The 144179-nt window shown below is 35.3% G+C and overlaps 2 protein-coding genes across 4 annotated transcripts; both read left to right on the top strand.

Annotated features, from left to right (window-relative positions):
* Positions 1-26843: 26843 nt before the first annotated feature.
* Positions 26844-32364, top strand: LOC135611774 (protein trichome birefringence-like 10). Its single transcript, XM_065107406.1, has 4 exons — positions 26844-27408; positions 28673-29062; positions 29944-30102; positions 31672-32364. The coding sequence occupies exons 1-4, from the start codon at positions 27071-27073 to the stop codon at positions 32048-32050; spliced, it is 1266 nt and encodes a 421-aa protein (XP_064963478.1). The 5' UTR covers positions 26844-27070; the 3' UTR covers positions 32051-32364.
* A 25196-nt stretch (positions 32365-57560) lies between these two features.
* Positions 57561-118133, top strand: LOC135584149 (uncharacterized). 3 transcript variants are annotated; one of them, XM_009419778.3, is made up of 7 exons: positions 57758-57925; positions 60947-61061; positions 88165-88234; positions 88908-89167; positions 104595-104711; positions 116642-116693; positions 117447-118133. In XM_009419778.3, exons 2-7 carry the CDS (start codon positions 60960-60962, stop codon positions 117902-117904), a joined length of 1059 nt encoding a protein of 352 aa, XP_009418053.2. In that variant the 5' UTR covers positions 57758-57925; positions 60947-60959; the 3' UTR covers positions 117905-118133. The 3 variants fall into 3 exon arrangements, with proteins under 3 accessions (XP_064965268.1, XP_064965267.1, XP_009418053.2); XM_065109195.1 differs by lacking the exon at positions 60947-61061 and having other exon boundaries at positions 57564-57925; XM_065109196.1 differs by lacking the exons at positions 60947-61061; positions 104595-104711 and having other exon boundaries at positions 57561-57925.
* Positions 118134-144179: the final 26046 nt, after the last annotated feature.

Raw genomic sequence — 144179 nt, 5'->3', positions numbered from 1 at the left:
TTTAACGAACCGCACAACCTATCTCTTACCCGTCGGCATGATCATTATATAACGATTCTTTCAGGCAAACCTCCAGCAAATACTTGACCATATCAATATCTACATCTCCAGAAGGATGAAATAGAAAGGATTGTAAAAGAGATGCTCGAAACAGGAGTTATTCGGCCAAGTTGCAACATCTACTCTTCACCGGTGCTACTTGTACGCAAGAAGGACGGAACATGGCGAATATACGTTAATTATCGAGCTCTCAATGGCATAACCATCAAGGACAAATACCTTATTCCAATAGCAGATGAATTGCTAGATGAAAGGGAGCACAAATATTCACAAAGCTGAACCTTTGATCCGAGTATCATAAAAAATGAGTGTGCGAAGAAGACATACTGAAAACCACCTTTTGAACACACAACAACCACTACGAATTTTTGCTTTCTTCAACATAAGGTGAAACATCTTGGGCATATCATATCAGAGGAAGGTGTGGCAGTGGACCCCTTCAAAATTGGAGCAATGCAAAACTAGCCGACCCCGAGAAACATAAAATTGCTACATGGCTTTCTGGGTTTAACAGGCTACTACCGCAAGTTCGTGAAAAACTTTGGAAAGATCAGTGCACCACTTACTTCCTTACTGGAAAAAGATGTCTTCCAATAGTTGGATAGAGCCTCCGCTGCCTTCGACAAACTTAAGGCAGCCATGATGACAACGCCGGTGCTAACACTACCAGATTTCAACCGACCCTTCATTATTGAGGCTGACGCATCTAGAGTCGGAATTGGAGTCATTCTCATGCAAGATGGTCGACCACTCGCATACACTAGCAAGGCATTATCTCCCTTCCATCAAAATAAGTCAACATATGATAAGGAGATGCTCGCCATTGTGCGCGCAGCAACGAGGTGGAGACCCTACTTGATTTGTCGACGATTTCAAATTAAAACCGACCATAAAAGCCTCAAGTACTTTTTGGAGCGAAAGATATCATCCCCTGAGCAGCAAAAATGGGTAACAAAACTTCTTGGATATGATTATGAAATAACTTACAAAAAGGGGAAAGATAATGTTGTTGCAGATGCACTTTTACAGCTACCTAAGCAAGCTGAATTTTTGGTCATTTCACTTTTGACTAGTGACTTCCTTGAGGATATTAAGATGGAATAGCAAGAAGATTCGAAGACCAGTAAGATCATAAAAAAATTGGAGGAAGCACCAAGCTCTATGGCTCATTACAATTAGGACTCAAAAGAATTACACTATAAGGGATGCATTATGCTTGTGACAAATTCTACTTGCATCTTCATAAGCAGATTTTGGATAAAGTTATTCCATATGCAGGGTATTAAATTGAAAAGGAGTACGACATATCACCCACAAACCATCGGCCAGACGAAAGTTGTAAATGGGTGCTTGGAGACATATCACCCACTTAGGAGAACTATGACGACTTGAAGATCAAATTCCCAGAATTCATGAATCATCAGTCTCGAGGACAATGCTGATTTGAAGAGGGCGTTAGGACTCTAGCTTGGAGAATCCTAATTGAGAGGGACATTCATGTAAAACCTACCTAAGCCGACCCCTATTAAAGAGGTGAAGAGATCGGCTAGGGTTAGGAGGTTGTTTCTTAGAGAAGAATAAGGAGTTGTAAAGGAATAGGAGTCTTGAGTAGGAGTCCTATTAGGAGTTGGTTAGAAGTAGGAGTCTTGAGTAGGAGTCCTATTAGGAGTTAGGGTTTAGAAGCCCTATAAATAGTCATGTATTCCTCCTCTTTTCATAAGCAATAGATGAATCTTTTCTGCAGCCTTTGAGCAGCAACTTGGAGGGAGGAACCCCTATAGAGTTCTAAGGAGGCCGATCCCCTAAAGAGATCAACCCCAAGTTTAGAATCTGCAAGGGTTCTAACAGTTTTCTGATAGCACTAATTCACCCTCCCTCTTAGTGTCAATTTCGGTCCTAATAGCCTTTGCCCTTCTTAAAAGACTTTTCTGCCTTCATTTTATTTCTGATCTCACCAGTATAGAGAATTGACTTCTCTTTCTTGATAGTGCTCTTTACCTTCTTCAACATATTGAGGAGCTTAGGGAGAGACACTTTAAACTTATTCATATTAAAATTTATTATGAATTGAGAAAAAGAATCTGGTAGGGACTGAAGCACAAGATCCATACACAGGTTATCCTCTATAACCATTCCTAGACCTATGAGTTTCTCTATCAACTCAATCATTTTTAGGACATGGTTCTAAACCGGTGTCCCCTAAGTCATCCTAACGTAGAAGAGACTCTTGGATATCTCATATCGCTAAGTCATTTCTTATTCCTTAAATAGTTTGCGGACATGCAAGAGAATGGATCTGACATCTATCTTTTCATGCTATCTCTATAACTCAAAAGCTATGGAGCCCAACATGTAACACTGAGCAAGAGTGGAGTTATCAATGTACTTCACGTAGCGAGCAATCTCATCCTCTCTTGCCCCTTCCTTGGGCGTAGATATCACTATATCAAAGACGTACATAATTTTCTCTGTCATGAGGATGATTATCAAGTTGTGAAGCCAATCTGTGTAATTTAGACTAGTGAAGTGGTTGACATCAAGTATGTCACGTAAGGGATTTGATAGCGACATTTTTTAAAAATAAACATGTAGCAGAAATAAATAACATACAGACTTTACAAAAAATAAACAACTAAGATATGATCTTCCATCTTAATCTACTCCTACTATTTTCTCATGAAACATATAACTCCCTCTGGTATGTGAATCTGAGACTCCCGACGAATCTCTAATAGGGATCGGGATCCAATCGGCATCTCAACGTGACCTCGAGGGACTCGACCAATCATGCTAAGCTCAAAAGGTAGGCAATCTTGCCAATCATAACTCCTTATGATTCTCATCCTATTCGACCTCCGAACCATCATGATCTTGAGAGACTCGACCTACTATGATATTCAGTTAAGTTATCACCATCGTTACAAAATGAGTCTGATTCGATGATATGCCCTCAAGAGACTCGACCAAGTATACCACGCTCTCAGGTCACCGGTGACATCTCTATGTCGTAGGCAAGATCTCGAATCGCAATATAGGTGAGTCTCAAGGGACTTGACCAACTCAACCTATGTCGGGAACCGATTTCTTCTAATAATGATGGAAGGCCACATGGGTCAATCTAATTGCCCCACGATTTCTTCCTATAACAATAAGAGAGAATATTTTAATTCGATCTCCTAATATGATATATCACACACATAATATATTTAATATATATCTATATCGCATGCAAATATATGCATATATATCTAGTAGGTGTATCGGCAATCACACATCACATGAGCAATCATATCATATGATCATGGACCATAACCTAATGTGATCAGACTCGAGCTAATGGGTCTAATAACTCACATCAAGATCTATGTGTGCAGTGGTGTATCTCCATGCCCTGTGATCGTCCATCTAATCCTCGTCGATTCCGTCAGCTTCTCGTCGCATCTCTATGATTAGGCCTCTATTTATAAAGGAGAAATTATATCGATTCATTTTTTAATGAATCAAACAGTAAAATTAAATAATAAAAATATATTTACATAAGAGAAAAAAATTATATTTAAATCTATTTGGGGCCTATAATTACCCCCACTCATCCCTGCTTGATTAATATATGAATTGAGAACAAAAATTGGGAAAAATGCTATTGTAATCTTGTGAGAATTCCCCTCCTCTAGCTCTAAGTATTGATTTTAGTTTAAGAGAGGGGTGAGTGACTTGTAAAGGTTATCTTCTAAACCTGCAAAAAGGATAAACAGGTTGTAAGAGGGTAGTTGATCTTCAACCATTGAAAGAAGATCGATAGTAGGAGTCGATGGCCTCAATGAAGAAGGAATCGATAGTGGACATAGGTCATAACGATCGAACCAGTATAAATTTGGTGTGCACTCTCTTTCTACTCTTCATTACTATTGTTTTCTATTTTACTTGCTTATTACACTTACTTCAAGTGAAGCACACTTTCGATATTATTTCCGATATGAGCTTTATGGAAATGATTTTTCTAAATCATCAAAGTTTTCCGATAGCACTAATTCACCCTCCCTCTTAGTGTAAATTTCGGTCCTAATAGCCCTTGCCCTTCTTAAAAGACTTTTTTGCTTTTATTTTATTTCTGATCTTACCAGTATAAAGAATTGACATCTCTTTCTTGATAGTGTTCTCTGCCTTCTTTAACATATTGAGGAGCTTAGGGAGAGTCACTTTAAGCTTATTCATATTAAAATTTATTATGAATTGAGAAAAGGAATCTGGTAGGGACTGAAGCACAAGATCCATACACAGGTTATCCTCTATAACCATTCCTAGACCTATGAGTTTCTCTATCAACTCAATCATCTTTAGGACATGGTTCTGAACCGGTGTCCCTTAAGTCATCCTGGTGCAAAAGAGACTCTTGGATATCTCATATCGCTAAGTCATTTCCTATTCCTCAAATAGTTTGCGGACATGCAAGAGAATGGATCTCGCATCTATCTTTTCATGCTGCCTCTATAACTCAAAAGCCATGGAGCCCAACATGTAACACTGAGCAAGAGTGGAGTTATCAATGTACTTCACGTAGCGAGCAATCTCATCCTCTCTTGCCCCTTCCTTGGGCGTAGATATCACTATATCAAAGACGTATATAATTTTCTCTGTCATGAGGATGATTCTCAAGTTGCGAAGCCAATCTGTGTAATTTAGACCAGTGAAGCGGTTGACATCAAGTATGCCACGTAAGGGATTTGATAGCGACATTTTTTAAAAATAAACATATAGCAAAAATAAATAACATACAGACTTTGTAAAAAGTAAACAATTAAGATATGATCTTCATCTTAATCTACTCCTACTATTTTCTCGTGAAACATACAACTCCCTCTGGTATATGAATCGGAGACTCCCGGTGGATCTCTAATGGGGATCGGGATCCAATTAGCATCTCAACGTGACCTCGAGGGACTCGATCAATCACGCTAAGCTCAAAAGGTAGGCAACCGTACCAATCACAACTCCTTATAATTCTTATCCTGTTCAACCTCCGAACCATCATGGTCTCGAGGACTTGACCAACCGTGATATTCAGTTAAGTTATCACCATCGTTACAAGATAAGTCTGATTCGATGATATGCCCTCAAGAGACTCGACCAAGCATACCACGTTCTCAAGTCACCAGTGACATCTTTATCACACACACACACTCGAATCGTGATATAGGTGAGTCTCAAGGGACTCAGCCAACTCAACCTATATGATATCACACACACACACACATACACACACATATATCTACATCACATGCAAATATATGCATATATATTTAGTAGGTGTATCGGCAATCACATATCACATGAGCAATCATACCAGATAATCATGGCCCATAACTTAATGTGATCAGGCCCGAGCTAATGGGTCTAATAACTCACATCAAGATCTATGTATATAGTGGTGTATCTCTATGCCCTATGATCGTCCATCTCATCCTCGTCGGTTCTATCGGCTTCTCGTTGTTGAATCTCGTATTTTGATGATGAAACTACTTGATATATGTTTATGATTTAATCTGTGTTTTGAGTGACGCAGGATGCTTTGATCAGGATGAGACAATTAAAGCAGGAAAATCATGTTGTGCCGGAGGAACATGTCAGTGTTAGGATCGAGAGCACTAAGAGGGGGGGGTGAATTAGTGCAGCGGAAATCTTACAGCGATTAAAAACCAAAAGCTGCGTTCGTTCAAAAACTGTTATGATGCAAAAGCAAATTCTCAGTTTGTATCTAAGTGCAGTTTGCGTCTAAGCGCAGATTGCGTCTAAGCGCAGTTTTGCGTCTAAGCGCAGTTTACGTCTAAACTCAGATTTACGTCTAAACGCTGTTTTACGTCTAAACGCAGATTTACGTCTAAACGCAGATTTACGTCTAAACTCAGATTTACGTCTTAAACTCAGATTTACGTCTAAACGCAGATTTACGTCTAAACGCAGTTTTACGTCTAGACGCAGATTTACGTCTAAACTTTGAAACTTGTTTGTATACTCGCAGAAGGCAGTATGCAGTTGGAATCAAGACGTAAACGTGAACTGAGATCTGATGATTGAGCGAGGAAAGCCGATTTACGTCTGAATGCAGTTTTTACGTCTAAATGCTGAAACTCGTTCGTAAAATCGTAAAGGACAGTTTGCAGTTATCAATAGGATCAAAATGTAAGTGTAAACTGCAAAGAAACTCGTTCGTAAAAACACGGAAGACAGTTCTACAGAATCAAACGTAAACGTAAACTGTAATGTACGAAAATACGAATTTACGTCTGAATGCAGATCCGAAAGAACAGCACTTAGAACTTGTTCGTGAAAGCGCAGAGAGCAGTAGTAATGAAGGAGGTTTGCAGTAATGATATAGTGCTCAAAAATAAACGCAAACCAGAGATTTAGAGTGGTTCGGTCAGCCTTGACCTACTCCACTTTTGGCTTCCTCCACCGACGAGGTTGCCGACGTCAACTAGTGGCCTTCCTTCAATGGGCGAAGGCCAAACTGCCCTTTTACAGTTTCTCTCCTTTTGACAGGCTCAGGAGACAACCTTTACAGACCTTTCTCTCCTCACTTTACAACTGAAAACTTGAAGAACAGAAGGAGGAGACTTAAAGGCTTTACAACACTTTTGAGCTCTTAGAATCACAGAAAAGATCAAGATTTCGGTGTAGGTCTATATCTGTTCAGTGCTGAATGGGTGGGGTATTTATAGGCCCCAACCCAATTCAAACTTCGAGCTCAAAACGATCAAATCGATCAAATCCCAGAATTCTGGGATCAGGCGGTTGCACCTCTTGACTGGAGAGGTGGCACGGCCTGGCAGAGCTCGAAGACTGAGCTCAGGCGATTGCCTTTCTCTGCCAGAGCTCGAAGACTGAGCTCGATGGTCGCATCACCTGGCAGAGCTCGAAGACTGAGCTTGGTGGTTGCATCACCTGGCAGAGCTCGAAACTGAGCTTGGTGGTTGCATCACCTGGCAGAGCTCCAAACTGAGCTCAGGCTGATGCACCTCTCTGCCAGAGCTCGAAGACTGAGCTTGGTGATTGCATCACCTGGCAGTGCTCGAGACTGAGCTCAGGCTGATGCACCTCTCTGCCAGAGCTCGAAGACTGAGCTCGGTGGTTGCATCGCCTGGCAGAGCTCGAAACTTGAGCTCTGGCGGTGCTACCTCTTGGCAGAGGAGGTTGCACCGCCCAGTCTAGCTCGAAGACTGAGCTCTGGGCGGTTGCACCTCTCGGCTGGAGCGGTTGCACCTCCCAGCCTCACAGCCCAGGCGGTTGCACCTCCTGGCTGGGGCGGTTGCACCTCCCAACCTCACAGCCCTGGGCGGTGCTACCTCCAACCCTGGCGGTGGCACCTCTTCACTATTCCAGCTCACTTGGTTTGGCTCCAAACTTGGTCCAAACCAGTCCGAACTTGGGCCTAATTGGCCCCTACTTGGGTTATAGGATTAACACCTAATCCTAACCCTAATTAATGTGCTAACTATGAATTTAAAGACATTTTCTAAGCTATTACAAAGTCCGCAAGTCAAGACTTCTTCTAGCGAGCTTCCGGCAAACTTCCGGCGGTCTTCCGATGAACTCTCGGAAACCATTCTGCGGACTCCCGGCAAGCTCCTAGACTTCACGATTTGTTCTTAGCGAGTTCCAACGAGCTTCTTCGGCAAGCTCCGATCTTTCTCGGCGAGCTCCGCGAACTCCCAACGAATCTTCGGACTTCCGTCGAACTCTCGAACTCGCAACAAATCCTTCGCGCTTGACTCCGACACTTTGTTTCGCTTTATGTCTTCATCGTTATCATAGTTAATCCTGCACAATTAAAACAAAACTTCGATCGAGACAATTAATCCTAAGCAATTTACCCAAGTTATCCGGCATGTCATTGGTCTCTCGACGCTTCGTCCGATTCTTCGGCGCATCGTCCTCTCCTGCAGCCTATTGCCCAATCGGCCAGTTGACTCCGCAACTCCGATATCCTTGGCACAATACCCGCTCTTCTTGGCCCGATGCCCGAGTCCACGGCCCGAAGCCTTCTGTCGATACGTCGACCGATCCACCGGCCCGACGTCCAATCTTCTGACATGTTCCTCCGGCACAACATGATGTTCTTGCTTTAATTGTCTCATCCTGATCAAAGCATCCTGCGTCACTCAAAACGCAGATTAAATCATAAACATATATCAAGTAGTTTCATCATCAAAATACGAGATTCAACAATCTCCCCCTTTTTGATGATGACAACCACTTGATGACGGAGTTAAACTTAACTCCCGGAGTTTAAACAAACTCCCCCTATCAATATGCCATATTGATAGAACCTTGAATTCAAACTGAATTCAAGTCATTGCAATATTCATCATGGATACTTGCAATACGTCAACATGAACATATGCATAAACTTATGCATCACATGTCATGTCATCAACATACTTTCATCAACATACTTCTCCCCCTTTGTCATCAACAAAAAGGAGAAGTACTACAATCAAGTGTGTGTGATATTGGTTCAACTCATTGCATGAAAAACATAGTATCAAGTTTTATCATCATGCAATCTTGGAGCTAGAAGATTTAGCAAGTGTTACATCATGCTTAGAACATTCATGCTATCAAGTTTTAGATATGCAAGTTTTATAGCATATAAGATAGCACTTTTGGTAATGTTCAAGATAGCAAGTTCTACATCATGCAAGCTAGCAAATTAGAGATGTTCAAGAAGGCAACTCTTGCTTCTTGAAAATTTTGCTCACTTTGCTAGATACGCAAGTTAGCATTTTTGCCTCTTGAGATAGGCAAGATAGCACATTTGCTTCTTTTGAGATAGCAACTTTTTGCTTCTCTTTAGACCAACAAGCTAGCAATTTTTACGATATACAAGTTTCACAATATATAAGCTAGCAAAAATTTCGAAAGCAAATGCAAGATAAATTTCTTGTGTAAGCTCATGATTCTTGCTTCCTATTGCAATGTGCAAATTGCAAGTTTTGCTTCTTGAGATATTCAAGATAGTGATGTTCAAGAAGACAATTTTTCTTCTTGAAATAAGCAAGTTAGCAATCTTTGCTTCTTAAAATAGGTAAGCTAGCAAATCAAGTTTTTGCATCTTCTTGACTTGTACAAGCTACCTATCTCCCCCTTTGTCATTGTAAAAAAGAAGGAGAGAATACAGTTTTGTAGTTCTTTTTCCTTTTACAACGATTTCAAAATCATGACAAAGGATGAATAATCAAGTTATGAATGTTAAGACAATTTTTCATCATGAATATTTTATCATTGCATGCATCGTTATCATAGGTTGAAGTATTACATGCATAATTTCATATCACCATTCATAATTATATTAATGTTTCAATATAGCAATTTCTTCTCAAAGTGTGTAACTTAGCACTCATAGCATTTTAAATCATGATTTACATCATATGCGACACATCACATCATAATTAGAAAGCACAAGTATTGCATGCATAATTGCACATCATAAATGTTTCATATCATGATGGCATCAATTTTGTCAAATTATATCCTACCATGCATGATCAAAACTTCTCCCCATTTTATCATTGAAAACAAGAAGAAAGTAGGGGGAAGAGCATAAAAGTGTTAAATATTTCAATCATTTCAAGGCATTTATATCATAGATCAAGTCATGATTCGTAATTCATCATAAAGCAGATTAGTTTTCAATCATCACATAAGGCATTTAAGGAATTTTTGAAACATAGGAGAATGATTAAATTAAGCATACAATGTTTCAATCCATTTTAAGTCATGAATATCAATGTTTTCATATTGTGAGTATCAATTCATGACTACCACAAGATATTATTTGTGACTTCAATTTTGCAAGATCAAGATTATGATTTAGATAAAACTTATTCAAATTAAATCATTAACTTGAAGTTCATAATCAAGTCATTAAAATTAATTTCGAGATTCATAAAATATCATGAAATCATTAATCTCGATCAAATGGGAAAAGCATTTTTTAAGAGATTCTTTTTCATCTAAGCATGCCTTAGTCTTTATATGCCAAATTAAGATAAGCATTAAAGTTCAAGACATAAGGCAAGGAAATCTTGTATTATGAAATATATGATATCAAGGCTCATGATTCATTCGAAAAGATATAGTACAAGGAGCAACTTGAAACATTCTTATCAAAGATCACATTTTAAAATATTCCAAGTTTCAAGATATCAATATGACACTTCATTGAATTGCATTTCATTTGAAGAACTCCTTTTTGATAAATGTAGGGAGCATAATGAACGATCTTGATTTATAAAGAGCTTCATGTTATCAAGATCATGATTTTAATAATTATTCTCTTTAGCAAAGAATCACAAAAGCACTTTATTTTTGCATAAGAAATCACATTGTGTTATGATTTAAAAATTTTTTTTTTGCACACGAATCATAGGAGATATGAATGTGAAACAAATCTTTGCAAGCAAAAACACTATCATTCATATTTCAAGATGGAGTTTATAAGCATGAATCATTTCATCAAATCCATTTTAGAAAAATATTTTTCATAAGTGTATGAGAAAATCCGATTGTTAGGATACCAATTGTTAACTGAATCCGAAAATGAAATTAACACTTTCATATATTCAGACATGATTTTTGCTATAGATTTTGAATTTAAATCATGAAGATCAAACAAGCTCATGATCATGAATAACTTAAAATCTCATGCATAAAATTGTTAATCATTGTATCATAACCATTTAATATTATTATGCATTACTTTAAAACAAACGTGATTTCATTCAACAATGTTAATCAAACATGATACACATTATTACTTCTTAACCATGATTTCATATTTTCAATCAAAATAATTTTGTTTGTTTATCATAAAATATGCAATATTATCATTTTCGAAATTACTAGCATGATCATAATTTTGTAATTTTTTTTTTTAACATGTAATTTTCAAGAAAATTAATTCTAAACTAAAAAAGAAAACTACATTATGAAAGCATCAAGTAATTTCAAAATAAACCAAAGGCATTACCTCAACGTTGTAGGCTGTTAAGGCGTAGTTTGCCGCCTCGCTTTTGTTGATTTTTTTTTCGTCTTCGGAGGAGCTCGATTCATCCCAATTTTTGTTCTTCTTCTTGTGTTTAAAGCAAGTAGTTTCATTCTTTTTGCTTTTTAATTTTCGTTTCATTTGTAGTTTAAGTTCACCATCACTTGAGCTTATGCTCGAGTGGTCTTCAAATGTTCTATGTCCCAAATCCTTCCTGTTCTTTGGAAGGTTGTTTTGTTCATCATTGTCCTCATCACTTGAGTCATCGCTCAAGTGGTATTCATTTGTCCAGAGTTCCAAATCCTTCCTGTTCTTTGGAAGGTGATTGTGTTCAACATGTTCATCATGTGCATTGTGCACCATTTCATATGTCATCAATGAACCAATTAGTTCTTCAAGTGGTAAGTTGTTTAGGTTTTTAGCTTCTTGAATAGCAGTTACTTTTGAATCCCAAGTTTTAGAAAGTGAGCGCAAAACTTTGTTAACGAGTTCAAAATCCGAAAAGCTTTTACCAAGTGATTTTAAACCATTGACGACATCCGTAAAACGGGTGTACATGTCAACAATGGTTTCGCTTGGTTTCATATGAAAAAGCTCGAAATCATGTAGTAAAATATTAACTTTCGAGTCTTTGACTCTACTAGTTCCTTCATGCGTGATTTCAAGAGTGCGCCAAATATCGAAAGCCGTTTCGCACAAAGAAACCCGATTGAACTCATTTTTGTCCAAAGCGCAAAATAAGGCATTCATAGCCTTTGCGTTTAAAGAAAAATACTTCTTCTCCAAATCCGACCATTCGTTCGTCGGTTTGGAGGGAAGTTGAAAACCGTTTTCAATGATATTCCATAAATCCAGATTTAGAGAAATTAAGAAAACTCTCATTCGAGTTTTCCAATAAGTGTAGTCCAATCCATTAAAGAACGGTGGACGAAAGACCGAACAGCCCTCTTGAAAAGTCATTTCTCTCGGGTGTAAATCCGAAATGAGAAAAACCCCGCTCTGATACCAATTGTTAGGATCGAGAGCACTAAGAGGGGGGGGTGAATTAGTGCAGCGGAAATCTTACAGCGATTAAAAACCGAAAGCTGCGTTCGTTCAAAAACTGTTATGATGCAAAAGCAAATTCTCAGTTTGTATCTAAGTGCAGTTTGCGTCTAAGCGCAGATTGCGTCTAAGCGCAGTTTTGCGTCTAAGCGCAGTTTACGTCTAAACTCAGATTTACGTCTAAACGCTGTTTTACGTCTAAACGCAGATTTACGTCTAAACGCAGATTTACGTCTAAACTCAGATTTACGTCTTAAACTCAGATTTACGTCTAAACGCAGATTTACGTCTAAACGCAGTTTTACGTCTAGACGCAGATTTACGTCTAAACTTTGAAACTTGTTTGTATACTCGCAGAAGGCAGTATGCAGTTGGAATCAAGACGTAAACGTGAACTGAGATCTGATGATTGAGCGAGGAAAGCCGATTTACGTCTGAATGCAGTTTTTACGTCTAAATGCTGAAACTCGTTCGTAAAATCGTAAAGGACAGTTTGCAGTTATCAATAGGATCAAAATGTAAGTGTAAACTGCAAAGAAACTCGTTCGTAAAAACACGGAAGACAGTTCTACAGAATCAAACGTAAACGTAAACTGTAATGTACGAAAATACGAATTTACGTCTGAATGCAGATCCGAAAGAACAGCACTTAGAACTTGTTCGTGAAAGCGCAGAGAGCAGTAGTAATGAAGGAGGTTTGCAGTAATGATATAGTGCTCAAAAATAAACGCAAACCAGAGATTTAGAGTGGTTCGGTCAGCCTTGACCTACTCCACTTTTGGCTTCCTCCACCGACGAGGTTGCCGACGTCAACTAGTGGCCTTCCTTCAATGGGCGAAGGCCAAACTGCCCTTTTACAGTTTCTCTCCTTTTGACAGGCTCAGGAGACAACCTTTACAGACCTTTCTCTCCTCACTTTACAACTGAAAACTTGAAGAACAGAAGGAGGAGACTTAAAGGCTTTACAACACTTTTGAGCTCTTAGAATCACAGAAAAGATCAAGATTTCGGTGTAGGTCTATATCTGTTCAGTGCTGAATGGGTGGGGTATTTATAGGCCCCAACCCAATTCAAACTTCGAGCTCAAAACGATCAAATCGATCAAATCCCAGAATTCTGGGATCAGGCGGTTGCACCTCTTGACTGGAGAGGTGGCACCGCCTGGCAGAGCTCGAAGACTGAGCTCAGGCGATTGCCTTTCTCTGCCAGAGCTCGAAGACTGAGCTCGATGGTCGCATCACCTGGCAGAGCTCGAAGACTGAGCTTGGTGGTTGCATCACCTGGCAGAGCTCGAAACTGAGCTTGGTGGTTGCATCACCTGGCAGAGCTCTAAACTGAGCTCAGGCTGATGCACCTCTCTGCCAGAGCTCGAAGACTGAGCTTGGTGATTGCATCACCTGGCAGTGCTCGAGACTGAGCTCAGGCTGATGCACCTCTCTGCCAGAGCTCGAAGACTGAGCTCGGTGGTTGCATCGCCTGGCAGAGCTCGAAACTTGAGCTCTGGCGGTGCTACCTCTTGGCAGAGGAGGTTGCACCGCCCAGTCTAGCTCGAAGACTGAGCTCTGGGCGGTTGCACCTCTCGGCTGGAGCGGTTGCACCTCCCAGCCTCACAGCCCAGGCGGTTGCACCTCCTGGCTGGGGCGGTTGCACCTCCCAACCTCACAGCCCTGGGCGGTGCTACCTCCAACCCTGGCGGTGGCACCTCTTCACTATTCCAGCTCACTTGGTTTGGCTCCAAACTTGGTCCAAACCAGTCCGAACTTGGGCCTAATTGGCCCCTACTTGGGTTATAGGATTAACACCTAATCTTAACCCTAATTAATGTGCTAACTATGAATTTAAAGACATTTTCTAAGCTATTACAAAGTCCGCAAGTCAAGACTTCTTCTAGCGAGCTTCCGGCAAACTTCCGGCGGTCTTCCGATGAACTCTCGGAAACCATTCTGCGGACTCCCGGCAAGCTCCTAGACTTCACGATTTGTTCTTAGCGAGTTCCAACGAGCTTCTTCGGCAAGCTCCGATCTTTCTCGGCGAGCTCCGCGAACTCCCAACGAATCTTCGGACTTCCGTCGAACTCTCGAACTCGCAACAAATCCTTCGCGCTTGACTCCGACACTTTGTTTCGCTTTATGTCTTCATCGTTATCATAGTTAATCCTGCACAATTAAAACAAAACTTCGATCGAGACAATTAATCCTAAGCAATTTACCCAAGTTATCCGGCATGTCATTGGTCTCTCGACGCTTCGTCCGATTCTTCGGCGCATCGTCCTCTCCTGCAGCCTATTGCCCAATCGGCCAGTTGACTCCGCAACTCCGATATCCTTGGCACAATACCCGCTCTTCTTGGCCCGATGCCCGAGTCCACGGCCCGAAGCCTTCTGTCGATACGTCGACCGATCCACCGGCCCGACGTCCAATCTTCTGACATGTTCCTCCGGCACAACATGATGTTCTTGCTTTAATTGTCTCATCCTGATCAAAGCATCCTGCGTCACTCAAAACGCAGATTAAATCATAAACATATATCAAGTAGTTTCATCATCAAAATACGAGATTCAACAGTCAGAAGATTGGACGTCGGGCCGGTAGATCGGTCGACGTATCGACGTATCGACAGAAGGCTTCGGGCAGTGGACTCGGGCATCGGGCCAAGAAGAGCGGTTATTGTGCCAAGGATATCGGAGTTGTGGAGTCAACTGGCCGATTGGGCAATAGGCCGCAGGAGAGGACGATGCGCCGAAAAATCAGACGAAGCGTCGAGGGACCAATGACATGCCGGACAACTTGGTTAATTGCTTAGGATTAATTGTCTCGATCGAAGTTTTGTTTTAAGTGTGCAGGATTATCTACGATGAAAGTTAAGACAAGCAGCAGGAGTTGCGCCGGAGTCAAGTTCATGATCACATTGGAAGTTCGAGAGTTCGACGGAAGTTCGGACGGTCGTCGAAGGTTCTGCGAGAACAGATCCGAGAAGTCCAGAAGCTTGCCAAGCGAAGCTCATCGGAACTTGCCAAGTGGATCGTCGCAAAGTCCAGGAGTTTGCCGGAAGTCCGCAGGAGCATCACCGAGGGTTCATCGGATGATCGACGGAAGTTCGCCGGAAACTCGCCGGAAGAAGCGATTGACGCACAGAAGCAAAGCTGCAGAAATTGTCTTAGATTTAATCGTAGTTAGCATGTTGATTAAGTTGGAGAATGGGAGGTGATCCCATTGGCTTAATCTTGGGGCAATTGGGCCCCTGAAAGACTGAAATTGGGCCGAATGGAACTAACCATTCGGACCCTGATTGCACCAGGAGGTGCAACCGCCTAGGCCAGGAGGTGGCACCGCCTGGGCTAAGCCTCCCAGCGAGACTGGGCGGTGCAACCTCCCCAGCCAGGAGGTGGCACCGCCTGAGCTCAGTCTTCGAGCAAGACTGGGCGGTGCAACCTCCCTGACAGAGAGGTGGCACCGCCTGAGCTCGGTCTTCGAGCTCTGGCAAAGAGGTGCAACCGCCTCAGTCAAGAGGTGGCACCGCCTGGGCTCAGTCTTCGAGCTCTGCCAGGCGGTGCAACCTCTCCGGTCAGGAGGTGCAACCGCCTGATCTCGGAATTCCGGGATTTGATCGTTTTGAGCTCCAAATTTGAATTGGGTTGGGGCTTATAAATACCCCACCCATTCAGCACTGAGAAAGCAAGAACTTACCCGAAATCTTGATCTTTTTAGTGGTTCTTAGAGCTCAAAACTGCTAGTTTTCCTCCTCCTTCTGTTCTTCAAGTTTGAGTTGTAAAGAGAGGAGAGAAAACATCTGTAAGGGTTGTCTCCTAAGCCCGTCAAAAGGAGTGAATCTGTAAGAGGGTAGTTGGCCTTCGCCTATTGAAGGAAGGCCTCTAGTTGACGTCGGGAACCTCATCGGTGGAGGAAGCCAAAAGTGGAGTAGGTCAAGACTGACCAAACCACTCTAAATCTCTGGTTTGCGTTTATTTTGAGCACTTTATCATTACTGCAAACCTCCTACATAGCTACTGCTCTCTGTGCTTTTATGAACGAGTTCTGTGCAGTTTACGTTCACGTCTTAATTCCATTTACAAACTGCAAACTGCTCTCTGCGCTTTTACGAACGAATTCTGTGCAGTTTCCGTTTACGTCTTGATTCCATCTACAAACTGCAAACTGTCTCTCTGCGCTTTTACGAATGAGTTCTGTGCAGTTTACGTTTACGTCTTGATTTCACTTACAACTGCAAACTGTCTTCTGCGCTTTTTTACGAACAAGGTTCTGTGCAGTTTACGTTTACGTCTTGATTTTATTTACAACTGCAAACTGTCTTCTACGCTTTTACAAACAAGGTTCTGTGCAGTTTACGTTTACGTCTTGATTTCATTTAGAACTGCAAACTGTCATCTGCGTTTCGACGCAAACTGCGTTTAGACGCAAACTGCGTTTAGACGTAAACTGCGCTTAGACGCAAACTGCGTTTAGACGCAAACTGCGTTTAGACGTAAACTGCGTTTAGACGCAAACTGCGTTTAGACGTAAACTGCGTTTAGACGTAAACTGCGCTTAGACGCAAACTGTGTTTAGACGCAAACTGTGTTTAGACGCAAACTGCGCTTAGACGCAATCTGCGCTTAGACGCAAACTGCACTTAGATACAAACTGTGAATCAGCTTTTGCATCATAATAGTTTCTATCGAACGAACGCAGCTTTCGGTTTTAATCGCTGTAAAATTTCCGCTGCACTAATTCACCCCCCCCTCTTAGTGCTCTTGATCCTAACAATTGGTATCAAAGCGGGGTATTTCTCATTTCGGATTTACACCCGAGAGAAATGGCTCTTCAAGAGGGCTTTTCGGTCTTTCGTCCACCGTTCTTTAACGGATTGGACTACACTTATTGGAAAACTCGAATGAGAGTTTTCTTGATTTCTCTAAATCTGGATTTATGGAATATCGTTGAAAATAGTTTTCAACTTCCCTCTAAACCGACGAACGAATGGTCGGATTTAGAGAAGAAGTATTTTTCTTTAAACGCAAAGGCTATGAATGCCTTATTTTGCGCTTTGAACAAAAATGAGTTCAATCGGGTTTCTTTGTGCGAAACGGCTTTCGATATTTGGCGCACTCTTGAAATCACGCACGAGGGAACTAGTAGAGTCAAAGACTCGAAAGTTAATATTTTACTGCATGATTTCGAGCTTTTTCATATGAAACCAAGCGAAACCGTTGTTGACATGTACACCCGTTTTACGGATGTCGTCAATGGTTTAAAATCACTTGGTAAAAGCTTTTCGGATTTTGAACTCGTTAACAAAGTTTTGCGCTCACTTTCTAAAACTTGGGATTCAAAAGTAACTGCAATACAAAAAGCTAAAAACCTAAACAACTTACCACTTGAAGAACTAATTGGTTCATTGATGACTTATGAAATGGTGCACAATGCACATGATGAACATGTTGAACACAATCACCTTCCAAAGAACAGGAAGGATTTGGAACTCTGGACAAATGAATGCCACTTGAGCGATGACTTAAGTGATGAGGACAATGATGAACAAAACAACCTTCCAAAGAACAGGAAGGATTTGGGACATAGAACATTTGAAGACCACTCGAGCATAAGCTCAAGTGATGGTGAACTTAAACTACAAATGAAACGAAAATTAAAAAGCAAAAAGAATCGAACTACTTGCTTTAAACGCAAGAAGAAGAACAAAAATTGGGATGAATCGAGCTCCTCCGAAGAAGAGAAAGTCAACAAAAGCAAGGCAGCAAACTACGCCTTAACAGCCTACAATGATGAGGTAATCGAAATCCCCCTAATTTATTTTGAAATTACTTGATGCTTTCATGATGTATTTTTCTATTTTAGTTTAGAATTAATTTTCTTAAAAATTACATGTTAAAAAAAAATTATTATGATCATACTAAGTAATTTCGAAAATGATAATATTGCATATTTTATGATAAACAAATAAAATGATCTTGATTGAAAATATGAAATCATGGTTAAGAAGTAATAATGTGTATTACGTTGATTTCCATTGTTATTTCTCGATTTTGATTAAAGATCATGTTTGATTTGAAGAAATGCATAATGATGAAATTAAATATTTTGATTAACAATTTTATGCATGAGATTTTAAGCCGATGATAAGCATGTGTTATTCTCATGAGTATATTTGAAAAACTATGGCAAAAATGTGCTCGAATGCATGAACGTGTTAAAATTATTTTTCAGACATTCTTGATTCAATGTTCAAAACACTTAATTGCCATGATAATTTTACACTATAACATGTTGGAAATTATATGTTTTGGATACATAAATTTTTATGATCATTAGCATGTTTTATCTTCATAATTGAACTTGAAAATCTATAGCAAAATCTTATCCGAATGCATGAAAGTACTAATTTCATTTTCGGATTCACTTAACAATTGGTATCCTAACAATCGGATTTTCTCATACACTTTTGAAAAATATTTTTCTAAAATGGATTTGATGAAATGATTCCTGCTTATAAATTCCATCTTGAAATATGAATGATAGTGTCTTTGCTTGCAAAGATTTGTTTCACATACATATCTCCTATGATTCATGTGCAGAAAAAGAATTTATAAATCATAATACAATGAGATTTCTTATGCAAAAATAAAGTGCTTTTGTGATTTTTTTGCTAAAGAAAATAATTATTAAAATCATGATCTTGATAATTATAACATGAAGCTCTTTATAAATCAAGATCGTTCATTATGCTCCCTACATTTATCAAAAAGGAGTTCTTCAAATGAAATGCAACTTGTCTTTTGATTTCATGATATTTTGTGAATCTCGAAATTAATGACTTGATTATGGGTTTCAAGTTAACGATTTGATTTGAATAAGTTATGTCTAAATCATAATCATGATCTTGCAAAATTGAAATCACAAATAATATATTTTGGTATTCATGAATTGATACTCACAATATGAAAGTATTGGTATTCCTGACTTGATTTTGATTGAAACATTATATGCTTAAATTAATCATTCTTCTATGTTTCAAAAATTCTTTAAATGCCTTATGTGATGACTGAAAATTAATTTGCTTTATGATGAATCACGAATCATGACTTGATCTATGATATTGAAATATTTTAACCATGATTCTCGGTTATATAATTCCTTTGACCTATTAAAAGGATTTGTTGAATGGATCATGTCCTTCTTGAACTTTCTTGATATCATGACAAGATTTTGTAATATGGCCTGTATAATAATTAAAAAAAATTTTGGCCATTGATTTCTCCCTTCTTTTCGACAAAAACAAAGGGGAGAAAGCTTTTGCTAGTTAGAACATGCAAACAAAAGCAAGTGCAATCTTGCACATGAAGCAAGTGTTGAATTGCCATGATTGAACCTAAGAATCTTGCTATGCTTTTGTGCTTATATGTTGTGATGAAAATATAGCTTCATGTTATAAAAACTTGCATATATTTTAAAATAGCTAAAGCTACTTCTCCTTTTGTTGATGATAAAGGGGGAGAAATATATGAATTGATACTATAAGTGCCATATTTGAATTTTCATCATGTTAAGATATCAAGAACTTGCATCGTAATTCTACTTGATGATATCTTGTCATGTGATGAAATGCTACGATTTGTTGCTAAAATGATGCATGCAATACTTATGCTTTCTACGTAATGTATTGTATATGATATGAACCTTGATTAAAATTGCCTTGATTTGAATTCAAGGTTTATCTCAATTATGGAATTCTGAAATAAGAATGATTACTCACCTTTGTCATGATTTAGAAATTGACAGAAAGGGTTTTTCCCTTCTTTTTGACAATGACAAAGGGGGAGATAGATTGCTAGCACAATTCAAAAAAAAAAAGGCAAAAATGACACTTCTCAAAAGAGAAGAAAGAGCTTGTTATCTTGAACATCACAAGCTTGCCAAACAAAAATTGCAAAAGTGCTATCTTGCCTATCTCAAGAAGCAAAACGTGCATATCATAAAAATTTGCTAGCTTGCAACTTGCATATTTCAAGAAGCAAGAGTTGCCTTCTTGAACATCTCTAAATTGCTAGCTTGCAAGTTCTAAAATGTTGCAACATTGCTAGCTTGCATGTTATAAAAGTGCTATCTTGTATGCTGTAAAACTTGCATATCTAAAACTTGATAGTTTGAATGTTCTAAGCATGATGTAATATTTGCTAAATTTTCTGGCTTCAAAACTGCATGATGATAAAACTTGATATTATGTTTTTCATGCAATAAGTTGAACCAATATCACAAACACTTGATTGTGGTACTTCTCCTTTTTGTTGATGACAAAGGGGGAGAAGTATTTGATGACATGACATGCATAAGTTTATGCATAAGATCATGATAACGTGTTGCAAGTATTCATGATGAATATTGCAATGACTTGAATTCAGTTTGAATTCAAGGTTCTATCAATATGGCATATTGATAGGGGGAGTTTGTTTAAACTCTGGGAGTTAATGTTAACTCCGTTTATGATGACATGTTGCTTAGATTTTTGAATCTAAGAGTTTCTATCAATATGGCATATTGATAGGGGGAGTTTGTTTAAACTCCGGGAGTTAGGTTTAACTCCGTCATCAAGTGGTTGTCATCATCAAAAAGGGGGAGATTGTTGAATCTCGTATTTTGATGATGAAACTACTTGATATATGTTTATGATTTAATCTGCGTTTTGAGTGACGCAGGATGCTTTGATCAGGATGAGACAATTAAAGCAGGAAAATCATGTTGTGCCAGAGGAACATGTCAGAAGATTGGACGTCGGGCCGGTAGATCGGTCGACGTATCGACAGAAGGCTTCGGGCAGTGGACTCGGGCATCGGGCCAAGAAGAGCGGTTATTGTGCCAAGGATATCGGAGTTGTGGAGTCAACTGGCCGATTGGGCAATAGGCCGCAGGAGAGGACGATGCGCCGAAAAATCAAACGAAGCGTCGATGGACCAATGACATGCCGGACAACTTGGTTAATTGCTTAGGATTAATTGTCTCGATCGAAGTTTTGTTTTAAGTGTGCAGGATTATCTACGATGAAAGTTAAGACAAGCAGCAGGAGTTGCGCCGGAGTCAAGTTCATGATCACATTGGAAGTTCGAGAGTTCGACGGAAGTTCGGACGGTCGTCGGAGGTTCTGCGAGAACAGATCCGAGAAGTCCAGAAGCTTGCCAAGCGAAGCTCGTCGGAACTTGCCAAGTGGATCGTCGCAAAGTCCAGGAGTTTGCCGGAAGTCCGCAGGAGCATCACCGAGGGTTCATCGGATGATCGACGGAAGTTCGCCGGAAACTCGCCGGAAGAAGCGATTGACGCACCGAAGCAAAGCTGCAGAAATTGTCTTAGATTTAATCGTAGTTAGCACGTTGATTAAGTTGGAGAATGGGAGGTGATCCCATTGGCTTAATCTTGGGGCAATTGGGCCCCTGAAAGACTGAAATTGGGCCGAATGGAACTAACCATTCGGACCCTGATTGCACCAGGAGGTGCAACCGCCTAGGCCAGGAGGTGGCACCGCCTGGGCTAAGCCTCCCAGCGAGACTGGGCGGTGCAACCTCCCCAGCCAGGAGGTGGCACCGCCTGAGCTCAGTCTTCGAGCAAGACTGGGCGGTGCAACCTCCCTGACAGAGAGGTGGCACCGCTTGAGCTCGGTCTTCGAGCTCTGGCAAAGAGGTGCAACCGCCTCAGTCAAGAGGTGGCACCGCCTGGGCTCAGTCTTCGAGCTCTGCCAGGCGGTGCAACCTCTCCAGTCAGGAGGTGCAACCGCCTGATCCCGGAATTCCGGGATTTGATCGTTTTGAGCTCCAAATTTGAATTGGGTTGGGGCCTATAAATACCCCACCCATTCAGCACTGAGAAAGCAAGAACTTACCCAAAATCTTGATCTTTTCAGTGGTTCTTAGAGCTCAAAACTGCTAGTTTTCCTCCTCCTTCTGTTCTTCAAGTTTGAGTTGTAAAGAGAGGAGAGAAAACATCTGTAAGGGTTGTCTCCTAAGCCCGTCAAAAGGAGTGAATCTGTAAGAGGGTAGTTGGCCTTCGCCTATTGAAGGAAGGCCTCTAGTTGACGTCGGTAACCTCATCGGTGGAGGAAGCCAAAAGTGGAGTAGGTCAAGACTGACCGAACCACTCTAAATCTCTGGTTTGCGTTTATTTTGAGCACTTTATCATTACTGCAAACCTCCTACATAGCTACTGCAATCTGTGCTTTTACGAACGAGTTCTGTGCAGTTTACGTTCACGTCTTAATTCCATTTACAAACTGCAAACTGCTCTCTGCGCTTTTACGAACGAATTCTGTGCAGTTTACGTTTACGTCTTGATTCCATCTACAAACTGCAAACTGTCTCTCTGCGCTTTTACGAATGAGTTCTGTGCAGTTTACGTTTACGTCTTGATTTCACTTACAACTGCAAACTGTCTTCTGCGCTTTTTTACGAACAAGGTTCTGTGCAGTTTACGTTTACGTCTTGATTTCATTTACAACTGCAAACTGTCTTCTGCGCTTTTACAAACAAGGTTCTGTGCAGTTTACGTTTACGTCTTGATTTCATTTAGAACTGCAAACTGTCATCTGCGTTTAGACGCAAACTGCGTTTAGACGCAAACTGCGTTTAGACGCAAACTGCGTTTAGACGCAAACTGCGCTTAGACGTAAACTGCGCTTAGACGTAAACTGCGCTTAGACGCAAACTGCGTTTAGACGCAAACTGCGTTTAGACGTAAACTGCGTTTAGACGCAAACTGCGTTTAGACGCAAACTGTGTTTAGACGCAAACTGTGTTTAGACGCAAACTGCGCTTAGACGCAATCTGCGCTTAGACGCAAACTGCACTTAGATACAAACTGTGAATCAGCTTTTGCATCATAATAGTTTCTATCGAACGAACGCAGCTTTCGGTTTTAATCGCTGTAAAATTTCCGCTGCACTAATTCACCCCCCCTCTTAGTGCTCTCGATCCTAACACTCGTCACATCGATATGATTAGGCCTCTATTTATAAAGGAGAAATTATATCGATTCATTTTTTAATGAATCAAACAGTAAAATTAAATAATAAAAATATATTTAAATAAGAGAAAATTTTATATTGATCTCTAATTTTAATTTATTAGAGATTTAAATTTCTATTTATAGAGCTTAGAAATACCCCAAATGTCATCATAAAAGGTATTTAACCAAAAGGATATGTCCTTTCATATATATAATCATAATATTTTAAAAAATAATTAAATCCTGAAAATTAAATCTAACAATCCCCATAAGCTTAAAATTTTAAAAAATTAATATTAAAATAATTAATAAAAATTAAAATAATAAATTAATTGTTTGATGCTTATACTATTTTATGGTTTTGAGAAATAAATTAATGAGTGAGTTCTTTTTCCATGTTAGTATGAGTGGTGCACAGCGATATTTATTTTTCGATGGCTTAATTTGATCATCTAAGTGCGAGACGTGTGGAGGCACACAACCTTCGTTCTGGGAGCTTGAGCTAGTGCAAAGTTATCTATTTGTTTTCCATTTTCTTTCAATTACTATCATCTATTCCTCTCTTTTATATTCCTCTATTATAAAATATATATATTTTTTGCCGCTTATCCTACATCTAATTTGTTATTAGAGTTCCAATGTAATGTAATGTAATTTAGTTTATATGGTACTTGAATAAATTCTATTAGTTTTAAGACATTTTGTATTTGTCATAATATGCCATGTGGAACTTATAACAAATACAAAAAGAAAAAGAAAATACATAAAGAGAGCGGAAGAAATCAAATTCCTAAATATTCACTATTTTATCAACCAATAATATCATAAAAAAAGAAATATTATTCCTCAAATTAAGTAAGAATATTATCTTCTTCAATAATTTTTTTATTTTTTGTACTGAGCTTATAAAAAAGGTTAGAATATTATAATACATCAATTAGAAATAGATTAATGAAATGAGTTTTTGTTCCACCTAGTGATGTGATGCCATATTTGTTTTCCAATAGCATGATTCTATCATCCACATGCTCAACCTTCATTCGACGAGTGTTCTCTTTGGGCTCACTCAGTTTGGTTGTTATCTATTTATTTTTTTATTATCTTATTTTATTTTTATTTTTATGTTTCTCTATTATTAGAAAAATTATTTTATCACTTTTGTTCTATATCGTGTCTTTGTTATAGAAGTGATATTATGTTCCTCTATTATCAAAAAAGTATTTTATTACTCTCGTCTTATTTCAACAAGTCTTTGTTATGGAAGTGATCATCAGATAACACGGATGCTACATATTGTTCAACATTTTATATTATAAATAACTTCAATGACCGAATGAAAGATAACATCGATCGCTATTGGCAATCAAAATAGAATTAACACTTATATATATATATATATATATATATATATATATATATATATATATATATATATATATATATATATATATATGAGTTGAGACACGGTGTTACTGCTGCTTTGTGGTTGGAGGAAGCAAAAAAATTCTTCTTTTTTATATTTTTTCAATTTTAAAAAATTTGAAATAACATAATATTTTCTACATAATACCTCGAATATTATTTTTCATCCCTTTTCATATGGACCAGTCCACAGGATGAACTGATCTAATTATAATTATAATCTTTTTACACTGCGTTAGTTTTCATTAGTACCACATGAACACTAAAACATAATATATTTTTATAAATTTTATAAAAAAATAATATTTATAGTATATTTTACTATGTTGTGGTATTTTTCAACAAAATTAGGATAACATTGTAGCATATTAAACAGTATTGTAACATAATATTTATTTATTTTTCGTAATAATAGAAAAATAATATAATGCAATATAAAAACATTGCAACACAATGTCTTTACTGTATTATAATATTTTTAGCCCCTTGAACTAGTCCATAGAAAAAAAAAGATATTGAACAGTGGTTCTCAGGTTGGTTGGTTCATAAAAACAAAATATTTTACAAATCTTATATTAATCAAAATCATTATAAAATAGATATTGTTCTTATAAGTCAGTCATTTTTAATCGGTTATTATAGTAATTAACCCGTTTTTGAGCTGCTATTTTATTTTTGATGATGGTGTGATGTTTGTATAAAATACCGTCATTAATCTGTCTCTTTTGACATGTATTCAGCATTATACGTACCAAAATGGATCGAAACTCTTCCAAATTTCTGTCTAATTACGATACAGTCTAATTGTGATTCGTTTATAAGTCATTTATGTGATCCATATTAGGATCTTTTGAGATGTGTACTTTCGGGATTTGTCTAAGAGTTTCGTTCCACAATAAAGATTTAATGCTTATTTAAGCAACATATGCCCAGCGATTTCCATTGTTTTTAATCTTTTTGTATATATTTTTTAATAATATTATACCAATTGAGAGTTACTGTATCACATGTTTGTTTGCTTTGTGGAAAGAAACTTCATATTGTTTTTAACTATTTTTTATTGCTTTATTTTTTGAAATAAAATTTTGGTCTATTTTTGGATTAAAAAATATTTTATGATAAAAAAGTTAAATTAATTTGGAAAAAGTTAAATTAATGAATAGAAAAAATTATAAAAAAATCTCAAGTTTTTTATTTTTTAAGCAAAGCTTCGCCCTTACCCTCGCCCTCTCGTGTAGTAGAGCATGTCAACCATCCATGGCCTCCACTATTAGGGTCTTGGTGTTTAACACTCTACCTCTCTTGATCCGACATACTAACAATCTTTTTTTCCATCTTTTTTTTTATCGATTCTCTCATTATCCTCGTGCAATAGTGGCATGAGAAAGTCTACTCCTCTATCTCACATTTACCTTCTCGATCTCTCATATTTTCCCTATCTTCAACCTCATCGCCTTGTCTCCTTTTATGATGAAGAGGATAACTTCTTTCCCCTCTTGCACGTTGCCTCAATCTTTCACTATTCACATTCCCTTAACACTCAGCATCATTATTTAGCACTTCCATCACATCGATATTATTTGTACTTATCCTCTCAAAGAATTTGAATGTCATCATTGATGACAATAATATCATCTTCTTCGTCGCTATAAAGAGACTTGATCATATGCTCTAAAATATAAGCTTGGAAATTACAAGAGGTGGTGGGATAATGGGACGATAGGATGGGCGATCAAAGATACTCTATCATCTAGAAAATAAGGTGATAGATAAAAGTGATGATCAAAAGGATAAAAATCAAAGATAATATATTTTTTTTTTTAAATAAGGGGTACTATGTCAGAATAAAAAAAATGTTACGAAATAAAAGAGAGTAAAAACTATGTATTTTTCTAGGAAGTTTATCAAATGAATAAACATTAAAAATTCTAAGTCCAACTGTGCGTGAAAGATAGATTATTGACGGTTGGCAACAACCGTAAGGAGGCCGTTCTGTTGGTGGGGCCCGTTATCGTGACCGAAGCGAGATGTTATTTTGATATGATTAAAATCGGCCACGTCATGTTGTTTTTTAAATGAAGCAGAAGCAAAAAAGGACAATCAATAGTTTAATGGACTGAAAGAAGAAGTGAAGTCGCTGCTACGGGACTGTGTCGAAGAACTACAATCTTTTTGTTTTTTCTTCTTCTGGTCCCATTCAGAGTATCCCCCCACGTTCCCATAATAGAAATCACGACTATGGTTAATTATATTCCTTCCTCTTCCATCGCGTCTCTTCCGCTCGTTCTTCCTCCCCTGTTCCTTCCTTTTTCTTCTCATTCCCCCACCCATGCCTTCTTCCCGCCGGAAAATACCTTCCCTGCTTCCGAAGCCGACGATCCCTCTTTGGTGAACCAACGAGTCATGGTGGTCGCCAGCTCGGGCGCGTCGTCCCACTTCTCTTCGCTTTCTCCGCATCCCTCGCAAAGAGAAGCATAGGCTGCGGCGGTTGCAGAGGCGGATGAAGCCCTTCGATCACGCCGGCGCCCTGGGCCTGCTCATCCTCACCGTCGCCCTCCTCTTCCTCGTGCACTACGACTACCAAGGCCTCGTCCGCGTGGCGTGGCAGAGCCTGCCGGCTGGCGGCGGACGGGGGAGTTGGGTTCCGGGAGCGGCGGAGACGGATGGCGTGGTTTGCGATTGGTTCGATGGCCAGTGGGTATGGGACGAACGGTATCCGTTGTACGAGTCGGACGGTTGTCCCTTCTTGGACGACGGTTTCCGCTGCTCCGAGAACGGGAGGCCTGACCGGATGTACACTAAGTGGCGGTGGCAGCCCGCCGGCTGTGATCTCCCCAGGTCTCACTCGCGCTTTTCTTTTACTACTTTTTGCTGCTCTAAAACATATGATCGTTTGTTTGTTTGTTTTTCTTTTGGTTTAGACAAAAATAATAAAAAAATCTTTTGGAATCGATCCTTGCTTCTATAGTCTAAAAGTTTCAGCTTCTCTTCTCTGTGTGTTCTGAAAGCAAGTATAGGATGGATTCTTTTCGTCTTACCTGTGCATCGTTGCTTTAGTTAAAAGATCTCTCTAGTCTTCTTCCTATACATATATCTATATAATATGATTTGCCTTCTTTCTTCTATTTATAGGCATCTTCTAATTTACCGCCACCTGAATAATTTTCAGGAAGCTTAATATTGGAATCCAGTAATCCGTAAAATTTCAAAACTGCTTTTGGTGTTAGGAAACCTAATCTCGTCATATTCATTCGGTTTGTTTTTCTGATGTTGCATTTTTCTGTCGGAATATTGAGTCAAGTGCATAGATCAGTGTGATTTTTGATATTTTGTCGTTTTTCTTCCCCTGTCGGAAGAAAATATGGTTATCTATCGTAATCCCGAGGAAAGGGGATGCTTCTTTCCATTCTATCAGCGGGTTTCATTTATTATTTTTTTTTTAGGACATTGTTGTTCAGAAAATATTGACCAACGGTTTGCAGTTAACAGGAACACTTAATAATCAACAGCTGCGTGATCCTTCCCTACATCCGGTTTAAAATATTATAATCTCTTTTAGTTTCCTTTTTTTTTTTCTGGTTATGCAGGTTTTGCAATTTTAACATTTTATAATCCCTAAGCTTTTTCTTATTATTTTCCATTTTCTCTAATTTTATCTTTGTAATATCTTTTGCTCACTTTTAATTGTGAAATTTGTTATTTAGATTTTGCCATTTTTTACCAAAAAATAAAATACAGCAAAAAGGAAAGGAAAAGGGATAAACAAAGGTTTCCTTTTCTACATATTTTAAGCAGGAATTTATGGAAATGTTTTAACAGTTGGAAAATAAGTATTGTTCCTGGATTTCTAAAACACGTCCAGGAAGAGTAGCATCATGGTCAAATGTTCAATTTCATTTAGTTCTGAAACTGAACTATTTTAATATGATTCTTGGATTTTTGTGAACTATATAGGGAGTTTCTATACGTCTTATAATTATTTTAACTAGAATTTTTTTTTTATACAAAAAAAAAGCTACAGGGAATTAATATTGGAACCGTAATGAATTAATTAATTGTTCCTATAAATCCTTTTTTTCTTTTTTTTCTATCGTTGGATCAGATTTGATGCCAAAAAGATGCTGGAGAAGTTGAGGAACAGAAGGCTGGTTTTTGTAGGTGATTCAATTGGAAGAAATCAGTGGGAGTCTCTCCTCTGCATGCTTTCTGCTGCTGTTTCAAACAAGAGCTCAATCTATGAAGTAAATGGCAACCCGATCACAAAACATATGGGGTTCCTGGTGTTTAAGTTCTGGGACTACAATTGTACTGTGGAGTATTACAGATCACCATTTCTGGTGCCCCAGGGTCACGCCCCTGCAGGTGCACCCAAAAAAGTGAAGACTACTCTTAAACTGGACTGCATGGATTGGACATCGTGTAGATGGAAGGATGCTGATATCCTTGTCTTCAACACTGGGCATTGGTGGAACCATGAGAAGACCACTAGAGGGTAAATTACATAGTCAAACTATATTCCCCCCTACGTTGAGCAATAATTAGAGTTGTTAGCAGCTTGTGAATTCTTGCATTTTTCCTTAATTTTTTTTAGCAATAGTGCTTTGCTTGTTAATCCAAAAGAATTTGAAATGTGCTTTACTTTTTAGTTTATGTATTACCTTTTTATTAGCAATTTCAGTGAAATGCTGACAAAACTGATGAAGAATCTCAGTATATAGAATCCTTCACGTGTATTCAAATTGTTAAATGTTTTGCTTGCGAAAGTAGTAGTAAGAGTTAGCTATTGTCATATGTAATGGTTACTAATTGATACCTCCTTGAATTCTATATTCTTGTTATGGCTACAGTTTTGAACTCACGTATGAACATACATATGTCTATGTTCATATGTATAGTAGGCCTTTGAACTCATATTTTCTCTTACTACTATGAAGATTGATGTACAAGAACTTTGGATTATTTAATGGTTACTAATTGATACCTCCTTGAATTCTATGTTCTTTTTATGGCTACATCTTTGAACTCACATGAACATACATATTTCTATGTTCATATTTTCTATAAAGATTGTTGTACAAGAACTTTGGATTATGTACCGTTGCTAGATTGAAGATTTAAGAGGGACCTACCTCCTTCCTACGCAAATCGAAGGAGGTTAAAAAAGAAGGAAATAACATTGGTGTTTAAATTGCTCATTATTATGCTTCCTACTTCACATTAACTAATTATAGATCATCTTTTGTAAGCTGATCATTGTCAAGCCTTAGAACTTGAGAAAGTTGAAAGTAAAATCTTCAGTGGCAGCATACCTAATACACGAATGTAATATTTGTTTATGTATCTGGATTTTGATAAATATCTTCTTTTTTTCAGGGGTTGCTATTTTGAAGAAGGAAATCAGGTGAAGATGGAGATGAGTGTGGATGATGCATATCAGCGATCAATTCGGACATTGTTAGAATGGGTTCATAAAGAAGTCAATAGGAGTAAGACCCAAGTCATCTTCCGCACATATGCTCCTGTTCATTTCAGGTTTGTACTAATTAAATATTTTCTCACTGCATGCTCTTCTTTTTTTATGTAATGTTTAGTTTATTGTTGGTTTTCTCCATGTTCAGTTTTTTTTTTTTCTTTCTTTTTGCTCCTCTCCCTGTCACATCATTGTTGTTGAAGTTACTCCACAAGTTAAGAGTACGATAAACTTCATCATGGATAATGTATATATCCCTTTATATTGAAAAGATATCTTGGAGAAGATTAAAATGAGATTTATGAAGAAGAAACTTTGTATGTGATTCTTGTATTTGTTGTACACATCACAACCCTATTTATAGGGTGAAAAATAATCAAATCAATCCAATTAATTATTGGATTTACACAAATCAAGGGATGACAAATCCTTTTGTATGTTAAGATTTAGGGAATATGTCAAAAATTATGATGATCAAGGGAAATAAGGGATATGAAATCCTTTCACATGGTAACTTTGACACACACTTGCAAACTTAAAATGATGGAGTAAAAATCAGTTTAAGTTTGAAAACTAACGAGGTTAAATTTGAGAGTAGACCTTCGAGACATTCTAGAAGACTGAAATGAGAATTTGAGAAAACATAGATGAATGTGAAACTTTATATGTGATAATTTTTTGTATTTTCTTTGTACATCACAATCCTATTATAAGGTGAAAAATAATCTTCTCATAAATTGTAGGATTTACACAAATCAAGGGATTTCAAATCTCTTTTATATGCTAAGATTTAGATAATATATCTTCTCATGATGGCAAGAGTCATCAGGATTAAGGGAATTAATTAATCGAGGGTTATGAGATGCCTTTTGCATAGTATTCTTGACAAATATATTCTTTTATCCAATGCATACTCTTTTATGCAAGGGACAATCATGCAAGCATGAGAATGTTTAAGGAGCAAACGTCAATATATTATTTGAACTTTACCAATCAATATTTATCGACCATGACAAGGGTATATAGAGTGGGTTGCTACTATACTGACATTGATGAACGGATATCTTTGGAGTAGTAATTTAGTATCTATGCCAAATTCTTTACAAGTGCAGCTTTATCTATGTCCATAATTTGTTTATTTATTACCTGAACAATTAGATTTAATGATGGTGTGGGACATGTTTCTTATTTTTAGAAGAATTTATAAAAAATCTCATATTTTAACATTTGAGGTTGCAGATGCAGTTCCAAATGTGTTCTAGAGTCTATTGTGATTGGGCTTGAAATTTAAGTTATAATGGCATGCTTAGGTGCATTTACCCTTGCTATGTTAAAAGCTCACATTCTCGATTAAGGTGCACTTGAGGCATGATGCATCTCTCAAAGGGCCAAGCTGCCTCCCTAGAAATCCACATAACTAATTGCCTTTATTAAGCAAAAGTAGATCTCTTTCCTTCCGTTACTTGCATGTTCTTTAATTAAGTACTTCATCATTGGCTACTTTGGAGACAGGGTGGTTTTTGAAACTCAACTGTTGTATCATGTAAACGTTATAATTAATAGATTATAAGTATCCAATTTCATCGTTGTTAGTTTTATGATGGTTTTTGAAATATTACTGAACTTTGCAGGACTGGTAACTGGAAAACAGGAGGGAATTGTCACCTGGAGACACTGCCTGACTTGAGTCCTCCACAACCATCCTTGGAAGCATGGGCGCATTTCTTGAAACCATTTAGTGATACGCCATCGAACAAGAATTCTACTACTACTGCTACAAGTGAGGCGTTGGGATTGGATTTGCTCAACGTGACACAGATGACAGCTCGGAGGAAAGACGGACATTTGTCTATATTCTACCTTGGTAAGACTGCGCATGCTCCACTCCACCGGCAGGATTGCAGCCATTGGTGCCTACCTGGGGTTCCGGATGCATGGAATCAGCTTCTCTATGCACTTTTCATGAGACGAGAAAAGTCCATACTACACAATACGGGGCTCCTCTACTAGAGAATTTTGAAATCCCTGTTGATTAACTTGCACATCGACCTCTTTTACGGACTCTGACAGTGACTATGTGGCACACGATGTGGAAAGCAATCACTTAGAATGAGGATCACATCGACAGATGGTTCAGAAAAAAAAGAAAACACCATAAAAAGCACTCAGATGACTGACAGGTCAGCTTCACTGTTATCACTAGCTTATTTGTGATTCTTGATGGACTTGGAAGTCGGTCTGTGTTGATACATTCAATATTGCTCCAGTGTGTGTATATATATATATACTTTTTTCAAAAAAAATATCACAAATTAAAAAATTCAAATAACACCCCTACTTTTTAGATGACATGAATACCCTTTATAAAACTGGTTGGGTTTACATTGGTTTTTGAACAGGGAAAAAAAATCAGTATAATGTTATACCGTACACTGTTTGCCTAGTTCTAGAGGATGTTGACGGGGTGTACGACCTTTCATTTCTGATGTCGATAACTCTCTACGTACGCATTCACTCACAAATGTCATTCTAGCTCATTCCTATGCCTTAAGGTTTTGGGATTTCCAACGTTGCATCCAAGTTCCAGTGCGTCTCACCTTTGACTTTTAACACCGTCGATGTCAACTTCGAGTAAGGAGTTACTCAATAATATTGTAGGATTTATACCTTAGTTATCTAAAACACTCTTACATCAATTGAAAGCTTGAAACCAAAATACTCCATCAGTTATATTTTTCATGTATATAATTTTATTTTTTAGTATATAAAATTATCCTATAAAATACTCCATCAATTGTATTTTTCATGTATCTAAACACAAGTAAGCAGACACACTCAAATGTCCGTTGTTGATTTGGTTGAAGTAAGAAGTCTTCTTCAACTCATATTATACTCTTTCCCTCCTTAGGTTGATACTTTGATCAGGGTATTGGATATAAGCAGTTAATTTTCTTAGACAAAGTTTTTATCGTAGGGATATATTTAGTAGTAGGTCAATTGTTAAAAAATATTACATCAAGGCAACATGTTTTGGTGGAAATGGAAAAAAAAAACACTAAATTGTTCATATTCTAAAAAAAAAATATATATTAAAATAAATATCTTAATTAGAAAATTTATTTTAAAAGTCATATGAACAAATTGAAAGCTTTCGTAAAAATTTCATAATTTCGTAAAATTTCTTGAGGTCGATATTATGATTTTAGAGTCTAATCAAAATCAGAGTATCGTATACTATAAGTTAACTTTTGTGGACCAAACTTTTATATAGTTTGTAGTCCTACTTTGTCACATCTTAGATTTATAAAAAATATTATAAAATAAATTATTATTTAATATTCATAATTTATAGAAGATTTTTTATTATATTTTTGAATTCAAATTTTTATCTTTACAATAATAAATATTTTTATTAGAAAATATATCATATCTTCTTGCGAGGGTCATAAGTGATCAAAAAATATCTTACACCTAACTTTCAGATTTACTATAATTATTCTGAAAATAAATATAAGATATAAATATATTAACAATCACACATATTGATAGAAACCTAAAAAATTTATAAAAATAATTTTAATATTTATGAAACATATATAAATAGTAATATTTTAATATAAAATGATTACATATTAATTCATTATTAAATTTATGTATTAGAAAAATAATGATAATTCTGATACAGTAAACAAAATCATGCATTAGTCACATGCAACATATCTCGATAACATACGTAATAGTTAAATAACAAATGCATACATCACATTCGATGGTATATTCTCCCGATAACAAATGAAGAGACATTCCATTAGATGGATTCCTTCTACTAGCGGATAGAGAGAACCCATATCGCACTCCCAATAGGAGATAAAGAAATTGTCTAATAGTCACATATGATGATATACTAATCTTCGAAGGGAATCACCATACCTACCTTCAATAGGAGTATATAAACAACCATGATCATTCATTTATATTAATTTATTCACGTATACATCTAAGAAATAGTATGATAAAATATATGAGGGACCATGCTTGTATAATATGCGAAACTATGTTAATTGGTGACTCGATACTATGATGGACCTGTAGCTCTTTTCATAGATTGCACTTCCAATATGGACTATTAGCATAGTCACATATGCTATACGATAATAATCACATCAATATCATAAACTTAATCTAAAAGAAATAGTAGAAAACTAATAATTTTTTCAGATGATATATTCAAATATAACTTTTAAGTTTATTAAATCATAAAAATACGTGACATTAATATCTCAATAGTCCTGGATGAACCAAAATTCTAAATGGAATAGCTTAATTGACTTAAATCAAACTTAATTAAATTAGGATCTAATAAAACCAATCTCAAATCCTAATAAAACTGATATGAAACCATCATAAATTGTTTAATTTAGATTTGATTTATTTCAATTAAGTTAAGAAGGTTTGAACTAGTCGAGTTAGTTTGAGTCACTCTAAAGCAGCTTGAACCAATCAAACCTATATGATTCGATCAATTAACGAACTAAAACCAATAAAGAGAGAGGAAATTGGACTGTTGCATAGTGTTAATCGAAGTTGAATCGACCCACTTGAGTCTTGGATAGGTCATATGCACCACATGCTTGTCCAAAATAATAGGTTGGGTTGAAGCACAATGGACTAAATAGAGGGGCGATAATATGTTTAACACTAGTCATATAGTTGGGCGAGCCTAGCATCGCAAGGCTAGGCTGAGCTTCACTCATGAGTTAGGTTAAGCCTTACTATTGAATTAGGCCATGCTTGGCTCATGAGTTGAGTTATAAAATTCTAACCATCCTAATATCAAAAATTTCGAACCATGAATGTTCGAAAAAAAAAAGAGGCTTTCTAAAAATCACATCACTCATTAGGAAATAAATTAATTAATAATTTAATAGATTGATAAAAATTCTAACTTGTCCACGTAATTAAGAAAATTAATTTTAATCATTTCCTTAACTATACTATATAAATAAGAAAGTTAATAATTTAAATTAAGTAATACATTATTTATGATAATTAATTTATATTAAGAGAGAAAAACTATCGATGATTATACACTTAGAAGCTCAAATATAAAAAAAATATTGTATAAAAGTATAATGCCTTAGTGAAAATGGAGAAAATAAAAATATCACAAACTGTTTATTTTTTTAAAATGAAAAGTATATGTGAATTAGAAAATTTATGATAGTGGTCTTTGAAGTACGTTCGATTGATAAAATGAAAGGAGAGTTGAAGGTTGGAACGAAGGTATATAAAAAATTTTTAGAATCCTTTGGAGATTCTTGATTCAAGCTGAGCTAACCAAAGTTCAAAGTTATATCTCTTTGGTTAATAAAATCCAAAAGATTTATCGGTCCTAGGCGGTACAGATCCATATGTGTAAAGATTACTATACGTCAAGTAACATCAAAACTATTTGTTTCAGAAGATGGAATGTCTAATATGTTTTCACCTAGGGAATTAATCGGATATGGTCGGAATTGTAAGCTTTTCTAAAAATTTCAAAGTATTTAGATAATTCCTTGAGGTTAATACTTTGATTTTGGGTTCCAACCAAAATCAAATTATCAAGTACCAAAGATTTAACTTTTTTAAACCTCAATTTTATTTATAACTTTGTGATGCATTTAGAAACTTAAACATCAATAGACATTTCAAAAAGACATCATGTTTTGGTGGAAATATAAAAAATGTGGAGAACATAAAAGACTCCCAAACTATTTAGATTCTAAATAAATAAAAATATTAAAAAATTCTCTATATTAGAAAATTTGTTATAGAGGTTCATATTGGTTATAATTGAAAGCTTTCCAAAAAATTTCATAGCATTTGAATTGTTCCTTGGGGTTGATACTTTGATTTTTGGGTGCATCCAAAATCAAGGTATCATATGTTAGGAGACGACTTTATATTTTGGTGAAAATTACATAAAGACATATTTAAAAGCTCAAATGCAAACAAAAAAATTACACAAAGATATTATATTTTGGTGAAAATGAAAAAAAATGAAGAAAATAGAAAAATCCCAAATTGTTCAAATTATGAATAAATAAAAAAATATCAAAAAAATTTTAAATTAGAAAATTTGTTATTGTGATTGCAATTGAAAGTTTTTTCTAAAAACTTTATAGCATTTGGACCATTTCTTGAGATTGATACTTTGATTTTGAGGTATAACCAAAATTAAGATATCGTATATCAAGAGTTAACTTTTTTAGACTAAATTTTTATCATATCTTAGGGACATATTTAGAAGCTAAAATATAAAAAAAAGTTACATAAAGGCATCATATTTTGGTGGAATTAAAAAAAAACATGGAGGAAATAGAAAAACCCTAGATTGTTCATATTCTGAATAAATCCAAAAATATTTTAAAAAATTCACTAAATTAGAAAATTTATTATAAAGGTTCATGTAGTTATAATTAAAAGCTCTTTTAAAAATTTCATAGTATTTGGATCATTCATTAAGATTGATACTATGATTTTAGGGTCCAATCAAGATTAGAATATCGAATACCAAGAGTTAGCCTTTTTGGCTAAATTTTTTATCACAGCTTTGGGACATATTTAGAAGCTTAGGTTTAGTAGCATAATAATGAGGTTTAGTAGCATCAGCTGCAATATTAAAAAATAAGCACGATGGTATGTTAATGAATTGGTCTACTACAAAAATGAGACTTCAAAAGTTCAGGGATTTAAGAGAAGATCAACATATGAGGAAACAAAACCGTATTCCTAAAAGAGATGTTGTAATGTTGAAAAGAAAATTATTTAACTTGCAAACATATCTCAATGGTATCGAATAATGATGATGTTACTTGGTATTGTGATCATCATTGATTAGCAAGAAGAATATCTGACTCTTGGAGAATGTGTATTTTTAAGATTTTGATGATTTGTTTAATCAACTCTCGTAGGGATTTTGTTTAATCTCAGCCAATGATGACACTATAGCTATAATCCAATTAGTTCTTAACAAATTAGTATCAGTAATTTGTGAGGATTATTGTAGCTATATAATAAATCATTGATTATGATTAAGAATAATTAGTTAATTATTTTGGGATTTTATAGACTTATTGGACTAGTTACTATTCTTGAATTAAAAAAATAAAATCTAATTGTGGGCATATTGATAATTTATGTGATTTCTTGGTATCTATATAATTTCTTGATATCGTAAATATACTATTGATGAATACAATTAATTATTCAAGTTTGTGAGTTGAGAAAGAGATGGTTGAATTAAAATAATTTTTGTTTTGAAGTTCAAAATTTGCTAGAAGACAATATGAATGTTATACCATATTCCATTAACATTAAAACACAAGGGGTCATGAGAAAAATCTATTAAAGCGGAATATTTTTTTTCTTTTTTTTTTTATCAAAATGGGTTTCTCATCAAAATATCAACTTGATATCCAAATGTAAATATCAATTAGCATAACATAAATAATAGAGCAAAAAATCAATCACATTGTGAGACCAAATCTTTTAACGTGAAAAACCGAATGTGGGAAAAACACGAGACCGTAATTTACCTCAAACTTTCACTATCAATAGTAATGATAATAGGTTTATAATAGGTATTCTCTAAAATAATCAGAGGATCACAATAACATCAAGAATATAGATCTTAGCTCAAGAGTAACAAATCATCGTCACATAGAGTGGATCTCCTCATAAGAGAATTTTAGGTCTCACAAAGTAGATATAGCAGAAAAATACCTTAGAGAGGGTAAACTATAGATCAACACCGTTAGGATTGTAGAGTTTACTGTAAGGATTTTTCACATAAAATTTGGGCTAAAACTGATAATGCTTGGCTACCGATCGTCAAGTAGAAAACTCAGAAACTTAATCTTTCTCTCTCCTCTTTTCTCTCTCTCTTTTGCTGTGCTGCCGCCGTTCACAAGACGTACGAAAAAACTTTCCTCTCTCGTGTTTTGCCCTATCTAACATCTTTCTCTTTTAATTGCTGGTTTGGGCTCAATAGGCCCAATTGTCCAAGCTCACATATGGGTTGGACCCAACAATTCCTCCCCTCTAGCTCATATGGTGGGCTGAACTAAGTCCGCTCTTCGCCTACATGCTTTAAGCTTCTTCTTAAGCAAAGACTTTGTCAACATATCTGAACCATTGTCATTAGTATGTACTTTTTCCAATTGTAGTTCTTTCATCTCAAGCACAATACGAATCCAGTAATATCTCACATCAATATGCTTGGATCTAGAATGATATGTTGAATTCTTGGAGAGATGAATAGCGCTCTGACTGTCATAGTAAATAGAATATCCTTCCTGTTTCAAGCCCAATTCCTGTAGAAACTTTTTCATCCATAAAGCTTCATTGCAAGATTCAGTAATTACTATGTATTCTACTTTTGTGGTTGATAGAGCAATACACTTCTGTAACTTAGATTGCCAAGAGATTGCTCCTCCTGTAAATGTCATCAAGAATCCCGAAGTGGATTTCCTGGAATCAGTATCACCTGCCATGTCTGTATCTATGTAACCTTCTAACACAGGTTCATCATTACCAAAATATAAATATAACCTGGAAGTACCTCTTAGATATCTTAATATCCATTTCACTGCTATCTAATGTTCCTTTCCAGGATTAGAGAGAAATCGACTGACAACTCCAACTGCATGAGCTATATCTAGCCTAGTACAAACCATAGCATACATCAAACTGCCTACTGCAGATGATGAGTAAGGCACTCTAGACATTTCTTCTTTTTCTTTCTCGCTTATGGAACATTATTTCGAACTAAGCTTGAAATGACCTGCAAGTGGGAAACAAACTGCTTTGGCTTTACTCATGTTGAATCTTTCAAGAACCTTTTCAATGTAAGTCTCTTGAGATAGTCAAATCTTCCTTTTCTTCCTATCATGAAGAATTTTCATGCCAAGTATTTGTTTCACCGATCCCAAGTCTTTCATGGCAAAAGCCTTACTTAGCTCTCTTTTAAGCTTTTCAATTTTTCCAACATCATGGCCAATAATCAGCATATCATCAACATATAGCTGTAAAATAATAAAATCATCATCTGAAAATTTTTTCATAAATACACAATGATTAGATGTGGTTCTATCATACCCTTGGCTCATTATAAAGGAATCAAACTTCTTATACCACTATCTAAGTGCCTGTTTGAGTCCATATAAGTTTTTCATAAGCTTACACACCATATTTTCTTTTCCCTTAACTTTGAAACCTTCTGGTTGCTCCATGTAAATTTCTTCTTCTATGTCACCATGAAGAAATGCTATTTTTACATCAAGTTGCTCAACTTCTAAATTCAAGCGGGCCGCTAAACTAAGAACAACTCGGATAGAGGATATTTTCATAACTAGAGAAAATATTTCTTCAAAGTCAATACCTTTCTTCTGACTGAATCCTTTCACAACTAGTCATGCCTTGTATCTTTGTTGTGAGCTATTATTTTCAATCTTCAATTTATAAACACACTTATTCTTGAGAGCTTTCTTCTCTTTAGGCAATTCTACCAAGTCATAGGTGTGGTTCTTAAGCAAAGATCTCATCTCTTCTTGCATGACTTTAACCCACTCATTCTTTTTCTCATGTAGAATAGCTTCTTAGTAAGTTTCTGGCTCTCCCCCATCAGTAAAAATAACATACTCATGTGGAGAATATCTGGTAGATGGTTGTCGCTCTCTAGTGGATCTTCTCAATGGAATCTCAACTGGTGGTAGAGGTGCTTGTTCAATTGGTTCAACATCATCAACTGTAGGTGTATCATCACTAGTATTCTCACCACAATCTTCTTGTTCATCTCCCCCATGATCATTATGAACTACAGGTGAAGGAACTGGACCTAAACTCCAAGGAATATAAACAGAGGTTTCTGGCTTCTCAATATTATCACCATCATCAAACAATTGGTCTTCAAGAAACACAACATCTCTACTTCTAATAATTTTTTTATTCATTGGATCCCATAATCTGTACACAAACTCTTCATGACCATATCCCAAGAAGATACATGCTTTTGCTTTAGAGAAAGATTTATCAGATCAACTGTAGTTCTCATAGCCTCCCCCCAAAATGACTTTGGTAACTTGGCATTAGAAAGCATATATCCTTTCTTCAATGGTTCTGTTCATCCTTTCTGCCAGATCGTTCTATTGAGGAGTTTTAGGAACTGTTTTCTCAAGCTTGATACTATAGGACCTGCAATAATTCTCAAAATGACCCTTGTACTCGCCACCATTATCTGATCGAATACACTTTAGTTTTCTGCCAGTTTCTTTTTCAACACTGATATGAAACTCCTTGAAAACATCAAGCACTTGGCCTTTAGATTTCAAAGCAAAAGCCCACACTTTTCTAGAATGGTCATCAATAAAAGTAACAAAATAAAGAGCACCTCCAAGAGTTCTAGTTTGCATAGTACAAACATTAGTATGAACTAAATCAATAACATCTGATCTTTTAAATGATGGATATGTATGAAATGCAACTCTATGTGTTTTTCCAACTAAGCAATGATCACAAGATTTAAGAGATATATCTTGCAACTCTAGTAAGAACTGCTTTCTAGCAAGAGTTTGAAGTCCCTTCTCGTTGATATGTCCATGCCTCTTATGCCAAAAATCTATACTTTCACCTTTTTGAATTGCATTAATCTCTCCTCTGTGTAGCTTAGCTTCCATGACATAAAAAGAGTTAAGTTTCTTTCCTCTTGTCACAATCAGAGAACCTTTAGTGAGTTTTCATTTGCTTTCACCAAAATAGTGTGCAAAGCCCTTATCATCAAGTCTACCTGTAGATATCAAGTTAAGACGAATATTTGGAACATGCCTTACATATTTGAGTATCAATTTACTCCCAATACTGGTCTTCAAGCAAATATCTCCAAAATCCACAATCTTAGATGTACCACTGTTTCCCATTCTAACATTACCAAAATCACTAACAGTGTAAGATTTAAAGAAATCACCATGAGAAGTAATATGAAATGAAACACCGGAGTCAATTAGCTAGTTATTATCCTGAACTACAAGACTGACACAACTATCATCACAAACAATAGTGATATTACTTTCAGCAACAACTATATTGGTCTCTTTCTCATTTTTCTTCATTTCATTCTGTTCTCGCTTCCAAAATCTACGCTTTTTTTCATGTGACATGGCCTATTATAGTGAAAACATTTGATATGTCTTCTAGACTTGAATCTTCCTCTATAACCATGTGGATTTCTGTTATGACTTCTTCCACGTCTTTCTTATTTTTCAGTAACAAATGCCTCAGAAGAAGATTCACCCTATTCTTTCCTTCTGGCATCTTCATTTAGCAAACTGTCTTTAACCATATCTATAGTTAGAGTCCCCTCTGGCATTGAGTTATAAATTATCACCACATACGTTTCCCAACTTTCTGGTAAAGAGCTAAGAAATAGTAATCCTTGCATCTCATCATCTATATTCATTTTCATAGCAACCAACTTGTTTGTAAGACTCTGAAATAGGCTTATATGCTCAACAATGTTACCACCATCTTTATACTTCAAATTTACAAGCCTTATGAGGAGAGAAATTCTATTTCCCATCGTCTTTTTCGCAAAGAGATTTTCTAACCTTTGCCAAACAACATCAGCTCTGGTTTCATCTGAAATATGCTCATGCAAGTTTATATCTATCCATCTTCTAATATAGGCAATGACTTTTCTATGTTGAACTTCTCATTCTTCATCGTCCATAGTAGAAGGTTTATCTTTAACCTTGATAGGCTTATACAAATCTTTACAATAGAACAAGTCTTCCATCAGACGCCTCCAAGTGGAATAATTTGATGAGTTCAATTTAATCATACCATCTGACTGCTCCATTTCAATCACACAAGAAAAAACTAGCACCAAACAACCTGGCTCTAATACCACTTGTTGGGAAAAACCTGTTAAAGCGGAATATTCTTTTCCCTCTTTGTGTATTAAAATGGGTTCCTCATCAAAATATCAACTTGATATCCAAATGTAAATATCAACTAGCACATCATAAACAATAGAGCAAAAAATCAATCACACTGTGAGACTAAATCTTTTAACGTGGAAAACCCAATGTGGGAAAAACCACGGGATCGTAGTCCACCTCAAACTTCCACTATCAATAGTAATGATAATAGGTTTACAATAAGTCTTCTATAGAATAATCAGATGATCATAATAACATTAAGAACATAGATCTTGACTCAAGAGTAGCAAATCATCATCACATAGGGTGGATCTCCTCATAAGAGAATTTTAAGTCTCACAAAGTGGATATAGTAGGAAAGTACCTTAGAGAGGGTAAACTATAGATCAACACGTTAGGATTGTAGAATTTGTTGTAAGGATTCTTCACATAAAATTTGGGCCAAAACTGACAATGTTTGGCTACCGATTGTCAAGTAAAAAACTCAGAAACCTAATCTTTCTCTCTCCTCTTTTCTCTCTCTCTTTTGTCGTGTGTTGCTTCCGTTCACACCACGTACGAAAAAACTTTCCTATCTCGTGTTTTGCCCTATCTTACATTTTTCTTTTTTAATTACTGATTTGGGCTCAATAGGCCCAATTGTCCAAGCCCACGTATGAGCTAGACCCAACATCATACAATATATTAGGTGTAAAAGTAGGCCAACATTTCTATTGGCAAATAGGAGGTTTACAAGTTTATGGCAAAGTACTTATCACTTCTCGAGCAGTAATTGCTATCTTGTTATGTTTAGCAAATTTAGATTAGAGAAGAATATGGTCCTTGAGTTTCGTTTATTGGAACTATGTTCGTATTTATTTTTGTTTCTAAGTAGTTCGATACTCTTTTATCTTGGAAAATTATACAGTTACCTCATGGGAGAGTTAGTTGTGCCCATGAACAATATAAACACTATTATTGCTTTAGCTTTACTTACGTCAATCACATACTAGAAGATTTTACTAATTAACATCCTAGAATATTTCATGAATTAGTAGTTATTGTTCTTATTTCTTTAGTCCCTTCGGTAGTTCCTATACTTGTCATGTTTTTTGGATTATTTATAAGTGTTATTCAAGCTCTTATATAGGTGAATCCATGGAGGGATCGTTAGATATCTTTTGATACCAAATATATGTTTCTAAATTATTATAATAAAAACATAATAAATCTAATGCGGAAACAAAATAACGTATCTCCAGCGATTATTGTCAAGAATTTCAGCAACGATTTCTTCTTGAACTTTGGCACTTCTCGGCTCAGAACTTTTACTTTAGATGGTGTAGGAAATCCTTTTGACTTCAAAGAGATGTTGAGCTTAGGAACCAAAATCCTCGTTTATATAGATGTTCTCTCATCAAGAATATTTATTATCACCAACTCATAACGTTCAAAAATTAATTCAAATTTGTAATGTTTGGACCATAATGAAGAATTTTAATGATATTAAATAAATATTTAATAATAACAATTTCATTTATAATGAATAAAAACTAAAACATTTAAATTATTATAAATGAAGGAATTCATTATCATGAATTATAAATCTTAATGAGCACAGTTACATTCTCCCCCTTGGTCCATACGTTTAACTTAATAATTTGAATTAATCTTTATCAAACAACTTTCTTAAGAAATAAATACATGAATCATAGCGATAAGTCCTCTAAGAGTGAGTATTATCATCCATGTATCACGATGTATTTAATTTCTTAATCTTAATGTGGTAACATTACTTAATGAATAAACCTTATGTTTATTCTTGGTCTAGTCACAATATATTTTCTCAAATTAATGTGCACATGAATGAGAAAATTTCACAACATATAAGAGTTTCAATATAATTACAAAGTGAAATCAAGTCCCATTTTCTTTACATAATCCTTGAATTTCAGAGGTGGTATGCCTTTAGTCAAAGGATTAGTAATCATCAATTCAGTGCTAATATGCTCAATGACCATATTCTTTTTTTTTACACGTTCTCTTATGGATAAATACTTAATGTCGATATATTTATTTCGACTTCCACTTTTATTATTTTTAACCATAAAGATAGCAACTGAATTATCACAGAAAATTCTTAATAGCCTAGAAATAAAATCCATGATTCTAAGCCGAGAAATAAAACTCTTAAGTCATACACCATGTGAAGTAGCCTCAAAACAAGAAATAAACTTAGCTTCCATGGTAGAAGTAGCAGTCAAGGTCTGCTTAGAGCTTCTCCAAGAAATAGCTCCATCAGCCATCATAAAAATATATCCTGATGTTAATTTACGAGAATCAATATAACCGACGAAGTATGAATTTGAGTAACCAATCACATCCAGATTGTCTGTATGTCTATACATAAGCATGTAATCTTTGGTTCATTGTAGATACAACATTACTTTCTTTGCAGCTCTCTAGTGGTCCATACTTGGATTAGCTTGATATCGACCTAGCATCCCCAAAGCAAATGCAATATCAGGTCTAGTACAGACCTGAGCATACACAAGGCTTCCTGTGACAGAAGTATATGAGATATTTTTCATTGATTCCTTTTCAAGGTTGTTCTTTGGGCATTGGTTCATATTGAACCTATCACCTTTCACAATGGGAGCAATACTTGGTGAACAATCCTTCATCCGAAATATTTCTAAAAGTTTATCAATATAGGTTTCTTGTGATAGACATAAAATACCTCGAGGTCTATCTCTATAGATCTTAATGCCAATGACATAAGATGCTTCACCCATATCTTTTATGTCAAAATTTTTAGAAAGGAATTGTTTCACCTCATGCAGCAAACCCTTATTGTTGGTTGCAAGCAAAATATCATCTATGTATAAAATAAGAAAATATATTTTACTCCCACTAACATTCTGGTATATGCATTGATCCATGGGATTTTTAACAAATCCAAACGAAAAAATCACTTCATAGAATTTAAAATACTATTGGCAGGAGGCTTGTTTTAAACCATATATAGACTTCTTAAGCTTACAAACCAAGTGTTCACCAACACTAGAGAAGAAACCTTCAGGTTGTTTCATATAAACCTCTTCCTCTAGATCTCCATTAAGAAACTCGGTTGCACTATCTACAACCGAAGTTGAATATGCAGCTAGTGCATGTTGTGCACAAGTTGTATGGATGAAAAACACTTTAAAAGATTATAAGATTCATATTAAAAATATCCTCATAAAATGTGATAACACAAGTGCAATATGTTTAACAAAGAATCTCATTCAATACTCTAGAACAAAACATATTGACATTAGGCATCATTTTACACGAGATCATGTCACTAATCATGATGTAATCCTAGAGTTTATTAATATAAAACATCAATTGACCGATATTTTTATAAAACCTTTAAGTGAAGAATAATATGATTTTATTAGAAAAGAATTAGATATATTGACTTGTCCGAATGCATGAATTTATTAAATTTTATTTTTGGACTTTCTTGATTCTTTGATCACTCATTTAAATTTTATGCTTATAATTTTATGATGAGAATTTTACTTGATTGTGTGCTTCAATAACATGTTCACATTGGAAAGTTTGTAAAAAGTTTCTATGATCATGCAATATCATGTTTATCTTCATGATTATGATTGAAAAGTTATGACAAAATATGTCTGAATTCATGATTTTATTGTGTTTCTCTTCCGAACTTAATGTATTTCTTGAATGGAGCTTTTATGAGCCGATATCATATCAAGGCTATTTCATATCTATACTCTATCACTTAATGATTTTTGATACACGGAATTAATTGACAAATATATCTCTCATGGATTTATCTCTTGTAAATTTTTTATTGATAAATGGATTTGATGTAATGACTCTTTCACATGAATTCCTTCTCGATGAAGGAAGATTTTTTGAGATGAACACTTACAAGGATTTAATTTCACATATATATCTTGATTCTTGTGAAAAATGAAGCATAATGAAACTCTCTTATTGATCTTAACTTCATTTAAAGTTGGTTATCAATGGTTTTTACCTTCCTTCTTTCCTTCTTCATGCAAAGTGTTGATGATAAGTAAAAAGAAAGAAGTTATGAATGATATCATGTCATAAATGCTTGAAAAATAATTTGTATGAATTTCTTTACAAGTTGAAAAATGACATGAATTTTTACCACACTTGCATTTATTGTTGAATAGTTCTCCATTTTATTGATGATAAAGGGGGAGAAATATGTGGTAAATTGATGATAAATGTATGCAATTTTACACTTGAAATGTTTGCATTATGATAAGATATCTAGAGCTTAATTTGAAATATTACAAATTGATATCTTGTCATAGAATGAATTGCTATGATTGTTATCCTTCATTTCAATTTTACACTTGAAATGTTTGCATGATAAGATATCTAGAGCTTAATTTGAAATATTACAAATTGATGTCTTGTCATAAAATGAATTGCTATGATTGTTATCCTTCATATTTGAAATATAAGATTTGAAAATGGATATCATGCCTTTGACATCATTTTCAGAAAGTTACATTATGACAGGAATCATGATGGGTATATTGATAAGTTTAAATGAACTTAACTTATCAATATATCTCTTGAATTCAAAGGCTTTCAATTCAAGAATGACTTTTCTCAAGTATGGCATATAGATAGGGGGAGTTAAGGTTAACTCCATCATCAATTGATTATCATCATCAAAAAGGGGGAGATTGTTGAATCTCGAATTTTGATGATGAAGTCAATTATCATTTGTTTATCTAATCTATATGTTGAGAAAAGTGTGTAGGATTAACTACGATGGTAGTAAGATATGCAGCAGGTGTTATGTTGGAGTCAAGATCAAGATCACATTGGGAGTTCGAGAGTTCGTCAGAAGTCCGGACGTTTGTTGGAAGTTCTATAGGAACCAGCCGAGAAGTCCAAGAGCTTACCATAAAAGCTCGTCGGAACTTGCCAAGAAGATCGTCGCGAAGTCCAAGAGCTTGCCGGGAGTCCGTCGGAGCATCGTCAAGGGTTCGTCGCTAGAAGTTCGTCGGAAGCTCGTCGGAAGAAGCGACTGACGCACCAGAACACAGAATTGTAGTAATCATATCGTAATTGTCATAGTTAGAGTATATATTAAGTTAGGGTTAGGAGATAATCCCACTAACTTAATTAGGGACCAATTGGGCCCTTAATAGATCCAAATTGGGCCGAATGGAATAGCCCATTCGGACCCAAAATTCTTGGCCAACGGTGGCACCGCCCAAGAGACTCAGTCTCCTAGGGATTCTGGGTGGTAGTACCGCTCCTGTCAAGCGGTAGTACCACCAGCAGTTATTGCTGCCAGTGGTGGTACCACCTGAGCTCAGTCTTCCAGTGCTGTCAGGCGGTAGTACCGCTCAGTGTCCGATGATAGGCAGTAGTACTACCCAGTAATGGTGGTGGTACCGCCAGGACCTTGGAAATCTAAGAATGGACACTTTTAGGCTCCATTTTTGAACTCATTGGGGTCTATAAATACTCACTCTTTCCTGCATGAAAGGGCACAGAAATCTTGACATTATCTTGAGTCTTTGAGGCCTTAAAGTGTTGTAAAAGCTAGAGTTATCCTCCTTCTTTCTAAGTGTTGAGATCATCCAAGAGAGGAGTGAAAACTTATAAGGGTTGTCTCCTAAGCCCGTCAAAAGGAGAAAAGCTGTAAAAGGGTAGTTGGCCTTCACCTATTGAAGGAATGTCTCTAGTGGACGCTGGTGACCTCGTCGGAGGAGGAAACCAATAGTGGATGTAGGTCACGTTGACCGAACCACTCTAAAATCTCAGTTTGCATTTACTTTGAGCATCTTTCCTTTATAGCAAACTGCCTCTTCTCTTTACTGTGCTTTAAATACGTCTACATTCACTTTGACGTAAAACATCTTCCGAGATCAGCTTTCTACGAAGACTTTACGAAATCTACGTTTTTTCATTTGTGTGATTTACATTGCTGCAAATCACTTAGTCTTCTCTTGCATTTTCACTTAAGACTTCAAGCTCAAATTTCTTCTAAAACGAATTGAGTTGAGATCATTCTCATTGAATCAACTTTAATCGAAACAAGGTTTTTGAAATAGCGAAAGTTTTCCGCTGCACTAATTTATGTTGAATCTTGGATTTTGATGATGAAGTCAATTGTCATTTGGTTATCTAATCCATATATTGAGATAAGTGTGCAGGATTAACTATGATGGTAGTAAGACATGTAGCAGGTGTTAAGCCGGAGTCAAGACCAAGATCACGCTGGAGTTTCGAGAGTTCGTTGGAAGTCCGGACGGTCGTCGGAGGTTCTACGGGAACAATCCGAGAAGTCTAGGAGCTTGCCAAAGAAGCTCGTCGAAACTCGCCAAGAGGATCGTTGCAAGTCCAAGAGTTTGCCAAGAGTCCGCCGGAGCATCGCCGAGGGTTCGTCAGATGTTTGCCGGAAATTCATCGGAAGCTCGCCGGAAGAAGCGATTGGCGCACCGGAACATGATCTACAGTATTGATGTCTTAATTGTTGTAGTTAGCATATAGATTAAGTTAGGATTGGGAGGTGATCCCATTAACTTAATCTAGAGCCAACTGGGCCCTTGGCAGACCCAAATTGGGCCGAATGGATCAGCCTATTCGGACCTAGAATTCCTACCAAGCGGTGGTACTGCTAGGGCCTGTAGTGGCACTGCCTAGGAGACTTGGTCTTCCAGGAATTTTGGGCGGTAGTATCGCCCCTGTCAGGCAGTGGTACCGCCGGTAGTTATTACTGCCAACGGTGGTACCACCCCTGTCAAGCAGTGGTACCGCCTGAGCTCGGTCTCGAGCAATGCCAAGCGGTGGTACCACCCAGACTGAGTGGTAGTGGTGCTCAGTGATAGATTACAGGTGGTAGTACTGCCCAGTTATGGCGATGGTACCGTCAGGACCCCGAAAATCCGGGAATGGACACTTTTGAGCTCCGAATTCAAACTGATTGGGGCCTATATAAACCCCACCCTTTCCTGCATGAAAGGGCACCGAAAGCTTGCATTTATTCTAAGAATTTGAGAGCTTAAAAGTGTTATAAAAAGCTAGAAGTTCTTCTCCCTCTTTCCTTCTAAGTTTTGATCATTCAAGAGAGGAGTGGAAATCTATAAAGGTTGTCTCCTAGGCCCGTCAAAAGGAGTAAAGCTGTAAACGGGTGGTTGGCCTTCGCCTATTGAAGGAAGGCCTCTAGTGGACGTCGGTGACCTCATCGGAGGAGGAAGCCAAAAGTGGATGTATGTCAAGATTGACCGAACCACTCTAAATCTCGGTTTGTATTTATATTCTGCTTTTTATCTTAACTGTAAACTGTCTCCGTTGCTTTACATCATCTATACTTTCGTTTGCTCTCAAGTTAAAGTTCTTTCTAAAATAGTTTTCGTATGAAAGTGTTTTTAACCGATAAAAGATTTTTGCTGTACTAATTCACCCCTCCCCCTCTTAGTGCTCTTGATCCTAACAATTGGTATCAGAGCAGGGTTAACCCTCAATCGGATTAAAACCCAAGAGAGATGGCATACGTCGAAAACCAAGAAGGCCACTATATTATACGTCCGCCCATGTTCAATGGGATGGACTACACCTATTGGAAAACCCGAATGAGGATCTTCCTTATTTTCATGGATTTTAAACTTTAGAATATTATTGAAAATAGATTTTCAAAGTCTTCTCTTTCAATGATCGATTGGAATGAATTGGAGAAGTAGACTTTTGCTTTTAATGCAAAGGCTATGAATGTCTTATTTTGTGCACTTGATAAAAACGAGTTCAATCATATTTCAATTTGTGAATCTATATTTGATATTTAGCATACACTCGAAGTGACTCACGAAGGCACGAGTAGAGTAAAAGAGTCAAAAATCAATCTTTTAGTACATTCTTATAAAATTTTTCGAATGAAACTAAGCGAGACCATTGGTGACATGTACACCCATTTCACGGATGTTGTCAATGGACTAAAATGACTCAGTATAAGTTTTTCGGATTTTGAGCTCGTTAATAAAATTCTAAGATCCCTTCTTAAGAGTTGGGACCCTAAAGTCACTACTATTCAAGAGGCTAAAGATTTAAACAACTTTCCTCTTGAAGAATTAATTGGGTCATTAATGACCTATGAAATGACTTGCAAAGCTCATGAAGAGCATGAGGACACCCTTCCAGAGAACAGGAAGGATATGACACTTAGAACTTAAGAAGACCACTTGAGAGAAAACTCAAGTGATGAGGACTTTGACGATGACTTGGTACTTCTAACAAGGAAATTTAAAAAAATATTAAAAAAATAAATTTAAAAATGATACTAAAAATAAATTTGAACCCAAAAAGGACCAAGTTATTTGCTACGAATGCAAAAAGCCGGAACACTATAAAAGTGATTGTCCCCAAGCCAAGAAGAGAACACCAAAGAAGAATGCGCTCAAAGCAACGTGGGATAACTCAAGCGCATACGAAGAAGAGGAGTCCAACACCGAGCAAGTTACTCATTATGCACTCATAGCCATTGGAGAGGAGGTATCAAATTTAATTGATGCAGATTTATCATTTGATGAATTGTTAAATACTTTCCATGATTTATTTGATGAATGTAAAATAATTAGTAAGAAATATAAATTATTAAAAAAGGAGCATGATATTCTTGTTAGTAATTTTGATAAATTAAAAATTAAACATAACGATAGTTTAGTTCCATGTACGAAATGTCATGATTTAGAAGTACTCCAAAAGGAGAACTTGCTACTCAAGGACACCTTGAAGAAATTCGAGGTTGGTAGCAAGTCCTTGAATATGATCCTTACTGATAAGGGTCATATTCCTAAAAGAAGTGGAATCGGATTTGTGAGAAACTCTCACCAAAATCCAACCACTTTCATTAAAGGCCCTATCTTGCATGTTTCACACCAAAACAAGTGTAACTTTTGTTACAAACATGGATATAGAACTTATCATTGTCCATTCAAGAAGATTAGTCCTAACAAATTGATTTGGGTTCCTAAAGGAACCGTAATAAATTTCATGCAACATGACAAACAATTTAGATCGGTTTTTAAGGCACCCAAGATTAAATTGGTACCTAAAAATCATCCTTTTTTTTATAGAAACATATATCACCATAAGCTAAGAGTAAAAGATGATACCTTGATAGTGGATGCTCAAGGCCTATGACCAAGAGATCCAAAATGACTCATATCGCTCTCTAGCTAAAATGACAAAAAGAGGATCAGTAAAATTGAAACTATCAATTACAAAATGATACTGAGACAATCTTGTTTGATCCCTCAAATTTTGAAACTCATGATTTCCCCTTCACACATCCTCTGGAATTCCGAATTCATCTGATACATTTCTTCTTCAAATTTTTCTGGATCCAACTATATCTTACAAGATCACAAACTTACGACTTGCAAGCTAAGTTTGCATACAAATCATGAACTAGCAAGGCTTACAAGCTTGCATGACAAGTCATGAACATATTGAAAACTCTATCATAAACACATTTGAGTAGAGTATGCATTTCACAAGATCTATCATGAACGTACAAAATTTTCTCATCTTGTGATGGAAACTTTTACATAATTAAGATTGGCTGCTGCATAAACAGAAACTCTCTTCAAATTGAAAACACCCACATCAGCCCACACAAGCCTGAAAGCAGTGCTCATTGCCTATAGGCGGTGGCACCGCCCAGCTGGCGGTAGCACCGCCAGTTGTCACGGGTGGCAGGTGGTTGCACCGCCCAGCCAGCGGTGCCACCACCCGCAACCTGCCCCTTTTTAAACCCGAGCTAGGGCCGATAGTAGAACTGACCCCAACTCATTCTCTTCTCCTCTTTGCAGCTCTAAACTCTCCTCCAACTCCATTCCTCCCCTTTAGCTGCCCAAAATTGCCTATTCCCTGCAAGATCAAGAATCAATCATTCATCCTCTTGAAGATCTCGACTAAGGTATTCTCTAAGAAGTCTTTTGATTTCTGTTTTGTATCATCTGCTCTTGCTCATTATTTATCTTCCTAAATAGCAGTATTTATGGGTTCTAGAAGATCCTCTAGGGACAAAGGAAAGAGGAGATTAGAAGAAAACTTTGATTATACACTTTTTGATTCAAATCTACATGGCCAAAAATTTGCTTCCATAGAATTTAGAAATGTTCATAAGGGAAAGTACATTGACTTAGATGAACTAAGTGATTTAGAGCTAATTCAATGGTTTACAAATCTAGATCTTCTCCCAATCCTACAAATAAGCGAACCCATCTACCCTAGACTTGTTAAGTTGTTTTATAACAATTTACATATAGATGAAGAAGAAAGGGTGTCTACCTGTCTTCTAGGACATCATATATCTATTACGGATAGATCCCTTTGTGACATAATAGGCATCTCTGTAAAAGATAGAGGTTGTTATTTTAGAGGACAATGGGATGATGAAACAGTTGGGACCACGTATGTTGATGCCTTAGGAATAATTTTCGGTAATCCCAACTTAATGGTACTTCCTAAAAGCTATGAACATCTATTACCATTAAACACCAAAATACTTCATCATATTCTAATTAGTATCATTCTTCCTAAACAATACCATCATGATAAAGTAAGTCAAATGGAACTAGGAACCATATACTAGATCATGAAAGAATTTAACAACTGTTTTGGTTACCTTATCCAACAAAATATGATAGAAATATCTAAAAATGACATGATGCTTCCATATGGTGGTATAATCACTAGAATACTTAATATCTATGATATTGCAATACCACCCGACGAAGATGTTATAAAGCTAGATAGATTTAGCATTATAAATAAAAATCTACTTCGTCGAATAAGATGTATATTTAGAAATGGTATGTGGGTTAGAATGTCTAGAAGAACCGATCCCCCTCAACCTGAACCTGAACCAGAAACACCAATCTTTAAGGGTAATCAATCTCCTCCAACTGGTCTCTTTAAAGAATTATACCCAATTGAGTAAGCTCCTTCATTATCTATCGAAGACATAGGGATTCTGATGGATTGCTTTGAACAAAGACAAGATCGACTTAAACATCGCCAAGATCAAATCCTATCTGAGTTGCAGTAGATTCATCGACAGTTTGACACTTTATTTAGACATTTTAACTTTCCACCACCTGAATGAGCATATGTATGTATTTAGAAAAGGTGGACACAATTCCTTCTTGTCATGTTGTAAAACTATGTTGTTGCAAACCTTTTTATGCTACTCACTTTGATCATAATGCCACTTAATTTGATGATCACTAGTCCTTGATATGTTTAACTATTAGTATCTACGACTTGATGTATTATTTGGTGAGTATTTAAAGAGTTAGGAATATTAATGTTGATTTAACTTCGTTTTTGGATTTTCCTTATTCTTTGATCACTTAAATTTCGTGCTGAAAATTTTATACGAATTTGACATGATTGAATGCTTCAATAACATGTTTACTTTAAAGTTGAAAATTTTGTGCCTCGGTGCTATAAGTTTCCATAATGAGCATGTTATATTCTTATTGTGATTTGAGAAGGTTCATTCATACATCGGATTCTTAATCTTTGAGTACTATAAAATACTAATAATTTTGCTTTATAACTGTGATTGAAAAACTATGGCAAAACTTTGTCCGAATGCATGAATTTGTTAAATTTTATTTTTAGACTTTCTTGACTCTATGATCAATCACTTAATGCTGAAAATCTTATGATACGAATTTTACATGACTATATGCTTCAATAACATATTGGAAATTATGTGTTTTGGATGCAAAAATTTTCATTATGATGAGCATGTTTTACCTCCATGATTACGTTTGAAAAGCCTTGGCAAAACTTTGTCCGAATGCATGAATTTCATTTTCGGACTTTCTTAATCCTAACAATACTGTCCGAATACATGATTTTGTATTTCATATTTCTCTTCTGGACTTAATGGAGCTTTCATGAGCCTAAATGATTTCATATCAAGTTCATTTCATATCAATGCTCCATGATTTTTGACATATAGAATTAATTAACAAATGCATCTCTCATGGATTTACCTTGTGAAAAATGATTTTTAATCGAGAAATAGATTCCTTCTTGATGAAGGAAGACTTTCTAAAAAATGAACACTTGCAAGAATTTAATTTCACATGTATATCTTGATCCGTGTAAAAATGAAGCATGATTTAATCTCTTATTGTTTTGTTTAACTTCATTTAAGTAAGCTCACAATGGCTTTCCTCCTTCATGCAAATAGATAATGACAAATAAAAAAGAAGATGTAATGAAAGCTATCTCCATGTCATGTTTCCTTGAAATGTTTGTATCCTATCAATTATTATTGAAAAATGACATGAACCTTTCTATGACATGAATCATTACTACACTTATGCTTGAAATATGCTTAAATCGTTCTCCTTTTTATTGATGACAAAGGGGGAGAAATATATGGTAAATTGATGATAGATAGAATTGCTATACTTGTCATATTTACATTATGTTAAGATATCAGAGAAATATGTGGTATATTGATGATAGATTTGCTATAATTGCTATGATTGTCATATTTGCATTATGATAAGATATCAAAAGCTTACATCATAATTTTACAAATTAATATCTTGCTATATGATGAATTGCTATGATATAATGAATTGCTATACATAGAGCTTACATTTGAAATATTTGCATTATGATATCAAGAGCTTACATTGTAATTTTACAATGTTGATATCTTGCCATTAAAAGTGATGAATTGCTATGAATGTCATATTTGCATTATGTTAAAATAACAAGAGCTTACATTGCTTGGATTGCAATTTTACAAAATGATATCTTACCACGTGATGAATTACTACGATTGCTATCCTTCATATTTAAAATATAAGACTTGAAAATGGATGTCAAGCCTTGACATCATTTTCAGAGAGATACATCATGATAGGAATCATGATGGGAGTATTGATAAGTTTAAATAAACTTAACTTATCAATATGTCTCTTGAATTCAAAGGCCTTGAATTCAAGAATGACTTATCTCAAGTATGACATATAAATAGGGGGAGTTAAGGTTAACTCCGTCATCAATTGATTGTCATCATAAAAAGGGGAAGATTATTGAATCTCGGATTTTGATGATGAAGTCAATTGTCATTTGGTTATCTAATCTATATGTTGAGATAAGTGTGCAGGATTAACTACGATGGTAGTAAGATATGCAGCAGGTGTTGAATCGGAGTCAAGACCAAGATCACGCTTGGGGTTCGAGAGTTCGTCGGAAGTCCAGACGATCGTCGGAGGTTTTGCGGGAACAATCTGAGAAGTCCAGGAGCTTGCCAAAGAAGCTCGTTGGAACTCACCAAGAGGATCATCGCAATTCCAAGAGTTTGCCAGGAGTCCGCTGGAGCATCGCCGAGGGTTCGTCGAATTGTTTGCTGGAAGCTCACTAGAAGAAACTAGGCTTACGGACTTGTTTAACTTAGAAAATATCTTAGATTTCGTAGTTAGCAGATAATTGGGTTTGGATTTGAGCCAACCCAATTAGGGACCAGTTGGGCCCATGTAAGGACTGTGTTAGGCCCAATGAAAGGCCCAAACAGTGACCCAAGAAGTAACACCATTATGGCACAATCTTCGAGACTATGTTAAGCGGTGGTACCGCCAGTCTGGGTGGTGGTACCACCTCTGGCAGGGTGCTAGGCGGTGGTATCGCCTAGTGGCCTAGTGCCAAGTGGTGGTACCGTCAGACTGGGCGATGGTACCACCCAACGTAGTGTTAGTGTCAGACTGACACTAGCGGTGGTACCGCTCGGACCTAGGAAACTCAGGATGAGATATTTTTAGGCTCCAAGTTTGAATCAACTTAAAGCCTATAAATACTTCTCTCATCCCTGGTTAAAATACACAAGCACAAAGAATTTAAAGAGGGAAAAACACTATTGTAATCTCTTGTGAAAATCCTCCTCTTCTAGTCTAAGTGTTAGAATAGTTTGAGAGAGGAGTGAGTGCTTGTAAGGGTTGTCTCCTAAACCCGGTAAAAGGAGAAGAGGGGTGTAAGAAGGAGGTTGATCTTCGCTTATTAAAGGAAGATCAATAGTGGATGCCGATGGCCTCGATGGAAGAGGAATCAAAGGAGTAGATGTAGGTCATGACGATCGAACCAATATAAATCGGTTTGTATTTTTGTTTTGCTATTTATCTTAACTATAAACTGCCTTCCTTGCTTTACATCAACTACACTTCCGTATGCTTTCAATTTAAAGATCTTTCTGAAACGGTTTTCGTTGAAATCAGATTTTATCGTATGAAGGTTTTTCAAACCGACGTAGTTTTTACTGCTACACTAATTCACCCCCTCCCCCTTTTAGTGCCGACTCTTTTCCTAACATGTGTTTGGGTTGAAGTGGATGCATCTATGTGACGGAAGGGCGAAAGCTGTCCCCCTTGAGTAAAAGTACTATGGGTCGGACGTAGAGCCTCCTCGCTAGAGCATTCATTAGGGAGATTGATAGGTGTACGTTCCTACGACATCCAACTCTCATTCTAATGCCAAAATGTTAAGAAAAAATATTATTAATGTTTTGATCAACTTGACGTGATCTCGAACCTATATGTATAGGATGATATAAAGTATCTCCAAGGTGAAAACTCAATACTTTCGAGGTGCCACGTACACAAAGACTGAGATAAGGAGAGGTTTTCTAACCTTATGTATTCAACGCTAAAGTTAATAATATAAAGTACCCAAATATGAGTTTAAGTAGTACAAAAAGTCCATTACAAATGTCATTTTATACTTTAAAAGATGAGCAGAGAATTTATCATTATTTTTCTTCTCATAAACGATAGAAAGAAAGTTTGTTTTATCTTTTCCAAGATAAGTGGTGATGGATCAATGACCCTTGTATCAAGTTTAAAAAATCTTTACTATATCAACTAATGAAACTTTTCTTAATGATTTATGTACATCAAAATATTATTCAAGAACCATAGAGAGGTTTAGCGCTTTCAAATTAGTTTTTGAATATTTTTTCTATTATTTTGATATTTTTGAATTAAAATATAAAAAATATATATATATATATATATAAATAATTCTAAATTGATAAAAAAATAAATAAATATAGCCACACCATATATCTCATGTATATTTGTCGGGTAAAAAAATAAATTTACCAAGCTAGACCATTCTTAAAAGATATAAGTGGATTTTTGAGTACTTATTTTGCCCTGAAATATTATCTAAAAATCATTAGATTTGAAGAATAGGGTTGGTTTCATACTTTTCAAGCTACGTCAGAAATTTTAAAGATTTTTTATTGAATTTTAGATCTTAATTGTTCTATTCTTCCTTTTCTTTGTACTATTGGATTTAATTATTTTTAAAATCGACACTCGATCTTTTGAATACAACTATAAAAAACTTAAAGGGAGTGATCACTGACTGACAAAAATTGTTGTGATTTAAAAAGCGGTGTAGGCTGTGTTTTCAGATAAATCGCCCCAAATTTCTTCCACGGTATTAGAGGCGTGATGTAGAAGTATCAGAGGCGGTTACAATAAAAAGGAATAAAATGCCACTTCTACACTTCCACAAAACGACATCGGAAATATTCATGGGAAAGGGAACGCGGGTTGTTCTTTCGGATCATACTCAGCCACAATGAATGCCAGTTTGGTTGATTCTTTTGCTATTTGTATTGACCCTCTCTTTCTCCCGCTTTACTGGTTCGAGTCTTTGGACGTTCCATCTCCAAATCCCTCATCAATCTCCCTCACCCCCTTTCTCAACGGTCCGCCCTCTTTCCCCCTGTCCACGCCCTCCGTCGGCTGCAAATTACGGTGCTCCTTCATCTACCTCTGCGTTCGCGTCTTGCCCTACGGATCGCGTCGACGCTCCATCTCAGGTACTCTCCTCCTCCTCCTCCTCTCTCTGTCTCTGATGTTAAACCTTACATGTACACCAAACCCCTCCAAAACTGCCGCTGTCACCCTCCTATCTCTCTGCATCTCTTGTCCCGCCGATGTCTGCGCTGGTGGCCACAGTTTTCAGAGCGGCCGCTTCGGTGGTTTGCCTCATCTCTCTCGTGTCTTCCGGGAATGCTATTAATGGCCGTTCTACCTTCGCCAAGAAGTGGCTGCCTGTGGCTCTACCAGTGCTTGCATGTCGGGGGACTGCAAAAACCCTGCTTTATCTGGTTTAATTGGTTGTATGGTTCAAGAAAACGTGTCATCGGTCGGTTAAACGAACCATGAGTCGTTCTTTCGAGTAGTATGGACAGTGATGAATTATTTGAAGCTTTAAAAAGCTTCCATGATATGCAAGTATGCATATTGCTGATAAACCATATCAGTCAAAGCTTCTACTAACTTTTTAATTGCTTCTTTGAAGTCTTGTTGTTTGCCTGTAGAATGGAGGGCATGTGTTTACCTTCTTATAGGCTCGTACTTGTTGTTTCTAATTCCAATAACACCTCGGTGAAATTTGCTGTTACCATGTCATCTACTAAAACCTATAAGCAGTTCCTCCATAGCCACATGATATTTTCAATTACAGAAAAGCAAGGTCATGGACATAGAGTTATGTCCCCCAAAACAAGGTTTCCACTCCATAACATGTTCTGATGACTCTTGATGATACCACAATATCATACTTTCAATATCTTATTTTTTCTGTAGTTTCTGTCATAATCCACTTCATCTTATAAATGGCTCCTTCACACTTGCATGATAAGTTGAATGACCAAACTAAGGCCATGTGCAAAGAATGATGTGCTACATACTTGGTTTTAGTGGGTTGCAGATGCCTCTTAGACTAGCTGAGGACTCATCTTCCTTTTTTGATCATGTTTATCCAATAATTTAGTCTCAGTTTGATGAATAGAAGGTTCTCAACAGCTCAATCAAGAGCTACATTCCCTCATGGAATATATTTTGAGAAGTCCTAAAACTCAGTTTGATGACTATAAGGTACTCAACAGCTCAATCAAGAGCTAGATTCCCTCGTGGAATATATTTTGAGGAGTCATAAATACGGTTGATAGCTTGACACCCTCTTAGTAGTTATTTATCTAGTCAGATTTTAGGTCTCTATGGGCTGTGGGCCTAGTGTTGGAGATCTTGGAGCCAATTTTAGGCTAGGAATACCTCTATTGCAAGTTTGTATTCCTGGATACCTTTTGGTATTCCAAATGATCTTGATCTCCATCTAAAGGTCAGCAAATCTGAGAAAAATCCGTTTGTTGTTGGTTTAATGTGAGTGTTCTTATACCACTTGTTGCCAAATTTGGTGCTATTCTTCATGGGTTCCTTTAAAGGCAATAAGCCCATCCAAGTGTTATGACTGGTATGCGGTGGACACTTTAAATTACATATTATGCTAAAGGGGTTTCAAACCCTACCACTAGGTGTAAAGCTCTTTAAAACCCAATGAAGTGCTAATATATCTTCTGATAACATTTCAAAGGGATAGGAGGCCTTCAAAAAGTAATGGTGGGACCAAATTGGTCTCAGGTTCTTTTAATGGGTTTTGAACTTAATCTAAGTCTTCTGAATTCCTCTTTCACTATTGAGGGTTGGGTTGGTAGTTCTTCACATTCGAAGCTAAGCCTAGAGAAACCCATTAGTGATGAGAACATCTTGGACATCTCATGCGACCTTTGTTGATTATTCATCAATTGAAAAGGAAGCTATGACATTATTGACTGTGAAGGTTGCCCTTGCCTCCTTGAAATGACTCTACGCGTGTTACCAATGACAGGGTATATTATTAACAAATAAAATTTCTTTTCTAAAGTGAAAATTGGGTTTATAGAGTTCAATTGCTTTTAGCTTAGTGAAAAGGTTGTTTATTTCCAATCCAATGTTATAAATTGGATGGGGAAATGGGAACATGTGATCCTGAATTATCTTGACACATTGAATGAGTAGATTAATTATCTAGGTGATCCAAGGTTCAGTAAATTTACGGTGTCCTTAAGTCAGCTAGGAGTCTTATCTTTACAACTTGTAAGAATGGATTTGCAACCAATTCTATCGACTGAAGGTTAATATCCTCAGTAAAATCAGGCAGTAGTTTTGTTACATATCTCATCGATCCCTTATAATTAAAGAGTACAACTGGTATAGGTGCTTCCATTGCAAACAGGAAAACTTTGACTTTGTGCTTACATGGATAGGACCAGAAAGCTTGCTACTCTACATGTTTTTCTTTGGACATCTGAGAAAGTGAAAACTTGTCTTTTGTCTGTATTTACTTTACTCTTTATAGAAATAAATCTTTCAACAGTTTTTTTCACTTTCTCTTGCTTCTTCTTTCCCTTTTTTTGTTTGTCCAAATGGTAAATTCATTCTTTATCTATCTTTGTATAACTGGCACATTCATTTAATGACAACTAATCTCTTGAGCCAGATGATGTATTATGTGACATGGAATACATAGAATGTCAAATGAATTACAGCTTTGATGAGACTTTTTGTGTAATTAATGTGGAACTCCTTCACAAAGCTGCGTCATTGCATAGGGCAATAGTTCTCTATGCATTCATGTGTTGGAAGGCTTCATGGTGTGTATTCTAGTGCTATTCCATTCCAAGAGTGAACTTGCTTGTAGCCAACTTCCAACAAAGAACCTTTTACTTTATTAACATTTTGTGCTACTTCTTAGTTTCCTCATGTATTCATTTTTCAAAAACCATTATTTTGCTCTTTTATTATATCTTAGAGGTTTTATATAATCTGTTCCATTGAATAAATTGCATTTTGACCTGTTAAAGTAAACATATTTTTCATATGTACATTGTTTTTCTAAAATGTTCCCAGTAATTTATCTTTGCTTTGGGAGCACTATTGATTATAAGAAGAAACTTCTGACAACTAACTACTTGGGATTACAATTCTGACAACTAACTACTGAGATTACAATTCAGGATCACCATACAGATGAGTGTCAATTTAGATCATCAGTTGCCTTTCAGAGTTAATCAAGAGGCTGAGTCTAAAAGCTTTATGATTGGCTACCGAAGTGCTTGGTTCCGTTGCAAGGTTAGATCTTGAAATAGTTTTGCATATTGGATTACAAGGTATATGTAAATGTTTTTTTTATAAGCAGCTTAAATAGTTTGATGTCCTAAGCATACATGCAGTTATATGCAATTAAGGACAATATCAAGCAAGCATTTGTCCATTTATACCACTTTAGGAGGCTTTTAAGGGAGAAGTCTTGTCTCTTGATGAAACCATCAAATACAGGAGTGAGATCTGCCACTACTGGTGGGCAGTTGGGGGACCCATATATGTCATCATCACCCACAACTTGCTAGCTGAGGTGAGAGATTGGCAGATACAACAGGCCCATGCCTACCTAGATTGGAGCACTACCTGTTGTGTTTTAGTTGCTTGGCTGATGCAAAGCAGAGCCACCCTCCTTTAGGTAGTTCTCTGTGGATGCACAAATCATTCTGTAGTTCTTAATTTAGGTTTTCTCTACCAAGGTTTTAGATACTGGTATATTAATAATTGCAATGACCTTTTTGGGCTGTTATGATCAAGGATCACCGTTTCGGGTACCATACCCGTTTCGATGATCTGGTTGGACCGGTACATACCGGTCAGTACTGACATACTGTGTAGGTACACTAGTATGTACTAGTGTTTCGTAGAGGAAGAAAAAGGAGAAGAGGAAGGGCGGCTGGAGGAAGAGGAGGAAGGAGGAAGGAGGAAGAAGAAGAAGAAAGGAAGAAGACCAGATAGTGGAGGAAGAGGGAGAGGAGGCATATCCATGAAGTGATTAGGGCACAAGTCGTACATGGAGGTGGTGTATAGCGAAACCTTGCAAGTCACGGTGAGAAGTGAAGATCGTGACTGCATGAGAAGTGAAGGCATCAGTGAGTGAGAAGTGGAGGTTGTGGTTGCATAAGAAGCGGAGGCATTGGTCATGGTGAGAAGCGGAGATCATGACTGCATGAGAAGTGAAGGCATCTGTGAGTGAGAAGTTGCGGTGAGAAGTGGAGTTTGTGGCTGCGTAAGAAGTGGAGGTGCCAGTCGCGGTGAGAAGCGGAGGTAGGTCGTAGCTGCGTGAGAAGCGGAGGTGTTAGTCATGGTGAGAAGTGGAGGTTGCGGCGATGTGCAAAGCTGCTTGAGAAGCATATTAGGGTTAGAAGTTTTATTGATTTTATCTTAAATTTGCTTTTTAATTTATTTTCTTATGAATATACTCATAATCCATATCAAATAGCTGTTGGTGGCAATGAGAAAAATAATTCATCTTTTTTTTATTACTACAAGGGCAAAATTTCTTATCACTATTTGCTTTTAAAATTTTTACACTAAAGCATGAATTTGTGAGGATAAACAGAAAAGCAATTAATAGAGTATTCAGATTCAATTAAGTAGGTTTTATTTATCATGTAATTTTGAGGATAGTGATGTCTTTCATTAGAGAAAAAACCATATATTTCTTGAAGTTCATGTACCCTAATCGAAGAGATAGGATTATATGGAACAATAATCTATGCATGAAATTATAGAACATAAACTTTCCAAACATTTGTGTGGTCTACTTATCTGATACCTAATAATCACACAAGAAAAAGCTATCAAAATACAAACTTGTATTTGTGGATTTGAGTTTTACTATGAGTAAGCTGAGTTTAGCTCTTATAGTCCTATTTGGTTATGGCTTGTTTCATCTAAGTTAATGGGCCAACTAAGTTACCTTGGTATCACATATAACTTTATGTGGATTGAGCCATTGAGGTATAGTTTGATGGATTTGCATCCAAGTCTCATTATTGTTTGCTCTGATGAGACTTGTAAGTAATATGGTGGGATGCCATGTAGGTTTATGTTACAAAGAATAACTCGATAGCATGTTGCTTTTGGACTGTATTTGATGCTTTCACAAGGATTTTAAAGGGCTCAAGGCAGATTCTGAAACATCAATATACTTCAAAGTGTTTGCCTTACATTAATCTTGCATTTTATAAGTTGAAATTGATGTATTCTGAGGGGCGTTTTTTTTTTTTTTTTTTTTTTTTTTTTTTTTTTTTTCTAATTTTGGTGTTGTGTAATTGATTAAGCAGAAAAAATTATCATCTTATATTGTACAATATTTAACGTGCTTGTAAAATAAATAGTGCTGTTAGAGGTGTTTGACCCTAAAAGGCCTATCAAGGTGTTAAGTTAGGCGCTAAAAGGCATCAAGGTTCCAAAATGCCTATCACCGCTAAGATATCATATGTCATTTATTTAACCATCTATAAGGCCTCAAAATGTTAAATTGTTCAAATTTAATAAAAAAGACAAAGCAAAAGAACATTAACATCAATAGTTCAAGAATAATTAACAAACAATATTTAACATTTTACATTACTACTAAAGCTAAAGTCAAAAAAAGAAAGTGCAAGGATTTAGGTAATATTACATGAATTAAAGATGAAGATCAAAGAATACTTGTTAACTTTAACGATAGATAATAGTGCTAGATTTGATAATCATAGTTTTGTTTGAAAAATTAAAGGTAGTGATATAAAAAAAATGTCTTAAAAAAGATGAAAATCGCTAAGAGTGTGGGACCTAGTAAGATCTCTATTGAGATTTGAAAAAGTTTAGTAGACCAAGGTAAGTAATTTATTTAACAAAATTTTGAGAATTAGAAAGATACCACATGAAGGGAGGAAGAACTTTTTAGTATTAATTTATATGAACAAGGATGACATGTTAGATTGTTCTAATTATAGAGAAATTAATATCATGAGTTACATTATGAAATTTAAAGAAAGAGTTATTGAAAATAGGATAAGATTTGAAATAAATATCTTTGAGGGCGGGTCTTGGTACCAAGGTTTGCCGTACCGAAGCGTATCGCCCGTATCGGGCGGTACGTATCGGTCCGACAGGTTATCGGTACGCGGACCGCCCGGTACCACTACAGTGCTACAGTACTATACTGTAGCACTGCTACAGTATAAAAAATAAAAAAAATATTTGGTACACCAGGGTGTACCGCTCGGTACGCCCTAATGTACCGCCTGGTACACCGGTACCGTATTGTACCGAGCCCGGGTCGAAACGCCGGTACGGTACGGTACAGCGAACCTTGTTTGGTACAATGATAAGATTGGTCCTTTATGACCTCGGAGACCAGCTTGAGTTATGAAAACATTATTTTTAAATATTTGAAGGTAAAGTTGCATACATTGATCATCCCTTAACCTTGTATTGGCAAGAACATCGTGTCTTGGGTGCATCTTTTTTATCAACAATAGAAGTTATTTATTTATTAAGACAATTAGTGAAGAAGTATAGAGAGAAAGATTTGCTTATGGCTTTTATTGATGTATAGAAAGCCTACAATGAGTTTTAAGAGATTTATTATTGTGGGATTTTTGAATAGAAAGGTGTATCCACACGTTATTAAGGAAATGTGTGATAATATAAAGTTATAAACTATAAGGAATTGTCTAGTAGTTTCCTATTAGGATAGGATTCGTATTAAGTCTATACTTTCTTCTATTGATAATGGATGGAGTTCAAGGATTGAAACTTCGTACCGTACCGAAGTTTCGAGCTTTGCTTAGTACGGTGTACTGAGCGATACGCCTAATTAGGGGTAAAATCCTCCGAAAACACCTGAAAAATAGAAAAAAAGTTAGGATAGGGTTTTTATGTTAGAAAGAAATATAGTAATAGTATAAGTTTAGCAAAATCAATGTAAATTAGGTAAGAATAGTATCATATCTTTTTCGGGCTTTGAGAAATAGCCTTGTGCAAGGTTCGTATTTCAATCTATTACAGATTGTCTTTCTATAAATATTAAAATATCTACAGAAAAATCATTTGAATTGTTAGATTATTTTGTTACAATATAAGCTTTAAAATTCAAATGAATTAAATAATCACATATGTAGATATACTTGATTGTTGATTCTACCATCAAAACGAATGACAGGCCTTCACGGGTGGTGGATCAGGGTCCTCGATCTTATGCACCTGCATACCAATATGATATGTTTGTTGGACTCAATTCTGAAATTGATCCTACGACATAGTGTATTGATACATCGTATGCTATTGGTGCATCAATATGGTGATGATCGTAGGTTGATCGTTATGAATCATATTTGTCTGAGACGGCTCTTGAGGCATGTATTGGTGAACATTAGAGCTTCTATTTCCACTACCGATCTGCTACTTCGTATCATACTGTTGCTTGGGGAAGTATGACCAACTATCATTGTACTGTTGTTAGCCGTATGATTCTCCATAATAGACGACTATGAATACGATGAGCTTCGTTCTGTGTCTACATCATGTAGGCTCTATCGCATCTGCTCAAATTCATCCATTGCCTTCCTCTTCTCCTTTCGCGTATAAACTTGACCAGTATCTTATCGAGTTTCATTATCTGAATCTTAGGTGGCATGTGTAAAATATTGCTCCTCGGTCCATGCACCACCCTTAAGTTGTGTAGACGAGACCAACGACTGTCCAGCGTCGCTGCCATCATCTGTTGAGGCACTACTGTCTGTGTTGCTGTCATGTCTTTGGACCGAGTAAGTTGTTGAATGCGATCGTGAAGGTGTCTTGTTGCTCGACTCGATTCTTTTCAACGATACGACTGATGCTACTTCCTTTCCCTTTTCCTTTGCATGCTGGGCGGACGATTGTGACTGTTGGGCGTCTGTAGTTTCTCGAGCAGTTTGACTCGATGTTGTTTGACTCTTGCCACGTTGTGATCGAGCGGGATTTTCCACCTGTTGGGGTTGTGCTTCTTCTTCTCCTTCTATTGCCTCGATGATAAAACGTGAAGGACGTTGAGGATCTCTCATCTCATCAAGTAGAGGATCCTCTTTGTTCTCTACCGCTTCGACCCACTCTAACATCGGCTCTGAATCTTCGTTGTAGAATTGGAGGTCGTTGGGATCAATATCTGGTTCCTCTGGCTCTTTATCCAGGTTAGCACATCGTAACCTTAGTCGCATGTTATAATGGACATATACCAATTTCTTTAACCGTCTATATGATAGTTTGTTGTAGACCTTCGTGTGAATCAATATAAAAGTTGATCAATTATGTTCGCAACTATTAGATGTCGCCGTTTGTGAAAGTACACGAACGGTAACCTTCCTTAATTATGGTGCATCCCCTCTAAATTGTAGCCACCACTCGATTGCAAAAAGATATAAATAATATTTTATTAGCATAACAAATAAACAAATAATTAACATAAAATATAATTGATAATCAATATGTGTAACTTTTCCTCACCAGGATCTATAGTGTAACGACATGATACGCTACAACGTCGGAGAATAAACCAACTATTTCTCGGAATAATCGACCCTCCATAACAGCATCGGTTGTATCAGTAGTGTTTGGCAAGAGTCGATATATAACATTTCGTAGTACCATTAGTAAATCATTTTACGTTTCGAGAGCATACCGGTATTGAATTGCCAAGTTTAGATAATACGCTATAAGATATAATTTTGTTAATATGATTTTTTATTATATAAAAAATAATAAATTAAATTATTCTGAATATGAATTTACTTGTATTATGGATATCTTGATCCATATAAACATCAGTTCGACGATCAATGATCCGTACGTATTGGTCGGCCTTAAAATCATCTTTCAATGCTTTCTTGACCTCCTCTCTTGCTGAAATCAACATATATTTAAGATACGACATCTTTGGACACTTGTCCATATCGACTTTACGGAGAACAATATAAAGTGGTTTCACACCTTTTATGATTTCAACCACGGTCTCTGAAAATCTAGAGGAAAGAATGGACTTTTCTATTTTCTTTCCATCGCTCAATCTTGAATATCTAGAATCAGACTACTCTAATGAGGTGACCATTGCCTTCAAGCCATGCCTTTCTTGCTGTAATAACTTTAATAAAATAAAATTGATAGCAAACTGAGTGACTCCAAGTTGGAGTATCTCACTGTTTACATACTTTTGCATTAAAGAGTGGGCCCAATGATGATTATATCTATGTAAGAGCTGCACATGGAGTCCAAAATAATATTTTTCTTTCTATCAATTACAAATCAACCTTCTTAAAATTCGCTCCATTGTCGGTTATTATATGGACAATATACTGTGGTGAGATCTCCTCTACTACGGTGCCCATCAAGTTCTCAATGTAGTCTGCATCTTGGATCTTTTCAGAAGCATTAACTAACTTATGAAACACCACCCTTCTATTGCAATAAACAAGGAAGTTGATGATACTCATTCTTGTTGGTCCTATCCAACTGTCGCACATCAGTGTCACCTCATATTCGTCCCATTGCCTCTTGAAGGATTTGATCTAATCCTTCAGTTTTGCCACCTTCTCATCTAAGTATATGTCGTGAATCACCCTCGGTGGTGGAGATTGGATTCTCATGCCAGACTTTTGAATAGATGAGACTATGCTTTGATAATATGGACCTTGAGCTATGTTGGCTAGAATTATGTGGAAATTGAACCATTTTGAAATTATCTTCCCAATATCCCGCTTCTTTTCTTTTGTATATGCATCGTCAATTCGTGTTTATTTTGTTGTTTGTGGGGGATAGGCTTACGGATCAATATCAATATCTGGTGCAGACCTCCTGCCAAGACCTCTCATAAAACCATGAAGTCCACCATGCCTCATGCTACTAGTTTGGGCTACCTGTGGAGGAGCAGTTGGCTGCCTCATGTTGGTCGACCTCTGGATTCCACTACCACTACCATGCTCCAATTGTGAGTCAGGTCATCGATGCCTCATTGCTTCATCGACTATATACCGATGCTTCAATGATGCACGAATCCCAACTGTGAGATCCGAGTCGACTTTATCGCCACGACCCTCATACTGATCATAAACTGGTTGCTACGTAGCCCTACAGTATTCTTCCTCTACTCTTGCCTTCTTTTTTAATGTATCTTCCTTGGTTTGTTGTAGCTTGTTTTGAAATAATTTATGGATCTCTGTCGGAACCTTCTTACATTTTGTAACATCGGGATACCCGTTGGCCAAATGTATCTTCACCTAAGTTATTCGTCCACCCTTGCCAATGTAGTCACAATAAATACATTGACAATGATGACGGTTCCTATCTATCTTTCGGGCATGAACCCATACATGATCATATGATTGTTCCTTTGATGCCATGATATTATCAAATTAAAATCAAATAAGCTATAAAGTATAAACATTTTGAATTGACCTAATATCGATAAAAAACCACGAGCCGCAGCATACTTTTATTAAAATATAATTAATCCTATTTTACCATCATAAATATATGAAACACATAAAAAAATATTAAATACGTTATTTTGATCCAATATACATCAAATTATGATAAAATCATCATTAAATATACTAATCACACGATTAACATAGTTAATTATTCATTAATTACTTCTCTTTTAACATTATACACATGTCAAACACCCTAATAGATATTAAAAATATTGAATTATCCTAAAATCAATCAAATTTTGATTAAATCATCATTAAAATGACTAATTGCAGCATTAAATAACTTTAATAAAACCTAATTAAACTTATTTTACCATCATAAATATGTGAAACATATAAAAGAAATATTAAATACGTAGTTTTGATTCAATATACATCAAATTATTATGAAATCATCATTAAATATACTAATCACACGATTAACATAGTTAATTACCCATTAATTACTTTTCTTTCAATACTATAAATATATTAAACATCTTAATATGTATTAAAGATATTGAATTGATCCAAAATCGATCATATTTCGATTAAATCATCATTAAAATCACTAATTACAGTATTAAATAACTTTAATAAAACTTAATTAAACATATTTTTCCATTATAAATATCTTCCAATATTTAATATGTATGAAATATAAACATTTGACCTATTAAGTGTCTAATTTTGAATTAATCAATATTTAAACACACTAAATATAATATTAAAGATCTTAATTACTCTCTAATTAAAGAAAGAGAATACATACTTCTTGATTAAAAGGTTCTTCCTCTTAATCCTCCCAAATTAGTCTCGATTCAATTCACAAATCATTATTTTGTAGAGTTTAGGAGAGTGCAAATGTGAGAAAAAAAAGAATTTAATGTAATTTAAGAGAGTGAGAGTGAAATGGAGTGAAATATGGGGGAGGATGGGTTTAAAAACCCATGAGAAATGGCTCCAATGGTCATTGTGACCGTTGGAACACTGTTACATGTTGGTAACGATCGATTTCAATCGTTACCGACCTGTGTCGGGTGATAACGGTTAAAATTTTGATTGTTACCGCCCAATATAGCCTCGTATTATCAGATACGGGTTATATTCAGTGTTTCGCCTAGTAGCGGGCGGTCGCAGACCGGTACGTACCACTTGTACCGGGCGGTATTATTCGAAATTAAAAACATAGGGATGGACCTTCGTAGTGTATAAAATTTCGCTAATACCGCCCGTACCGGGCGGTACGTATCGGTCCGTCAGCTGATCGGTACACGGACCGTTCGTTATCAGACGGAGAATATATATATATATATAATATAAATATTTTTATAAAAGGCGACGTCACCCCGCATAGGAGAGGAAAAGGCGACGTCGCCTTTTATAAAAAAAAAAATAAATAAAAAAATAAAAATAAATAAATAAATAAATAAATAAATAAATAAATAAATAAATAAATAAATAAATAAATAAATAAATATATATATATATATATATATATATATATATATATATATATATATATATATATATATCGATCGATATATTGAATGGTATATTGCTTTGTGTGCAGTATCGTACCGTACCGAGCGAACATTGAAACTCCGGTACGGTACGATATTTCAATTCTTGGTTTTAAGTTGAATTATATATCAAAACTTAAGTTATGGAGGTAATTCTTAAATTTTAAATTTTTTAGATTAAATAGGATTGAAACCGAATATATATGATGTAATTTTAATCAAGGTTTGTAATTTTGGTTTGTATTAGTGTATCGACGAATATGCCCAAAAAAAATAAAAAATAGCTCCAAAAATACTTGAAAAATAGAAAAAGTTAGATTAGGGTTTTAAGTTAGAAATAAATATAAATTTAGTATAATCTTAGCAAAAATAATCTAAATTAGGAAAGAGTAGTGACATTTTTTTTGAGCTTTGAAGAGTAGCTTTGTGGTACATTCTAGACCGTCCTTTTGTTAATATTGAATCATCTATAAATAAATTATTTGAATTGTTAGATACGAGTGAGAATGAGTTTGAGAGAGTTAAAGAGATTGAGAGAGCGATATGTGTTGAAAAAAGAGTGAGGAGGAAAGGGTTTAAAAACCCTTTCCTATTATTCAAACGGTCAATTTGATCGTTTGAAATTGGGCAATCTTAGCCCTTGATCGGTAATGGTCGAATTTCGATCGTTACCACCTAGTAGACCTCGTATCGCTCGATACAGGGTTAGGTTATAGTATCGCCCGGTAGATTGTGTACCGATCCCTTGTCGAATCGGTACATACTGCCTGTACCAAGCGGTACGCGTCGGTATTGCGAACCATGATTTTAATAATACTAGGAATAGATTGGAGGATATAATTAAGTTGGATGGACAAGAAGTTTCATTAAACAAAATGAGTATCTTGGATCAATTATTCTACAAGATTGTGAGATTGCTGAAAAATTATTCATCGAGTAAAAAGAAGATGGTTAAAATGACTAGGACATCATAAGTTTTGTATGATATGATTAAAAAGAAAAGTTTTATTAGATAGTGCTAGGAAGCAACACATAAAGAGTTTGTGTTGCTTATATTAGAATGTTGAGATGGATATGTGGAGTTATTAGGAAAGATAAGAATTTGAAATGTTCTTATTCGTGAACCTTAGAAGACTTCAATAAAAATTATAAATAAAGATTTAAATACTCTTAACTTAATTAACATAGATAATATGGAGTTTTATTAGACAGTGTTAGGAAACAACACATAAATAGTTTGTGTTGCTTATATTAGAATGTTGAGATGAATATGTGGAGTTATCAAGAAAGATAGAAATATGAAATGTTCTTATTCGTGAACCATAAAAGACTTCAATAGAGACTATAAATAAAGATTTAAATACTCTTAACTTAACTAACACAAATATCAATAGCTGATTCAAAAATAGTTGGGACTGTACGAACTTGTTATTGTACAAGAAGGCCAAATGGGGGCTATCCGAGAGAGAAAGAAGAAGAGTAGGACAGAGGGTGTATTGGACAAAGTAGAGTTGTCAAAGGAACAAGTCAAGGGAGATAAGGATAGAGAGAAGGGTGAGGGAAAGAAGCCAAGGGGTGGGAGCTGTCGAGTGTAGCAACTCTATTGGGAAAAAGAAGAGAGCAATTAGTGGAGAGTAGGGGACCATTGAGGAGGCTTGACAGGGCCGGTGACTCTGCTAGGTAGAAGCAAAGAGTGGCACTATAGAGGATGGGAGGGGAGGTTTCATTAGGGCAATGAAGGAGGAGATAGAGGGAGAGTGACAACGAGAGGGAGGGGGTTGTTATAGACATTGTTTTCAAAAGGCGCTTGGGCAAGGCGAGGCCCAAGCACCTCGCAGAACCTCCAGGCGAGGCGTTTCGATGAAGCATCGCTCGGGCACCTCGGACGAATGCTCGAGTGAAGTTGGGTTGAGGTGCGAGCTTGGTAGAATTGTTTAGCACTAGTTAGAAACTTGTTTAGCATAGGTCTCTATTAGTAGAAATCATATTGTCATTTTTATTTTTATTATTATATTTATCAATCATAATATATGTTTTCTAAATTTTAATATTTTGGAGCGTTTTGCTTCACTTGTGCAGGCGCTTAGACGAGCGCCTAGTGCCGTGGGAGTTTTGGGATCTTAGCACCTTTTGGCACCTAGTGCTTTTAAAAACATTGGATTTATAGAGGCTCGGTTGGGGGCGATGTTGGCTGAGGAGGAGAGAGCATGACAGTGGGAGGGAAGGAGAGGGGAGGGGGAAAAGCAAGGAGTGTTATTAGGAAGTCTTGGTACGGGATGACGAGGGAGGAGGAGAAAGAGGGAGAATGACAATGAGAATGAGGAAGAGGGGGAGGCACACTAATGAGATCGTGAGATAGAGAGATGCATTGCCGATTGGATAGAGGAGGATCATTGATTGGCTTACATGGACTTTGGCACGTGCCTTATGACACCACGTATGCTCACATCTTAAAAAAGTTCAATGGCACATGCTGACATGGGTCTGACCAAGGACTGACATCGGTTTGGTACCGAATACATCAAACCATGTTTTACATTATCATGCATGCCTTTTTGATGCATGCCATTCCATGGCATGTACATGTAGAACATGTACATCAAAACATGTCAACAAGGTCAGCAGAATTGGTTGCCTGCAAGATTCAGATGATAAATTGCTGCATTGTGCTATACTGCTATTCACCTCCATGATTAGTGTACGAAATAGTCTTGTTCTGATGGAAATTTTTGAAAATTCAAATCAATAGATAATTTTTCTGAATGGCCTTTGAAAGTGTGTTTCATTTAAAACTGGTGAAACTTGATCTTAATTATGAAAATCATCATGTTTACCTGTTAGGATCAAGAGCGGCACTAAGAGAGAGGGGGGTGGGGGGATTAGTGCAACGGAAAAATTGTAGCGGAAAAATTACGTCGGTTTGAAAATCTTCGTACGATAAAATCCGATTCTGACGAAAACCGTTTTGTTTTTCTTGAATGAGTAGAGAAGAGGGGATTGGATAGTTTGTAATAAAGTAAAGTTGAATGCAATAAAGAGATTAAGCAGTAAGGAATGAATACACCGAGATTTATAGTGGTTCGGTCCGGTGATTTAAAAAACGCTAGGCTCCATGGTCCAAAAACGCCTAAGGCGCTAGGCGCTCGCCCGAGCAAAATGAGGCGTTAAAAATTAATAATATTAAAATTAATAGTATTAAAATCAAAATAATAGTGTTAAACTGTATACAGTTAACAGTATATAGTATAACAGTATACTATATACTTTTAACAATATACTGTATACTGTTAACAGTATATTTTCGATTTCAAAAGAGGAGAAGCGAAAGAGAAGAGAAGAGTGTAAGGGAAGACCGAGGGTGCTGAGAAAAGCGGGAGCAGCAGCGGTAGCGGTAACGGCGATCGACGACAGTGGCAGCGGTAGCGGTAGTAGCGAGTGGGGGAGCGGCGAATGGCGACAAAGGCAGCGACAGCAGCAGCGGCTGCAGGAGCGACGAGCGGCGACAGTGGTAAAAGCGAGCAGCGGCAGTGGCAGCGAGAGCGGCAATAGTGGCAGCGGCAACAACAAGCAGCGGGAGCAGGAGCGGCGACAACGACAGCGAGCAGCGTGAACGGCGAGCACGGTTAGGGTTGGTTCGATTGAACCAACTAAAGCACCGAAGACCGAACCAGACCTAAACCGTTGGTTCGGTCGCTTGGTTTAACCCAGGCGCTCGCCCGAAGTGCCCGGGGCCTGGGCTCGGGCGAGCGCTTAGGCGGCGCCTCTTTGAAGCGCACCACCTAAAATTGAAGCGAGGCGCTTGGGCCTCGCCTTGCCTCGTCCGAGCGCCTAGGCGAGCGCCCGAGCGCCTTTTTAAATCATTGGTTCGGTCGTTGTGACCTACATCCACTTCCGATTCCTCCTCCTTTGGGGTCACCGACGTCTACCAATGGTCCTCTTTCAATAGGCGAAGACCAACCACCTCTTTACAACGCTTTCTCCTTTTCACGAGTTTAGGAGATAACCCTTACAAGTCTCACACATCTTCTTGGATGATTATAAAGCTAAAGAGAGGGAGGAGGACTCTTCTCACTTTTACAACACTTTTAACACCCCAACACTTCGAGTTTTTTTCACACTTTGATTGTACTTTGTTGCATTTTCATGCAGAAAAGGGTGGGGCATTTATAGGCCCCAGTGACTTTAAAATTGGAGCCTAGAAGTGTCTCATCCAGGGTTTTTAGGGTATTGGCGGTACCACCGCCTAACAGAGTCTCGGAGGTACCACCTGGCAATAATAACTGTCGGCGGTACCACCGCTCAGTCTGGGCAGTACCACTGCCCAGACTACCTGGGAGACCGTTCCCTGGGCGGTTCCATCGTCCACCGCCAGACAAGGTCCAGTAACCTGGTTGGGCTTTGAATCCGGCCCAAACTAATCCAATTACGGGCCTAGTTGGCCCTTAATTGAGTTAGTGGGATTACCTCCCAAACCTAACCCTAATTATGTGCTAACTACGATTTTTAAGGCATACACTAAATGAAATAAGCCCGGTAAGTCTAGGTATCTTCCGGCGATCTTCCAGCGGACTTTCAACGATCTCTCAGCAATCTTCCAGCGGACTTCCGGCAAGCTCCTGGACTTCACGACGATCTTCTTGGCGAGTTTCGACGAGCTTCTTCTCGGTCAATTCCGGCAACATTTCTGACGAACCTTCTGACTTTCGATGAACTCTCAAACTCCTAACGAAATCTCGATCTTGACTCCGGCACTTCATTTTGCTTTTTTCCTTGATCGCTATCGTAGTTAATCCTGTACACTTTTCTCAACATTTAGATTTGATCAAATAATTTACTAATTGATTTCATCATAAAAATTCGAGATTCAACAATCTCTCCCTTTTTTCTGATGATAATAAATTGATGATGGAGTTAACCTTAACTACCCCTACTATATGCCATACTTGAGAAAAGACACTCTTGAATTCAAGGCCTTTGAATTCAAGCATCAAACCGATAAGTTTTATGCATTTAAACTTATCGATATGCATATCATGATACCAATCATGATTTACCATCTCAAAATATGATACAATGTATTTCTCACAATACAAATGATGTCAAGGCATGACATCCATTCTTAAGTCTAATTTAGAATGATGATAGACAATCATCATTTTCAAGTATGATACAAATTTCAATATGAAATTTAGCAAGATTCAATTTTCGATAAAAGATGATAATTCATCATTCCGAGGCATGATATCAATTGTAAATAGCATGATAAATTACATACCTCATCATAATGATAGACATATATTATTTTGATACGAAATCAAGCATGATTTTAAGAATAAACATTTCAAGTATCCATGCCACATTACGATACATTTCAAGCATTCATGATACATTTCAATTATCTACGATGCATATGCAATACATTTTGATATGTTTCAAGTATTTGCGATTCCAATCATATTTCAAGCATTCAAGCATTTACGATAACTACTTTTGGATAAGCTAACTCTGTATGATAACTACTTTTGGATAAGCTAACATTTTTACTTTAGATGCGCAAAAGTTTTTTGGTTCTTCTTGAGATGTAGAGGTTTCTTTCTTCCTTTGCCATAAGGATAAGAAGAAGAAGAAGAAGGGTAAGGAAGGAATTTATCAAGAACTAAATTCATGAAAGGATTTGAACTAAGTCAAATGAAAATAAATGATTTTCATTGAATCAAGCTTCTAGTTCAACAAGGAGAAGGGATTCATGAAAAGGATCAAGATATCCATACAAAATCAAATCCCCATTCTTGCAAGTGATCATCACATACTAAAAATTTATAAAATTCTTCTTTCATGAGAAGAGTAAGGAAGAATTCATGGGAAAGAAATTCATGAATAAAACTTCGTAAATCAAATCCATTTCTCATTAAAAATTCGCAAGAGTGAAAACCGTTAGAGATGTATTTGTCAATGAATTCCACGAGTGAAGGGACTAAGTGTATCAAAAATCATTAAGTGATGGAGCAAGGGTATGAAGTAAATTTGATACCAAGTAAATTAATATTCCGGATTTCATGAAAGCTTTAAAAAAATTTGAGAAAGTACAACAAATTCATGCATTCGGACAATTTAACATCCCAAATTTTCTTCTAATGAAATCAAATTGTTCTTTATTTAAAGGTTTTGTAAAGATATCGACTAATTGATGTTTCGTATCAATAAACTCTAAAGATATATCATGGTTATTAACATGATCTCTTATGAAATAATGCCTAATGTCAATATGTTTAGTTATAGAGTGTTGAATTGGATTTTTTGTTAAACATATTGCACTTGTGTTATCATATTTTATGGGAATATTCTTAAGGTGAATATTGTAATCTTCTAATGTATTTTTCATCCATACAACTTGTGCACAACATGCACCAGCTGTTATATACTCAACTTCAGTTATGGATAATGCAACCGAGTTTTGTTTCTTGGAAGACCAAGAAACAAGTGCATGACCTAAGAATTGACATGTTCTGGATGTGCTTTTTCTATCTTCTCTACATACAACAAAATCCGCATCAGCATAAGCAATTAATTCAAAGTCTTCGGATTTTGGATACCATAATCCTAGATTATGGGTTCCTTTAAAATATCTAAGAATTCTATTAATGACTTTAAGATGAGATAGCTTATGATTAGATTGAAATCACAAAGTCTTACGCTAAACATGATGTCCGGTCTAGTTGCGGTAAGGTATAGTAAACTTCCTATCATACCCCTATAAATTTTTTGATCAAAACTTTCTCCACTTTTGTTTATGTCTAACTTAGTGGAGGTACTCATAGGAGTATTGATAGCTTTTGAACTATCCATATTAAACCGTTTAAGCAATTATAATGCATATTTGGTTTGACTAAGAAAAATACCATTACTAAGTTGTTTGATTTGTAAGCCTAAAAAGAAAGTTAGTTCACCCATTAAACTCATCTCAAACTCTTGACTCATACTCTTAGCAAACGATTCGCATAAGGATTCATTTGTAGAACTAAAAATAATATCATCAACATAAATTTGAATAACAAGAAAGTCATTTTCAAAATTTTTAATAAACAATGTAGTATCGACCTTACCTTTAGAGAAATTATTTTGGATAAGAAAAGAGCTAAGTCTTTCAAACCAAGCCCTCGGGGCTTGTTTTAATTTATAGAGAGCTTTAGTTAATATAAACACATGATTAGGAAAAAAAGAGTTCTAAAATCCAGGTGGTTGTTCAACATACACTTCTTCGAAAATAAAGCCATTTAAGAAAGCACTTTTAACATCAATTTGAAATAACTTAAAATAATTACTACTAGCATAGGCAAAGAGCATCCTTATGATTTCTAATCTTGCCACAAGAGCGAAGGTTTCTTCATAATCGATACCTTCTTCTTGGTTAAAACTCTTGGCCACTAATCTAGCCTTGTTTCTAACCACGATATTAAATTCATCTTGCTTGTTTCTAAAGACCAATTTAGTACCAATAACTACATGGTCATTTGGCCTCGGAACAAGCTTTTACACCTCGTTTCTCTTAAATTGGTTTAACTTTTCTTGCATTGCGATAACCCATGAATTATCTTTCAAGGCTTCGTCAATGCATTTTGGTTCAATTTGAGAAAGAAAAGTGGCGTTGACACAAAAATTTTTAAGAGAAGAATGAGTTTGAACCCCCTTTGATGTGTCTCCTATGATTAGCTCTTTAGGATGAATATCTATATACTTTTATTCCATGGGTAAGGATGTTTCGGAAGAAGATGTATCCAAGTTGCTAGTTGGAGGAGAGGGTTCATTTAAATTCAAAGCATCAAAATTAAGATCATCATCAAACTCATTTTTCTTAAATTCGGAGACTTCATTAAAGACAACATGAATAGACTCTTCTATGACTAAGATTCTTTTATTAAAGGCACGAAAGACTTTTGAAATAGAAGAATAACCAAGAAAAATGCCTTCATCGGATTTTGCATCAAACTTTCCTAAGGCATCTTTTTCATTCAAGATAAAACATTTACAACTGAAAACTTTAAAGTATGAAACATTGGGTTTTTTGTCATTTCACAATTCATAAGGATTTTTGGAATGTAATGGTCTTATTAGAATCCTATTCATGACATAGAATATTGTATTAACGGCTTCGGCTCAAAAATATTTGGGTAGGCTATATTCGTTCAACATGGTTCTTGTCATTTCTTGTAAATTTTTATTTTTTCTTTCTACTATATTTTGTTGAGGATTTCTCGGAGTAGAGAAATTATGGTTGTATTCAAGGTTCGTAATTTTGTACCGTACTGGAGTTTCGACGTTAGCTCAGTACGGTACGATATTGTATTCCGAGCGGTATATTGTTATATATATATATATATATATATATATATATATATATATATATATATATATATATATATATCTCAAGGTTCGTAATACCGTACCGGTGTTTCGACCTGGGCTCGGTACGGTATGGTACGATGTACCGAGCGGTACACCGAGGTGTATCGAGCGGTACACCTGATTTCAGTCCGTTAAACCCTCCGAAAATACCTGAAAATAAAAAAAAAGTTAGGATAGGATTTTCAAGTTACAAATAAATATAGTAATAGTATAAGTTTAGCAAAATCAATGTAAATTAGGTAAGAATAGTATCACATATCTTTTTCGGGCTTTGAGGTAGTCTTGTTCGAGGTTCGTATTTCAGCTCGTTATAGATTGAAATATCTACAAAAAAATCATTTGAATTGTTAGACTATTTTGTTACAATATAAACTTTAAGATTTAAATGAATTAAATAATCACATATGTAGATATACCTGATTGTTGATTCTACCACCAAACGAACGACGGGCCTCCACGGGTGGTGGATCGGGGTCCTCGATCCGATACATCTGCATATCAATATGATACGTTTGTTGGATCCAATCATGAAATTGATCCCATGACAGTGTATTGATACACCGTATGCCATTGATGCATCAATGTGGTGCTGATCGTAGACTGACCGTTATGAATTATATTTGTCCAAGACAGCTCTTGAGACATATATTGATGAATGTCAGAGCTTCTACTTTCGCTACTGATCTGTTGTTTTGTATCATACTGTTGTTCAGAGAAGGATAACCAACTATCACCATACTGTTGTTGCCCGTATGATTCTCCATAATACGATGACTGTGAATACGATGAGCCTCTTTTTGTGTCTATATCATGTATGCTCTGTCGCATTTGTTCATATTCATCCACTGCCTTCCCCTTCCCCTTCCCCTTCCCCTTCCGCGCATAAACTTGACCAGTACCTTGTCGAGTTCCATGATCTGAATCTTGAGTGACATGTGTAAAATATTGCTCCTCAGTCCATTCACCACCCTCAAGTTGTGTAGACGAGACTAACGACTGCCCGGCATCACCGCCATCATCTGTCGAGGTACTGCTGTCCGTGTTGCTGTCATGTCTCTAGACCAAGCGAGTTGCTGAATGTGATTGTGAAGGTGTCTCGTCGCCCGACTCGATTCTTTCCAATGATGCAACTGATGCTACTGCCTTCCCCTTTGCCTTTGCACGCTGGGCGGACGAGTGTGACCGTTCGGTGTCGGTAGTTCCTCGAGCAGTTTGACTCCTACCACGTTGTAATCGAGGGGGATTTTTCACCTGTTGAGGTTGTGCTTCTTCTATTGCCTTGGTGATAAAACGTGAAGGACGCTGATTATCTCCCGCCTCATCAAGTAGAGGATCCTCTTGGTTCTCTACTACTTCAACCCAATCTAACATTGGCTCTGAATCTTCGTTGTAGAATTGGAGGTCAATGGGATCATTATCTGGTTCCTTTGGCCTCCTTATCTAACTCAGCACATCGCAATTTTAGCCGCATGTTATAATGGACATATACTAGTTTCTTTAACCGTATGTAGGAGAGTCTGTTGCGAACCTTCGTATGAATCAATGCAAACGTTGACCAATTACGTTCACAATCACTAGATGTTGGTGTCTGTGAAAGTACACGAACGATAACTTTCCTTAAATGTGGCGCATCCCTTCCAAATTGTAGCCACCACTCGATTGCAAAAAGATATAAATAAGATTTTATTAGCACAACAAATAATTAACATTAAATATAATTGATAATCAATATGCATAACTTTTCCTCACCAGGATCCATAGTGTAACGACACGATACAGCTACAACTTCGAAGAATGAACCAATTGTTTCTCGAAATAATCGACCCTTCATAAGAGCATCGGCTGCCTCAGTAATGTTTGGCAAGAGTCGATATATAACATTTCGTAGTGTCGTTAGAAAATTATTTTGCGTTCCGAGAGCATATCGATATTGAATTGCCGGGTTTAGATAATATACTGTAAAACATAATTTTGTTAGTATGATTTTTTATTATCTAAATAATAATAAATTAAATTATTCTGAATATAAATTTATCTACATTATGGATATCTTGATCCATATGAACTTCGGTCCGACGATCAATGATTCGTACGTTTTGGTCGGCCTTAAAATCATCTTTAAATGTTTTCCTGACCTCCTCTCTTGCTGAAATCAGCATATATTTAAGATACGGCATCTGTGGACGCTTGTCCATATCGACCTTACGGAGGACAATATAAAGTGGTTCTACACCTTTTATGATTTCTGACGTAGTCTCCCAAAATCCAGAGGAAAGATTGAACTTTTCTATCTTCTTTCCATCGCTCAACTTCGAATATCTGGATTCAGACCACTCTTGTGAGGTAACCATTGCCTTCAAGCCATGCCTTTTTTGTTGTAATGATTTAATGCAATAAAATTGGTTGCAAACCGAGTAATTCCAGGTCGAAGTATCTCACTGTTTACATACTTTTGGATTAAAGCGTGGACCCAATGATGATTATATATAAACTTTGTAATTGATTGTGCTCAAGCTACACATTTCTTGACTGCATCCAACTCACCAATATCTTTCAGTATTAGATCTATGCAATGAGCTACATATGGAGTCCAAAACAAAGTTATTCTTTTTTCCATCAATTGTAAACCGACCTTTTTGAAATTTGCTCCATTGTCGGTTATTATTTGGACAACATACTGTGGTCCAATCTCCTCTACCATTAGTGTCCATCAAGCTCTCAATGTAGTTTGCATCTTGGATCTTTTCAAAAGCATTAACAGATTTATGAAACACCAACTATCACACATCAATGTCACCCTATATTCGTCCTATTGCCTCTTGAAGGATTTGATCCAATCCTTTAGTTCTGCCACCTCCTCATCTAAGTACACGCCGTAAATCTCCTTCGGTGTTGGAGGTTGGATCTCCGTGCAGACTTTTGAATAGAAGAGATCATGCTCTGATAATATGGACCGTGGGCTGTGTTGGCTGGAATTCTATGGAAGTTGAACCATTTTGAGATTGCCTTCCTAATATCCCGTTTTTTTTTTCTTTTGTGTATGCATCGTCAATTCGTGTCTGTTTCGCTGTTTGTGGGGGATAGGCTTGCGGATCAGTATCAACAATATCTGGTGCGGACCTCCTGCCAAGACCTCTTATAAAACCACGGAGTCCACCATACCTCATGCTACTAGTTCGGCCTGACTGAGAAGGAGCAGTTGGTTGCCTCATGTTGGTTGACCTCTGGATTCCACTACCACTGCCATGCTCCAATTGTGAGTCAGGTCGTCGATGCCTCATTGTTTCATCGATCGTATACTGATGCTCCAATGATGCATGAATCCCAGTTGTGAGATCCGTGTCGACTTGATCGCCGCAACCCTCATACCGATCATAAACTGGTTCCTGTGTAGCCCTATAATATTCTTCCTCAACTCTTGCCTTCTTTTTTAATGTATCTTCCTTTGCTTGTTGAAGTTTGCTTTGAAATAATTTACGGATATCCATTGGAACATTCTTGCATTTTGCAACATCAGGATACCCACCAGCCAAATGCATTTTCACCTGAGTTATTCCTCCACCCTTACCAATGTAGTCACAATAAATACATTGCCAATGATGACAATTTCTATCTATCTTTCAGGCATGAACCCATGCATCATAATGTGGCTGTTCCTTTGATGCCATGATCCTACCAAATTTAAATCAAATAAACTATAAAGTATAAACATATTAAATTGACCAAATATCGATCATAAATCACTAATCGTAACATTAAATAATTTTATTAAAACATAACTAATCATATTTTATCATCATAAATATGTTACATGCAAAAAAGAAGTATTAAAATCATTAGATACACTAATTACATGATTAACATAGTTAATTTTTCATTAATTATTTCTCTTTCAACACTATAAAAATGGCAAACACCCTAATAGGTATTAAAGATATTGAATTGACATAAAATCGAACAAATTTCGATTAAATCATCATTAAAATGACTAATCGTAGTATTAAATTACTTTAATAAAACATAATTAAACTTATTTTACCATCATATATATGTCAAACACATAAAAGAAACATTAAATGTGTAATTTTAATTCAATATGATTCAAATTATGATAAAATCATCATTTATCTACACTAATTATATGATTAACATAGTTAATTTTTTACTAATTACTTCTCTTTTAACACTATAAACATGACAAATACCCTAATAGGTATTAAAGACATTGAATTGATATAAAATTAAATAAATTTCGATTAAATCATCATTAAAATGACTAATCACAGTATTAAATAACTTTAATAAAACTTAATAAAACTTATTTTACTATCATAAATATTATTCAATATTTAATATGCATGAAACACACTAATCATAACCTTAAAGTTCTTAATTACTCTCTAATTAAAGAAAGCAAATACATACCTCTTAATTAGAAAGTTCTTCCTCTTAATCTTCCCAAATTAGCCTTGATTGAATTCACAAATCGTTGTTTTGTAGAGTTTAGGAGAGAAAAAAAAAGTTTGAGAGAGAGTTTAAGAGAGTATAATGAAATAGGAGAGAAGAATGACTTAAATAGAATGAGAAAGGGCTCCAATAATCAAATTGATCGTTGGAGCACTGTAGCACTACTATAGTGCGGTAATCGTCGAAATCGACCGTTACCGAGTTCTGCCGGGCGGTAACGGTCGAAATTTCGATCGTTACTACCCGATATTACCCCGTATCGTTCGATACAGGGTTTTTTTGAACGTACTGCTCGGTAACGAGCGATCTGCGTACCGGTATATACCGCCCGTACCGGGCGGTATAATTCGGTATTGCAGACCTTGATATATATATATATATATATATATATATATATAAGTTTATATATATTTATATATATAAGTTTATATATATTTATATATAAATATTCGTCGAAAAAGGTGATGTCGCGTCGCCTTGGGGTGACGTCGTTGAAAAAGGCGATGCGACGTCGCCTTATATATATATATATATTTCGTTCGATAACGGGTGGTTCGTGTGTCGTTCAACTGACGGACCGGTACGTACCGCCCGTACCGGGCGGTATTATTCGAAATTGCATAACTTGGTTGTATACATTAGATTCATAAAAAAAATTAAAAATTATGGTTTTGAAATTCGCCATCGTGATCACTCCGAATTGATGAAATCATAAAGTCTTTTTCATTTTAAATAAGTTTATAAAACTTAGAAAAATATCTAAAGTAATCATTTTGGTGTGCTAAGAAGTTTGTCCAAGTGTATCTACTATAATCGTCCACAATTACAAAGGCGTATTTGCTACCTCCTAGGCTTGATGTATCAATTGGTCCAAATAAATCCATATAAATAAATTGCAATGGTCCAAAGGTGCTTATTTGATTCTTTGGTTTGAAACTACCTTTTATTTGTTTTCCTAGTTGACATACATCACACACATTATATTTAACAAACTTAATGTTAGGAATACCTCTTACAAGTTCTTTGGATGAGATTTGAGAGATTAGTTTCATGTTAGCATCACCTAATCTCCTATGCCAAAGCCAAACATCGTCATTCAAAATCGAAAAACACATTTCATTACAAAGATCATCAATATCAATAGTGTATACATTATTTTGTTTAGGGCAATCATAGATGTGTTTTTGTGTGGTTGTTCAATAATACAAGCATTGGATTCAAATCTAATGACGTATCCTTTATCACATAATTGACTAATGCTCAAAAGATTATGCTTTAAGCCATCAACCAACAACACATTTTTAATCAAAAAATTGAATTTGTTACCTATAGTTCCTTTGCCAATGATTTTACCCTTGTTATCTCCGAAGGTGATATCCTTCGTCTAGGCTAGTGAGCTTAGAGAATTCAGATGGATCTCTGGTCATATGCCTTGAGCATCCACTATCAAGGTACAATCTCTTACTCCTAGCTTGTGATGGTAAACATTTCTACAAAAGAGGGTGATTTTTAGGTAACCACATGACCTTGGGTGCCTCATAAATCGATTTACTCAACTTATCATATTGCATTGAGTCATTTGAGGTTTCTTTAGGAACTCAAATCAATTTATGTGGACTATATCTCTTAAATGGACATTTATGAGCAATATGTTCGAGTTTACAACAAAAGTTGCATTTGGTGTGGGGTGATACATGCAAGGTAGGGCCTTTTACAAAGGTGGTTGGATTTTGGTGAGAGCTACTCACAAATCCGATTCCACTTCTTCTATGAAAGTGACCCTTATTGGCAAGGATCATGTTCAAGGACTTGCTACTGACTTTAAACTTTTCTAAGGTTTCTTTGAGTAGCAAGTTTTCCTTCTCAAGTGCCTCTAAGTGTTCACACTTAGTGCATGGAGGCAAAGAATGATTATCATGCTTAAGTTTTTTAAATTCAATATTTAAAAGGACATGTTCCTTTTTTAAAGAATTATACTTTTTGCTCATTATTCTACATTCATCAAATAAATCATGAAAAGCGCTTAAAAGCTTATTGAAAGATAAATTTGCATCTAATGAACACTACTTACCTCATCTTTGGTGACCATTAGTGCGTAGTTGGCGATTTCCTTGTTGCTTTGTTCTTCGTCTTCGGAATCGCTTGAATCATCCCACGTTGCTTTGAGCTCCTTCTTCTTCTTTAGTTGTTTCTTCTTCACTTGGGGATATTCGCTTTTGAAATGTCCCGGCTTCTTGCATTCGTAGCATATGACTTGTTTTTTCTTGGGTTCAACTTTATTTTTAGTGTCATTTTTAGATTTATTTCTTTTTATAAATTTTTTGAACTTTCTTGTCAAGAGTGCCAAGTCATTATCATAGTCCTCATCACTTGAATTTTCTTTTAAGTGGTCTTCATGAGTTCTTAGTGCCATATCTTTCCTTTTCTTTGAAGGTTGTTCTCAAGCTCTTCATGAGCGTTGCAAGTCATCTCATAGGTCATTAATGACTTGATAAGTTCTTCCAGAGGAAAATTATTCAAATCCTTAGTCTCTTGAATGGCCGTAACTTTAGGGTCCCAACTCTTTGGAAGGGATCTCAATATTTTATTAACAAGTTCAAAATTCGAAAAACATTTGCCAAGAGCTTTTAAACTATTGACGACATCCGTAAAACAGGTGTATATGTTAACAATAGTTTCGCTTGGCTTTATCCGAAACAATTCATAAGTATGAACTAAAAGATTTATCTTGGACTCCTTTACTCTACTAGTGCCTTCGTGAGTGATTTCGAGTGTGTGCCAAATATCAAAAGTCGTTTCACAAATAGACACTTGATTGGACTCGTTTTTATTTAAAGCGCAAAACAAGGCATTCATAGCCTTTGCATTTAAAAAGAAAGTCTTCTTCTCTAACTCATTCCAATTTTTCATTGGAAGAGAAGACTTTTGAAAGCCATTTTCCGCAATATTCCATAACTCAAAATCCATAGAAATTAGAAAAATCTTCATTCTAGTCTTCCAATAGGTGTAATCCGTCTCATTGAACATTGGTGGACGTGTTATTGAGTGACCCTCTTGGCTGTCGGCAAATGTCATCTCTCTTGAGTTTCAAACCAAAATGAGAGTGACCTCGCTCTGATACCAATTGTTAGGATCAAGAGCGGCACTAAGAGGGGGGGGGGGTGAATTAGTGTAGCGGAAAAATTATGTCGGTTTGAAAATCTTCGTATGATAAAATCTGATTCTGCGAAAACCGTTTCGTTTTTCTTGAATGAGTTGAGAAAAGGGGATTAGATAGTTTGTAATGAAGTAAAGTTGAATGCAGTAAATAGATTAAGCAATAAGGAATGAACACACTGGAATTTATAGTGGTTCGATCGTTGTGACCTACATCCACTTCCGATTCCTCCTTATTTGAGGTCCCCGACGTCCACTAATGGTCCTTCTTCAATAGGCGAAGACCAACCACCTCTTTACAACGCTTTCTCCTTTTCACGAGTTTAGGAGATAACTCTTAACCCTTACAAGCCTTACACCTCTTCTTGGATGATTACAAATCTAAAAAGAGGAAGAAGGAGGACTTTTTAAGTTTTACAACACTTTTAACACCCCAACACTTAGAGTTTTTTTTCACACTTTGATTGCACTTCGTTGTATTTTTATGTAGAAAAGGGTGAGGTGTTTATAGGCCCCAATGACTTCAAAATTGGAGCAAAAAAATATCTCATCCTGGGTTTTCGGGGTATTGGCGGTACCACCGCCTAACACTCTGACACTGGGCGGTACCACCGCCTGACAGAGTCTCGGATACTGAGCTCTGGTGGTACCACCGCTTGACAGGGCGGTACCACTTCCTGGCAGTAATAACTATCGGCGGTACCACCGCCCAGACCACCTGGGAGATCGTTCCTTGGGCGGTTCCACCACCCCAGTCTGGCGGTGCCACCGCTAGACAAGGTCCAGCAACCTGGTTGGGCCTTGAATCCGGCCCAAACCAGTCCAATTACAGGCCCAGTTGGCCCCTAACTGAGTTAGTGGGATTACCTCCCAAACCTAATCCTAATCAGTGTCTGCCGTACCGAAGCGTACAGGCCGTACCGGGCGGTACGTACCGGTCCGCCAGGTACTCGGTATGCGGACCACCCTGTATCGCTACAGTGCTACAGTATCGGTACACTAGGGTGTACCGCTCGGTACGCCCTGGTGTACTGCCCGGTACACCGGTACCGTACTGTACCGAGCCCGGGTCGAAACTCCGGTACGGTACGGTATGGCGGACCTTGATCCTAATTATGTGTTAACTATGATTTTTAAGGTATACACTAAACGAAACAAGCCCGGTAAGTCTAGGTATCTTCCGACGAGCTTCCGGCGGACTTCCGACGATCTCTTGGCAATCTTCCAGCGGACTTCCGGCAAGCTTTTGAACTTAACAACGATCTTCTTGGCGAGTTCCGACGAGCTTCTTCTTGGTCAATTCCGACAGCATTTTCGATGAACCTCCGGACTTCCGATGAACTCTCGAACTCCCAACGAAATCTCGATCTTGACTTCGGCACTTCGTTTTGCTTTATGCCTTGATCGCTATCGTAGTTAATCCTGCACACTTTTCTCAACATATAGATTTGATCAAATAATTTACTAATTGATTTCATCATCAAAATCCGAGATTCAACATTACCAAATTTAGTGATTTTGCCAGTCTTAATTTTCACTTGTGTACCACTATGTACACCTCATTGAATCTCTTTAATGTTTGGTCAAATTGTGTTTTCACTCCTGGCCAATTTCCATAGGACACCACATAAGAGATTAGATATTTGTGCCAGCTTTATTAACAGGAAAATGTACTTAGCTTGATGTTTTAGAAGATCATCCTCTGATACCTGTGTTTCTTTATCCTCCTTTAAGATTGCTTCTTGATTCATAGTTGACAAAAGAGGTGCTAACTTGATGTAAACATGACAAGGATATAGTGTAGGTACCCTTGTGGAGAACACTGAGCATACCTATGTTATTATCTAAAGTTCTTTGTCATAAAGCTTAGCTTCAGTACAATCACCATTTCTATAGTGCAGCATTTTTTTTCCATTGCTCAGAAGAAACATAGGATTCATGAATCTGAGTACGTCTGAGATTGGTGAACGACATGATCAATTGATGCATGGAATTTGCTATTACACTCTCAAAATTATGAAAAACTGTGAATTTCTGGATTTTAGTTTTGTTATCTGAAATAATGTGCAATCAGGTATTTGCCATTTCTTAACTTAGCTCCATAAGATATATTTTTACAAGTTAAGCTGCTGCCAACTCTTCAGAAGTGGAATTTGATCATTTGGTCTGAAGTTTCTGCTACTCTTCAAAAGTGGACTTTGTGAATAGTTTTGCTTGATTAATAATCAATATTTTTGATCTTGCATTTTTAAACTTGAAAATTAACTTGACTGCATTTGCTTAGTTATCTCCATAACATTTAGCAGACACTTTTTCCTTCATTAGGTTCTCCTGATATGTTATTGCTTTCACTTGAAATTTCATCAGATAAAGAGTATGAGCTTCCGGAAAAGGCAGATTGGGTATTTTTTGGAGTTCTTTGACTACCCTGATGAAAGTAAGTAATCTATTTAAATATAATTTTTCATTTATCTTAATCATTGTAGGCTTATGACGTTTGACCTATAGACATTCATCAGGATATTCAACATCAATGTAACAGAAGGAACTATTGTGAAAATTCTATGCAGTCCTTGATTGGATGAAGGACCAAGTTAGTGACATGATTCATTAAGAAAATTCTATGCCAGCTTATCTAACCAAATAAAATATGGCTTTTTCAGTGGTTTGACTTGCTGGCTTATTAGGGCCTTTTCTTTTTTGATATTTCTCTTTGTGGGGAGAAAAGTCTCCTACATTGCCTGTAATCTTTTTTTTTTAAGCCTGGTGTTTTTAAACAATGGCACTATTAGCACTCTTATCTGTACTTATATTCATCGAATATTACATTGAACTTGTACAGATTTGATTGAGATGGTTGGACATATGGGCTGTATGCTTCATTCAGGCTTTCTGCTATTGCATATAGCTGGCAAGCTTGTTATAGTACTCGAAAGATAATATACTGCAGATTTATGGTTTAGTTGAAATATGATATTTAAGCATTGAAGTTTTGTAGATAATATTCTCACTTGCAACTTTTGATGCTAGTGTGTGCTTCATTTTATTACTTTGCATTTTTGTATGTGCTGACACAATTATTGTTTGTTTAAATTCTGAACTTCTCACAGAGACAAGATGGACTAAACTATACCAAAAGCCCCTTCAACAACCTGACCAAGCACTTGAAGAAGGCAAATTGGAGCTTATGGTGCGACCTCCATTTCCTCCCTTCTTCCGGAAAAGTCAACCGCCCAAGTTTTGCCCAACATCAGATGTGATAGCAATTACAAATGATACTTGGAAAGTTGGTGATTTGGTTGATTGGTGGTATGATAGTTGTTATTGGTCAGGAAGAGTAAGCGAATTGCTCAAGGATGATCACATAAAGGTGAACGTTGCATCTCTTTCTCTTTCTATACTTTTCATTCTTCACTATATCAGGAATTATATTTGGTGGAGGACTTTAGCTCATTTATATCTTAATTGCACTTCCTTAGACTATCATGTCATTGCCATTGGTAAATTATTTTGCTTTCATTCAGTTACTTGATTAATAATTTAAAATATTTTTCAATTCCTTCTGAATGCATAGTTTCATATGCTTTTACATTTACAGTAGAACAGAAACATGCATTTAATTATTACCTCAAATTTCAGTTTCTTGGCAGCCTGTCCTTCAACTGTTTTTTCAAATTTCTAAACCTTGTCTGCTGTTTCTACAAATGGAGGTTCCCAAAGATTTTTCTATAAAATAGGGAGTTGTTTTTTTATAGCTGCTCAGGACAGTTGACTATTTTCTGATTATTAATTTCTTTTTAACTGACTTGCTTATGTTTCTATTCAATTGTGTTAGGATTATGGCATCTTTATATTCCTAAAAACTTTTTAGTTTATTACATGTTCAAATATGGTAGATGGAAGGTATTTTATCATCTGATTCCGTCAGTCGAGGAATTAAGAAGACTTATAGATAGGAATAATAAATTTTGACAATGATCATATGTTAGTTTTATGTATGATTCACTTGAAAGTCCATTTTTTGTTGCCTTTTCAATTTTACATAAGATTGTTCCAAATCTATTCTGAGATACTTTTTGGAGTGTCTAAATACTAAAATATGGTTTAAGTTAGGCTTGGGGCTTAGAGTGTCAGTCCTTATATTTAAACATCCATGAGCTACTTGTACTATCATCCATAGTGAATGGGTATTTTGGAGCTTAACTTAGTTTTAAATAATATTTAAAACAAGAATGTGTAGGGATAGTTCTTTGTAAGCTTAAGTTCATTACGTCTGTATATAGTAACACATATTACGTATGCAACCTTATTTTGTTTTCTTAGAATATGAACAATTAGAATGCTATGTAAGAATGAATATTTTGGAGATTATCTTAGTTTTAGATAATATTAAAAATGAGAATAATTAAAGGATGAATCTAACAGCTAATCATGGCCTAAAAGAAGGCTTATGTTATGTAAACTTATCTTCAGTTAGACAAGGTTGCTCATTTCCTAAGAGCTAGCCATGTTGACCTAGCACAACCTAAAGGGGATACTTGATATGACTGAGAGAATTAGGTGAGGATGGATAATAAATAAAAAAAAGCTAAAACAGAGAGAGGAGACGAGAAAAACTGATTTGCCAAAATATTAAGTAATAAACAACAAGTACTAAAATTCAACACATACTAAGATGGTTGAGAGCTTAGATACATCCTTCTGGTTGGCTTACGTTGTTGAAAGGTTGATCCATGGGTATTCATTGCAAGCTGGCACAAATCTTGGACTCACTCAAGTCCTCCGACTCACATTGGGGGGAAATTGTGACCTCGTACCACTCACACATTACGTGGGAAATAACACTCTTATTCATTCAAAGATTGTTTACCCATTACAATTCTTTGACTTTTTATATATGCCTCAAATACAAAAAACAAGATTAACATAGAAGAAAATAAATCATATTAAAATGATTAATTATATGTGGTTATATTATAAGAAGATAAGCTTTTAAAATTATCTAGGTAAATAATCTTCCTTTGTGCATGATACTCTTCCTTTCTTATGAGATAATGATTCTTTTCTTATCTTTTCTTTATTTCCTTCTTCGTTATTATCAATATAAGAAATAAGATCACAACTGTATAGGATGATGTCATGTGGCAACCTGAATATGTCAATTAAATCAAATCAAGTTTACCATTAATCTAAAGTGATTCAGGTTGACACTTTTTCTTCCTACATTTGTGAAATGTAGTTTGATTTCCATTAACTCTCCCTGGCTTGAAAGCATTAATCTTCGATGAAGTGATGAGGCTCTATTGATTGTAGATTTAAAGTTGAGGAGTTGGAGTTCTTGTGTGGTTTATTTATAGTTAATAAAATGAGGATATCAATGATTTGAGATTTGATATCCTCTATTACGAGTGGAGACTTATTGTTCGTCCAAGATATCCAATAATTTTCTCTTTTATTCTCTTATAGGTTAGTGATTTAAATAGGCGGTCGACCGCTTACCTAAGCGCTCGGGCGAGGTGCGGCGAGGCCCGAGCGCCTCGTGTGTGGACCAGGAGGCGCGCTTCTATGAGGTGCTGCTTGGGCGCTCGCCTGAACCCAAGCATTGGGCACTTCGATCGAGCGCCCGGTTCAATCAAGCAAACCGAACCAATTTAAGTTTGGTTCGGTTCGTAGCTTCTTACCTCAAAAGCCACGCTTCATGCCCGCATGACCCCGAGGAACCCTAACGCTACTTTTGACTCCGCCGTCGACACTTTCTGTCGCTGCCTCCACCGTCGATTTTTTTTGCCATTGCCTCCGCCCTAGACGCAACGGATCGAGCTGTTAGAACCTTTGCAAATTCTAAGCTTGGGGTTGATCTCCTTAGGGGATCGGCCTCTTTGGAACTCTATAAGGGTTCTTTTCTCCAAATTATTGCTCATAGGCTGCAGAAAAGATACATCTATTGCTTGTTAAAAGAGGATGAATACATGACTATTTATAGGGCTTTTAAACCCTTACTCCTAATAAGACTCCTATTCCTTTACAACTCCTAATGTTTCTCTAAGAACAACTCCTAATAGGACTCATATTCAAGACTCCTATTCATTTACAACTCTAAATGCTTGTCTCAGAAATAACCTCCTAACCCTAGCCGGCCTCTTCACCTCTTTAATAGGGGTCAGCTAGGTAGGTTAACATGAATGCCCCTCTCAATTAGGATTCTCCTAGCTAGAGTCCTAACAGACCCGCCCTCTTCAAATTAGCCTTGTCCTCGAGGCTGGGATTCTATGAACTCAGGGAACCGGGTCTTCAGCTCCTCATATGATTCCCATGTAGCGTCTTTAAGTGGTAAATTATTCTAATGCACTAGTACTTCAGTAAAGGGAAGTCGGCGACGCATCACGATCCTGCGGTCGAGGATGGCTTATGGTTGGGCTTGAATAACTCCATCCTCCGTGGTGTTGGGCAGTTGGATCTGGGGTGACTCGTGTTCTCCCAACTTGGGCTTCAGGCATGACACGTGGAATACAGGGTGAATTTTGGCATCCTCAGGCAATTTAAGTCTGTACGCCACAGCTCCAATACACTCTGTGATCTGATAGGGCCCATAAAAACGTGGGGATAGCTTCATGGAGGCTTGAGTGTTGATGGAGAGTTGCTTGTATGACTGTAGGCGAAGATAAACCCAATCTCCAACTGAAAATTCTTTTTCGCTTCATCGTGTGTCGGCTTGCTGCTTCATTCTGGCTTGAGCGGTAGAGAGATTATCCTTTAACAGTTGTAGGAGTTTGTCCCTGTCAATCAATTCTTGGTCGGCTTGATCTACCTTGGTCGAGCCAATTACATACTTTGGAATCACAGGGGCTGGCCGACCATACAGTGCTTCATAAGGGGCACATTTGGTAGATGAATGATATGTAGTATTATACCACCATTTGGCCCAGGGAAGCTATTTCGCCGACTCCTTTGGCCGGTTGCTGGCGAAACACCGAAGATACGTCTCTAAACACCTGTTTACCACCTCTGTTTAGCCGTCAGTTTGTGGATGATACGCTGTGCTCATCTTGAGTTTGGTGCCTTGTAACTGAAATAACTTTGCTCGAAATCTGCTCGTGAAGATGCAAGTAGAATTTAGCACAAGCACAATGCGTCCCTTATAGTGCAATTCTTTTAAGTCCCAACTGTAATGAGCCACGGAGTTTGGTGTTTCCTCCAATTTTTTTATGATCTTACTGGTCTCCGGATCCTTCTTCTATTCTTCCCTAATGTCCTCGAGGAAGCTGGTGGTAGGAAGGGAGATGGCTGAAAACTTAGCTTGCTAGGTAGCCGTGAGAGTGCATCTGCAACAACGTTTTTTTTTCCCTTTCTGTAAATAATTTCATAATAAAATCCAAGAAGTTTGGTTATCCATTTTTGTTGCTTAGGGGATGATATCTTTTGCTCCAAAAAGTACTTGAGGCTTTTATGGTCGGTTTTAATTTGAAATCGCCGACCGATCAAGTAGGATCTCCACCTCGTTACTGCGTGCACAATGGCGAGCATCTCCTTATCATATATTGGCATATTTTGATAGGAGGGAGATAATGCCTTGCTGGTGTATGCGAGTGGTCGATCATCTTGCATGAGAACGACTCCAATTCCGACTCCAGATGCGTCGGCCTCAATGATAAAGGGTCGGCTGAAATCTGGTAGTGCTAGCACCGGCGTCGTCGTCATGGTTGCCTTAAGTTTGTCGAAGGCAGCGGAGGTTTTGTCCGACCATTGGAAGGCATCTTTTTTCAGTAGAGAAATGAGGGGTACTCTGATCTTCCTATAGCCCTTAACAAATTTTCGGTAGTAGCTCGTTAGTCCAAAGAACCCGCGCAGTAATTTCACGTTTGTAGGTTTCGGCCAGCCTTGCATTGCTTCAATTTTTGTTGGGTCTACCGCCACTCCTTATGATATTATGTGCCCAAGGTACTCTGCTTTTTGTTGGAGAAAAGTGCACTTTGACAGCACAAATTTGCGACGAAAGGTCCGAAAAATATCGTTCATAAGACTTTGGAAAGTTGAAGGAGCATTAGTGAGTCCAAAAGGCATTACCAAGAATTCATAATGGTTGTTATATGTGTGGAATGCAGTTTTTGTAATATCGTCTTCACATACCCAAATTTGGTGGTAACCGGATCGAAGGTTCAACTTCGTGAAGACTCGAGCTCCTTTTAACTCATCAAGAAGTTCATCCACCACTGGTATTGGGTACTTGTCCTTGACGGTGATGCCATTTAAAACTTGGTAATCGATGGACATCCGCCAAGTTCCGTCCTTCTTGCGTACAAGTAGCACCAGTGAGGAATAGGGGCTGCAACTTGGTCGAATCACCCCTGTTTCAAGCATCTCCTTTATGATCTTTTCAATTTCATCCTTCTGGAGGTGAGGAAATCGGTATGGCCGAGTGTTCGCTGGTGGCTTGCCCGGAAGGATTGGAATTCGATGGTCATGTTGCCGAGTAGGAGGAAGACCTCGCGGCTTAGCAAAAATGTCGGCAAATTCAATAAGCAATTGGGCGAGATTTTGGTCTTGAATTTCTATTTTCTTCCCCTCTTGTTGTTGTTGGAGATGCATCAAAAAGCCATAATTTACCTTGTGTAAAACTTTCTCCATTCGTTGGGTCAAAACGGTGGTTACGTTGCTTCCGCGCTTCCCGCGTAGGATGATCTGTTTGCCTTTGTCGTAGAATTTCATAATTAATTTGGAAAAATTCCAAGAGACATCACATAGTGTCGTCAGCCATTCTATGCCAAGCACGGCCTCATAGTCATCAATTGGTAGGAGGAAGAAGTCGGTGATAATTTCTTGGTCTTGCAGTAATAGTTTCACCTGCGGACATCTTTGGTCGCACTTTAGGATTCTTCCGTCGACGACCTTTACGTCGAACTTGCTACAACCTTGGATGTGGAGCGTCATCCGAGCAGCAACCTTATTGTTTAGGAAGTTATTAGTGTTGCCCATGTCGATGAGAACAGTGATTGGTTGTTGTTTGAGAAGGCCTTCAACTTTCATCGTTTGTGGGTTTGAGTAGCCGGCTAGTGCGTGTACCGTAAAGTCGGTCAGTTGTGGCTCTTCTTCCGCATCTTATTCTTCATGTTCAAGGCTCTCTTCTGGATGTTCAATGACCTCTTTTACTGGTTCAATCATAAGAAGTCTCCCTTTTTTACAGCGATTCTCGCGGCTCCACGGCTCGTCGTAATGCCAACATAACCCCTTTGCAGATCGCTCCCGAAGCTCTTCTCTTGTCAACCTTTTTGGTGCAGGGGCTCGGTTGACATTAGGGGGGGCTGAGGGCTTCAGTATTACTGGTCGGGGAGCGAATCTAGTCCTTCGGGCTTCATGGTTCAATCACTCCTCTTGAAGTCGTGCGAAAGAGATGGCTGCCATAAGCGTGTACGGTTGTCACGCTTTAACTTCTCCCCGGATCTCTGGCTTTAAGCCCTCAATGAAGGTCCATAATAGTTGTTTTTCAGACCAATCACAAGTTTGATTAGATATCCTTTCAAACCTAGTTTGGTACTCCTGAAAGGTGGAGGCTTGTCGGATTTTTGCTAGTTGTTCGTTAATGTTCTCGTAATTGGTTGGTTCGAAGCGGCTCAACAGTCCTTCTTTGAATTGTCGCCATGAGAGGACTCCATGAGTGTGTTCAAACCAATCAAACCATTGTATGGCATCCCTTTCAAGATGTATAGCCGCAATTTCCACCATAGATGTGTTTGCGGTTTTGTGGTACCGAAAATATCGCTCCGCGCGCGAGATCCAACCAATGGGGTCTCCTTCTTCCCATCTAGGGAAGTCTACTCTCATGCGTGGATAGTTGGGATCAGTTATAGAGCCTCCCCTTTCTTAGGAGTCATCTCTTCGGGCTTTATGTGATTGGTCAGAGCTCTTTCCTTGATGTGATTTCTTCGGGCTTGGTGGTCGGCCCAAATTGAGTTCGGTAAAGAGAGTCTGAATCTTATCCTCAATTCATGCCTCGAAGACTTCGAATTTAGAATTGGTTGCCTCCTCAGATGCTATAGTATATGCCTCCAAATCTGTAATGTTAAGATCTCTCTTTTGTTGTCGGGTTAAAGGCATGTATAGGTTGCGAGAAGTGATGGTCGAAAGGGTTGGTGGATAGGTGGATGTAGGCTGCGGTTTAGGCTTGTTTTGTGGCTGTTTTGGATGTAGTTTGAGGGTGTGGTTTGGTGGAGTTTTAGGGCTGTGATGGTAGTGGATGAAGTTTAGGGAAAAAGTTTTAGATCTGTGGTAGATGACAGCAAAGGTTTGATAGAAATCAGTGGAAGTTGCTGCAGATATGTGTTGTCTTGTAAGAGCAGATTTGTCGTCGAAGAAACAACAGTTTCTCGACGAAATTTCCAGCAAAAACCGAGAGATTTGAGGAGGAAATTTGACAGCAAAATCTCGGTTTATATTACAGCAAAGATGACCAATTTAATCAAGAAAATTTCGGCAGTATAACAGTAAGGAAATTGGTGCAAGTTACGATAGCAGAATTCTTGTCGAAAAATTTCAGCGGTTTGCGACGAAAATTTGCAGCAACACAAGAACGTTTTTAGAGATGAATTCCTCAATAGATTAATCTTAGATGGAAGCCAAGATGATCTATGAAGTGTATCAGAAATTTCGTTCAAAATGGGTTGCAAATAGGTCGGTTAAGGCAACAATATGCGGCTGAAATTTTCTGCAGCAATCATTCGTTCGCAAAGATGATAACTTTTGCGACGAAAGGAATTCGCAGGAATATAGGAACAATTTTTTTTGGATTTTCGAATAGGGATAACTATATTGCAACAGCAGTAAGGTAGGAAACCAGAACCTATTGCAATTCACGGGGAGATCAAAGGATGATTCGCGGTGGTGGAGATGACGCTAGAATTCGACGGCGATCTTTTAAGCAATTGTGTGAATTGCTCTGGGCGGTTGTGGAAGGGCAGCGAGACGCCAAGAACGCTGCTCTGATACCAGATGTTAGAACCCTTGCAGATTTTAAGCTTGGGGTTTATCTCTTTAGGGGATCAGCCTCCTTGGAACTCTATAGGGGTTCCTTCCTCCAAATTGCTGCTCAAAGGCTGCAGAAAAGATTCATCTATTGCTTGTTAAAAGAGAATGAATACATGACTATTTATAGGGCTTCTAAACCCTAACTCCTAATAGGACTCCTATTCCTTTACAACTCCTAATGCTTCTCTAAGAACAACTCCTAATAGGACTCCTACTCAAGACTCCTATTCATTTACAACTCCTAATGCTTCTCTAAGAAATAACCTCCTAACCCTAGCCAGCCTCTTCATCTCTTTAATTGGGGTCGGCTAGGTAGGTTAACATGAATGCCCCTCTCAATTAGGACTCTCCTAGCTAGAGTCCTAACACGAGCCTTCCTTTGTTGTCGATGGACGAGTCTGACGGCCCCTGTAGCTTCCTTCTACTGTTGCTTCCTTCCACTATCGAGGGAGAGGATCGCAAGTTCCTCTGCCACTGACAGACGCCCTCTGGAGCTTTCATTGCTGTCGCCGTTGCTGTTCACAGCTTCTGTCGTTGCCGCTACTACTGTCCGTAGCTTTCGTCGTCGCTGTCATTGTTGTCCTTCGCAATGCTGCCATAACTATCTTAAACTAATCCTCCGTCGCTACCGCTATCTCCCTCTATTACTGTTAACATTTTTTTCTCCCCTCTCTAACTTTAAGTAATATACTATTAACAGTATATTTTTAATTTAATATCATATTTTTATTTAAATAATTTTATTTTAATTATATTATATTTTTTTATATTTTAATATTTCAGAAAATATTTTTTTCTCCCCCTCTAACTTAAGTAATATACTTTTAACAATATATTTTTAATTTAATATCATATTATTATTTAAATAATTATATTATATATTTTTAATATTTTAATATTTCAGAGCGTCTCGCTTCGCTTGGGCGTTTTGGGACCTTGGTGCCTTTTGGCGCTTAGTGTTTTTTAAATCATTATTATAGGTCGGTTTAAATGGGGAAGACATTATAGGTCATGTTGGTGATAACGAGAAGATTGGATACTTGGTTGGTGAAGTGGAGTATTGTCTTGTGGTTCATTGTTAGGTGTTAAATTTTCAATGTTGATAACTCGACTAAAGCAAAGATATGGTGGAAGGTCGAGTTCATAGGCAGCTGATTTTTCGTATAATTTTGTTAGGTCCAGAGTTTTTGGCATGAAACTTTTTTAGTGTTTCTCACTGAAACCTCTTGGGTTGGACTCATTATTACCATATCTTCCTCCTTAAATTCTTGTGACCTGTAATATCTACAATAGACTTGTATAATAATTTATTGCTTAAATTAATTTTTCTGTGAATTTTGGGGTGTAAGTCTTTGATGTGTTTAGCAGATGATGCGAGGTTCGCTTGATCTAGCTTATAGAGAATTAGGAATATTAGGAATAAGATCAATAGGTTTTTCAGGTTGTTGTCCAATGATGACCTCAAAAGGGCTAAAACCAATTGACTTTATATGCAAACCCACTTGTATGGGTTTAAATCCAATCACTTCAGTGGTCACATAGTGCAAGACAAGTGCTATTTGACTAAGTGCATTAGCAGTTGCTTGCGGACAAATGTATATTATTTAAGGGACAAATTGTGTATATTACAGACAAGAGACCTTAATTTTCTTTATGACTGAATATACTGTAGGGATTAATTTATTTGGCAACAAATAGTGTTGTTAATACCTTAAGGTTTAGACAATCATATAAAATTCCTTTTCATACCTTAAGGTTTACCAACACATGGTACATGAGGGTATACTGACATATTGCCCGTACCGGTCCTCTGTCGGACTGGTACATACTGCCCGTACCGAGCGGTATGCTGCGGTATGGTGAACCTTGGTCCTATATGGACTATGAGTAGACCAGATCCTATTTTGGAATAATTATCAGAATGGGAAGATACAAGGAGGTGGTGGCGAGAGTCTTCTGTTAAAGATTGGATTCCACAACAAAACAGGGGGCTGGCCAGCCTCTCATCTCATAAAAAGAAAGAAAAGAAAAGCTGACAGTCCTGTTTGTGCCTGACTTTATCATGGGGGGTTTGACCCTTGACCATGTAATTCAGTTTGGTGAGTGTGGAAGGAAAGTGTCCAGTAGTTTTCTTAGTAAAACACAAAAACTGATCTAATATCCAAGGATTGTTAGGGGTCCATGTATTAATGTACATGATGATCTGACATTATTATATGGGACATCAAGGGTTTTTTATCGTCTTCTCTGGCATATTATGTCCTCTAGCCTTTTGTTTGGTGATTTCCTATGAAGAAGAGACACTTCTCCAAGTGTCTTCTTGGCTGTTGCACACTCTGATCACTTTCCCATAATCCTCAAAGCATTGAGAGAGACCAGTGCCGACATAATTTTTGAGGAGCCACTTTATCTAATCTTACTAAACATTTCGTTTGGTGAGCTAGACTAGCTCAAACAAAAGCAAGAGAAGCAAAATTTTGTTTCCCTTATTGTTATTCAGGACCCTAGTCCATGGTGCGTTGGGCCAGCTCATTGTCATGTTCACTTGACAAATGGGCATGTGATAGTAAATAGCATGTAATAGGCATAATGGTAGATAGTTTTCTTGGTGGATAGCAGATGGCAGGTGTCCTAAGCCCAAAGCATATCGCTAATGTAAATTCACAGTTTATGTTACCAAAAGTTGTCAAACAATTTACAGTGGACTCTAAATAATCATACAAAGTTTCACTTCAAGTGAAGATGCTATTCGGTATAAAAACTAATATATGATCATCAACCATTGGCACATAAAAATATCAAAAAACTATTATATGATCATCCACCATTGGCAAAACATCAAAAATACCAAAACTTGATATGATCATTTACAATCTAGTAAAAGTGAGATTTTATTTTGCAATCTCTTCATTATAAAGGCAAGAAAAAGATGATTAGTAACCATTATATTTAATTCTCTCATTTATCATATTGTTCAGTATGAGTGACAAATAGGGAGCAACTGCAAGGCGACTCCTGTTGGAGGAAAGGAGAATGCTCATGCCAAAGAGAAGGAACAGTGCAGAACAATGAAAGTGGTAGATCAATGAACAATCATTATATTTGTATATAAAATGATGGATTGAGATGATAGAGTAAAAACTGAAATTCTTTTACCTGGACTTGGATCATGGTTAAAATTTTCAAACGAGTTCAGCTTGAGAATTATTTACCTATTTATATGGTCTTAAAAATTTAAAAATAAATTTAATTTGAGTTGGCTTGAGCCATTTTACAGCCAGTTTATATGGATTTGTTGAACAAAGTGGCCATTGCATTTGAATTTGCTCACTATGTGTGAATAGCCTAGTGGCAATTGTGAACCTAAATTGTGTCATAAAGCATTTACATTGCATAGCATTAGAATCTTGGTGCAGGAATGTTGGTTGTCTGGTGGACCACTACAGTATCAATACATGCACATTTTATGTATAGGCACAGATTGGTACTGAATGGAATAGATTGGTAGTAGTGTTGGACCTATTTAAAAGTCAACTCTAAACCTAATTTTTATTAAATAATTAATAATAAAACTAAATTTAGTGCATATTTAGACTAAATAATGAATAAAAACATTTTTTACCATGTATTACATAGTCTATACACAGAAAAAACACATTTAAGTCCTATACATGACATGAGACATGTATTAGAAACATGAGTGAAATTGAATGTCATATATTATAATTGGCATGTGGTTAGCAACATGATTGCCATGTCTCAATGGGATTTGGTTATAGTTTCTTATTGTGACTCGTTTGTAGATTAAGATCATTATTTATAGAACTAATACATGAAGCTACTCTCTAACATCCAATATTGTTATACAGAGCCACTGATGAAATAGTTGTAGGTAGTCATGGCCTTGTCATTATTAATTACCTATGTGGTAATACGCTATTGGGGTAAGGATTGTAATTTTGGGTAATGAATTGGTACAGTCCTAGGCCTAATCCATTTCAACGTACCAAGAAAATATGTTCGAAACATAATGCAGTATCAATCTGAGTGGTACAGCACCACTCGATTGTTTTATACTTGCATAGTCGCACTTCTCCCTAATCCTTGTGAACCACTCTTCCTTGTAATGGAGGACCACTTGAACTTGGAAGGTTTTTGTATAGATGCTCCAATGATGCATGAATTGCAACTACAAGCTAAGTGTCTTAATTTATATCATCCTCACAGTCCTCATGTTCAACATAAAATGTGTGATTTAGATACTCGCTTATCAGGTCCTTTTGGGGTCTCAGTTGTATCCTTATGGCTTTTTGGGGATCGAGTTTTGCCTTGCAATCTCATTTGATCCCTTCAGGGTATCCAACTTTCTCTTTCTACCCGTGATGTTAATGGATGCTCAACCGCTTGCCTAGGCACTTGACGAGGCGAGGCTCGAGTGCCTCATTTTAAATTAAAAAAGGCACGTGGGCTTGGGTGTAGCCTAGGCGAGAGCTTGGACCTGAGAGTGCTCGCATTTAGTCAAATCCCACCTTTGAGTCCAATTAGACCAAGCCAAATGGTTTGGCTCAGTCAATTAATCCTAATTAACCCAACCTCCCCCAACCTTGTGCCTTACCCCAGTCAGTGGATCCTCCCACTCCCACGTCGTCAAATGATTGCATGACTCCCTCCACCAGCCCTCAGTGGGTCATGACCTCCTCCTCCAAGGACCTCTCTCTATAGGCGGTGTACTCACCCCTCCTCTCTACCCTTCCCCCTTCTCTTCAGGTGGTGCAAACAACCCTGCCCTGTCCCTTCTTTCTCTCTCCCCCACTTCTTTCTCTCTTGCTCTAAACTTTTTCTCTCCCCCCTCCCCTTCCCTCTCTCTTTTTCTCTCGGCAGTGCAGTCCCCCTCCCCCCGTTCTCTCTTGCTCACTGTCAGTTCTCTCTTACCCCTTCCCCTTCCCTTTTGGTATCCTAGCAATGCAGGGCCCTCTTTCAGTGCAGGACCGCCCAGCCCCTACCTCTCTTGCCTCTCAACCGCCACCCACTCCCTGTCTCCCCCTACTCTTAATCGCCACCCCTGCCTTTGTACTCAGTTGAACAATGTTGGACTTCAACACATTTGGACTCAACTGGACAGCCAATCAACGGGCACATTGTAGTGGCATCATTCACCATCATGATCTTTGGACTCAACTAAACACCATATCTCCTATCCGTTGCTTTTGCCTTCTATTAGTATAGCTCTTGATCATTGATTCAAAATAGTTAATTAGTGGATTATTACTATCACTCATTCGGATTGTCACAGTTTTAGGATCTTGGATCATGGCAACCATAAGTACCTTTTTTTTAGTAGTTAAACTTATACAATTCGATGTCTTAGTGGTCATATTTTGAATATGGAATAATATTAAATTGATATAATGATCATCTTTATCCTAAATTATATTTTTAATAATTTTCTACATTGGCAAGCGCCTTGCGTTGCTTGGGCAAGCACCTAGGACCTTGGGCATTTTAGAACCTTTGCGCCTTTTAACACCTTGCTCCTTTGACAAAACTGCTTTCTACTGCAGGGACAATTTTGGGTTTCTAGCCTTATCTTGGAATACCTTAATACATTTGTCCATATTAGGAAATTCCTTTACCAAATGCCTGCTTCAATCGGCTTATTCTTATGCATAGAATGATATAGTTGCAGTGGAGGCATTGCCAATGATGATGGTACACTAGGCCACGGGCATGTTATGACCCTAGATCAGTACTTTGCTATGTCGATGTCATTGTCTCAAACATTAATAAGCTCATTCAGGTGCCCAATAATTTGAATTTACATTTGATATTGATAGCATGTACTACATCTAACTTGGTTTTGTGCAAATTTAGTCCAAACATGTGAGGATATAGCCAAATTTATGTAGATGTATATTAGATCTACATGGATCTAGCCTTCGTTTACACGGATATCGGCTGATTTTGTTTGGATCTAAGTCAGATCCACTTGAGTATAGGCTGTTACAGCATTGATCTAGCCTAGTATACAAATTTAGGTATGATCTTTGTGGATCTAATTTAAATTTTAACATCTACGCTAGATCCATATGGATTTTGGTCGGTTATGAATGGATAACTTGTCAGATTCCAAGCTGATCTAACTTAAAATGAGGTAGATGTATGCTAAATTTGCATAGATCCTGTTGATGAACAGGTGTACCGTAGCCGATGTGTCAGCACGGCTTGGTCCAGGGGTCGATGTCGGGAGTTCACGATTGGTCGGGCGAGGCGCCGAGGTTGATTACGTTCGCAAGTCGGGATGCCAACGTCGTATGAGGGAAAGCGCCTCTCGGTCGGGACACTGGCGTCGTCAGGGAGCAGGCGTTTTCTTGATTGGGACGCTGACACCGTCTTCAAGGAGGGCGTCTCTCGGTCGGGGTATTCGCACTTCCGGGTGCAGCCGGGCTCCTGCACAGATGGCCCTTGTCGGGAAGTTTCTGACTTTGGCCCCGCGATGACTAAGTTAGTGATTGACTCCCCTTTTTCCCTTCCGCCCCCTGGCCAGATGTCGGTCAGGGGCTTTTATACTACTATGGGAGGATCGGTTGTACACGGGTTTGGCGCGGCGACCGATCCCCGAGGGGCGAGGTGGTACCTTTGTGCGGTCGTCGTCCCGGAATGCACGGAACGGTGCCGGGCGACACCGTCCCGAGCTTTTCGGGACGGGACGTACCGAGGGGTGCCTCGGCATGGCTTTTGTCTTGGCGCGCTGAAGTCCCCCCTCGTGCTGATGTGGTAGGGGCGCGGGTGGTGACATGGCTGTAGTCCAAAATATGCCTTATCAGATCCCATCACATTTTAACAATAAACTAGGATAGGGAATTGCATAGTTATAGAAATAAGGCTACACCTAAACATGTGATCATGATCTCAAGATAAAAAAATCATAGGAACAAAGCTTAAATCAACAAAAACTAAAAAAAAAATTTGTATTTGTGCTTTGGATTTACCTTAGTTTGGATGAACTAATGATGCTTTTCTTAGTTTGAACCTTTATTTTCTTGGATTTAAGGAAGATAGAAATTGGGATGTGAGAGAAATTGAGAGGGCTTTGAGAAAGACCATATGAAGGAGGGGAAAGATGATGGAAAAGGGATGGGGTGGGCCGGGTGATTGGGCGGTAGGCTTAACACCCAATTTAGTTGTGTACCAGGCAGTCACTACTCAGCACGCATGGTTCAGAATGTGTATCAAGCATTATAGTGTGTAGCTGACTGAATGTGACAAATCTCCCAGCCGTATTGATTGGCTATCAGGCTATTTATTACTGACCTCCTTGGAATAATGCATATTCAAACTTGTTTCCCTCACCTGCTGGAAAAAAAATCCACAGTAAACTAAGAAAAGAAAAAGAAAAGATAACAGCATAACAAGTAACAAGGAATATGTCAAATGAAAATAGTGAACTAATGGAATTTTCTTGATACTATAAATGATTTTTCAGAAGTAAATGCTTTATGTGCTGTTTAGTGGCACAGAATGGATAATGGAGTTAGCTGAAGTACTGAACATCAGAATATCAGACAGCATCACAGTGCATATTTGCAGTATTCCTGTGATTGTCTGTTATTCAGTTTGTGTAGAAAGACTAGGTTGGCCAACATTTACTTTGGAATGTGTTGAACAAGTTACAATAGCTGCAACCATGCTTCCCTCTGATCTTACACGAATTTGACCACATTTATCATTCTATCTGATCGTTTGAAATTCAAATTATTTAATATGGCTTTGCTTTGCAGATAGATTTGCCAAAGCCTCCAATTGGTGAAGGAAATTTTTATATTGCTCATTGCAAGGACTTGCGTCCATCACTGGATTGGACTCCAGAAAATGGCTGGATGCTTCCTGTGCAAAAGGTAAGTACCTTCATACTCTACTTTTGATAATTTGTTCAATCAATGGGAAAGCTATTTTACAATAATATTAAGATAGTATTTTTTTCTCTTTTTAGCTTAGTATTGTTTTTTCCAAGGTTTGACGTACCAAAGCATACCGCTCAGTACAGGTGATACGTATCGGTCCAACAGAGGATCTGTACGGGCGGTACATCGGTACATCTCAGTGTACCATGTGTCGGTATACTTGGTACAACTCGATATGTACTATACCGATAGTTGGTTGGTACACTGGTACAGACCGGTAATGCGAAACATGTTTTTTTCCTTTTAGCCTTTTGCAAGATTTCATCTTTCTTAAGAATTTAGAGTTCCATTTTTATAATCGTGCAATTTTCAAAATATAATAAGGTTATTATTTGTAAAACAAAAGTTTTATTGGTTATGCTTTATTGTTGGGGTTTGTCATTGTTTTGGATTTTAGTATAGTTTTACCCTTTTGCTTCAAAAAGTAAAAGTGTTGATCTGATAATTTTCTGAATATACATATTAGAAAAATGATCCTTTGTAAATCGTTTCAGATGTTTTCTGAAAATTTTAGGATTTTTAGAAAAATTTAGAGGTGAATTACACTCATTTTTAAAAGGACCATCCCATTCAAAAATTATGTAATTTTGTTCTATAAAAATATTTTTCCCCAAACCTTTGAAAAACCTTGTCTAATAATATTCAAGTGGTTTTTAGCCTGAAGTTATTGTAAATTCACCTTAAATTGGATAAAATTTAAAAATAACAGAAATTCAAACTTTTATTGGTTGAAATCAGTAACAATATCTATTTTGAAGACTTAAAAATAGAAAAATATGATCATTATTATTTCTAATGTTTCCTAAAAAATTGAGATTTATTGAAAAAATATATAAGGTTAATTGAATATCTTTTTTTCAATGAGATTATATTATTTATTAATAGGATCCAAAAACTGTATAATTCTATTTCAATAGTGTATAGGTATGTTAGAACCCTTACAAATTCTTAGCTTGGGGTTGATCTCTTTAGGGGATCGGTCTCCTTGAAATTCTATAGGGGTTCATTCCTCCAAATTGCTGCAGAAAAGATTCATCTATTGCTTATCAAAAGAGGATCAATACATAGTTATTTATAGGGTTTCTAAACCCTAACTCCTAATAGGACTCCTACTCAAGACTCCTATTCATTTACAACTCCTAATTCTTCTTTAAGAAATAACCTCCAAACCCTAACCGGCCTCTTTACTTCTTTAATAGGGGTCGACTTAGGTAGGTTTTACATGAATGCCCCTCTCAATTAGGACTCTCATAGCTAGAGTTCTAGCAGACCCGTCCTCTTCAAATCAGTCTTGCCCTCGAGGCTGACAATCCATGAATTTTGAGAATTTGATCTTCAAGTCGTTATAGTTCTCCTAAGTGGCACCTTCTACTGGTAAGTTCGCCCACTGTATTAGCATTTCAGTAGTGGGTCGTCGTCGTCAAGTCACGATCCGTCGATCAATAATGACACTCGACTAGGTATGGAGTTCTCCTTGGGTAGTCATATTTGGTGGGTGGCTTTGGGCTATCTCCAAGCACCTATTCACCACATCCGTCTGGCCATTGGTTTGTGGGTGATACGTCGTACTCCTTTTCAATTTAGTGCTCTGCATTTGGAATAACTTTGTCCAAAATCTGCTCGTAAAGATGCAAGTAGAATTTGGCACAAGCACAATGCGTCCCTTATAGCGCAATCCTTTTAAGTCTCAACTGTAATGAGCTACGGAGCTTAGTGCTTCCTCCAATTTTTTTATGATCTTACTGGTCTCCGGATCTTCCTGTCATTCCCTCTTAATATCCTCAAGGAAGTCGCTGGTCGAAAGTGAAACGACCGAAAATTCAGCTTGTTCGGGTAGTCGTGAAAGCGCATTTGCAATAACATTCTCTTTCCCTTTTTTGTAAATTTCATAATCATATCCAAGAAGCTTTGTTACCCATTTTTGTTGCTCGAGGGAAGATATCTTTTGGTCCAAGAAATATTTTAGGCTTTTATGGTCGGCCTTGATTTAAAAGCGTCACCTGATCAAGTATGATCTCCACTTGGCCACTGCATGCACAATCGTGAGCATCTCCTTGTCGTAAATAGTCATCTTAAGATGGGAAAGAGATAACGCCTTACTAGTATAAGCGAGGGGGCGGCCATCTTGCATTAGTACAGTACCAATTCTGACTCTAGAGGCATCGACTTCAATAACAAAAGTCTTGCCGAAGTCAGGTAGCGTTAGTACGAGCGTTGTCATCATGGCTGCCTTAAGTTTGTCGAAGGCAGTGGAGGCTTTGTCCGACTATTGGAAGGTATCTTTTTTCAGTAGGGAAGTGAGGGGTGCGCTGATCTTCTCATAGTCCTTAATAAATTTTCGGTAGTAGCCCGTTAGTCCAAGGAACCCGCATAGTAATTTCGCGTTTGTAGGTTTCGGCCAGCCTTTATTGCTTCAATTTTTATTGGGTTTACTGCCACTCCTTCTGATATTATATGCCCAAGGTACCCTACTTTTTGCTGGAGAAAACTGCACTTTGATTGCTTAACAAAAAGAGTATTCTCCGAAGGATCGTCGAAACAACTTGTAAATGTTGAAAGTGAGTCTCAAGAGAAGAGCTGTAAATGAGAATATCATCGAAAAATATCAGCACAAATTTGCGAAGAAAGCTTCGAAAAATATTGTTTATGAGACTTTGAAAGGTTATTAGTGAGTCCAAAAGGCATTACCAAGAATTCATAATGGCCATTATGTGTGCGGAATGTAGTTTTTGGAATGTCGTCTTCACATACCTGAATTTGGTGGTAGCCAGATCGGAGGTCCAACTTCGTGAAGACTCGAGCTCCTTTTGACTCATCAAGAAGTTCATCCACCACTGGTATTGGGTACTTGTCCTTGACGGTGATGCCATTTAAAGCTCGGTAGTCGATGCACATTCGCCAAGTTCCGTCCTTCTTGCGTACAAGTAGCACCAGTGAGGAATAGGGGCGCCGAATCACCCTTGTTTCAGGCATCTCCTTTACGATCTTTTTAATTTCATCCTTCTGGAGGTGAGGATATTGATACGGCCGAGTGTTCGCTAGTGGCTTGCTCGGAAGGATTGGAATCCGATGGTCATGTTGCTGAGTAGGAGGAAGACTGCGCGGCTCAACAAAAATGTCGACAAATTCAGCAAGCAATTGGGCGAGATTTTGATCTTCAATTTCTATTTTCTTCCTCACTGGTTGCTGTTGGAGATGCATAAAAAAGCTACCATTTACCTTGTGCAAAACTTTCTCTATTCGTTGGGTCGAAACAGTGGTTACGTTGCTTCCGCGCTTCCCGCGTAGGATGATCTGTTTGCCTTTGCAATAGAATTTCATAATTAATTTGGAGAAGTTCCAAGAGACATCACCTAGCGTCGTTAGTCGTTCTATGTCAAACACGGCCTCATAGTCATCAATTGGTAGAAGGAAGAAGTTGGTGATAGTTACTTGGTCTTGCAGTAATAGTTTTACCTGCGGACATCTTTGGTCGCACTTTAGGATTCTTCCGTCGGTGACCTTTACGTCGAACTTGCTGCAACCTTCGATGTGGAGTGTCATCCGAGTAGCAAGCTTACTATTTAGGAAGTTATTAGTGTTGCCCATGTCGATGAGAACAGTGATCGGTTGTTGTTTGAGAAGGTTTCCAACTTTCATCGTTTGCGGGTTTGAGTAGTCGGCTAGTGCGTGTACCGTAACGTCGGTCGGTTGTGGCTCTTCTTCTGCATCTTCTTCTTCATGTTCAAGGCTCTCTTTTGGATGTTCAATGATCTCTTCTTCTACTGGTTCAATGATAAGAAGTCTCCCTTTTCTACAGCGATGCTCGCGGCTCCACGGCTCGTCGCAGTGCCAATATAACCCCTTCGCATATCGCTCCTGAAGCTCTTCTCTTGTCAACCTTTTTGGTGCAAGGACTTGGTCGACAGTAGGGGGGCTGAGGGCTTCAGTATTGCTGGTCGAGGAGCGACCCTAGTCCTCCGGGCTTCATGGTTCAATCGCTCCTCTTGAAATCGTGTGAAAGAGATGGCTGCCATAAGCGTGTATGATTGTTGCGCTTTAACTTCTCCCCGGATCTTTGGCTTCAAGCCCTCAATGAAGATCCCCAATACCTGTTTTTCAGATCAATCATAAGTTTGATTAGATAACCTTTCAAACCTGGTTTGGTATTCCTGAATGGTGGAGGTTTGTAGGATCTTTGCTAGTTGTCCGTCAGTGTTTTCGTAATCGGTTGGTTCGAAGCGGATCAACAGTCCTTTGAATTATTGCCATGAGAGGACTCCATGAGTGTGTTCAAACCAGTCAAACCATTGTATGGCATCCCCTTCAAGATGTATAGTCGCAATTTCCACCATAGATGCGTCCGCAGTTTTGTGATACCGAAAATATCGCTCCGCGCGCGAGATCCAACCAATCGGGTCTCCTTCTTCCCATCTAAGGAAGTCCACTCTCATGCGTGGATAGTTGGGATCGATCATAGAACCTCCCCTCTCTTGGAAGTCATCTCTTCGGGCTTGGTGCGATTGGTTAGAGCTCTCCCCTTGATGTGATTTCTTCGGGCTTGGTAGTCGGCCCAAACTGAGTTCGGTAAAGAGAGTCCGAATCTTATCTTTCATTCGCACCTAGAAGGCTTCGAATTTAGCATTGATTGCCTCCTTAGATGCCATAGTATATTCCTCCAAATCTGTGATGTTAAGATCTCTCTTTTGTTGTCGGGTTAAAGGCATGTATAGGTTGCGAGAAGTGATGGTCGAAAGGGTTGGTGGATTGGTGGATGTAGGCTGCGGTTTAGGCTTGTTTTGTGGCTGTTTTGGGTGCAGCTTGAGGGTATGGTTTGGTGGAGTTTTAGGGCTGTGATGGTAGTGGATGAAGGTTAGGGAAAAAGTTTTTGATCTATGGTAGATGGCAGCAAAGGTTTGATAGAAATCAATGGAAGTTGCTGCAGGTATGTGTTGTCTTGTAAGAGCAGAATTGTCGTCGAAGAAACAGTGGTTTCTCAATGAAATTTCCACTAAAAACTTGAGAAATTTGAGGAGGGAAATGACAACAAAATCTCAGTTTATATGACAAAGTTGCGATAGCAGAATTCTCATCGAAAAATTTCAATGGTTTGCGATAAAAATTTGCAGCAACACAAAATTGTTTTTAGAGATAAATTCCTCAATAGATCAATCTTAGATGTAAGCCAAGATGATCTATGAAGTGTATAAGAAATTTTGTTCAAAAAGTATTGCAAATAGATCGGTTAAGGCAACAATATGCTGCTGAAATTTTCAAGTGTAGCAGATTGGACGTAAAAGATCAGTGGTTTATATTGAGAAATTTTCGATGAAACCAAAGGGAAATATGTTGTTAGGAAGTGTCAAATCTGTCATAAAAAATTTGTAGAGATTTGGACCGAAAAAACGTAGTAGCAAGATCAAATAGACTATGCTATGCGGCTGGAATTCTGCAAAGTATCTTTTGTCGTAGAGTTAAAAACTTTACGACAAAAAGTTTATGCAGCAATATAAGAACAATTTTTTTTTGGATTTTCGAATAAGGATAACTAAATTGCAGCAACAGTAAGGTAAGAAACTAGAACCTGTTGTAATTCACGGGGAGATCAAAGGATGATCTGCAGTGGTGGAGATGATGGCGGAATTCGACGACGATCTTTTAAGCAATTGTGGGAATTGCTTTGGGCGGTTGTGGAGGGCTGATGGATGGCTGTGGAAGGACAGCGAGACGCCAAGAACGCTGCTCTGATACCAGGTGTTAGAACCCTTGCAGATTATAAGCTTTGGGTTGATCTCTTTAGGGGATCGGCCTTCTTGGAACTCTATAGGGGTTTCTTCCTCCAAATTGTTGTTCAAAGGCTGCAGAAAAAATTCATCTATTGCTTATCAAAAGAGGATGAATACATGGCTATTTATAGGGTTTCTAAACCCTAACTCCTAATATGACTCCTACTCAAGATTCCTATTCATTTACAACTCCTAATTCTTCTCTAAGAAATAACCTCTAAACCCTGGCAGACCTCTTCACCTCTTTAATAGGGGTCGGCTTAGGTAGGTTTTACATGAATGCCCCTCTTAATTAGGACTCTCCTAGCTAGAGTCCTAATAAGGTCATAAAAAAGGTTTTCTCAAAACTTTATAGAGATAACATTTAAATGGTTTTTGGTTCACAGTGGTCGTAAATTTATCTTAAATTAGGTAAAATTGAAGAAAAAAAAAAGTTACAAATTTCACCTTTTGATTGCTAAAATTAATAAAAATATCTATTTAAAGGCTTAAAATAGAAAAAATGTTCATATAGGTCTTTGTAAGTCATTTCTAGAGTTTCTTAAAAATTTTGAGAATTGATGGAAAAAGTGAGAACTGAGTTATGTTATTTTTGAATGAGATTAGATAGTTTTTAAATGAGATTTAAAAATTGTGTTACACCGTTCAAAAACATTAGAAAAATGGTACAGATTTTTGCTCTTAGGTGGTTGTAAATTTATCTTAATTGGGCTAATTAGAAAGATGACACAATTTAACCTTTTAGGAGTTATAACTGTTGAAAATACCTATTTCAAAGATTTTAAAAGAACAAAAATAAGAAAAATTATCAGTTAGATATTTGGAAGTAATTTTTAAGGTTTTGGAATATTTGAGAAGTTCTGGAAAAGGTGGGAGGTGAGTTACACTTTGAATGAGGTTTTACTTTTTTTAATAGAGCCCATTAAAAAAAGGTGCAGGTCTTCAAAATTTTATTTTTTCTCAAAACTTGAGAAAATTTTGGCCTGTAAATTATCTTAAATTTGGCAAGATTGAAAAAATAGATAAATTAAACTTTTGAGTGCTGAAATTAAGGAAAAAATATATTTTAAAGACTTAAAAATGACCTACAAAAACCTAAATGATCATTTTTCAATTTTAAGTATCTTGAAAATTTGATAATTTTCAGAAAACGTGAAGCCTGTCTGTTGGCATATTGTAACTTTAAGGCAAAATGAGACAAATGACACAAATTAGGCAAAGTGATTATGTATTCACCTTAAGTTTAGGGAAAAATTAGAAAATTAACATAAATGCAACCTTTTAAGGGAAAAAATAAGGAAAAATATTTATTTTATTTATGTTTAGGCATATAACTCAGTTTGAAGGTTTCCTAAATATTTGACTTTTTTTAAAAAAGTGGAGGTGAGCAGTACTATTTTTTTAAGATGATCCAAAAACAATATAAACCTATTCAAAATTATCTTATCTCATGTCTTGAAAAAATAATTATTTCTAGAAACTTTTTAAAATCCATCTCTGTTAATCTTCAAGTTGTTTTTAATAAATTTATATTATATTGAATAAAATTTGCTGAAATCAATATAAACACCAATTTTAAATGCATAAAAATACAAAAAAGCACCATTTGAGGATGACATGCCTTTATAAACAATTTGAAAGGTTTTTCTGAAATTTTGATATTTTTTGAAAAAATGGGAGGTGAGTTAATAGTGTGTTTGAATGAGATTACACTTTTTTTTTATAGAACCCTAAAGAGAATATAATTTTCCATTTTTTCTCAGTACTTTGGGAAACATATCAGATTTATAAATTAATCTTAAATGGGGCAAAATTAGAAAAATGATACAGATTTAATCTTTTAAGGGTTGAAATCTGTAAAACTACATTTAAATTGAAAACTTAAAAATTAATCATTTAGGCCTTCGTAAAACATTTTAAATGTTTTTTTTGAAAATTTCAGAATTTTTAGAAAAATTCAGAGCTGAATTACACTGATAGAAAATGAAAATTTTATTTTTTTTCTCAAATTTTGAAAGACCTTGTTTAATAATATTCAAGTAGTCGATGAAATCAGTAAAATATCTTTTTTAAAGGCTTGAAAATAAAAAAAAGATCATTTTCATTTCTAATGTTTCTTAAAAATTCAAAAAAATTTAAAGAAAATTGTACAAGTAGTTGAATACATTATACTTTTTTTTTAATGGGTTCCAAAAACCTATGGAACTATATCCAAATTGCATAACTTAAATCATCAAAAAGAAGTTTTTCCCCGAAGTTTTAGAAATCCCTCTTTGATAACATTCTACTAGTTTTTGGTCGAAAGTGGATATAAATTCACCTTAAATTATGTAAAATTTTAAAAAAGGAACAAATCCAACTTTTTAAGGCTAAAATTAACAAAAATATCTTTTTAAAGGCTTAGAAATAAGAAAAAAGATCATTTAGGTCTTTGGAAGTAGTTTTTAGTGTTTTCTAAAAATTTGAGAATTCTTGAAAAAGAAAACTGAGCACTGAGTTACGTTGTTTTTGAATGAGATTATGAATGTTTTGAATGAGCTCTAAAATCCATGGAACACCTATTTTCAATGCTAAAAAATTGGGAGGTGAGTTATAGTGTTTTTGATTGAGTTTATAAATTCATCTTAAATGGGACAAAATTAGAAAAATAGTACAAATTTAATCTTTAAAGGTTGAAATCAGTAAAAATACTTTTAAATTTAAAACTAAAAAACGATCATTTAGGCCTTTGTAAATCATTTCAAATCTTTTCTAAAATTTCATAATTTTTAAAAAATTGAGAGGTGAATCACACAGTTTTTGAAAAGGAGAATCCAAAAATAGTGTAAACCTATTTAAAAATTATGTAATTTTTTTTGTCCAAGAAATATTTTTTTCTCAAAATTTGAAAAATATTTTCTAATAATATTAAAGTAGTTTTTGGCCTAAAGTTGTAAATTCTCCTTAAATTGGGTGAATTTTTAAAAAGCATAAATTTAAACATTTAAGGATTGAAATCAAGAAAAACATCTATTTTAAAGGCTTAAAAATTAAAAAAATGATCATTTTCATTTCTAATGTTTCCTAAAAATTTGAAAATTTTTTTAAAAAAGTGCAAGGTTAGTTGAATACTATATGTTTTAGTGATGTATACTATTTTTTAAAGGATTCAAATACTGTGTAACTTAAATATTAAAAAAAAATTGTTGATACTTTACAAAACCTTTTTTGATAATATTCGATTGGTTTTTGTAAATTCACCTTAATGTAGGTAAAATTCTGAAAATATGATACAAATCCAACATTTCGAGGGCCAAAAACAATAAAAATATCTATTTGAAAGGTTTAAAAATTGAAGAAACTGGTCATTTAAGTCTTTAGCAGCCTTTTGTAGTGTTTCCTAAAAAATTGAGAATTTTTGGAAAAGTGACAATTGAGTTATGTTGTGTTTGAATGGGATTTTACATTTTTTGAATGATATTTAAAAATCATTGAACACCAACGGAGAATACTGTAACTGAACTCTCCTTGAAGAGTTTTCAAAACTTCAGAAAAGTTTCTCTTGTTCAATGATTTTTGGTCCAAGGTTGTAAATTTATCTTAAATTGAAAAAATTAGAAAAATGACACAATTCAACCTTTTAAGAGTTATAACATGTGAAAATACCTATTTAAAAAACTTTCAAATAAAAAAAGGAAAAATATTATTTAGGTGTTTGTAAGGGAATTTGATTTGTTTTTGAAAATTTGAGAATTTTTGGTAAAAGTCGGTGGTGAGTTACACTTTGAATGAGGTTATACTTTTTCTATTGAACCCATTAAAAGAACATGTTGGTCTCCAAAAATTTATTTTTCTCAAAACTTCAGAATACTTGTCTGATAATATGCTAGTGATTTTGGCCTGTAAATTATCTTAAATTGGGCAATATTGAAAAAAAAAAGATAAATTCAGCATTTTAAGAGCTGAAACTAGGGAAAATATGTATTTTAAAAGCTTAAGAATAGAAAAATAATCATTTATGTCTTTGTAAGTAATTTTCAAGGCATCATGAAAATTTGATTATTTTTTAGAAAATGTAAAACATGTGTCACACTATTTTCAATTGGGTTACACTATTTTTGGATAGGACCTACAAACAATGCATCCTAGGTTTTTCATAAGATATACATTTTTTCAAAACTTCATAAAATCTTGATTTGGGCAAAATTTAAAAAATAGCACAAATTATATATTCACCTTAATTTGAGGGAAAAATTAAAAAATTAACATATAAAGGGCTAAAATTAGGGAAAATATCTATTTTATTCATATTTAGGCATATAAAAACTTATTCTCAACGTTTTCTAAATATTTGGAATTTTTTTTTATAAAAATGGATGTGAACCCCGTTACGTTTGTACATGGTTGTATTATCTTTTAATAGGATTCAAAAAACAGTGGAACCCCATTGAAAACTATCTAACTCGAGTTCTCAAAAAAATTGTCTCAAAACTTAAGAAAAACCTTCTCTGGTAATATTCAATTGGTTTTTTGTAAATTTATCTTATACCGGACAAAATTGAAAAAATATCAGGGTTCAAATTAGTGTAAACACCAATTTTAAATGCTTAAAATTACAAAATGATCATTTGAGAATGACATGTCTTTGTAAGTGATTTTAAATATTTTCTGAGATTTTGATAATTTATTTTAAAATGGGAGGTGAGTTATTAGTGTTTTTTATTAGATTACACTTTTTTTTAGGGAGGGCCCTAAAGATAGTATAATTTGGTTCGCTAAATTTTTTTCTCAAAACTTAGATAGCCTTATATGATAATATTCTAGTGGCTTTTGGCACAAAGTGATTGCAAATTCACCTTAAATTATGTAAATTTTAAAAATAATGAAAATTTATATTTTAAGGGTTGAAATAAGTCAAAATACTTATTTAAATGATTAGGATAGAAAAATGATCATTTAGACTTCTATAGGTTATTTCTAAGGTTTATGAAAATTTGAGATCTTTTAGAAAAAATTGAAGGTAAGTGACACTATTTTTGTATGCGATTGTACCGTTTTTTAAAATGACTCAAAAATTAATTCAAAAACTGTGTAGCTTAGTTCCTAAAAAGAATTTTTTTCTTAAAACTTTTGAAAATATTCTTGGATAATATTTAAATATTTTTTGGTCAATTAATAATTTTATTGTTATTTATTTAAAATATGCAAATAATATTATTATATTATGGTTTACTTTGCATTAATAATATGATTTTTATTTTGTCATAATTTGTTGTTTTATTTGTAATATAAGGATTAGTTATTTTTATTTTTTATTAATATAAATAATATATATTAAAATTATTTAAATTTACTAGGTATTATTTATATGGATCAGTTTAAATTTTGGGCTGGTTAAACCAGTTCATTTGAATGAGCTGATTCAATTGAATGAATTTGAAAAAAAGAGAAGGAAAGAGAAAAGAGTAGTGGGGGAGTGCACTTTGTTCAATTGAAAAACTAGAGGGTTTTCTGTGGAAAAAGAATCAACATAGGCACTCTGTGGAATAATAAAAGCCCAAAACAGAGATTTTTCTTAAGGAAATTGCCCTTGTAGTTAAACTATATTTAACCATCATTTGCATGTGGGTTGTGCACTGTTTTTCCAAAAATTGTTGTCAATATGACTGTGTTTTGTATCCATGCCTCACTTTTTAGTTTCGTCAACACTGAAGACAAATGGATTGAATTGCCTCAGACATTATTAAGATGACCCACGGGCATTTTTTCTGATCTATGGTGCCTTTTTTTTTTTTTTAAATGTTCAATGAACCTGTTACTCCGTTGAGTATCAAGACAATGAATTAGTTGCATATAGTTGGAACTTATTCCAAGTAATGATGGGCACCTTCGCTTTTTCTTTCTTCACAATCCCTTTGATAGATCTTATATCTGTTCTTATACAAGAGCTACTAGTTTTAGGATATTAATACCATGTACAGCTGACAACTCAGTTCTATCCAGAACTTATTGATGCATGGTATGCATTTTTGTTCTAGTTTATCAAAACTGCTTGATTACTTTTACAAATAATTTCTTCAGTTATCTTTATAACAATTCTGTTCTCATTGATGGTACTAGGAACATGGCAATTTTGACAGTTGTGCCATTCTGATTCATCGGAATAGTTATGGTAATGTTGATCCTCATTTATTATTTGCTCTTATTTCTGTTATATTCATGTAACATGAGAGAATGTAGTTTTAAGGTTGCTGGTGCATTTATTACGTATGAGCAGATAGTAATTGTAAAAAAACTTTTAAAGAAGAGCTGTAATCCTAGAGAGAGCCTATTTTGTATTTAAACTGTATTAATTATGGTTCATGGCGGTGGAACCTTTGGAATTGCTGAATATCTAGCAACTTGGATTTAGCTGTGTTTTTCCTCTTCTTCTATCCCCTTTGAGATTAATTGGATCATGATCTTTTTATAATGTGAATTTATGTTGAATATGCCTGTTTCACTATTTGAAAAGTAAAGTTTAGTTTCTTATATAGGTATTGAATATGCTTATTGTTTCTGAGATTCACTAATAAGCCATTTGGTGGTGTTTTGAACATACACCGTACAATCCACTTCTAGTTGCGATAGAAAAACGTGGCCTTTCATTGTTGTTCGGCAAGTTTCTTTGTTGTAAAAGTTATTTGCCTTGAGGCATCCATAGAGGATAAAGAAGTTGTCAGTTGTAACAAGGAAGTAACAAGATAGGTTATTATTATGGAGCATCTGTGGCTCTGCATCATGTGGAACAATGTATTTTATTTTCTTCCAAGATTCACTACTCTGTCAGGATTATCCTAAAAACAAGATACCATGTCAGTTTAAATTCACATAATAGTATGGACTGACATTAATGTTTTTTCATGTTTATCTTCCGTATGCTCAGAAACCATCAATACAAGGATGAGCATGCCTTGCGATAGTTCCCTGGAAGGAAAACCAAATTGCTCGTATACTGCTACCGAAGAGCTCAGCAATACATCAAGTGTACCAACAGAAGCATCATATACAGACGATCAAGCTAGTGCCACGGATTCAGTCAGGAAGATTCATATTAGTGGGAGTGACCGTGTGATTTCAACAAAAGATGATGTCAGCATAGGGAGAAAACAACCATCTGCAAGGGATCATTTGAATTCTCTTGGGAAGATATGGATTGATGAAACGAATTATACGGCTTCTTTAAAGCATCCACCTGACAGCATAGAGTCATCCATCATTCAGCTAGAGGTACTCGCACAGAAGATCAAATGGCTTAAAGGTCTACAGAAGTTTCGGTTTCAATGGTCAAGTGCAACCAAATCATCATGGAAATTTGTGGAGAATAATACCTTTTTGAAATAGAGATGACAATTGGACAATTTTGGATCCATTTGTCGAACATTTCAATACTTTTTCTTTTTCCCCAGTTTCATTTTTTGGATAATTTGTGCTGAAGCATTCAGGTAGTGTCGGGAACTGATTGCTAGAACCCTGATTGGTTAGGGGAATGATATTTTTTATTCTTAAATTTTCTGCGGAATCAAGTTTCTTTTTAAAAACAGAATTTGAAATTTTGAACGCTCATTTTCAACACAGTTGTTTCGGGGGGGGGGGGGGGGGGGGGGGGGGGATTGATAAAGTTGCAAGCACAAATTTCTCGGAGTAATTGCTACTTTTCAAGTGACAGAAGTTTAGGAAGAAGCAACTGCAAATACTTGGGAATAGATATTTGATTCCCTGCAATATAATTGGAAGTCAATTTTTTTATTCGGATGAAAGGTTTCATTCAACCCATACTATTTGCAACATATAATTTAAGAAAGTTAGGGTGAACGAAACCCACATGAGCCTTACTCAAAAGGGTGATTCAATCTGCATGCTTTTTTATTTACCCACATTCAGGGTCCTAGTAAAAATAAAAACAAAAAGCCCAAAGCCCCCGCGAAGCCCTCACATAACATTACCTCAATAAATAATGGAAATCGTCTGCCAACTTTGTAGAGAACTAACACATCATTGAAATAGAAATAGAGATGACTCTTGGACATTTTTATATCCAATTTATATAACATTTTAATCTATTTTTTCAATTTTGTATTTGGATTATTTGTGGTGTAACATTGAGGCAGTATCCTTTCCGGGCGATTAGATTGGTTTAACGATAGTTGAAATGAATCGTAACACTTCATGTAGCAAGCATAAATTTTCTGTTAATAATTATTAACTACCAAGAGATTAAATTTTAAGAAATAAGCAACGTGAAATACTTTCGACATAATATTTGATTCCATATAGTATAAAATTTTCTGTTAAAAATTGTTAACTATAAAGAGATTGAATTTTAAGGAATAAGCAATGCTAAATACTTTCGACATAATATTTGATTCCATTTAGAATAAAATTTTTTTTTAATAATTTTTAACTATCAGAATATTAAATTTTAATGAACAAACAACGCCAAATACTTTTCACATAATATTTAATTTTATATAATATAATTTTTTTTAATAATTGTAACTATTAAGAGATAGAACTTTAAGAAATAAGCAATGCATACTTTCAACATAATATTTGATTCCATATAACATAAAATTTTTTATTAATAATTATTAAATATCAAAAAAATAAATTTTAAGTAATAAGCAACCCCAAATATTTTCGACATAATATTTGATTCCATGTAGTATAAAATTTTCAGTTAATAATTGTTAACTATCAAAAGATTGAATTTTAAGGAATAAGCAACCCCAAATACTTTTGACATAATATTTGAATCCATATAGTAAAAAAATTTCTATTAATAATTATTAACTATCATGAGATTGAATTTTAAGGAATAAGCAACGCCAAATACTTTCAACATAATACATAATATTTGATTCCATGTAGTATAAAATTTTCTATTAATAATTGTTAACTATCAAGAGATTGAATTTTAAGGAATATTCAATGCAAAATACTTTCGACATAATACTTGATTCCATGTAGTATAAAATTTTCTGCTAATAATTGTTAACTATCAGGATATTAAATTTTAAGAAATAAGCAATTAGAAATACTTTCGACATAATATTTGATTCCATGTAATATAATTTTTTCGGTTAATAATTGTTGACTACTTTCCACATAATATTTGATTCCATTTAGTATAAAATTTTTTGTTAGCAATTGTTAACTATCAGGAGATTGAATTTTAAGAAATAAGCAACGTCAAATATTTTGGACATAATATTTGATTCCATGTGGTATTAAATTTTCTGTTAATAACTGTTAACTATTAAGAGATTGAATTTTAATGAATAAGAAACGCCAAATACTTTCGACATAATATTTGATTTCATGTATTATAAAATTTTTTATTAATAATTGTTAACTATCAGAAGATTGAATTTTAAGGAATAAGCAATGCGACATAATATTTGATTCCATATAGTATAAAATTTTCTATTAATAATTGTTAACTATCAGGGGATTGAATTTTTAGGAATAAGCAACGTCAAAGACTTTCCACGTAATATTTTATTCCATGTAGTATAAAATTTTCTGTTAATAATTATTAATTATCAATAGATTGAATTTTAAGGAATAAGCAACGCTAAATACTTTTGACATAATATTTGACTCCATGTAGTATAAAATTTTTTGTTAATAATTGTTCACTATCAAGAGATTGAATTTTAAGGAATAAGCAATGCCAAATACTTTCGACATAATATTTGATTCCATGTAGTATAAAATTTTTTGTTAATAATTTTTAACTATTAAATGATTGAATTTGAAGGAATAAGCAACACCAAATACTTTCAACATAATATTTGAATTCATGTAGTATAAAATTTTCTATTAATAATTGTTAACTATCAGAAGATTAAATTTTAAGGAATAAGCAACGCCGAATACTTTCGACAAAATATTTGATTCCATATAGTATAAAATTTTCTATTAATATTTGTTAACTATAAGGAGATTTAATTTTTAGGAATAAACAACGTAAAATAATTTTGACATAATATTTTATTCCATGTAGTATAAAATTTTCTATTAATAATTGTTAACTATCAGGAGATTGAATTTTAAAGAATAAGCAATGTCAAATACTTTCGACATAATATTTGATTCCATATAGTATAAAATTTTCTGTTAATAATTGTTAACTATCAAGGGATTGAATTTTTAGGAATAAGCAACGTCAAATACTTTCCACATAATATTTTATTCCATGTAGTATAAAATTTTCTGTTAATAATTGTTAATTATCAATAGATTGAATTTTAAGAAATAAGCAACGCTAAATAATTTTGACATAATATTTTATTCTATTTAGTATAAAATTTTTTGTCAATAATTGTTAACTATCAAGATATTGAATTTTAAGGAATAAGTAATGTCAAATACTTTCGACATAATATTTGATTCCATGTAGTATAAAATTTTCTGTTAATAATTTTTAACTATTAAAAGATTGAATTTTAAGGAATAAGCAACACCAAATACTTTCAACATAATATTTGAATCAATGTAGTATAAAATTTTCTATTAATAATTGTTAACTATCAAAAGATTAAATTTTTAAGGAATAAGCAATGCCGAATACTTTCGACAAAATATTTGATTCCATATAGTATAAAATTTTCTATTAATATTTGTTAACTATCAGGAGATTTAATTTTTAGGAATAAACAACGCAAAATAATTTCGACATAATATTTTATTCCATGTAGTATAAAATTTTCTATTAATAATTGTTAACTATCAGGAGATTGAATTTTAAGGAATAAGCAATGTCAAATACTTTCGACATAATATTTGATTCCATATAGTATAAAATTTTTTGTTAATAATTGCTAACTATCAAGGGATTAAATTTTTAGGAATAAGCAACGTCAAATACTTTCCACATAATATTTTATTCCATATAGTATAAAATTTTTTGTTAATAATTGTTAATTATCGGTAGATTGAATTTTAAGGAATAAGCAACGCTAAATACTTTTGACATAATATTTGATTCCATGTAGTATAAAATTTTTTGTTAATAATTGTTAACTATCAGGAGATTGAATTTTAAAGAATAAGCAATGCCAAATACTTTCGACATAATATTTGATTCCATGTAGTATAAAATTTTCTATTAATAATTTTTAACTATTAAAAGATTAAATTTTAAGGAATAAGCAACACCAAATTCTTTCAACATAATATTTGAATCCATGTAGTATAAAATTTCATATTAATAATTGTTAACTATCCGGAGATTAAATTTATGGAATAAGCAATGCCGAATACTTTCGATAAAATATTTGATTCCATATAGTATAAAATTTTCTATTAATATTTGTTAACTAATAGGAGATTTAATTTTTAGGAATAAACAACGCAAAATACTTTCGGCATAATATTTTATTCCATGTAGTATAAAATTTTCTATTAATAATTGTTAATTATCCGGAGATTAAATTTTAAGAAATAAGCAATGCTATATACTTTCAACATAATATTTAATTCCATGTAGTATAAAATTTTCTGTTAATAATTGTTAACTATTAGGAGATTGAATTTTAAGGAATAAGCAATGCTAAATACTTTTGTCATAATATTTGATTCTATGTAGTATAAAATTTTCTGTTAATAATTTTAGGAACGAGTCGACACTAGTAGGGGGGTGAATTAGTGAAATAGATAAAAACGTTATTTTTAAAAAATTATTTCATACGTTGAAAACTGATCCTGGAAATATTCTTAACTTGAAAGCATGTTTGTAAACGTATTGAAAGCATTACGTAAGTAAGGAGATTTGTAGTAAGGTAAATTACAAACTAGATTTTTATAGTGGTTCGGTCATCGTGATCTACATCCACTCCGCCGATTTCTCTTAAATCGAGGCCACCGGCATCTACTATCAATTTTCATTTAATAGGTGAAGATCAACCTTCTTCTTACACCCCTCTTCTCCTTTTCACAGGTTTAAAAGACAACCTTTACAAGCACTCACTCCTCTCTCAAACTATTCTAACACTTTGACTAGAAGAAGAGGATTCTCACAAGAGATTACTACAGCGTTTTTCCCTTTTTAAATTCTCTATGCTTGTATGTTTTAACCGGGGATGAGAGGGGTATTTATAAGCCTCAAGTTGATTCAAACTTGGAGCCTAAAAATGTCTCATCCTGGGTTTCTTGGGTATGGGCAGTACCCCCGCCTGTGTTGGGCGGTACCACCGTCAGTGCTAGTCTAACACTGACACTGACATTGGGTGGTACTACCGCCTGACACAGTCTCAAAGACTATGCCACGACGGTGCCACCTCTTAGGGTCATTGTTTGAGCCTTTTCATTTGGCACAACATAGTCCTTACATGGGCCCAATTGGCCCCTAATTGGGCTGGCTCAATTCCAATCTCAATTATATGCTAACTATGAATTCTAAGGCGTATATTAAGCTAAATAAGTTCAATGAGTTAAGGTTTCTTCCGGCGAGCTTCCGACGATCTTTCGACGAACTTCCGACGATCTCTCGGCAATGTTCCAACGGATTCCCGGTAAGCTCCTGGACTTCACGATGATCTTCTTGGCAAGTTCTGACGAGCTTCTTTGGCAAGCTTCTAGACTTCTCGGTTGGTTCCGGCAGAACTTCAAACGAACGTCCGGACTTCCGACGAACTCTCGAACTCCCAACGAAATCTCGTTCTCGACTCTGAGACTTCATTTTGCTTTATACCTTGCTATCGTAGTTAATCCTGCATACATAAAATATACTTTGATCTAGACAATTATTACTAAGCATGAATCATGTTGTCCGGCATGTCATTAGTTCATCGACACTTCGTCCGATTCTTCGGCGCATCGTCTTCTCCTGCGGCCTATTGCCCAAGTGGCCAATTGGCCAATTGACCTCTGCAACTCCGATATCCTTGGCGCAATATCCGCTCTTCTTGAACCAATGTCCGAAACTATGGCCCGAAGCCTTCTATCTATATGTCGACCGATCTTTCGGCGCGACATCCAATCTTCTAACATGTTTTTCTCTGGCACAACATGATTCTTCCTGCTTTAACTATCTCTTCTTAATCGAAGCTTCAAACATTACTCAAAACGCATATCAAATCATAAACACTATCAATTGGTTTCATAATCAAAATCAAAGATTCAACAAATAATTGTTAACTATCGAGAGATTTAATTTGAAGGAATAAGCAATGCCAAATACTTTCGACATAATATTTGATTCCATGTAGTATAAAATTTTCTGTTAATAATAGTTAACTATCAAAAGATTGAATTTTAAGAAATAAGTAACGTCAAATACTTTCGACATAATATTTGATTCCATGTAGTATAAAATTTTTTCTTAATAATTGTTAACTATCAAGAGATTGAATTTTAAGGAATAAGCAACGTCAAATACTTTTCACATAATATTTGATTCCATGTAGTATAAAATTTTCTTTTAATAATTGTTAACTATAAAGAGATTGAATTTTAAGGAATAAACAAAGCCAAATACTTTCGACATAATATGTGATTCCATGTAGTATAAAGTTTTCTGTTAATAATTATTAACTATCAGGAAATTAAATTTTAAGGAATAAGAATCGCCAAATACTTTCGACATAATATTTGATTTCATGTAGTATAAAATTATCTGTTAATAATTGTTAACTATCAAGAGATTAAATTTTAAGGAATAAGGAATGCCAAATACTTTCCACATAATATTTGATTCCATATAGTATAAAATTTTTTGTTAATAATTGTTAACTATTAGGAGATTAAATTTTATGGAATAAGCAACGCCCAATACTTTCGACATAATATTTGATTCCATGTAATTTAAAATTTTTTGTTAATAATTTTTAACTATAATGAGATTGAATTTGAATGAATAAGCAAAGCCAAATACTTTCGACAAAATATTTGATTCCATATAGTATAAAATTTTCTGTTAATAATTGTTAACTATCAGGGGATTAAATTTTTAGGAATAAGGATTGCTAAATACTTTCCACATAATATTTGAATATATGCAGTAAAAAATTTTCTGTTAATAATTTTTAACGATCAAGAGATTGAATTTTAAGGAATATGTAAAGAAAAATATTTTCGACATAACATTTAATTTCATATAGTATAAAATTTTCTATTAATAATTAATAACTATTAGGAGATTAAATTTTAAGGAATAAGTAACGCCCAATACTTTCAGTTTATTATTTGATTCCATTAGTGTAAAATTTTCTATCAATACTTGTTAACTATCAGGAGATTCAATTTTGAAAAATAAGCAATGCCAAAGACATTCCACATATTTTTGACATAATATTTGATTCTATGTATTATAAAATTTTTTGTTAATAATTGTTAACTATCAAGAAATTGAATTTTAAGAAATAAGAAATTTCAAATACTTTTGACATAAAATTTGATTTAATGTAGTATAAAATTTTTTGTTAATAATTGTTAACTATCAGGAGATTAAATTTTAAAGAACAAGTAAGGTCAAATACTTTCCACATAATATTTGATTCGACATAGTATAAAATTTTCTGTTAATAATTGTTAACTATCAATAGATTGAATTTTAAGGAATAAACAAAGCCGAATACTTTCGATTTAATATTTGATTCCATGAAGTATAAAATTTTCTGTCAATAATTGTTAACTAGTAGGAGATTAAATTTTACGAAATAAGCAAGGCCAAATACTTTTAACGTAATATTTGATTCCATGTAGTTTAAAATTTTATATTAATAATTGTTAACCATGAGGAGATTAAATTTTAAGGAATGGGCAACGCCAAATACATTCCACATAATATTTGATTCCATTTAGTATAAAATTTTCTATTCATAATTGTTAACTATTAGGAAATTGAATTTTAAGGAATAAGCAATGTCCAATACTTTCGACATAATATTTGATTCCATGTAGTATAAAATTTTGTGTTAATAATTTTTAACAATCATGAGGTTGAATTTTAACGAATAAACAATGCCCAATATTTTCGACATAATATTTGATTCCATGTAGTATAAATTTTTTTGTTAATAATTGTTAACTATCAAGAGATTGAATTTTAAGGAATGAGCAATGCCCAATACTTTCAACATAATATTTGATTCCACGTAATATAAAATTTTATGTTAATAATTTTTAACATTTATTAGATTGTATTTTAAGGAATAAGCAATGACAAATACTTTCGACATAATATTTGATTCCATGTAGTATAAAATTTTCTGTTAATAATTGCTAACTATCAGGAGATTCAATTTTAAGGAATAAGCAAAGTCAAATCCTTTCGACATAATATTTGATTCCATGTAGTATAAAATTTTCTATCAATAATTGTTAACTTGCAAGAGATTGAATTTTAAGGAATAAGCAACGGTAAATACTTTCGACATAATATTTGATTCCATATAGTTAAAAATATTCTATTAATAATTTTAACAATCATGAGATTGAATTTTAAGGAATAAGCAATGACAAATACTTTCAACATAATATTTGATTCCATATAGTATAAAATTTTTTGTTAATAATTGTTAACTATTAGAAGATTCAATTTTAAGGAATAAGCAAAGCCAAATCCTTTTGACTTAATATTCGATTCCATTTGGTATAAAATTTTCTGTCAATAATTGTTAACTAGCAAGAGATTTAATTTTAAGGAATAAGCAACACCAAATATTTTCGACATAATATTTGATTCCATGTAGTTTAAAATATTCTGTTAATAATTTTTAACTATCAGGAGATTAAATTTTATGAAATGGGCAACGCCAAATACTTTCCAAATAATATTTGATTCCATATAGTTCAAAATTTTCTATTAATAATTGTTAACTATTAGGAGTTTGAATTTTAAGTAATAAGCAACACCCAATACATTCGACAAAATATTTGATTACATTTAGTATAAAATTTTGTGTTAATAATTTTTAACTATCAAGAGATTGAATTTTAAGGAATAAGCAACCACAAATACTTTACACATAATATTTGAGTCTACTTAGTCAAAAATTTTCTGTTAATAATTGTTAACTGTCGGGAGATTGAATTTTAAGGAATAAGCAAAGCCAAATAGTTTCAAAATAATATTTGATTCCATGTAGTATAAAATTTTCTGTCAAAAATTGTTAACTATTAGGAGATTGAATTTTAATGAATAAGCAACGTCAAATACTTTCGACATAATATTCGATTCCAAGTAGAATAAATTTTTTTGTTAATAACAATTAACTATCAAGTGATTGAATTTTTAGGAATAAGCAAAGCCAAATACTTTGGACATAATATTTGATTCTATGTAGTGTAAATTTTTTCTATTAATAATTGTTAACATTTTGGAAATTAAATTTTAAGGAATAAGCAACGCCAAATACTTTCGACATAATATTTGATTCCACATAGTATTAAATTTTCTCTTAATAATTGTTAACTATCAGGAGATTTATTTTTAAGGAATAAGCTACTCCAAATACTTTTGACATAATATTTGATTCCATGTAATATAAAATTTTCTGTTAATAATTGTTCACTATCAGGAGATTGAATTTTTAAGGAATAAGGAATGACAAATACTTTCGACATAATATTTGATTCCAAGTTGTATACAATTTTATGTTAATAATTGTTAACTATTATGAGATTAAATTTTAAGAAATAAGGAATGCTGAATACTTTGCACATAATATTTGATTCGATGTAGTATAAAATTTTCTAATAATAATTATTAACTATCAAGAGATTGAATTTTATTTCGACATAATATTTGATTCCATATAGTATAAAATTTTATGCTAATAATTTGTAACTATAATGAGATTGAATTTTAAGGAATAAGCAATGACAAATACTTTCGACTTAATATTTGATTCCATGTAATATAAAATTTTCTGTCAATAATTGTTAACTAGTAAGAGATTGAATTTTAAGGAATAAGCAAAGCCAAATACTTTCAACATAATATTTGATTCCATATATTTTAAAATATTTTGTTAATAATTTTTAGCTATCAAGAGATTGAATTTTAAGGAATAGGCAAGGCCAAATACTTTTCATATAATATTTGATTCCATGTAGTATAAAATTTTCTGTTAATAATTATTAACTATCAGGATATTAAATTTTAAGGAATAACGAACACCCAATACTTTCGACATAATATTTGATTCCATTTAGTATAAAATTTTGTGTTAATAATTTTTCACTATCATGAGATTGAATTATAAGGAATAAGCAACCACAAATACTTTCCACAAAATATTTGATTCCACTTAGTCTAAAATTTTCTGTTAATAAATATTAACTATCAGGAGATTGAATTTTAAAGAATAAGCAAAGCCAAATACTTTCGAAATAATATTTGATTACATGTAGTATAAAATTTTCTGTCAATAATTATTAACTATTAGGAGATTAAATTTTAATGAATAAGCAATGCCAAATACTTTCGACATAATATTCGATTCCATGTAGAATAAATTTTTTTGTTAATAACTATTAACTATCAAGTGATTGAATTTTTAGGAATAAGTAACGCCAAATACTTTTGACATAATATTTGATTCCATGTAGTGTAAATTTTTCTTATTAATAATTGTTAACTTTCTGGAAATTGAATTTTAAGGAATATGCAACGCCAAATACTTTCGACATAATATTCGATTCCATGTAGTATATAATTTTCTCTTAATAATTGTTAACTATCAAGATATTTATTTTTAAGGAATAAGCCACGTCAAATACTTTTGACATAATATTTGATTCCATGTAGTATAAAATTTTCTGTTAATAATTGTTCACTATCAGGAGATTAAATTTTAAGGAATAAGTAATGACAAATACTTTCGACATAATATTTGATTCCAAGTTGTATAAAATTTTATGTTAATAATTGTTAATTATTAGGAGATTAAATTTTAAGAAATAAGGAATGCCGAATACTTTGCACATAATATTTGATTCGATGTAGTATAAAATTTTCTGATAATAATTATTAACTATCAAGATATTGAATTTTAAGAAATAAGCAACGTCCAATACTTTCGACATAATATTTGATTCCATGTAGTAAAAAATTTTATTTTAATAATTTTTAACTATAATGAGATTGAATTTTAAGGAATAAGCAATGATAAATACTTTCGACTTAATATTTGATTCCTTGTAGTATAAAATTTTCTATCAATAATTGTTAACTAAAAAGAGATTCAATTTTAAGGAAGAAGCATTGGCAAATACTTTCGACATAATATTTGATTCCATATATTTTAAAATATTTTGTTAATAATTTTTAGCTATCAAGAGATTGAATTTCAAGGAATGGGCAAGGCCAAATACTTTCCATATAATATTTGATTCCAAACAGAATAATTTTTTTTGTAAATAATTGTTAACTATTAGGATATTGAATTTTAAGGAATAAGCAACACCCAATACTTTCGACATAATATTTGATTCCATTTAGTATAAAATTTTATGTTAATAATTTTTAACTTTCATGAGATTGAGTTTTAAGGAATAAGCAACCACAAATACTTTCCACATAATATTTGATTCCACTTAGTATAAAATTTTATGTTAATAATTGTTAACTATCAGGAGATTGAATTTTAAAGAATAAGTAAAGCCAAATACTTTCAATTCCATGTAGTATAAAATTTTCTGTCAATAATTGTTAACAATTTGGAGATTGAATTTTAATGAATAAGCAACGCCAAATACTTTCGACATAATATTTGATTCCATGTAGTATATTTTTTTTTGTTAATAATTATTAGCTATCAAGTGATTAAATTTTAAGGAATAAGCAACGTCAAATTCTTTTGACATAATATTTGATTCCATGTAGTGTAAATTTATTCTATTAATAATTGATAATTTTCTGGAAATTAAATTTTAAGGAATAAGCAACGTCAAATTCTTTTGACATAATATTTGATTCCATGTAGTATAAAATTTTCTCTTAATAATTGTCAACTATTAGAAGATTTATTTTTAAGGAATAAGCAACGCCAAATACTTTCGACATAATATTTGATTCCATGTAGTATAAAATTTTCTGTTAATAATTGTTCACTATCAGGAGATTAAATTTTAAGGAATAAGTAATGACAAATACTTTCGACATAATATTTGATTCCAAGTTGTATAAAATTTTATGTTAATAATTATTAATTATTAGGAGATTAAATTTTAAGAAATAAGGAATGCCGAATACTTTGCACATAATATTTGATTCGATGTAGTATAAAATTTTCTGATAATAATTATTAACTATCAAGAGATTGAATTTTAATAAATAAGCAACGTTCAATACTTTCGACATAATATTTGATTCCATGTAGTACAAAATTTTATTTTAATAATTTTTAACTATAATGAGATTGAATTTTAAGGAATAAGCAATGATAAATACTTTCGACTTAATATTTGATTTCTTGTAGTATAAAATTTTCTGTCAATAATTGTTAACTAGTAAGAGATTCAATTTTAAGGAAGAAGAATTAGCAAATACTTTCGACATAATATTTGATTCCATATATTTTAAAATATTTTGTTAATAATTTTTTGCTATCAAGAGATTGAATTTCAAGGAAAAGGCAAGGCCAAATACTTTCCATATAATATTTGACTTCATACAGAATAAAATTTCTGTTAATAATTGTTAACTATCAGGATATTGAATTTTAAGGAATAAGCAACACCCAATACTTTCGACATAATATTTGATTCCATTTAGTATAAAATTTTATGTTAATAATTTTTAACTATCAAGATATTGAGTTTTAAGGAATAAGCAACCACAAATACTTTCCACATAATATTTGATTCCACTTAGTATAAAATTTTATGTTAATAATTATTAACTATCAGGAGATTGAATTTTAAGGAATAAGTAAAGCCAAATACTTTCAATTCCATGTAGTATAAAATTTTCTGTCAATAATTGTTAACAATTAGGAGATTGAATTTTAATGAATAAGCAACGCCAAATACTTTCGACATAATATTCGATTCCATGTAGTATAATTTTTTTTGTTAATAATTATTAACTATCAAGTGATTGAATTTTTAGGAATAAGCAACGCTAAATACTTTCGACATAATATTTGATTCCATGTAGTTTAAATTTATTCTATTAATAATTGATAATTTTTTGGAAATTAAATTTTAAGGAATAAGCAACGTCAAATTCTTTTGACATAATATTTGATTTCATGTAGTATAAAATTTTCTCTTAATAATTGTCAACTATTAGAAGATTTATTTTTAAGGAATAAGCAACGCCAAATACTTTCGACATAATATTTGATTTCATGTAGTATAAAATTTTCTATTAATAATTGTTCAAAATTAGGAGATTGAATTTTAAGGAATAAGCAACGACAAATGCTTTCGACATAATATTTGATATCAAGTTGTATAAAATTTTATGTTAATAATTGTTAACTATTAGGAGATTAAATTTTAAGAAATAAGGAATGCCGAATACTTTGCACATAATATTTGATTCGATGTTGTATAAAATTTTCTGTTAATAATTATTAACTATCAAGAGATTGAATTTTAAGAAATAAGCTATGCCTAATACTTTCGACATAATATTTTATTCCATGTAGTATAATATTTTGTGTTAATAATTTTTAACTATCATGAGATTGAATTTTAAGGAATAAGCAATGATAAATACTTCCCACATAATATTTGATGCCACGTAGTATAAAATTTTCTGTTAATAATTATTAACTATCAGGTGATTGAATTTTAATTAATAAGCATAGCTAAATACTTTCGACAAAATATTTGATTCCATGTAATATAAAGTTTTCTATCAATAATTGTTAACTACCAAGAGATTGAATTTTAAGGAATAAGCATAGCTAAATACTTACAACAAAATATTTGATTCCGTGTAATATAAAATTTTCTGTCAATAATTGTTAACTACTAGGAGATTGAATTTTAAATAATAAGCAACGCCAAATACATTCAACATAATATTTGATTCCATGTAGTATAAAATTTTCTATTAATAATTATTAACAATCAGGAAATTAAATTTTAAGGAATAAGAAAAGTCAAATACTTTCGACATAATATTTGATTCCATGTAGTATAAAATTTTCTGTCAATAATTGGTAACTATCAGGAGATTGAATTTTATAGAATAAGCAATGTCAAAGACTTTCCACATACTTTCGACATAATATTTGATTCCATATAGTATAAAATTTTATGTTAATAATTGTTAACTATCAAGAGATTGAATTTTAAGGAATAAGAATTGTCAAATACTTTCTATATAATATTTGATTCGATATAGTATAAATTTTTTTGTTAATAACTTTTAACTATCACGAGATTGAATTTTAAGGAATAAGCAACGTCAAAAACTTATCACATAATATTTGATTCCACGTAGTATAAAATTTTTTGTTAATAATTGTTAACTATCAGGAGATTAAATTTTAAGGAATAAGCATAGCGTAATACTTTCGACATAATATTTGTTTCCATGTAGTATAAAATTTTCTGTTAATAATGTTAGGATCAAGAGCACTAAGAGGGTGGGGGGGGGGGTGAATTAGTGCAGCGGAAAACTTTCGACGATTAAAACTGCATTCGTACGATAAAAGCAATTTTGATAAGAAAGCTATTTCGTAAATCACTTTAACTTATGATCAAGTGAGATGCAGTTAAAGCAAATATATAGAGGTAGTTTGCAGTTAAGATAGACAACATAATGTAATAGTAAATTGGAATACGACATTCGTACGATAAAATCGATTTCCGTCTTAACGCCGATTCAGAAAATACTTAACTATGAAACACGTTTGTACATGAGCAGAAGGTAGTAATCTACTAAGAAGGTTTGTAGTAAAGATAAGATACTCAAAGTAAATGCAAATCGAGATTTAGAGTGGTTCGGTCAATCTTGACCTACATCCACTTTTAGCTTCCTCCACCGACGAGGTCACCGACGTCCACTAGTGGCCTTCCTTCAATAGGCGAAGGCCAACCACCCTTTTACAGTTTCACTTCTTTTGACGGGCTTAGGAGACAACCCTTACAGAATTTCTCTCCTCTCTTGAAAGCTCAAAACTTGGAAGAAAAGAGGGAGGAGAACTTCTAGCCTTTACAACACTTTTGAGCTCTAAAAATCACAGAGTAAGATTGGATTTTCGGTGCTTTTTGGTTGCCCTTTCATGCAGGAAAGGGTGGGGTTTATATAGGCCCCAAACTGGTTTGAATTTGGAGCTCAAAAGTATCTTTTCCCAGATTTTCGGGGTCCTGGCGGTACTACCTCCTGACTAGGGCGGTACAATCGCCTGATAGAGATCGGAGACTGAGCCCAGTCGGTGCCACCGCCTGACTGGGGTGATTGAACAGCTTGGTAGAGCTCGGAGACCGAGCTCAGGCGATTCCACCGCTTGTCAAGGGCGGTTGCACCGCCCAGCCTAGCTCGGAGACTGAGCCCTAGGCGGTGCCACCGCTGGCTAAGAAATTTGGGTCCGAATGGGTTGATCCATTCGGCCCAATTTGGGTCTGTCAAGGGCCCAATTGCCCCAAGTTTAAGTTAATGGAATCACCTCTCATTTCTAACTTAATTATTGTGCTAACTATGATATTTCTTAAGACATTTACTGCAACTTGCTCCGGTGCGTCAATCGCTTCTTCCGATGAGCTTTCGACGAACTTCCGTCGATCATCCGATGAACCCTTGGTGATGTTCCTGCGGACTTCCGAAAAACTTCTGGACTTGTGACGATCCACTTGGCGAGTTCCGACGAGCTTCTTTTGGCAAGCTCTTGGACTTCTCGGATTTGTTCCCGCAGAACCTCTGACGACCGTCCGAACTTCCGTCCGAACTTCCATCGAACTCTCGAACTCCCAACGTGATCATAGTCTTGACTCCGGCACAACTCCTGCTGCATGTCTTACTTTCATTGTAGTTAATCTTGCACACTTATCTCAACATATGGATTAGATAACAAATGAGAATTGACTTCATCATCAAAATTCGAGATTCAACAATCTCCCCTTTCTTATGATGACAATCAATTGATAACGGAGTTAACCTTAACTCCCCCTATCTATATGTCATACTTAAGATAAGTCATTCTTGAATTCAAAGCTTTTGAATTCAAGAGACATATTAATAAGTTAAAATCATTTAACATTATCAATACTCCCATTATGATTCCTATCATGATGTATCTCTCTGAAAATGATGTATCATGATGCTTGACATCCATTTTCAAATTTCAAATGTGAATGATGGTAATGGTAGCAATTCATCATAAGGTAAGATATCAACATATAAAATTTTGAAGTAAGATTTTGATATCTTAACATAATTCAAATTCAAATATGGCACTTATAGCATCAATTCATATATTTCTCATTCAAATATGGCACACATAGTATCAATTCATATATTTCTCCCCCTTTGTCATCAACAAAAGGAGAAGTAGCTCTAGCTATTTTAAAAGATATGCAAGTTTTTGTAACATGAAGTTAGATTTTCATCACAACATATAAGCACAAAAGCATAGCGAGATTCTTAAGTTCAACCATGGCAATTCAACACTTGCTTCTTATGCAAGATTGCACTTTGCTTTTCTTTGCATGTTCTAACTAGCAAAAGCTTTCTCCTCTTTGTTTTTGTCAAAGAAAAGGGAAGAGTACAAGCTAGCCAGCATTTGCCTTGAGCTAGCAATCTTTCTCCCCTTATGTCATTGCCGAAAAGAATGAGAGGAACCAATGTTTTAGACTTTAAATAAACTATGAATTTGCATCAATCAATATTTCAATCATCACATGATACATACAAGACAACAATGCAAAGAAATCATGTCATGAAAGACATCAATTGTTAAACATGATATGATAATAGTCTCAAAATTTTCAATTTGTGATACATGTGATACATTGCGATACACTAAAAAATTTAATGCGATGCTTTTAAGGATATCAACCTATTTTTGATACAAAGCATGGCAAGAGCAATTATATTGTAAGTTTTCTAAGTTTTACATTTTTTGCTTTTTTCGAGATAGCAATTCTTTGCTTCTCTTTATATTGCAAGATTTGTAATTCATTGGTAGTGTTCATGATAGCAAGTTCTTTCAATGAAATGATCGAGCTAGCAAATTTTCCTTCCTTTGAAATATGCAGGCTAGTAAACTAACTCCCCCTTTATCATTATCGAAAAGAAGGGAGAAACCAATGGCTAAAAAATTTAATCATTATACAAGCCATATTACAAAATCATGTTATGATATCAAGAAAATTCAAGAAGGACATGATTCATTTGACAAATCTTTTTAATAGAGCAAAAGAATTATACGACCAAGGATCATGATTAAAATATATCAATATCATAGATCAAGTCATGATTCGGGATTCATCATAAAGCAAATTAATTTTCAATCATCACATAAGGCATTTAAAGAATTTTTGAAACATAGGAGAATGATTAATTTAAGCATGCAATGTTTCAATCAAATTCAAGTCATGAATACCAATACTTTCATATTGTGAGTATCAATTGATGAATACCAAAAGATATTATTTGTGATTCCAATTTTACCAGATCAAGATTATGATTTAGATAAAACTCATTCAAATTAAATCGTTAACTTGAAACTCATAATCAAGTCATCAAAATCAATTTCGAGATTCACAAAATATCATGAAATCATTAATCTCGATTAGATGGGAAAAGTATTTTTTAAGTGATTCTTTTTCATCTAAGCATGCCTTAGTCTTTATATGCCAAATCAAGATAAACATGAAAGTTCAAGACGTAAAGGCAAAATCTTATAAAACAACTCATCAAGCAAGATTTTAAACATCTATTTTCAAGCCATATAAAGAGTAAGTCAAGGATTCAATTATCTCATGTCATGAATTCCAACAGGCATCTCAAATTATCAACATCACATTAAAAAGATATTTCAAAAAGATATATTGATAAGTGATTCATTTGTATCATTTCATTCATTCGGAAGATTCTCCTCTTTAGTAAATAAATCTAGGAGAACAAAATGAATTAAGGGAGATATAATATGATTGAAGCATTGAACATGATTTATATTTAAAATGCGTCTCATGTCATAAGTATGAATCAAGCATTTGTGAAATCCGAAATCATCCTCAAAGTCACATTCAATAAATTCATACATGACAAGCATAGATTTATTGAAAAGTCGATAAGATAGAGGATCGCATTTCATTTTTATAAATTTCTATTCATGTGATTTGCTTCTTATAAGCATGCCTTTACCTTTAATTCAACATTTAAGACGGAAAGGTAAATTTCATAAAACAAATCATCAAGCATGGTTCCATGATAACATCCTTTTAATATCTTGATATTCATCATCAAGTATGATTTCAAAAAGTATGTTCAAGAGAAATCATTAAGACCAAATGCATGATACACTCATTTATTTTCAAAATATTCATCATGTTTATTTTCATGAGATTCACAAGTTTGGTAAAATAAATTCATTAATCTCAATAGGATAGAAAATTTATTTCCATTTTATACAATTGATTTCATGTAAGGGTATTCAAGTCTTTTGTGAAAATATGTATCATCATTTAAAATCGAAACATAAGTTTCGTCATGAAGCCGTCAAGACCAAACACATCATGATATCACATCTATCATCAAAAGACTATCAAGAAATTCATACATAGATGTACATGCACTATGTCATCTTAATATGTCATGAGAATGTCATCTTAATTCGTCATAAAAACGATTGGACCAAAAATATATTAATCTAAAATGAGAGTTTCAAATCAACATTTACTTCAAAAACTCATGTATGACATAAAATCATCAAGATACATATGCATGGATTAATCCTAAGCATTATCACATATCATATAATTATCATCCCTAATGTTGCATACATCATTCAACATTTCAAAACATAACATGCATGAAACCTTAGCAATATACTTTTCATGACCAAATTTTTAATTTTTCAAAGATGCTAAAAAGAAAAACATGATATAATTTTTTATTTCCTATTCCTACTATCTAAATTAAGCACTCATAAAAAGTTTCAAGTAATTTCAAAATAATTCAAGAGAGTTGAGTTACTTACCTTGTAGTCGAAGCCTGTCAAAGCCCAATTTGTCGTTTCACCTTTGGAAGTTCTTGATTCATCCTTGGTTGCCTTCCTCTTCTTTAGCCTCTTCCTTCGTTCAAGTTCATTGTTTATTTTAGATTTTTATTCAATAAACTTATTAAGGATTAGTGTTCGAAGTTCAAGTTCATCATTGTCCTCATCACTTGAGTCATCGTTCAAGTGGTATTCATTTGTCTGGAGTTCCAAATCCTTCCTATTTTTTGGAAGGTGATTCAAGTGCTCATCGGGTTCAAAATGTTCTAAAAGTATCATTTCATAGGTCATTAATGACCCGATTAATTCTTCTAATGAAAAATTATTTAAATTTTTTATCTCTTGTATTGCGGTTATTTTAGGATCCCACCTTTTTGGAAGGGATCTTAAGATCTTGCTTACGAGATCAAAATTCAAAAAAGATTTACCAAGAACTCTTAGATTATTGATGACATCCGTGAAACGAGTGTACATGTCACCTATAGTCTCGCTTGGTTTCATTCGAAAAAGCTCAAAATCATGCAATAAAATGTTAACTTTCGAGTCTTTGACTCTACTAGTTCCCTCGTGCGTGATTTCAAGTGTTCGCCAAATATCAAAAGTCGTTTCGCACGTAGAAATCTGATTGAACTCATTTTTGTCCAAAGCACAAAATAAGGCATTCATAGCCTTTGCGTTTAAAGAAAAATACTTCTTCTCCAAATCCGACCATTCGTTCATCGGTTTAGAGGGAAGTTGAAAACCATTTTCAACAATATTTCATAAATCCAAATTCATAGAAATCAAGAAAACTCTCATTCGAGTTTTCCAATAAGTGTAGTCCAATCCGTTAAACAATGGTGGACGAACAACCGATAAGCCCTCTTGAAAACAATAAAGAGACATTTCTCTCGAGTGTAAATCTGAAATGAGAAATATCGGGCTCTGATACCAATTGTTAGGATCAAGAGCACTAAGAAGGGGGGGTGAATTAGTGCAGCGAAAAACTTTCGACGATTAAAACTGTAATTGTATGATAAAAGCAATTTTGGTAAGAAAGCCGACTTGTAAATCACTTTAACTTGTGATCAAGCGAGATGCAGTTAAAGTAAATATATAGGGCAGTTTGCAGTTAAGATAGACAACAGAATGTAATAGCAAACTAGAATACGACGTTCGTACGATAAAACTGATTTTCGTCTTAACGTCGATTCAAAAAATACTTAACTATGAAACACATTCGTAAATGAGCAGAAAGCAGTAAGCTACTGAGGAGGTTTGCAGTAAAGATAAGATACTCAAAGTAAATGCAAACCGAGATTTAGAGTGGTTCGGTCAATCTTGACCTAATCCACTTTTGGCTTCCTCCACCGACGAGGTCACCGACGTCCACTAGAGGCCTTCCTTCAATAGGTGAAGGTCAACCACCCTTTTACAGTTTCACTCCTTTTGATGGGCTTAGTAGACAACCCTTCCAGAATTTCTCTCCTCTCTTGAAAGCTCAAAACTTGGAAGAAAAGAGGGAGGAGAAATTCTAGCCTTTACAACACTTTTGAGCTCTAAAAATCACAGAGTAAGATTGGATTTTCAGTGCTTTTGGGTTGCCCTTTCATGCAAGAAAGGGTGGGGTTTATATAGGCCCCAAACTGGTTTGAATTTGGAGCTCAAAAGTGTCTTTTCCCGGATTTCCAAGGTCCTAGCGATACTACCTCCTGACTGGGGCGGTACAACTGCCTAACAGAGCTCGAAGACCAAACTCTGGTGGTGCCACCGCCTGACAGGGGCGGTTGCACCGCCCAGTCTCGCTCGGAGACTGAGCCCAGGCGATGCCACCGCCTGACTGGGGCGGTTGCACCGCTTGGCAGAGCTCGGAGACCGAGCTCAAGCGGTTCCACCGCCTGTCAAGGGCAGTTGCACCACCCAGCCTAGCTCGGAGACTGAGCCCTAGGCGGTGCCACCGTCGACCTAGGCGGTGCCACCGCTGGCCAAGAAATCTGGGTCCGAATGGGCTGATCCATTCGGCCCAATTTGGGTCTGTCAAGGGGCCAATTGCCCCAAGATTAAGTTAATGGGATCACCTCCCATTTCTAACTTAATAATCGTGCTAACTACAATATTTCTTAAGACATTTACTGCAACTTGCTCTGGTGCGTCAATCGCTTCTTCCGACGAGCTTCCGGTGAACTTCCGTCAATCATCCGATGAACCCTCGATGATGCTCCTGCGGACGTCCGGCAAACTTCTGGACTTGCGACGATCCACTTGGAGAGTTCCGACGAGCTTATTTTGGCAAGCTCCTGGACTTCTCGGATTTGTTCCCGCAGAACCTCATACGACCGTCCGAACTTTCGTCGAACTCTCGAACTCCCAACGTGATCATAGTCTTGACTCCGATGCAACTCCTGCTGCATGTCTTACTTTCATCGTAGTTAATCTTGCACACTTATCTCAACATATGGATTAGATAACAAATGACAATTGACTTCATCATCAAAATCTGAAATTCAACAAATAATTGTTAACTATCAGGAGATTGAATTTTAAAGAATAAGCAACGCCAAATACTTTCCACATAATATTTGATTCCATATAGTATAAAATATTCTATTAATAATTGTTAACTATCAAGAGATTAAATTTTAAGGAATAAGCAACGCCAAATACTTTCGACATAATATTTAATTCGATGTAGTATAAAACTTTTGTTAATAATTCTTAACTATCAAGAGATTGAATTTTTAAGAATAAGCAACCCCAAATACATTCGACAAAATATTTGATTCCATGTAGTGTAAAATTTTCTATTAATAATTGTTAACTATCACGAAATTGAATTTTAAGGAATAAGCAACACCAAATACTTTCGACATAATATTTGATTCAATGTAGTATAAAATTTTCTGTTACTTATTGTTAACTATCAGGAGATTGAATTTTAAGGAATAAGGATCGCCAAATACTTTCGACAAAATATTTGATTCCATATAGTATAAAATTTTCTATTAATAATTGTTAACTATCAAGAGATTAAATTTTAAAGAATAAGGAATGCCAAATACTTTCCATATAATATTTAATTCTATATAGTATAAAATTTTCTGTTAATAATTGTTAACTATCAAGAGATTGAATTTTAATTAATAAGCAATGCTAAATACTTTTGATATAATATTTGATTCCATGTAGTATAAAAGTTTTTGCTAATAATTGTTAACTATCGTAATATTAAATTTTAATGAATAAGCAACGCCAAATACTTTTGACATAATATTTGATTACATGAAATATAAAATTTTCTATTAATAATTGTTAACTATTAGGAGATTGAATTTTAAAGAATAAGCAATGCCTAATACTTTCAATATAATATTTGATTCCAGAAGTATAAAATTTTCTATTAATAATTGTTAACTATCAAGAGATTGAATTTTTTGGAATAAGTAACGCAAAATACTTTCGACATAATATTTGTTTCCATGTAGTATAAAATTTTCTATTAATAATTGTTAACTATCTGGAGATTGAATTTCAATGAATAAGCAACGTCGAAAGGATTTCGAGATAATATTTGATTCATTGTAGTATAAAATTTTTCTATTAATAATTGTTAACTATGAAGAAATTGAATTTATGGAATAAGCAATGCTAAATACTTTCAACATAACATTTGATTCCATGTAGTATAAAATTTTCTATTAATAATTGTTAACTATCAGGAGATTGAATTTTAAGGAATAAGCAACAACAAATACATTCGACATAATATTTGAATTCATGTAGTATAAAATTTTCTATTAATAAATGTTAACTATCAAGAGATTGAATTTTAAGGAATAAGCAACGCCAAATACTTTCAACATAATATTTGATTCAATTTAGTATCAAACTTTGTGTTAATAATTATTAACTATCAAGAGATTGAATTTTAAGTAATAAGCAATGTCAAATATATTCCACATACTTTCGATATAATATTTTATTCCATGTAGTATAAAATTTTTTGTTAAAAATTACTAACTATTAGGAGATTAAATTTTAAGGAATAAGCTATTGAATCTCAGATTTTGATGATGAAACTAATTGATTGTGTTTAGATGTTTAATTGCATTTTGAGTGATGCAGGTCTACTCGATCAGGATTAGACAGTTAACGCAAGAGAAATTGACATTGCGCTGGAGGAGATCATGATAGGATATTGGATGGCAGAAGGCTTCGGACATCGGGCATCGGGCCAAGAGGATATTGGGGTTGCGAAGGTCAACTGCCGATTGAGCAACAAGCCGCAAGAGAAGACGATACGCCGAAGAATCGGACGAAGCGCCAATCAATGACGTGCCGGGCAATAGAATGTCAATTCGCGTTGTAATAATTGTCTAGATCGAAGTAGAGTTTTTGCTTGTGTGTGCAGGATTAACTACGATAACGACGAAGACATAAAGCGAAACAAAGTATCGGAGTCAAGCGCGAAGGATTTGTTGCGAGTTCGAGAGTTCGACGGAAGTCCGAAGGTTCGTCGGGAATGCTGCCAGAACTAGCCGAGAATGGGTAGGGAGCTTGCCGAAGGGTTTTTCGGAAGCTCGCCGGAAGGTTCGTTGGAAGTTCGCGGAGCTCGCCGAGAAAGATCGGAGCTTGCCGAAGAAGCTCATTGGAACTCGCCAAGATCAAATCGTGAAGTCTAGGAGCTTGTCGGGAGTCCGCAGAATGGTTTCCAAGAGTTTATCGGAAGACCACCGGAAGTTCGCCAGAAGCTCGCCGGAAGAAGTCTTGACTTATGGACTTTGTAATAGCTTAGGAAATGTCTTTAAATTCATATTTAGCATGTTAATCCTATAACCCAAGTAGGGGCCAATTGAGCCCGAGTTCGGATTGGTTTGGGCCAAGTTTGGAGCCCAACCAGTGAGCTGAAATAGTGTAGGCGGTGGCACCGCCAGATTATGCGGTGGCACCGCCTAGAACCCGAGAACTGAGCGGTGGCACTGCTGGACTAAGCGGTGGCACCGCCCAGAACCCGAGAGGTCGGGCGGTGGCACCGCCAGCCTCGGGAACCCAAGAGAATTCAAAATTTGGAGCCCAAATTTGAATCCTCTTGGGGCCTATAAATACCCCTCAATTCTTAGCTAATATTACAACCTTTGAGAAGCAAGAGATTGAGATAAAAGTCTTAGCAAAGTCTTTAGCAAGTTTTTGTTTTCAATAGCTTGAGTGTTCACCTCCCTCTTTCTCTTTAAAAATTGTAAGAGTGTGAACCACTTGTAAAAGGTTGTAATAGGGGTATTTGTCCTTCCCCTTCAAAGAGATTTGTTAGTGGAAGTTGGAAGCCTCATTAAAGAAGGCTTCGCATTCAAAGAGATTTGTTAGTGGAAGTTGGAAGCCTCATTAAAGAAGGCTTCGCAAGTGGATGTAGGTCATTTGACCGAACCACTTTAAATTGGTGTTTTCATTGAATGTGTGAGTACTTACTTTTCTACAATCGTTATCTACACAACAGCAAGTTTCCGGTTTTTACTTTACTCAAGTTACAATCAAAGCGAAATCTCCTTACATTTTACGGAATCATTTTCGAACTTACAAGTTTTAATCCGCTGCACTAATTCACCCTCCCCCCTCTTAGTGCCGCTCCAATCCTAACAATTGGTATCAGAGCCCGATATTTCTCATTTCGGATTTACACCCGAGAGAAATGGCTCTTCATGGCTTTCAAGATGGCTTATCAGTTGTTCATCCATCATTGTTTAATAGATTGGACTACACTTATTGGAAAACTCGAATGAGAGTTTTCTTGATTTCTATGAATTTGGATTTATGGAATATCATTGAAAATGGTTTTCAACTTCCCTCTAAACCGATGAACGAATGGTCGGATTTGGAGAAGAAGTATTTTTCTTTAAACGCAAAGGCTTTGAATGCCTTATTTTGCGCTTTAGACAAAAATGAGTTCAATCGGATTTCTACGTGCGAAATGGCTTTTAATATTTGGCGAACACTTGAAATCATGCACGAGGGAACTAGTAGAGTCAAAGACTTGAAAGTTAACATTTTATTGCATGATTTTGAGCTTTTCGAATGCAACCAAGCGAGACTATAGGCGACATGTACACCCGTTTCACGGATAACATCAATAATCTAAGAGTTCTTGGTAAATCTTTTTTGAATTTTGATCTTATAAGCAAGATCTTAAGATCCCTTCCAAAAAGGTGGGATCATAAAATAACCGCAATACAAGAAATAAAAGATTTAAATATTTTTTCACTTGAAGAACTAATTGGTTTGTTGATGACATATGAAATGGTGCACAATGCACATGACGAACATGATGAACAAAATCACCTTCCAAAGAACATGAAGGATTTGGAACTCCGGATAAATGAATACCACTTGAGCAATGACTCAAGTGACGAGGACAATGATGAACTTGAACTTCGAACACTAAATCTTAATAAGTTCATTAAACAAAAATATAAAATAAACAATGAACTTGAACGGAGGAAGAGGCCAAAAAAGAGGAAGGCAACCAAAGATGAATCAAGAACTTCCAAAGGTGAAACGGTGAATTGGGCTTTGACGGGCTTCGACTACAAGGTAAGTAACTCAACTCTCTTGAATTATTTTGAAATTACTTGAAGTTTTTCACGAGTGCTTAATTTAGATAGTAGGAATAGGAAATAAAAAATTATATCATGTTTTTCTTTTTAGCATCTTTGAAAAACTAAAAATTTGATCATGAAAAGTATATTGCTAAGGTTTCATACATGTTATGTTTTGAAATGTTGAATGATGTATGCAACATTAGGGATGATAATTATATGATATGTGATAATAAATAGGATTAATCCATGCATGTGTATTTTGATGATTTTAGGTCATGCATGAGTTTTTGAAGTAAATATTGATTTCAAACGCTCATTTTAGATTAACATGTTTTTGGTCTAATCGTTTTTACGACGAATTAAGATGACATTCTCATGATATATTAAGATGACATAGTGCATGTACCTTTATGTATGAATTTCTTGATAGTCTTTTGATGATAGATGTGATATCATGATATGTTTGGTCTTGACGGCTTCATGACGAAACTTATGTTTCGATTTTAAATGATGATACATGTTTTCATAAAAGATTTGAATACCCTCACATGAAATTAATTGTATGAAATGGAAATAAAATTTCTATCCTATTGAGATTAATGAATTTATTTTACCAATCTTGTGAATCTCATGAAAATAAACATGATGAATATTTTGAAAATAAATGAGTGTTTCATGCATTTGGTCTTAATGATTTCTCTTGAACATACTTTTTGAAATCATACTTAATGATGAATATCAAGATATTAAAAGGATTTTATCATGGAATCATGCTTGATGATTTGTTTTACGAAATTTACCTTTCCGTCTTAAATGTTGCCACTTGTTTTATTAAAGGTAAAGGCATGCTTATAAGAAGCAAATCACATTAATAGAAATTTATAAAAATGAAATGCGATCCTCTATCTTATCGACTTTTCAATA

The sequence above is a fragment of the Musa acuminata genome, chromosome BXJ2-5, assembly GCF_036884655.1.
Source record: "Musa acuminata AAA Group cultivar baxijiao chromosome BXJ2-5, Cavendish_Baxijiao_AAA, whole genome shotgun sequence".
Classification (NCBI taxonomy): domain Eukaryota; kingdom Viridiplantae; phylum Streptophyta; class Magnoliopsida; order Zingiberales; family Musaceae; genus Musa; species Musa acuminata.
Note: the sequence above shows the minus strand (reverse complement) of the source record. Positions and strands in the feature narration are given on the sequence as shown.

What these genes read in the sequence shown, in the direction of transcription:
- LOC135611774 (XM_065107406.1), top strand. Translation starts at nt 27,071, where the DNA reads ATGAAGCCCTTCGATCACGCCGGCGCCCTGGGCCTGCTCATCCTCACC. An exon ending in GCCGGCTGTGATCTCCCCAG is followed by an intron (nt 27,409 to 28,672) that starts GTCTCACTCGCG and finishes TCGTTGGATCAG; the next exon opens with ATTTGATGCCAAAAAGATGC. An exon ending in TATGCTCCTGTTCATTTCAG is followed by an intron (nt 30,103 to 31,671) that starts GTTTGTACTAAT and finishes TGAACTTTGCAG; the next exon opens with GACTGGTAACTGGAAAACAG.
- LOC135584149 (XM_065109195.1), top strand. Translation starts at nt 57,686, where the DNA reads ATGCCAGTTTGGTTGATTCTTTTGCTATTTGTATTGACCCTCTCTTTC. An exon ending in CTTTGACTACCCTGATGAAA is followed by an intron (nt 88,235 to 88,907) that starts GTAAGTAATCTA and finishes AACTTCTCACAG; the next exon opens with AGACAAGATGGACTAAACTA. An exon ending in GATTCATCGGAATAGTTATG is followed by an intron (nt 116,694 to 117,446) that starts GTAATGTTGATC and finishes CCGTATGCTCAG; the next exon opens with AAACCATCAATACAAGGATG.